This window comes from Rhinoderma darwinii, chromosome 3 (assembly GCF_050947455.1).
Source record: "Rhinoderma darwinii isolate aRhiDar2 chromosome 3, aRhiDar2.hap1, whole genome shotgun sequence".
NCBI classification, from domain to species: domain Eukaryota; kingdom Metazoa; phylum Chordata; class Amphibia; order Anura; family Rhinodermatidae; genus Rhinoderma; species Rhinoderma darwinii.
Window position 1 is genome coordinate 367,957,490 of NC_134689.1, and position 144,179 is coordinate 368,101,668.

The following is a 144,179-nucleotide window of genomic DNA, read 5'->3' on the forward strand; positions in this document are numbered from 1 at the left end:
ACAAATAGTTCAAGAAGCTGCAGCAGGGCCAGGAAACCAAACGAGAAGAATCACAAGCAAGGAGGAACAGGAAAGGCAGGTATAAATAGACAGAGGGCGGGAGCTAGCTCCGTCTGGCCAGGCTGTGATAGGCTCTCCTACTCCTAAGCCTGCCATCCTGAGTGGTGGAAGATGGAGTCAGTCTCACAGACATAGAAGCAGGTGCAGACTAATTACCTATGGGCGTTGACACAGAAGCTGTGCCTGGCAGATCCTTTACAAAATCAGTCAAAGATCTAACTTAGAGATATCGGTAGTCAATACTTGTCCCAAGGGTCCCAAACCACTTTAAATCTGACCAGCATGTTGTCAAGTGAGGCCATCATATGTTCCATAGTGTGAATTTCCCTAATCCTAGTTAGTAAGTCGGTGTTAGAGGGAGGTGTAGTTTGTCTCCATTTCCGAGCAATCAGAGTTTTAGCAGCAGTAAGAAAGTGACGGAAAAGTTGAGCTGAAGGCTTCTCCAATAACCTAGGAGGGACATTCAATAGATAATGAAGAGGGTCTAGAGGAATATCCTGCTGTAACACCGCCACATTCCTAACCTCCAGCCAAAACTGTTGCACCAGGGAGCAGCTCCAAAAGATATGGAACAGGTCTCCCCTCTGATCTCGACATCGCCAACAATCCGACAAAATACCCGGATTGAAGCTATGCAAGAGGGCAGGGGTATGACACCAAAACATAAGGATTTTATATTGATTTTCTTTGAATGCTGTACAAAGGGAAGTTTTAGCTGCTTGTGACCAGATGATCTGCCATAACGAGAAAGGGATGGATTTATCCAACAGGGTTTCCCACTTTGACATATATCTATGCATAGGTGGGGAGGAGTTATCCGGGGATAACAATATTGTGTAAATGGCAGATATAAGCCCTTTAGTATTGGTAGTATGGCGACAAAGTTTTTCAAAGCTTGTAGGTTTAGTGACCCAAGTGGATCCGAAGGTTTGTTGCATGTAATGTCTAATTTGAAGATAGTGGAAAAATGTAGAAGAGGGGATGTTATGATGCTGTTGGAAATATGAAAACGGGTGAAGATCTATGAGGATCAACCATATCGGCCAGGTGGAACACCTCTTCGCCCGTCCACAATCGGACCACTCGGGAAGTAGTACCCCCTGGAATAGTAGGGGAATATAGAACCGAAGTCAAAGGCGGACAATCTGACGCCAAATGAAAGCGTCTTTTGCAAGCTTACCATACTTCTCGCTGAAAGCGCATGGGACCCAGCAGAGACGAAGAAGGCACGGCCAGCGGGTCGCACCATAACAAAGACTTAGGATGAACAGGTGCTATCCAAAATTTCTCTATTTCAGTCCACTTGGTGTATGCCCGAAGGGACACCCAACAGGGAATGCGGTGGAGATGGGACGCCCAGTAATACTTCACAACGTCAGGGTCAGACAACCCCCCCGCAGATCGACTAGACAATAAAACAGATTTCGGGATTCTATGTCTGCCGGAGTGCCATATGAACCAGAGGATGGAAAACTGCAATGCCCTCAACTCCCCCATGGGTACCGCCACTGGTAGGGTCCCAAAGAAATAAAATAGTTTAGGGAGCAGGGTCATTTTGACCGCTGCAATGCGTCCAAAAAAAGGACATGGGGAGAGAACCCCACCTGGCCATAAGTCTACGCAGTTCTACAAAAAGAGGAATGAAATTGGCCTTGTAAACTGAGGCGTAAGAGGGGGTGATTTGGACTCCTAAATAAGTCAGGGAAACCTCTTTCCCAGCCTAACTAAATGGGCTGAACACGCTTAGGATATTGAATGCATGAATATAGGTCTATACGTAATGGGTGAGTTTAATATAATTGTGGGTGGGTAGGTTTACGTAATTATATACATAGTGTGTAAATACAGTTTCTTTATTTAGAGTCCACTTTAATATAGGGTGTATTGTAATTGTTTTATTTGATTATTAGGCTACATTCAGTAGTTTGTTTTTTTTTTAACGCTGTCACACGGCTGTTTTCAGAACAATGTAGACCTATAGGTGAATTTACATGGCCGCTTTTTTTTTAAATGGCTCGTGTATACTGGCCGTCAAAAAATAGGACACTATTTTTGTCCGTTTTCACAGCCCGACGGCGCCCATAGAATCCAAGGATCAGTTTTTAATGGTCGTTTTCCAGGAATCAATCCTTGTAAACAGCAGGTAAAAACTGATCCTGGCCATGGACTCCCTGGACACAGCGCTACTTTGAGCGTTGAGCCCGGGGGAAGCCCTTGGCATTACTGTCCATATATGGACAGTGAAGTCAGGGCTTTCAACAATGGAGTCCCTGGCCAGAGCATCGCAAGATCTCTGGCCTGGGACTCCTGTCTTGGGAAAGCCCGTAAAACAACAGTGGCGTCAAGGGCTCCCTGTAAGATCGGAATCCCCTGCCAGAGCGTCAGCAACACACTGCCTGTGAATTCCGCTCCAGGAGAAGTCCCTAGCGTCACTATCCATATATGGACAGTGACGTCAGGGGTTACTCCTGGAGCGGAATGTCCAGCCAGAACGTTACTAACGCTCTGGCTGGGAATACCCCCTCCTTGAAGATCCCCTAGCATCACTATCCAAATATAGACAGAGACATCAGGGGCTCCGTCTAGGAGCGGAATCCCCAGCCAGAGGGATTCTGATCCTACAAGGACCTATAGTTGCGATATCTATTGCAGTGTATTATGCCTGTCAGTGTAAAACTGACAGGCATCTGTTAGGCCCCCTCCCCTGCACCATGACGTACCATCGACTTGCTATATTGTCAATCGGTGCTCGTTACCATCAAATATCCGCCTTTGTCAAAAGATCATTACTAAAAACCTTCATGAAAGCTCATAGGTCCACCTTTCGTATTATCATGGGCAACATTTGCAGAAAATATAGGATTCTGGGGCAGCAAATAATTTTAATTAGATGACACCACTGAGTAAATGAGAGGGGAAAACGTCTTCCATTTAGCTAGATCTTTATTAGGCTCCATTCATGGGTTCCGTCGGACCTTTATATATACACAATATGGTAAGGTAAACGGAAAGCTATGGTTTCAGCTTGGTTTCCGTTCATGGGTTCCCCTGACGGAAAGGTCCGAAGGAACCCCTGACACAGATGTGAACGTAGCCTTAATCATGGTGATGTAGTTTAGTTTATATATTTCACCATCGCTCCAGGCAAATTGTATGCCCAAATATTTAAAGTTTAATTTAATAATATTTTATCCTAATTTTTCATTCCAACTTGCTTCCAAATTGGGATGCAGCATAAACACGGTTAACTTTATCTTTCCTTGTCATTCAATTTGTCAGTAGAACCTTTATCTAGGTTCTTAAAGGGTAACTAAACTTTTAAAAAACTTTTGACATTTCATAGTGACATGTCAGAAGTTTTGATCGGTGGGGATCCGAGCACTGAGACCCCCACCAATCGCTAAAATAAAGCTGCAGAAGCGCTCGGGTGAGTGCTGTGCCACTTCGTTTCTGTTCAGCTTTCTTCGGAAAGCCCAGCAAGTGGCGTACAGGCTCAATAAAAAAGTCTATGGGTCTGTACACTGCTCACTTGGCTTTCTGAGAAAAGCCGACCAGAAACGATCTAACCTTCAAAACAGCGTTAGCAGTCTCCCCAAAAGAAAAACTTTGAGTTACTTTTTGAGGCCTTCATTAGATTTGTATATTCTTCCCACAATTTCTTTATTACTATTATTTTTTATTTTTTGTATGTATTGTTGTCATTTAAAAATAATAGGAAACTCCATACTGCTCTATGAGAGGAAGATAAATTGTCTTTATTGGTAAATGAAATTGGATCATGATCTGAGATCACTATATAGGAAATTTTACTCAACAAATTCTCTGTAAGAAATATTTCCCGATCGTCCTTGGCAGCACAACATATATGGGTTTTAGTCCCCTAGGTACAATTAACAGAGACAGGTTAATTAGCAATAAGGATTAAGCAACTAAACAATTAATCCGTTAGTGACCGCCAATACACCTTTTCACGGCGGCCACTAATGTGCTTTATTTTGATGAATCAGCCTTTTCACTGCGCTGCATCAGAATAAATAAACAGAGCAAGGAGCCGTGAAATCTCCCTGCTCTCAGCTGCCAGAGGTAGCTCAGGGCTGGGGGCATCCCTGCTCGAACATGTGAGATTGATATAAGTATCGATCTCACCCGTTTAACCCCTCAGATGCGGCGCTCAATAGCGTGCGCCGCATCGGAGTGGTTTTGGAAAGAGGGAGGGAGCTCCCTCTCATCCCACCGACACCCGGCAATAAAATCACTGAGTGTCTGTGTCTCCGATGGCCCCCAGGTCTGCCTGTAGTGAATGCCTGCTAGGTCATGCCGGAGGCATGGCCTAGCAGATGCCTGTCCATTTTAAACGGACAGGCATTAATACACTGCAGTACAAAAGTATTGCAGTGTATTATAAATGGATCGGATGATCGCATATTAAAGTCCCCTAGTGTGACTAGTAAAAAAGTTTTAAAAAAAGTTTAATAAAGTTAATAAAAAAAATGAAAAATCCACTCTTTCCCCTTACAAAACTGCTTTACTATTAAAAAACCAAAATAAATTGAAAAAGTTACGCATATTTGGCGTCCGTAACGACCCCGACTATAATTACATTATTTAACCTGCACGTGAACGCCGTAAAAAATTGGATAAAACTTTGGAAAAATTGCTGTTTTCTATGAATCCTGACTTAAAAAAAATAAATTTGATAAATAGTGATAAAAAAGTCGCATCTACTCCAAAATGGTACCAATAAAAACTACAAGTCATCCAGCAAAAAATAAAGCCCTCACGCAACTGCATCGGCAGAACAATAAAAAAGTTATAGCTCTTCAAATATGGAAACACAAAAACAAATAATTTTGAAAAAAAAAGCGTTTTTACTGTGTAAAAGTAGTAAAACATACAAAATCGATACAAATTATTTTATAGGTATAGTTGCAATCGTAATAACCCGCTGAATAAAGTTATTGTGTTATTTATACCACACGGTAAAGGGCGTAGATTTAAGACGCGAAAAAGTGTGGCGAAATTTCTGTTCTTTTTGTATTCCCCACCAAAAAAAAGTTCAAAGTTAATAAATAAATAATATGTACCTCAAAATGCTACTCTTAAAAAATATAACTTGTCCTGCAAAAAACAAGACCTTATACAGCTATGTCGACGCAAAAATAAAAAAGTTATAGCTCTTGGAATGCGACAATGGAAAACCGTGAAAAAATCCTTGGTCATTAAGGTTTAAAATAGGCTGGTCATTAAGGGGTTAAGGACTTCCCCTATAAGTAAGTACCGGTAACCGGGCCCTAGCGTATTTTTTATTTCTCTCTAGGATCGGAGACGGTTCCCTATCCTACCACTGAGGAAAGGATCATTCCGGGCTGCATACAGCCGCGAAGGTGTTCCAAGATGGGGGGACACCTTCTTGGTACACGGCGAAGGGGCACCTTACCTCATCCAGGTAACGGTAGCAGGGGAGGAGGACCCCCTGTTGGAGCATCCCCCGTTCGTCTAGGTCCGAAGTGGATTGCCGGACTGATCGCCTGCGCTCTCCCGGTACCCAGAAGTGCTGCTCGGTGTTACAGTCGTGGATGGGGGCCGAATGATGTCAGCTTGACCTCGCCCCCTGGATGTGACGCGCGGTCGCAGTGGGCTCATAATGCCGGTGTCTCGTTTGAAAGATTGCGCGCTCTGCCTCTGGCCAGCCCTCTGCTTGCTAAGGTCAGTACGGCTGTTTACATTGATGTGTCTTTATGCTGATAGCTATGCATATTTCCTACCATAAGTTTGTTTCTGTCTCTTCTCTAGATGTCTGCCAGAAGATCAGGTAGGAAAAGGACCCACAAATCCAGGCACAGGCTTTGCAGGGAATGCCTCCAGCCTCTGCCTGATGACACTGTTTCAGATCTAGGTGTATCATACTCCACCCCAGTCGCCTCCCCTCCCAGGGAGAATTCTAGGGGATTTATGCAATGGTTCAAACAACAGTTATCTGTAGTTTTTAAAGATGTCAAATCATCACACCATGCTAAAAGGGCCAGGTGCTCTTCTTCTCCACCTCCTCAATACCAGGAGCATTCCATCTCAGCAGGAGGTTCAGATTCAGAGGTGGTCTCTGACTCCCCAGACTCTGACGACCCTGAGGAATGTTAAATCCTGAGTAAGGATACGCTCCATGATCTCCTCAGGGCGGTGAAGGATACATTGGAGACAGGGAAAGAGGTTGAGCACAAGCCTAAAAAGGACAGATTGTTCTATTTCCCTATTTCTAAGGGGAAAAATTTTCCCAGCCATCCTGTCCTAACGGAATGGATGAAACGGGATTGGGATAAGCCTGAAAAGTCAGAACTGGCCTCTCTGTTCAAGAACCTCTACAGGCTGAATAAATCTGGCTCCCAAGAATGGGAAAATGTACCAAAGGTGGATTTGCCAGTGGTTAAATTGGCAAAGAAAGCCGTTTTTCCATCAGATGAATCAGCCCTGCTGAAAGACCCTATGGACCGCAAAGCAGACTCCCTTCTGAAGAAGGTGTATACCTCAGCAGTGGGCTCGTGCAAAGCCTAAATTGTCTTCAGTACCAGTGGCTAGAGCACTCCGGGTCTGGCTAAGCCACCTATTAAGGGATCTAGAGGATGGAGTCCCAAGGGCAGAAATTCTCCAGTCCCTCCCGGTAATGAAGTCAGCTTCGGAGTTCCTCTGTGACTCCCAGCTGGATAACATCAGATGTGAATTTTGGGCCTTGTCCCTGTCGAATGTGGCCAGGAGGGCTGATTGGCTTAAAATTATGGTCAGGGGATAATCTCTCCAAAAATAATTTTTGTAGCCTCCCCTTTCAGCCAGAATCTCTGTTTGGTCCCCAACTAACGGATATCTTGAATTCCTTGGGGGAAGGCAAAGGGGCCAGGTTTCCCCGAACCTAAAAGGAGGGATACCAGGTGTTACTTTCAGCATTAGAAAAGAAGGTCCCCAAAGTTCAAAAGAAGGTTTCCAGACCGTCAGCGCTCGTTTAAAACGAAGCGGGAAAACCCTTCCTCCTTTCGGAAGAAAAATCCCAATCAAAATCCAAACGATTTATGACGCCAAGCCGATCCTACAAGTAGGAGCAAGGCTTCAGAGATTCTCTCGGTGGTCGGTGACATCATCCGATGAGTGGGTGACGTCAAGAGAGGGTACTCGTTGGAGTTCAAGAAGCTCCCCCCAGACCACTTTGTCCTCAACGGGCATCACAATCCGATAGTCCATCAGTTTCTACAGGTCTTTCTCCAGAAAGCAGACCTGGAAGATGTTCCAGTGTCAGAAAGGGGGCAAGGAGTTTACTCCAGGGTGTTCCCGATGCCCAAATCAGATGTCAGTTGGAGACTGGTTATAGACCTGACCTTCCTCAATCAATATCTGGTGAGGAGAAACGTCAAGATGGAGACTATCCAGTCGGTGATGAACCTTCTTGAGAGGAACGATGTTCTTGCAACGATCGACCTTACGGACGCATACTTGCATGTCCCTATTCTGGCCGCTCACAAGAAGTTCCTTCGACTGGCGGTCAAGACGCAGGGTGGAGTACAGCACTTCTAGTTCACCTGCCTACACTTCGGGATCTCGTCGGCAAACCCTGTGTTCACGAAAATTGTGGTGGTCCTAACTTCAGCTCTGTGGCTGAAGGGGATATGTGTGGTGCCTTACTTGGACGACTGGCTAATAAAGGTGCCATCAAAGTCCCTGCTCCAAGAACATCTCCAAACTACATTGGAATTTCTTCACTTTCACGGGTTCCTGGTGAACTTCAGAAAGTCACAGTTCTCGCCATCACAAAATCTGAAATTCTAAGGGTATGTTCACATGCAGTGGTTTCAGACGTAATTCGGGCCGTTTACGCATTTACGCCTGAAAAAACGGCACCATTACGCCTCCAAACAACTGCCCATTGCTTGCAATGGTATTTACGGTCTTCTGTTCCCACGAGGCTTAATTTTACGCGTCGCTGTCAAAATACAGTGTGTAAAAAGACGCCCGCGAAAAAGAAGTGCAGGACACTTCTTGGGACATTTTTGGAGCAGTTTTTCATGGACTCCATTGAAAAACAGCTCCAATAACGGTCGTAAAATACGCTGCAAAAAACGCGAGTTGTTACAAAGTCGTCTGAAAATCAGGAGCTGTTTTAGCTTGAAAACAGCTCTGTATTTTCAGACGTATATTGCTAAGCATGTGAACATGGTTCATGGTGAATTCCCGGTCGATGACTGTCAAGTTGCCTCCCGAGATAATTATTTAAATGCAGGGTTCAATAAAACACCCTATATGCCATCCGAATATATCGGTTCGAGGAGCTATGAAAGTCCTAGGTCAAATGACCTCATCTATAGATGCCGTCCCCTGGGCCAAAGCCCACATGAGATCATTACAGCTCGACATCCTCAGATCTTGGGACAAAAATTTCAGAAACCTGGATGCTTTCTTCAAAGTCTCCAACTTCACCCTTCAAGACCTCAACTGGTGGTTAATCCCGGACACTCTCCGGTCCGACAAATCCCTTGTTCCCTCACCATATAAAGTCCTCACAACGGATGCCTCCTCCTTGAACTGGCGTGCCCATGTAGATCACCTGTGGGTTCAGAACAAATGAGGTCAGAAGGAAGTGTCACTATCCTCCCACATGAAGGAACTCAGAGCAGTGAGATTGGCGCTAATATCCTTTCAATCTCATTTGAAAAATTCCCAGATCCTGGTCCAGTCGGACAACCTAGCAACTGTTTTCTATATTAACAAGCAAGGAGGAACGAGGAGTGCCTCAATGTCGGCCGAATGCAGATGACTTATGAGTTGGGTAGAACAACACTCGTTAGGAATTTCAGCAGTTCACATCAAGGGCTCCTAGAACCACACAGCAGATTTCCTCAGCCGCAATATCCTCTGTCCGGGGGAGTGGAGTCTCAACCCTCAGGTTTTCAGCAGCTTAGCTGCCACATGGGGAATGCCAGACTTGGATGTGATGGCATCAGAAGAGAACAACAAGGTCCTCAACTTCTGTTTTCTGTACCACACACGCCATGCAGTAGCGTTAGATGGCCTGTCTGTCAGCTGGAGGGAAAAATTATTCTTTATTTTTCCTCCCCTTCCCTTAATACCCAGGGTATTGAGAAAGGTTCGGGACGAAAGAGTGGAAGCCATTGCAATCCTGCCATTTTGGCCCCGCAGGGACTGGTTCTCCCTAGCGTTGTCTCTCTCAAAAGGCAGGTTCCTGGAGCTACCGGTGTCACCGGACCTCCTGTCCTAGAGAGGGGTATATCACCCGAACCCTCGCAGACTACATCTCACGGCCTGGAGACTGACCGGAGAATCTGACAGAAATGGGGTTCTGGTCTGAAGTCATTAATACCTTGCGGTCAGCCAGATGCTGTCAAAGTATATAACAGAGTCTGGACCCTGTTCACCTCCTGGTGCTCTAAGGCTGGATTCACACGAGCATGTTCGGTCTGTAAAGGACAGAACGTATTTCGGCCGCAAGTTCCGGATCGAACGCACTGCAGGGAGCCGGGCTCCTAGCATTAGTTATGTACGATGCTAGGAGTCCCTGCCTCACTGCGGGACAACTGTACCGTACTGTAATCATGTTTTCAGTACGAGACAGTAGTTCCACGGAGAGGCAGGGACTCCTAGCGTCGTTCAAAACTATGATGCTAGGAGCCCGGCTCCCTGCAGCGTGCTCAGTCCGGGACTTGCGGCCGAAATACGTTCCGTCCTTTACGGACCTAACATGCTCGTGTGAAGCCAGCCTAAGAATTCAGCAAACACAGTCTCTCTGAATACTATCTTGCAATTTCTTCAGGAGGGCTTCCACAAAGGGTTAAAGCTAAATACCCTTAAAGTGCAGTTCACGGCAATCAATGCCCAACTGCAAAATCGTTTCTCTAACCAACAGTTGGTTAAGACCTTCTTCAAGGCTTTAAGAAACCTTAGCCCAGTCTCTCAGGTACCCTCTCCTTCCTGGGACATTTCAGTAGTGGTGTCGGCTCTAACAAAGCCGCCGTTTGAACCCATGCAAGAGTCGTCCATCAGATTTCGCTCTTTCAAGGCCGCCTTCCTGGTGGCAATCACGTTGGCCAGGCGCATAATCGAGCTTCAGGCCCTCTCCTTCAAAGAACCCTATTTAAGGGGCCTGGGAGATTGTCTTCTACTTTGTACCATGTCTGGGTTCTTGCCTAAAGTTCCTTCCTTTAGGAATATAAATCAAGAAATATTATTGCCAGTTCTTTTCGCCTCATTCCCAAGGTGAAGATCAGGAAAATTGGCATACACTGGACGTGAGAAGAGCAGTTCTCACCTATATTCAAAGGACAAAGGTTTTTAGGAAAGCAGAAAATCTGTTCCTTCAACATGTGGGTCCTAATAAGGGGCAAAAAGCAAGTAAAGCCACCCTAGCAAGGTGGATTAGGTCAACTATTGAAAAATGCTATCATCTCAGTGACCTTCAATCTCCTCTGCAGATCAGGGCACATTCCACACGCTCTACAGCTACCGCACGGGCAGAAGTCGGGCATATTCCCCTGGATCAAATCTGCAGAGCTGCTACATGGGCATCCACATCAACCTTTGTCAAGTACTACAGGCTCGACTCGCTGGCATCAGAGGCTTCTCTATTTGGCAAAAGAGTGATTGAAACGGCTTCTGCTAACCCGCCCATATGGCTATTGCTTGGCAAGTCCCATATGTATTGTGCTGCCAAGGACGATCAGAAAAACGAAAATTTACTCACTGAAATTTTTATTTTGTGGAGTCCGTAGGCAGCACAAACTTCCCAACTGGCAGAAATTATGGCTATTGCTTCGTAAAAATGCTGGGGCCCGGTTACCGGTACATACTTATAGGGGTAGTCCTTAATTGTTTAATGCTTATTGCTAATTAACCTGTCTCTGTTAATTGTACCTAGGGGACTAAAACCCATATGTGTTTTGCTGCCTACAGACTTCAGGAAATAAAAATTTTGGTGAGTACATTTTCGTTATAATCTATATGTGACATTGTGTTGTGAACTGCAAAAAAAACAAAAAATCCTTTCCCATTGGATTATAAATACTCCATGGATCCAATACTTGGTATTTTGCTATTATCCGTGTTCTGTATATATTTTTTTATCTATGACAGAATTATAATCTCCCGGTAAAATTCTAAGACTAGTTTCCTCACCGGTTACCCATTTTTGATATGTGTTAAAAAAAAGGTTTGGATTAGATGGTGCGTAAACATTCTAAACCATTACAGGTATGTCATTAAGTTCTCTCAATGTCCACATGGTCTTTTATCCAATCCCACCTTGTTATACAGAAACTTGCGCTTAATGGTAATCAGAATTATAAAGGCTAGATTCACACAGTGCAGTCGAATCACTTTTTATTGCTACGTTTGCTGCAATATCATGGAAAAACTCTGTTTTTTCATGATAGCAAAACGGCAGCATTTTGACCACGATGTAAATATACCCTAACACCTCTTACACAGGACCAAGTCCGGGCCGTGAAAAACGGTCTGTGTGTTGGCCAGATTTGTCGGCCCGACCGCGGAACAGGTGAACGGGACTTCTGGCATCACAGTCATTTTATGATGCTAGGAGTTCCTGCCTTCCACGGAACTGTGTAAGCAGGGAGATGTGCCTCTTTCCATGCGCAAATCTGCAGCGTTTCCGTCCTGTGTGCATGGGGCCGTATACTATCAGACCTCAAGGAGTGACGTGGTGACAGATACATGCAATAAATACAGTAGCGGGAGGGACTTCTCAGTAGTGTCGTAGAATATTTATTTTATTGGGAGAGGGGAATAAGCCGCTGAAATCCAACATACCCGATCCCTCTTTCTCCGATATCTGCCGTCAGTGAAGACGACCCCCCCATACATAGAAGAAAGTCGTCCTGCTTTTAATTTGTGTATGGTAAGCTTTAGGGTTCATTCACAAAAACGTGAATCTAGTCTGTGTAATGCTTGTTAAAACAACGGCCGTCACACGGACCCCATTTATTTAAATGGGGCCGTTGTTTTAACGGATCGTGTGAAGAGTCCGTTGAAAAATAGGACATGTCCTATTTTACTGCGTGTCAAGCATCCCTCCATAGACTGTAGTCTGTGGGGGATCCGCGAGGACGCGTCCCGCATGGGTCCACCTCGGACTTGGGAAAACTGCAGTTTTTCACGTCCGAGGTGGACTACGTTCGTTTGAATGTAGCCTTAGTCTTTATATACATAAGTCAGTACCACTAGTTTAACATATTATATTAGTTGGGGCCTTTTACGTTCTCCATCATTGACTGCAGGATGAAACTATTGTAAGGCAAGTAACAGCAGAAGTGTTAGCAGTTCGTGGTTTCTTTTAATCTGTGCCAGATCTATGTAAACATGGAAAAAGCCTCTGTCTGAATCTTGGCCCTACATGGACTTGGAGGCACCATGAGGTCCTCGGATATCTTAAAGTCTATTTATATTATTGCTACAATCTTCACTATGAACAAGCATGGAATCCACAGAGCAACCGAGTCCTTATACAGCAGACGGTCTGTATTGTATTCTATTAACATTGTTTAAAGCGTACTTGTCATGTCCCCAAAAAAGTGAATCTGGCTCCATACCTTTATTGCAGCAGTTTATTTTAATCTTTCTAGATGCCCCCGTTCCCCCGCAATCCTCCTGCATTCCCCCGAAATCAGAATTGTTATACTGCCTGTAGTAGCAATAAATCTGTACTAAAACTTTTTTTTTACATAAGTATAATTATGACGACTATAACATACAGCTGTTCATCCCCTCCGAAGCTACGGTCAATAGGGACCGTAGCACCCAAGTTGTTTGACAGAGACAGGAGGCTCAGGCTTCTTTCAGACTAGCATTTTATACGTTTACCAGTCTTCCGTCAGAGGAAGAAAGAATCGAAAGATTAAATGGAAAGCAACAGTTCCCTTAAAATTACCATTGATTTCAATGGTAATTATTTTGTTTCAGTTGCTTTCCTGTCTCCGTTCGCTACATATTCCTTTTTTTCACGGAAACAAGAGTTCTGCAGACTGCACATTTGCTTCTGTAAAGAAAGACAGACACCTAGCAAACGGAAAGCATCTGAAAGAAAAGAATTACCATTCAAATCAATGGTAATTCTAACGGAACCGTTGCTTTCCATTTAAACTTTCGATCTTCTCTTCCTCTGACGGAAGGTAAGCGTATACTAACGGTAGTGTGAACTTAGCCTCATTCTGTGACTCCACTGTCAAAACCATTGGGTGGCAATGGGTTGCCATATAAGCGGAGAGTTTAACAAAGACCCCAAGCCTGCCATGTACCTATTAGGCACTGCCTTAAAGGCGTTAAGCCACGAAAACATACATCTATTCTGTGGATAAATGTTTTTCGTGGGCCAAAAACAGGTTGCTTGTCAGGATACATTGTTTTTCCACAGGTACATCATAGTGAAAACGGTCGCATTACGTGCCGAAATACGCCTTGAAACCACTAGCCAATGAATTAAAATTGTAAAAACCTGTGGAGTGCACAATGCATAATTTTAAGCCACTGTTTAAAAAAAAAAAAAAAAAAAAGGCAGTCTAAAAAAAACCAAAAAAAAAAAGCAACACCTTGTAAAAAAGTGGTTTTCGAGGCAGATTTTCCATTGACAGACTAAAAACACTTTGAAAATCAGCTCCAAAAACACCTAGATTCAGAGGCTGTTATCTCTTGAAATTAACCTTGTATTTTTCTGCCTCAAACATATGCCGTGTGAACATAGCCTCAGTGACACTCTGACAGGCATAAGACATTATAGTACAGCTAGTGGGAAAGCATACCTCCCAACCAACCAGGATCCAGCGGGACAGTCCCAGACTACAGTTGAATCCAATGGTGGAACAGGAAGAAGTCAGCTCCCTGCCCCACCATTCTCTATATAGCGCCAGTCGTGAGGGTCTTGGAGTGATGCAGTGACGTCATCACGCCTGTTTGCCCAGAACCACACATAGCACAGACCAGAATAGCAGAGATCTCCTCCACTCATCGTGGGAAAGAGGTTAGATGAGTATTTATTTTATTAAATATAAAAAAAACAGGATTATAATTGGGTGTGGGAACAGCTATAGGGGTATTCTGTGTGAAGGCAGAATAGGGGCATTATACTGTGAGGGGAGGCACGATAGGGGCAATATACTGTGAGGGGAGGCATGATGGGGGCATTATAGTGTGTGTGTGTGTGTGTGTGTGTGTGTGGCACAATGGGGGCATTATACTGTATGTGGGAGGCACGATGGGGGCATTATACTGTGAGGGGAGGCACGATGGGGGTATTATAGTGTGTGTGTGTGTGTGTGTGGCACGATGGGGGCCTTATAATGTGTGCGGTAGGCACAATGGGGGCATTATACAGTGTGCGGGAGGCACAATGGGGGCATTATACTGTGTGGGAGGCACGATTGGGACATTATATTGTGTGTGTGTGTGTGTGTCACAATGGGGGCATTATATTGTGTGTGTGAGGCACGATGGGGGCATTATATTGTGTGCGTGTGAGGCACAATGGGGGCATTATATTGTGTGCGTGTGAGGCACAATGGGGGCATTATATTGTGTGTGTGTGTGTGTGTGTGAGGCACAATGGGGGCATTATATTGTGCGTGTGTGAGGCACAATGGGGGCATTATATTGTGTGTGTGTGAGGCACAATGGGGGCATTATAGTGTGTGTGTGTGAGGCACAATGGGGGCATTATAGTGTGTGTGTGTGGCACGATGGGGGCATTATACCGTGTGCGGGAGGCACGATGGGGGCAATATACCGTGTGCGGGAGGCACGATGGGGGCAATATACCGTGTGCGGGAGGCACGATGGGGGCATTATACCGTGTGCGGGAGGCACGATGGGGGCATTATACCGTGTGCGGGAGGCACGATGGGGGCATTATACCGTGTGCGGGAGGCACGATGGGGGCATTATACCGTGTGCGGGAGGCACGATGGGGGCATTATACCGTGTGCGGGAGGCACGATGGGGGCATTATACCGTGTGCGGGAGGCACGATGGGGGCATTATACCGTGTGCGGGAGGCACGATGGGGGCATTATACCGTGTGCGGGAGGCACGATGGGGGCATTATACCGTGTGCGGGAGGCACGATGGGGGCATTATACCGTGTGCGGGAGGCACGATGGGGGCATTATACCGTGTGCGGGAGGCACGATGGGGGCATTATACTATATGTGGGAGGCAGAATGGGAGCATTATACCATGTGGGAGGCATGATGGGAGCATTATACCGTGTGGGAGGCATGATGGGAGCATTATACCGTGTGTGGGAGGCACCAGGGGAGCATTATACTGTGTGGGAGGCACGATGGGGGCATTATACTGTGTAGGAGGCACAGATAAAGAAGCAGCGTAGCATGCTACGCTGTTTCCGTAACTACTATTCAGTTCTATGAGAGTTACAGAAACAGCGTAGCTCAGCGAGTTACGCTGTTTCATAACTCGACCATGTAACCAGAAAATGGCCAGAAGACAGTGGAGCCTGGTAAGATAGATGCGAGTCCCATCTCTATGACCCTCATCTATCTGACATTTATGACATATCCTGTGGATATGTAATAAATGTCCTTGATGGGAAAACCACTATAAATGCAGCGGTCGCTATTGACAGCGGCATTTAACTAGTTAAACGGGCAGGAACAGTGCAATCGCTATTCCTGCCCGTTAGAGCAGCGTGTCAGCTGCTGACACCTGCAGTGTATGGAGTGGGCTCAGCGCGTGAGCCCGCTCCAAACATCATCCCCTCCCCGCTCTATGATGTGCCGGCTTGACTGCTGACTATAAGACTCAGGGACTTTTTAGCAAGATTTATTCTTGCTAAAAACTGCGTCTTATAGTGCGAAAAATACGGTAAGTACTTTGAGGAGGCTAGTGAGGGAGAAAGAAGATAAAATAAGTACGTAAATAAGTAATATAATTGAGTTGTTGAGTCGGGGCAACTAACAGCAGGCACTTTTAAGGGTCGACCGACAAGTGACTTGTTGGAGAGTTGGGTAGCATTAAAAAAAAATAAAAAATAAATCGTAGGAATTAAGGGAGCACTTCAATGTACACCAGTGTGGTACAATAAAAATTTGAAAGAATTGTAGAACTTTTAGGATGTTGGGGGAGGGGGGGGGGTGGATAAAATATGGTATTGTATATATTAAAGGTTTATTCAATAATGGGACACGGATCACTTTTACGGAAATTAAAAACACATTCAATAAGAGAAACTTATCGATAAATTCAAATACAGCACGCAGTGGACTATAAAGAAGAAAAATTTGTTGTACGAAGTCACTGTGGGATTGATAGGCTTATGTATAATAATACTTCAAGCAAAAAGGGTTTTTCGTCACTATATAAAATTTCTGGAAGTATGCTGCCCCCAAGCCAATCAAAATGGGTAGGTCTGATCGATAACGATTGGTGGGTAAATGGTTATAGAAATGTTAAAAATGTGTCGGTGAGCGTAACTTATCAATTCATACAGATCAACATCTTGCATAGACTATTATTCCCCTGCTCTTTTATGCAAATTCGATACGAACAATAGCTCTGTCCTAGATACCAATTCCCAATGGCTGACTTGATCCATGGTTATATGGACAGTTCTGCACATCATATTTTGGGCAAACATCTTTGAGGAAATCGAAAAGTATGTAGGAAGAGATATTCCTAAATCCCCGATTCTAGCAATCCTTAACCCCTTCCCGACATTTGCCGTACATGTACGTCATGGAAAGCATTGACTTCCCGCATCTTGCCGTACATGTACGCCAAATGTTTGGGTGCCATCATCACCGGATCTCAGCTGTATCTTACAGCTGACATCCGGCTGTAACGGCGGGGACCGAAATTAGCTTTGATCCCCGCCATTAACCCCTTAAGTGCAGCGCTCAAACGCGATCGCTGCACTTAAGGTGTTTGCAGCTCATCGGAACCCCAGTAATGAAATTGCCGGGGTTCCGGTGGCTGCAATGGCAACCGGAGGCCTAATACTGGCCTCCCGGTCTGCCTAGCACCGAAGCCGGTCAAGATCCGCCCGGCGGCGGAGCCTGATCGGCTTCCGTAGCTGCCGGCAAGATGGCGCCGGGTCAGGAGCTGATCCGCCGTCATCAGCGGTGGAAGTCAGCTGTACTGTACAGCTGACATCCACCTGTAACGGCAGGAACCGGAGCTAGCTCCGATCCCTGCCATTAACCCCTTCGATGCAGCAATCGAAAGCGATTGCTGCATCGTAGCGGTTACTAGCAGATCGCCAGCCCTGACAGGCAATCAGGACTGGCGACTGCTGTTATGGCAACAGGAGACACAATGGTCTCCTGCTCTGCCATTACGGAAGCCGATTTAGGCCCCGCCGGGAGGCGAAGCCTAATCGGCTTGCTGTCAGTGAATGACTGACAGATCTAATACATTGCACTACATAGGTAGTGCAATGTATTAGAAAAAAAAATATCTGACCGTTGGACCTTCAAGTCCCCTAGTGGGACTTGAGAAAAAGTGTAAAAAAAGTATAAAAAAGTGTAAAAAAAAGTGCAAATAATAAAAGTTTGAAAACAATAAAAGTTTCAAGTAATCAAATAAAACACAATCCCCCTTTTACTCTTATCAAGTCCTTTATTATTGAAAAATAATAATAAACCATATGTATTTGGTATCGGCGCGACCGTAACGACCTGAGGTATCAAAATATTATATTATTTATTGCACGCGGTGAACAGTGTAAAAAAAACGTAAAAAACGTTACAAGAGTTTCTGTTTTTTAGTCACTTTGCCCTACAAATGTTAGAATAAAAAGTGATCAAAAAGTCGCACGTATACAAAAATGGTACCTATAAAAACTATAGCTCGTCCCGCAAAAAACAAGCCCTCATACACCTCCGTCGACAAAAAAATTAAAAAGTTATGGTTCTCACAACTTGGCGACAGAAAAAATACATTCTTTTTACAAAAGTAATTTTATTGTGCAAAAAGTTGTAAAACATAAAAAAGTGCTATAAATTAGGTATCGCCGGAATCGTACTGACCCGCAGAATAAAGTTAACATGTAGTTTATAATGCGTGGTGAACGCTGTATAAAAAAAAAACGAAAAAAGCTGTGCCAGAATTGCGTTTTTTTGTTTACCTGGCATCCCAAAAAATAGGATAAAGGGTGATCAAAAAGTTGCATGTACCCCAAAATAGTACCAATAATAACTACAGCTCGTCCCGCAACAAACCAGCCCTCATACCGCTACGTCTATGAAAAATAAAATTAGTTATGACTCCAATAAGTCAGGAAATAAAAAAATATGCAGTTGTGCCCGAGGGGAACATTTCTTCTGTTTGAAGAGGCGATTTATCAAGGACCTAAAATTAGGGAACCAGGAAAGGGAGGGCCCAAACATATCCGCTGGAAGCGACGGTGCCCGTATTATACCAGGACAACACTTCCCAGCAAAATTCCCCAAACTGCAAAGGCGCGGAGTGTGGATCAAAAGGGGGATAATAAAGGATGCCATATATCAGTGCGACAGTGGCCTGTGCAGAAAGGATTGCTTCACAGCGTAACACACATCTATGGATTATTTTATTGTTTTTTTTTACCCCATTATTATACCACCTGACTATGCCCCTTATATACTCCGCCCGGCTTACATATGCCCTACATTATAAACGGAAACACCAGTAAGACTCCAAACAAAACTACTACCAAGCAAAATCCACGCTCCAAAAGCCAAATGGCATTTCCTCCCATCTGAACCCTACAGCGTGCCCAAACAGCAGTTTCCTTCCACATATATGGCACCGTCATACCCGGGAGAACCCTTTTAGCAATTTTTGGGGTGTGTGTCTCCAGTGGCATAAGCTGGGCACGACATATTTGCCACTGAATGGCATATCTAGGGAAAAATATAAATTTTTAATTTGCACCATCCACAGCGCATTAATTTATGGAAAAGACCTGTGGGGTGAAAATGCTCACTACACCCCTTAATAAATGCCTTGAGGGGTGCAGTTTCCATAATGGGGTCACTTCCCAGGGGTTTATTTTTATTATTTCACATCAGAGCCTCTGCAGTTGTGAACCAATACTTTGTAAATCGCCAAATTAGGCCTCAATTTTACATGGTACGCTTTCACTCCTGAGCCTGGTCGACTGTCCAGGCAAGAGATTAGGGCCACATGTAGGGTGTTTCTAAAACCAGGAAACCCAGCATAATAATTAGAGAGCTGTCTTGTTATGGTGGCACAAGCCGGGCACCACATATTGTCCACATATCTGTGGAAAAAATCCCATTTTCACTCTGCAACATCGAGTTCACACTAATTTCTACAAAACACCTGCAGGGTTAACATGCTCACTACACCCCTAGGTAAATGCATTGAGGGGTGTAGTTTCCAAAATTGGGTCACTTCTGGGGGGTTTCCACTGTTTTGGGCCCACAGGCGCCCAGAAACCAATCCAGCAACATCTGCACTCCAAATGGCGGTCCTTCCCTTCTGAGCCCTGCTGTGTGCCCAAACAGCAGTTTATGACCACATATGGGGTATTGCCGTACTCGGTAGAAATTGCTTTACAAATGTTGGGTTCTTTTTTTTCCTTTATTTGTTGCGAAAATGAAAAAATTTGCACTAAAGCTACGTCTTATTGAAGATAAAGGATTGTTTTTATTTTCACTGCCCAATTCTAATAAATTCTATGAAACATCTGTGGGGTCAAAATGCTCACTACGCCCCTAGATGAATTCCTCAAGAGGTGTAGTTTCCTAAATGGTGTAACTTTTTGGGCGTTTTCATTGTTTTTTCCGCTCAGGGGCTTTGCAAATGTGACATGGCCGCCGCAAACCATTCCTGCTCAATGTGATCTCCAAAAGCCAAATAGCGCTCTTTCCCTTCTAAGCCAAGCCGTGTCTCCAAACAGCCGTTTATTACCAAATGTGGGGCATTGTTTTACTCGGGAGAAATTGCTTTACAAATTTTGTGGTGCTTTTTCTCCTTCAGTCCTTGTGGAAATGAGTAAAAATAAGCTAAACCTACATTTTCTTTGAAAAAATTTAGATTGTCATTTTCAGGGCCTATTTCCAATAATTTATGCAAAAAACCTGTTGGGTCAAAACGCTCACTATACCCCTAGATAATTTCCTCAATGGGTGTAGTTTCCAAAATGGGGTCACTTGTGGAGGGTTTCCACTGTTTTGTCCCCTCAGGGGCTTTGTAAATTTGACATGGCCTCCGCAAACCATTCCTGCTAAACTTGAGCTCCAAAAGCCAAATAGCGCTCTTTCCCTTCTCAGCCCTGCCGTGTGTACAAACATCCGTTTATTACCACATGTGGGGTATTGTTTTACTCGGGAGAAATTGCTTTACAAATTTTACGGTGCTTTTTCTCCTTTAGTCCTTGTGGAAATGAGAAAAAAAATCGCTAAACCTACATTTTCTTTGAAGAAATGTTGATTTTAATTTTCACGGCCTACTTTCAATAATTTCTGTAAAAAACCTGTGCGGTCAAAATGCTCACTGTACCCCTAGATAATTTCCTTGAGGTGTGTAGTTTCCCAGATGGGGTCACTTTTGGGGGATTTTGACTGTTTTGGCACCGCAAGAGCCCTTCAAACCTGACATGGTGCCTAAAATTTATTCTAACAAAAATAAGGCCCCAAAATCCACTAGGTGTTCCTTTGCTTCTGAGGCTGGTGCTTCAGTCCAGTAGCACGCTACGGCCACATGTGGGATATTTCCTAAAACTGCAGAAACTGGGCAACAAATATTGAGTTGCATTTCTCTGGTAAAACATTCTGTGTTATAAAAAAAATTGTACTAAAAATTTATTTCTGCAAAAAAATATGAAATTTGTAAATTTCACCTCTACTTTGCTTTAATTTCTGTGACATGTGTAAAGGGTTAAGACATTTTCTAAATGCTGTTTTGAATACTTTGAGGGGTGAAGTTTTTAAAATGGTGTGACTTTTTGGGGGTTTCTAATATATAAGGCCCTCAAAGCCACTTCACAACTGAACTGGCCCCTGTAAAAATGGCCTTTTGAAATTTTCTTGAAAATGTGAGAAATTGCTGCTAAAGTTCTAAGCCTTGTAACGTCATAGAAAAATAAAAGGATGTTCAAAAAACAATGCCAATCTAAAGTAGACATATGGGGGATGTTAATTAGCAACAATTTTGTGTGGTATAACTGCCTGTCTTACAAGCAGATACATTTAAATTGAGAAAAATGCAAATTTTTGCAATTTTTCACTAAATTTTGGTGTTTTTCACAATTAAATACTGAACATATCGAGCAAATTTTGCCAGTAACTTAAAGTCCAATGTGTCACGAGAAAACAATCGCTTGGATAGGTGAAAGCATTCCGGAGTTATTACCACATAAAGTGACACATGTCAGATTTGAAAAATGAGGCTCGGTCAGGAAGGTCAAAAGTGGCTAAAGAGGGAAGGGGTTAATTGCACAAAAGAGATGGCAGAAGGTAAATATAATAAGGGACAAATAGTTATCACTAGATTACTGCATATGGCCAGGGTACTCATACTCATAGGAAATGGGGCGCTGCCTTACCCCCCCCCCCAGTCGAGGAACCTCACGAAAAACATAAAGTAGTATGAGAAACTTTTAGTAAAACCGGCCATATTGGGAGATGGGAGATTTGGTTTATCGGGTGAAGTGGGCGTTTTTTTTGGGGCTTTTCTTTTTTCCATTGACCATTGTGATTTTGATACGGAGGTGTTGGAGAAAGTCTCTTTAGGGTATGTGCACACACACTAATTACGTCCGTAATTGACGGACGTATTTCGGCCGCAAGTACCGGACCGAACACAGTGCAGGGAGCCGGGCTCCTAGTATCATAGTTATGTACGATGCTAGGAGCCCCTGCCTCTCCGTGGAACTACTGTCCCGTACTGAAAACATGAGTACAGTACGGGACAGTTGTCCTGCAGAGAGGCAGGGACTCCTAGCATCGTACATAACTATGATGCTAGGAGCCCGGCTCCCTGCACTGAGTTCGGTCCTGGACTTGCGGCCGAAATACGTACGTCAATTACGGACGTAATTAGTGTGTGTGCACATACCCTTAGGTTATCAACGGTATAAACAGCTCAGAAGATATATCCCTCCTTCCATAATTGTACAACTTCAAGGTAGGTTAGGGATGATATGATTACATTTTTGTTCCGATATAAAGAATCCCTGAATGAAGAGGTAGTGAGATTTCGATGAGGACTCTATTTTTTCCAATTTACTTATACAGCATCACTCGGAATGGTATATTTATCCAAGATATAGGAGTGGGAGGGGTTCAATGATACCTTTTCAAGAAATGGGTAGATGAGGAGAGGAAAGGAAGGCAGAGGGAAGATGGAGAAAGGGGAAAATAGGTTATTTATTGGGGTTTTTGTGTGGGGATGGGAGGTTATAAGTGATGTATCTATGCAATATCATTAATGATGTGAACTATTTATGTGTTAACTTTAATTTTCCTTTTTGCTTAAATTTATTAAAAAAAATAAAAATAAAAAAAGAGACACCCTTTCAAAACCACAAAGAATAATTTTTTTTCTGTTTCCCAGTACATTATATGGTACTTTTAAAAAAAAAAAAAAAAAAAAAAAAAAAGGCTCATCATACAGCGGTCAACATAATAATACATAAAAACGTTATGGCTTTTGGAGGGCAGGGGAAAAAAAAAATGGCTGCAGCAAAGGTGTTAATGGGACAGTCACTCCAATGCAAGACACTCTTACAGAAGCCCTCTATTAGAGATGTACCAGAGGGGGGACAGAACCTATTTTCAAATACCTCTTTCAGTTGGTTGGGAATTAGAAATTTGCCACGGCCCTGTACGTTAAAATTTCTAGAATTGTATGAATAAATTGACAACTGGGTGTTAAAGATGCTCTGTCATCTCGCGAGATCACGTGTGCTGTCATTCAAAGAAACTTTACCGAAGTGTCGGGAGTGATGAATAGACATCGCGTCCTGGCTGGAGGTGATGTCTATTCACTCCGGTAAAGTGAATACGGGAGTATGTGACTGCTAAAAATGAATGGAGAAGAGTGTATGATGCGGATTGGTCAGCATCATATACTTACAACGCCCAGTTGGTAAAAAAGTAAAAACACGCCCAGTTGTCTATTAAGAAAGTAATTAGCATAAATCTAAAATTGTGCATAACTTGCTCAAAATTTAGTTTTTCAAAATAAAAAAACACGGTTATCTACATTACGGCACGGATCAGATTATGTAGGAGATAGGGCACTTATAATCTGGTGACAGAGCCTCTTTAAAGGGAAGGTGTCACGAAAAAAAATTTTTTATATATAATATTGCTTTTAGTATGTCATTAAAATAAATTTTATTTGTGTTTTTGTGTTGTACTTTTTACTTTCACTTCTCTATGGGGGGCTGCAATTTTTTTTTCATCTCTGTATGTGTCGATTAACGACACATACAGTGATGGAATACGGCACATACATCCCCATAGAGAATGCGAACGGGAGGCGTTCGATATACTATAGCGTACGCCGTCTGTGTGGGAACAGCGCATACGCTGCTCCCACACAGACCAAAAGGAAGATCTTTGGTAGAGCGACATCCGGCGCCATTTTCATGTGGACCGGAAGCCGCGGCCGGACAGTAAGATGACGACTTCCGGTTGCGGCTTCCAGCCATATGTTCAAGGCAGCGCAGATGCAAGGACTAGGAGCGGAGGCGGCAGCAGGAGCAGGTAAGTTATGTTTGTGTATGTTAGTGTTATACTGTCTGATTACCACTGTATCTAATCCTCCTACACTGTGCATTCACTCAGAAAATGGCGGCACACAGTGTAGGAGGTTTGAGTATTCAACCCCCTCCTTTCTCCTGGCACTAGCCAGGAGAAAGGAGGGGGGGGGGAATTGTGTGAGGACACTAGAGCGGGTGTATCTACTCCAAATTTGCGGCATAAAGCAAGGAGGTTGCTTTACCACATTGCCAATGCTGCAATTTTGGGAATTGCTCCCTCTAGTGACCAGCACATGGAAATGTTATAAATTAGAATCTAATTTATAATCTTTCCTGACTTGTGAAAAAATTAAAACAATGTGTAATCATTTATGTACTGTTTAACTGGAAAAAAAAATAAAATTTCTAGCAACACATTCCCTTTAAGGAATGGCACAAGAGGGGGTAATTGAAGAACTTTTCTACCCCAGTGTTCTGGCGCAGGAAAGCTGCAAATAGCTCTGAAGTCACAAAAATTGGGGAATACAAGTATTCACTAAAACGGACATGTCAGGAGAGGTGACAGGTCCTTCTTTAAGAGACCATATTTCCATATTCAACATTAATATTTTTTATTCTGCAAAACCCATAAAACAAGGGGGAAAAAAAAAAAAGGATTGTGAGCCAATTGCTCTAGCGTGCATGGGAATCGTGCCTGTGCATCTACACTTGCCAGAAATGAGATGGTCTCACATGTGCAGTCACCCTCATTTGACATTAATGGGAGCTATGGAACAGGTTACTGTAATTCCTTGTCATCTCAATGGAGAGGGACTACCTTTCCACCTACAACAGTAAACTAGACAACCCTTTGAACCTTGCCATTGATAGAGTCCCGTGGTAGACTCCTACTGATCGCAACTTTAGGTCATGTCCGATTGGCATGGAAGGGTTTGTTTGGAAAATAGAAACCGAATTACAGGTAAGAACTATTTCTAGTTATTCTCCATGACCGCACCACAGGAGGTTTACTCCACGCCCTAATAGGGACAGGAAACAGAGCGGTTACAAGCCCCTCACCATCCTAACTCCATCAGTGTTTTACAAATAACTATAAGCATCGCAAGACACATAAGAACCATAGGGAGGGAAACAAGGGTGTGGTCACAGAGGATTCCTAGGAACCGAATTACCGGTAAGAACTAATTCAATTTTCTCCAGTCATCCTCCATGACAGAACCACAGGAGAATACCAAATGATCACCTTTATGGCGGGACCACTGTTTGAAGTATTTTTCTCCCAAAGGAGAGATCTTTAGTTGAAAATAAATTTCCAAATGGTAGTGTTTGGAAAAAATATGAGGGGTAGACCAGGTTGCTGCTCGATGGTTGCTTTAGCCCTTTCAGCCCAAGTAACAGACTGTGTAGAGTGAGCTTTAAGTTTGCTTGGGAGAAGAGAAACCTTGAATGGTGTATGATTGACATATTGCCTTTTTAATCCAATTAGAAAGAATAATCTGATATTTTCTTTCCCTTATTTGGACCTTGGAATTGAATAAGTAAATTTTGATCTAGTCTCCATTCACTGGATACCTCAATGTATCTTCAAACCGCTCTCCGTACATCCAGGGAATGAAACTCTCAGGTTAGAAGGATGGCAACACAATATCTTGAGACATGTGAAATTCTGAGACTACTTTTGGAAGGAAATTTGGGTCGATATTGAAAATTATTCGATCGTCTTAAATATGGTTCCCTTATCGAGAGAGCTTGAATTTTGCCAACTCTTCTGGCTGATGTAATCGCTATAAGAAAGGCAGTTTTCCATGATAGGTCTCAGATATTTGAATCTATTAATGGTTCAAAAGGTGAACAATATTTAGATCCGATGCAGGAAGCAAATTTGAGACTTTGGTGAAAGCCGCATTTATACAGCGTTTAATCCATCTATGATTTGCCAAATTTAAAAAAACTGCTCAAAGCAGAAACCTGTACTTTTAATTTGCTAGGGTCTTAGTCCTTTATCGAGGCCAGTCTGTAAAAAAAACCAAAATCTTCTTTATATTAGGATGGGACGGGTCAGGTGGACTTTCATCACAAGAAGAAAGAATTTTATACACATACACGATTTGTTACTTTTTTTCCTACTAGATGGGAGTGTCTGAATAACTGAGTCGGACATGCCTCTAGATTTTGGATGGAATTCTCAGAAGCCATGCAGAAAGGCAAAACTTGAGGGTCCAGATGAAAAACAGGCCCCTGATGTAGAAGGTCCATCGAATGGGGTAAAATGATGGTGTCTTCCAGCTTTAGGTTGTTTAGGAAAGCAAACCAGCTTCTTTTGGGTCAAAAGTGAGCCACCAAGATTAAATCTATTTTTTTCTCTCCACATCTTTTGTAGGACCCTGGGTAGTAGGGAAAAGGGAGGAAGCTAGTGCGTCCACCACTGAGGCATCTTTTGGGTTTAGAGTTAAAAATAAAAAAAAAAAGACTGTTTTCTTTGGGACGCAAAGAGATTTGTTTGAGAACAATCCCATTTCTGTGTAGTTCATTCAGTTGGATCCAGATTGTTCCTGCTTAGAAAAATCGGTCTGTATATTGCATAAGTCCTTGAGATGAACGGCTGTCAGTGATAGTAGGTGTGATTCTGCCAAAAACAATATTTTTGCTGATAAAGCTTGAAGACTTTGAGGTCTTGTGCCCCCTAGGTGACGTAAATGAGCTACACTATTCATGCTGTCTGAATAGACTCGAACGTGAGACTCCGCAGTTAAGACGACTTGATTGCGGTTCGGGAAACCCTGAATGCATCAACTCCCGGAAGTTGGAGGAACGGTGAGACACTGTCGCGTCCCAAATACCTTGGAACGTTTGCTGTAGTACCAGCACTCCCCAGCTCCTTTTGCTGGCGTCGGCGGTCACTGAGATTACTGGAAATTGATACCATAAAAGCCCTTTTTTCAGATTTTTTGGAATTATCCACCATAGGAGAGAAGACATCACATAACTGGAAAGTGGAATCTTCTTTTCCAGAGATAGAGGATTCTTGTCCCAGCTGGACAGTATTAAGCATTCAAGAGGTCTGGTATGAGCTTGACACCATGCCACTGACTGAATACACGCGGTGATGGATCCTAGTACTGACATGGTATTTCTCAATGAGACTCTTAGTTTCCGGAAGGAAGCGATCTTCTGGATAAGTTGAAGTCTCTTGTCCTGGAGGTAAAAAAAAAATATGTTTGTTTGTTTTTGGGCATTTAGTAGAACGCCTAAAAATACCTTTTTTGTCTCCATAGCTGAAAATCAGATTTATTTTTTTTGGAGTTTATGATCCATCCTAAATTTTGAAGAACCTGGCAGGTATTTTTTTTATGTGAATCTGCAAGAGGGGTGATGCATGAGCCACAATGAGAAATTTTCTAAATAAAGGAACAATATTTATTTCTTCTTTCCTTAAATAAGCCACTATCTCCACCATTAACTTTGTGAAGAACCTTGGGGCAGAAGAAATCCCCAACGGAAGGGAGGAAAACTGGAAGTGATGTACCTTTCGATTCTGAATGATGGCAGATCTTAGACATTTTTGATATCCGGGGTGAATGGGTATGTGGTAATAGGCATCCTTGTCAGGGGTTCAGACCGCACTAGGCAGTAGTGGGTGCACGAGTAGGGCCCCAATTCTTTTTCTACACGTAATAGGCATCCTTACGGTCGATCCTGGCCATCATGTGATTTTCCCCAATCAGTGAGATTGTTGATTTTATTGATTCCATCTTAAAGAAATTTGTATCCTACCATCGTTAACGATTTTAGATTTCTTATTGCCCTGGTAATAGGCGAGAATAATGGCCTAAACCTTCCACTTCCTGAGGAACTGGTAAAATGTCTTGCATCCGAAAGAGTTTCAGGATTCCGTTTTGCAGTTCCTTTTGAAGAAAATGGGTTTGTAAATTTGTATTGACAAATTTCCCTGAGGGAAATTAAGAAAATTCAAATTTTGCATCCTTTTTGAACTGTATTTAAGATCCAGGTGTTTGTGGAAATATTTTTCCATTTCTTGTAAAATTTTGAGATTCTTCCACCCACTTTGATGTCACGGTTTATCTGAATTTAGTATTAAGGAAAATATTTCTTCCCTTGCCACCTTTTGGGTAACTCCATCTCCCTGACTTTCTTTTGGAAGGCCGAAAGGAACATTTCTCTTTTGGCTGCTTAGGTTCAGATAAAGCTTTTTTTTTTTTTTTTTTTTTTTTTATTGTCGGAGACCTTGTCAAGGATCTTATCCAGTGAGGGTCCAAACACATTCTACCTTGAACAAGATAGCACAGTTTCGATTTGGAAACTGCATCCCCCAACCACAACTTGAGCCATAAGGCTCGTCCAGCAATGTTTGAGAGGACAGCAGTTCTTGCTGCGACTTTTACAGACTCAGCTGAGGCATCAGCTAAGAACCCTGTAGCTTGTTGTAGTAAAAGGAAAGGATGCCAGGATTTCATCTCTAGGGGTACCCTCCATCAAGTAGGCTTCCAGCTGATCTAGCCAACAAAACATGGAAGGGGGTACACAGGTATAAAAACTAAATGTAGCTTCTAAGGGCTGAAAATGTTTCCCAAGTCTTTAATAGACTCTCCGCTTTCCGATCCATAGGATCTTTGAGCTGAGAGGAGTCTTCGAACGGAAGGGTCGTTCTCTTAGCCAATTTGGCTACCTGTATATAAATTTTTGGAATTCTTCCCAGATTTTTATTTGTTCGTCAGCCCCAGGAATTTCTCTGAATTTTCCCACTCCTGCTTGATTAATTTTTTAATACTTTCATGAGTGGGAAAAACACATTTCTTCCTATTAGCTGATCCTGAGAAAATGTCATCATGAACTGTTCTTTTTTTTCTTTAATCGCCATAGTGCTTCTTACGGCCTGAAGTAAATTATCCATATATTCTGATGAAAAAATAATATTTTCTGTCTTCATCATCCTCTACCATGATAGATTAATCCCCTTCCTCCATATCTTCAGGAATAGAGAACTAACAGCTTTTAGAGTCAGAATCTGAATCATGTGGGATTAGCTTTCTTTTTTTCTTCCCCACCGTGGTATAAACGGCAGGCATGTTTGATTGTGAGAAAGCCGCTAGAGACGACCGTATCTCTACTCACATAAGTTTGTTTTTTTATCTCATTCATTGAAGAGGGTTGTTCCATAGACACGGAAGAGGCCCTGTGACTATGGCTGTAGAGCTCATGGAAGACCGGAGCCGAAGGTTCTTTGGAACCATTCAGCTTAACCTCCAAAGAGTCGCAGGAGAACAGGCAAACCAAAGCAGCAGCGGAGGAGGGATACCTATCGACCTCCCCTGCCTGGTAAGTGAACCAGAAATTTTTTAAAAAGTACTAGACTGTTTCCAGAGCACCTCTGTGGCATGCCCCATAGGGACAGGAAAAACACCTATTGAGTTAGGATGGGGATGGGCTTTTAACCTCTGTTTCCTGTCCCTATTAGGTCATAGAGGATTACTGGAAAAGACCCCATTAATAATATATACAAGCTATATACCCATATTTACACACAACCACATGACACAGTCGTTTCAATATATAGAGATATATATTTTTTTTTTATTTATGCAAAACGCACATTTTTCCAGCACGTAGCACAAACCCTAGATATTTAAATAGAAACCCAACATTTAACCACACTCACCAGCATGATATATCCCTGGCCTGCTTGCCTGTGTCTGGAGTTCTTACTTTTGGCTTTGCAATGAATATGTACTTCAGTCACTGAGGAGCAAGGTTAATGACATCATGTAAAACCGGTGGTCCCTTTTTGCTTAGTCGCCGCACCTCACTCCTACTCCTTCATGGCTTATTAAAAGACAAAATTTGCAGTTTTTTTTTCTTCTTTTTTTAAATCCAGAAACAAAAGTCCAGAAATAAACTAAAACAATAAATAAAACATAAGTATGGCTGATCGGCGTTGATCGCTGCAGCATTGTAAATGGTCTATGAAAATCACTGACAATTTGCCTGCGGTGCTCTCATGCCCTACGCACATTTAGGGGGGGGCAGCCATTTTATCAGCTACATCAATTCACATGAAAATCCATTCCTTCAAAAGCAAAGAAGCCAGATACATCACAGAGACCTAAAGTCGCTCGAACATTAACCAAAGAATTCATTGGATACATCGTGCCTCATATATCTCAATGATGTCACTATCTCCAAGAGACTGCCCCCCACTGTGCAGGCAACAGGTGAACCTAAGAAGTTTATGTACATGCTGCATCCTTCCCGCAGTCATGTGATATCACACAAAACATATATATAAATATATATTTATATACTGTACACAGATACCCGCTCTGCTGCAGAACGAATAACGCAGGTGCTGCAAGGCTACAGGCCCTAGTTTATTGCATGTACAGTGGGTGGCGCTGCCCAGGCTATTGAAGCTTTAATATTGGAAATGACATACAACGACAAGGACACATTACTACAGGGGTAATTTTCCTGTATAATAATATAGATATATGTAGCAAAGTTACCTCAGACTATGGCTGAGATTGTAGGAAATATAATGAAGCGTGGCACCAGGATCTTAGTGTCCATTATAACCAAACCCCCCACCCACCCACCCACCCACCCACCCACCCACCACCCCCCACCAAAGGAATGAGTTATGACTAATGGACCAGCAATATTATACATGTATACACACACACAATGTATGTAAATTTTACATTACAAAAAGAGGAAAAAAAAATATATATATATATATATATATAGTGTGTAGACGCATACACACAACTGCGTTGTGCTCTTAGCTTCTGCCTCCCACGGACTGGGGTCTCATAATAAAATAAGCTACCAGCCTTGTAACCAACTCTTGCTTTACTTTTCAGACTGGTGCGTTGTGGCAAATTAAAAGGAGGGAAAAAAAAAAAAGGGCATATACACAAGTCAGCAGACAAGGCCGACTTATATGTGGCCTCTTTGCCTGGTAGCGGAGGTATTAACAAGAGGAACATTGCTGGTTTCTTTGAAATGGATATCTGCAGATATGATTTAACATAGTCAACAATTTCTATTCACAAAGTAAATTCTAATCCGCAGAGAATCTCTAAAGCTTCTGAAGCAGCGCTGCAGGTTTACAATAGTGCCATGATCTGAAGAGTCTGTATTCATCTGGGGAGGTGAATTGTCCATATTCAGATCAAGACTTGTGCTCAGCACTACTCCCATCATCCAATATGTTGTTGTTAAAACTTGGGCACAAAGAAAAAAAAAAAAAAAGTTTAAAAAATTAAAATCTTGAATCAGTTGTTCTCGAACAAGGAAAGAAGGTCATCATTGCCGCTGCTTGGAAGGTCTGGGGGGCCAAGATAGGAGAGCAGCTCGTCCGGATTTGTCAGTTCAGGGAGAAGCTGGAAAGTAGAGACGATGGGGATGTTAGAAGATGTAATCGGAACAAATAAAGCAATGTCAGATTGAAAATAACGAAAAATCTATAAAAATGCAATTCAGGTGAAAGATCTTACATCAAGAGAGGGTTCCGTCACATCGCCAGCAGCTGGGATCCCCACTGAAGGGTTAAATGCCAGATCACTCCCTGGCTGAGCCAATGTTTGCCGCGACTGATTCCGATGGTGAAGCTGCTGCTGTTGTGGTGACTGGTTGTTAAGATTGGAGGTATGAAGAGACTGGGAGGGATTGTGTGATGCTTCTATCCGCCCTGGAGGAGGAACCTATAAAATGTCCAAAGTACAAAATTAATTCGTACTCAAAGACCTACACACTGCACAGAACAGTAATACAGACATATCGGGATTTCAGGTAAGAATTCACATGGAGGGTCCCCCATTATTATGAAAAAGGTTGAGACATCCCCTTTTTATATGCCATACTAAAAGAGAACCTTTCACCTGCCCATACATGTGCAAGCCGAGTGCAACATGCAATAGGCCGGGCTTCACAAACACGGTCTCACTTTACATATCGGTGCCGTTATATTTATGTAAATAAGCCCTAAACTGTCAATGGGGCGTTTCTATCTAAATGCCAAATCCCTTCGCTCTGACACTGTCCAATCAGCTGCGGACAGTATCAGGGCGGCTTGCGCTATGTTCCCTTCCGTGAAAACACACAGAGCGCTCTCTGCAGAACCACCAGTCTGTGTGTGTTCTCGTGGGAGGGAACACAGCGCAAGCCGCCCTGACACTGTCCGTAGCTGATTGGACAGTATCAGAGCGAAGAGATCACGCTCCCTTACTATTTAGATAGAAACGCCCCATTGACAGTTCAGGGGCTTATTTACATATCGGGCGCCAAATATAACGGCACCGATATGTATGGGCAGGTGAAAGGTTCTCATTAAGGTATTTAGATGTCAGAGGAGCGTTCCCTGCTTGGGACCCCCCTCTATGAGCCAGACAGAGCAAATATGTAAGGCTCAGTTCACATACTGTTTTTGAACTACAGTCGATGTATGCATCAGTAAGGCTCCCAACGAATACGCAAATGTATCCATAAGGCACCATTCACTTGGTGCTTGCCCAAAGGGTGTACTTTCGGCATATGCCGGGTTAAGGGTCCGCATATTTTTATTTTTTCTGCTCTATAGAATAGTGCAGTAGACCACTTTATTCCATACAGAGGGAAAAACAAAAAAGTAAATAAATGCATACCATGCAGTATATGTATGTTTACTATAGTATTCTATGGGAATAAGTTGCACCCTTCTGTCGGAGGCATATAAAATCGGGAAATTCTCCCAACGGACACCTCTGACAGAAGGCTCAAACAATATGGGAACAGAGCCCAAGAACCAGAATCAACTTCCCCATCAATAACAGATGACCACTGCGGGTTAGAGAAGCCAGACCCACAACAAACAGCGGTTTGCTGGGCCTGCTTCCATTTAAAAAAGGGGATGTTTTCATTAGACAGTCCACTTAAAAGTGGTTGGACCAGAATCGACAACCACCTATCCACAGGATAGACTATAATTGACCGATCGCTGGGCCCCCCACTGATCGAGAGAACAGAGGTCCCGCACTCCCCGTTCCGCAGTGAGGAGGAGCCTGAATGAAGTGGCAGTCGAGCACACTCCCACCGCATTTTAACATTATGGGACTATGGAAACAGCCAAGTACTCATTCCATCTTCCGCCATAGAGTTTCAATGGAGAACCAGGGCACGTGCTGGACCGCCGTTCCACTCAATGTCCTCCTCACTGCCTGTGAGGAGGAACAGGGAGTTCTAAGACCCCCATTCTCAGATTGGTGGGGAACCAGTAGTGGGGGCCCCCCCAGCGATCAGACAATTCGCACGTATTTTGTGGATAGGTGATTGTCGAATCTGAGAACACATTGAACTATGAGAAATGCATTGCTAGGGCTACACACTGACTTTGGACATGGGCAAGTCATGCTGTTGCGATATGACAATCACCTATTCACAGAATATAAGTTAATGTGGCCACATTGCGACCCATAAGTCGCTTCGACTTAATTCACAAGCAATCCCAAAAGTTTGGATTACTTGCAACACTCGCAGGAACTCGCGGCCACATTTACTTACATTACTATGATGTACGCAGCACGACCTTTCCGTGGCCAAAGTCACCGTGCAGCCCTAGCCTTATCTCTGGTGTGTATTTGTAACCTTTCTATAGCAGAGACTTCCTCTACTTGCAAAGATATCCAGTGTTAGGACATCAGTACAGGAGAGAACAGAGGTTTTTGTCAGGCCATGGCACCCATGAGGTCTGTAACTGGCAGTATATGATGCAGCATTTCAGTGCCAATCTTGCCAGCTGCACTTTATTCTTTGCATGTACAGATTTGTATAGGACACAGCAACTTTTTCCTATGCACCCGCTTTTCTAAAATGTTATGCCCACAGCATCATAAAGAAAAAATTAAATTTCCACACCGTTTTCCTCACCTGCCCAGGTAAGGGTGGACCTCCGCTCTTTTCCTGGTTCATCATGGAGTTTGGAATGTCAGACTGATAGGAGATGGGTGGTGGACCATTGGGAGTGAAGTCATTCATCGTAGGTGTGCTGGGGTTGGAGGATGGGAAACCACCTTCAGGAAATCCTCCTTGATTCTGGAAAGCTGGGCCTAGAAGAAATAGATGACATAAGAATGGGGTCTCTTCATGGATCATTTGCAGCAGTACAACAAATAAAGTATGATTTTTAATGTCAGCCAACAAAAATATCAATGGGGTTTTCCAGTTTCATGTAAATAAGGTTTGAAGGGCTTGTCCGCTTTAGACACTTCCTATTTGTAAGAAAGATCCTTCGACAAACTGATTGCCATGTGTCCCCATTTGCGCCAATTTTAGATTTTAACCAATTGAAAATAAAGCATAACAGATCCCACTGGCATTAGTTTGATTTGTCAAGTCACAGACTGGTATTCCGGCCTCCAAAAACCTAATAGAACAAAGGATACCTGATGCCCGCAGTGGTCATCAGAAAACAAAATCTAATTTAAAATCAACGGGGGATGTTAACTAAAAAGGTAGCAGCAAACATGAATGTGAACAGAGCCTAATAATTATAAAAAAAGCACCATCCAGCCCCCCCTTCCAGGCCCACCATAAAATGATTAAAAAAAAGAAAAAATAAAAAAATTGTATTTAAAAAAATTTAATGTAAAGAATTGTTTTATTACTAAGGTTGCACAGATTATTGGTATGAACACCTACGTCCACCCTTTTTTCTTTTATATATCTTGTGTGTAACACTAGGCCGTGCTTAGTCTCTCTGCGTTATCCCATAATACGGGCCAGCAGAGTATTACCTCTAATACACATGAACAGCAACAATGAATTTCAGTAAAGAGCAACAAGTGGTTGACTACACTTTCTAAACAGTAAAAAAAGAAAATAAAAAGGAAGAGGGTTTTGTCATAAGAACACTGTCCATTATAGGTCATGGATACATTTGGCCCATATTTCCCTCGTCAAAGCAGCAGTTTGGATGCCAGAGCTGCTTTTCCCATCTACCAAAGAAAAAAAAGAAAACGGCTCTACCAATATCAGCCATTTAGGCTATTGGGGCGGTCTTTAAATACGCATATAAAACGGTGCATGGCTCCTCCTTCCCCAACCCCGCGCTTCCTGGCTAGTGAATCTTGTGCACACTACACTTGGTCATGTCCTTTAACAAAAAAGTAATCTGTCCCACACGTGTCCAGGATGTGACGAATACAAACTCATGCACACGACTGTTCGGTCTGATATTTCCCGGACCGAGCACCATTCAGGGAGCCGGGCTCCCGGCATCATAGTTATGTATAGATAGATAAAACTTTATTTATCCCCAAGGGGTCGTCACAACTCCCCCATTTACAATACATGAAATAATGCAAACATTTTATACACCTATACAAATCTAAATAAAATATATACAGTATATTCATACTAATTCTTAATCACAGACATATTATAAAGTGAAATTGCACTAGTAATAAAAGATCGTCTGAATCTTTTACTACAACGTAAGGCTAGCAGTCTTTAGCTAAAACAACCGCTCTGTCCAACAAAAATTGTGTAATGGATGCGACTCGTCATTCATAAATCTTCACTAACGTTCTTTAAAATCTCCTCAAACATCGGTACTCCAACCCCCAAGACAGATCTTCCTTTTTTTAATGACCTTATTTAACTTCTTCATAGAACATTATCAAGAGTTTGTTACACATTAAAGGAGCGCAGATTCCTTAAAGGAACAGTGTCATCACAAATAATTTTTTTATATGTTAAAGATGTTAGTGCCTTAATATAAACGTTTATTTTCATTTGTGTGTTTGTGTTTTACTGTTTCTTATTTTTACACTTTTTCTTCCCTATGGGGGCTGCCATTTTTTGTTCCATTTCTGTGTGTGTCGATTAACGACACACACAGACATGGAATACGGCAGCCACAGTCCCATAGGGACTGCGAACGGCTCCCGTCCCATTGACTGCCGTGTACGGCGTCTGTGTGGGAACTGCGCATGCGCCGCTCCCACACAGTCCTATTCGAAATTGGCGCCGTCCGGCGCCATTTTCCTGTGGACCGGAAGTCGCGGCCGGACAGTAATATTACTACTTCCGGTCGCGGCTTCCGGACTTGTGCACATGGAACAGCGGCAGCAAAGGGAGCGGACGGGCCGGAGGGAGCCGCGGCGGCAGGAGCAGGTAAGAGATTTCAATGTATGTTAGTGTTTGTGTGTGTTTACTACTGTATGTAAACCTACTACACTGTGGGTTACCTCAAAAAATGGCGACAGACAGTGTAGGAGGTTAAACCTTTCAAACCCCTCGTTTATCCCGGCACTAGCCAGGATAAAGGAGGGGGGGATGCTGAGAGCTCACTAGAGCGAGGGCTTTTAACCCAATGTTGCAATGCTGCAATTTTGGGAACTAGCTCCATCTAGTGACCAATAATGGGTAGTATTATAAATTAGAAAAAATTTATAATATTACCTGGACTCGTGCAAAAAAATAAAAAAAATTTGAACAGTGTTTAATCACCCACACACTAAATGTTTAATTTTTTAAAAAAAAAACATGTTTTTCTGGCAACACATTCCCTTTAAGAAATACAACAGATTCCTTAAGAAATACAACAGACTCATTGCCTTCCTATACACTTTCCCTGTATTCTCTATCCAATTAAACTTGTCATCCATGTATATTCTCAAATACGTATAAGATGTCACCCGTTTCACTTCCCGATCACAACTAGACCACCGTTTCAGTTTTTCTACTTCGGTCAATCATCATTTCTTTGGTTTTGCTCATTTTCAATTCCAAACCGTTTCTACCACTCCAACCATCAGATCCCAATATTCTTTTTCTGAGCCTTCCGTTACTGCCCCCATAATTTGTGTCATCACTGAATTTCTGCAGATGGCAATTTTCAGAATACGTAAAATCTGCAGTATATAACGTAAATAAAAAGGGTGATCGTACAGTCCCGAGGCATCCCCATAACACTTTCAATCCGTGACCTACATAAGCCACTGCGTACATACTGTGGCCACGCACTCAAATAAATCACATATCCAATTTGAAATTCCCCTGTTTCTACGCATACATTCCATTTTGGTTTTCATCAGGTCCGGTCTTAAATTAAATGCACTCGAAAAATCAAAAACCATTAAATCGGATTATTACCCCATTCATTTTTAAGAAAGAAAACGCCCTGTGTAAGAGACCTAAAACTACATTCTCAACGCCAACGTTTGGTTTATACGCAAACTGCAGAGGGTCATTGTATTGCAATACAACTGATTTAAAAGGCTGACGTTAGGGTACCTTAAAGGTCTTCATAAAGTGTGAGGTTAAAGCCACTGGCCAATTTCTCGGACCGAACACAGTTCAGGGAGCCAGGCTCCTAGCATCATAGTGATGTATGTCGCTAGGTGTCCCTGCCTCCCAGATTGGAAGAATGTCCCCTACTGACACAGGTTTTCAGTATGGGACAGTAGTCCTCACAGCGTCATACATAACTGCAATGCCAAGAGCCCAGCTCCCTGAACTGCGTTCAGTCTGGGACACGCGGTCCACAGATCACAGACCAAACAGTCGTGTAAATAAGGCCTTAGGGTTTCCATTCAGTTCAGTGGAAGGTGAAGCTGGCGGCTTTCTCAAAAATAAAAATGGAGGAAAATCAATTTAAAGGGAACCCGTCACCAGCATTTCACCTATTGAGCTTTACTTATCCCCCACTGGCCGCTGCTATAAAAAGTTCATTGCCGTTATCCCCGCTCCTAAACTCATCCTCTGACTGTAAATAACGGTCTGCAAACATTTTACGCCTTTTATCGTAATAATACGGTGTCCATTTCTGCGCACACACCAGAAGAGGACATCAATGCACAAGCGCTGGATTTTGTGTGCTGGGGGAAGGCGAGGAGCCGTCAATCAAAAGTAAGGAGGTGCGAAAACTGGGAAAGACTTGAGGAACGAAGATTTGACTCTATTCAAACGAAGATTTGACTCTTATGCTTATTAGCATACGGTGTGGGAACACTAAAAAGCTGAATACTAAAGCTACAGAGCCGACTAAGAAGATAATTATAGGTTATATAGAAATGATTTTTCACCCACTACCACCTGGTATTGCTGGTTTAATATGTGAAATGCTGGTGACAGGTTCCCTTTAAAGGTAAAAGGACAAAAACCCATTACATGTTCCCAATACTGCATGGAGACATCTCATTACCCACCCTGTTGTCCTCCGTAGTCGGCTCGCACGCCGCCACTTGACTGCATACTACTGAAGGGAGAAGAATTTGGTCCCAGCGCAGCGATCATTTCCATAACATTTGGCATAACCATGTGTGCTGGGCTCAGACTTCGACAGCGCTTGAGTACGGGTCCATCGGACTCTTCCTTCACATGGGTGTCTGGCTTCACAGGGACCGGCTTCCAGCAACAGGAAGGATCGATGGTAATCTCTTCATAGTCAGAACTAGGGCACAGAACATTTTATAAACAATTAGTCTTAAATTCAATTAATTTTAATACAGAAACGTAACTAATTCTGGACATGAATAAATACACGTATTACACCCTAGCAGTACTCACTTCTGAATATACAGCAAGGTTCCCAGCATGTACTGGTCAACTTCTAACCCCTCTAGCAGGGCGGTTTTACTGCAAAACAAAGATAAAAGTAACATCATTCACAAGGATTTATCAGTTATATAAGTAATGGTACAGGGGGATAACAACAATGACTTGTAACCAATGACAAACCGCGCCAGCGTTCACAGCCTGAAAAATGTGTTATTGTCTAGTGCCATCTACTGTGGGTCAGTAGGTACTGCAACTAAGAAATACATATGCCCTTCTACTTTAGCAAAAGTATTTTAGCTGGAATTGACAAGAAGATAGACATGGCTGCAACTCCTTTTGCCACACACACGCCCGCGATTGTAACAAAACTTGTCAAGTGTGCACGCAGTAAGCGATCAGTGATAAAACGATCAGTCAAACAATCTTGTTTGCTTACAAATAAAATCGTTCTTGGTGGCTCAATCTGTAAATGCCTTTAGTAGCAACATTTTTAATAGAGCATTAATGCCAAACTATGTTTGTCGGTGGTTTGTAAAGTTGTAGCGCCTTTAGAGAGAAGTTACACAGAATAGAGGGTGGTTTTCTGAGGGATAAAAGGACACCTACTTGCACACAGGACATCTCCAGGTCCCACGTTCACAGTTCAGCTGCAGGTACGATTCCAGATCAAAACACTGCGGAGGGAAAAAGGAAAGCATGAGGAGGCCGGCCGAACACAGACTACAAGCAATTCCACAAAAAAAGTCCTGACATGAACACAAAGTGACTGACAGAGAAAGCCCAGCAATATAAAAAATGGAAAGAGGGAGGGGGTGGGGGATAAAAAAATAAAAATAAAAGAGCTCAGCTGGTCACCCGCCTTATTACCTGGATGTGCCGACAATCATGGCCCCTGGCAGGTAGCTGAATTCTTCGGAAGGTGATTGGACATTTTAGGGACACCTTAATAGCCGTCTGCTCCACACCATCCTCACCATTGGGCCCAGGAGTCCCAGGGATGCTGCCATTGCTGAAATTTCTTTTAACTGTGAAAGAATGAATTAGAATGTCAGCAAATGTGCGATTATACAGGAAAGGATAGAGAGAGTGGGACAGAGGAATGAAGAGTCCCATATACGGAGCTAGGAGATTACTTTTTGTGATGCAGTGTTCTGCAGGGAGCAGCCTCTTCTTTATCAGACCCTGGAGGACAGATCTTACAGATGGTCGGTGAACCAGTTGTAGCACAAACAGATGAGACTGAAAGGAAAAACAGGCGATATTAACATCTAGAAAACATGCGTAAAGTATCTATAAATCGCCGCACTTTCATCTGGTCAAATTCACACATCCGGGAATGGGAGACGAGGTGTTTGCAGGCTCCTTCACCGTGTTCCCTCCAGAAAAGGTTCTCACCAGTGATTTTTTTTAATTTTTTTATTCCAGACCAACAGTGAACACATCATCCCTTGACCCAGCAAAACTGCCATCTTGTTCAGAGAAAGAAAATGTGTGGCGAAAACAAATCTAGTAGACATCGCAGCCCCCAGAGGGTATCACTCAACTTCCCAAGACTCCGCAATCTGCCTAGTAATACACCAATATAACCCGGCTATTACAGATCTGCAGAATAAGGCAGACTTGCTGTTCAGCATCTGAATGACGACCCCTATGGGAGCTGTAATGGCAGCCATACTAATTCTCACCCAATTATACAAAGTCCAAAAGCGGGTCTACACAGGCATTTCTGCCCATAACTTATATCGGCCCTACTTTAAAGGCGCTTTTACCCCGGGCAGATGCAAACTGTATGGGGACGGACGTTAATACGATTGTTCGGTCCCATAGAGTTTGCATATTGTTGACAGCACAACCTGTTTACATGGGTAGATGTGCTGCCGACAACCATGATTTTATATTCTGAATAAAAGATGCGATCAGCCGATAAACGAGCGTTTGCTAGTTTGTCAGCTGCATTGATCGGGTACGAGCGTTCGTACAAGCGCTTGTTCGCCCAAACATCAGCCCATGTAAATGGGCCTTAAGAAAGGACTTGACAAATGAGAACAAGTTTCTGAAATTGGGATGGGCAAAGGCAATGTTGAAACCGGTCTGAAACAGGCACATAGCATGGATGTAATCACGAATAGAACTGAGAACTTCATGACACCAGGCAAGTCACAAGGAACAGCAGACTCAGCAGGAGAACAGCATTACGGTATTGTAAAAACTCTTGAACTCTTCCTAATTTTCACTTCACAGTATAATCCTTTAATTATGGGAGTGGGCAGGTGACATCACCATGAAAGCGCCTCCAGTTTCTAGGAATGGTTTTGAGGGTTTTTATCCAATATAACTACCATGTGTCCAGCCAAATAGCTAATTCACTTTTAGGACTCCCAACTACAAAAAAAAATAAAAATAAAAAAAAAGGCGCACATGCCCCAGAAGACCATTCTATGTCTGCATATAACTGGTGTGTCAACATGACTAAACCATGATCAAATCTGAATGTATAGGGGCACCTTACTATCGACTTCCTGGATCCAGGTATTTAACCATAGCTCCTGAATGGAGAAATCTTACGTATTACACCATATGGATTTACAAGTGCAGCTAGGGATCTAATGCCCCAACCTGGGCCGCACGGTCCATGGGGCGAGAGGAGCTTCTCGCCTCAGGCGGAGGCACCACTAAAACCAGCCGCCGCCACCCCCTCCTGCACTATAATTGTACTTGCGTGTATAGGACGCAGATACAATTACATGCATAAGCGCCGAATGGCCGGGCACATTCCGTGTCTGGCCATTCAATGACACAAGCGGCGCGATTAGGTCATTGCGCCGCTTGCATCTTTCAGCCCCAGCAGACCTACTCAGAAGAAAGCAAGCCCGCATTGCCACAGGACGGTGCGGGAACGGAATCAGGAGAGTAGGTAAATGTTGTTTTTTTTCCCTCTTAACAGCGTGAGTGGCATTATCTACAGAGGCCACTATATGTGTGACAGTGCATGGTGCGATTATAATTAGAGGTGCAGTGTATGGCGCGATTATATATAGGGGCGTAATATGTGGCAACATGAAAATTTTATCTTCGTTTATAGGTGCAGAAATGTTTGAAAAGTGAGAAGCTGAAGACATCTCAGCAACAAACTGCAGAAATGGGCTGTGGCCGGGAGAAGTCATCATAGAGGACTGGACCAGTTGGTGAAAAGAACAAGAATCTGAGAAGTTACCTGTGAGTCACTTAATATAAATGTTTATTCTGCGTCTAATAAGTACTGTAGTCATTGTATGATCTGCAGCGAGATAATAGTTGGTGTGATTTTTTTTTTGTGAAACGGCAGCTCTCAGCATATCCTTACTATTGTTTGGGCCAATGCTGGGAGCTGTAGTTTTACGTTGTACAAACCTATACGGCAGGGGTTGCACTAAATTGAGGTGTATTTGTGCTGGTGTTGAATTTATGTACGGAGCTTTGTGCTGGTGCTGTATTTATCGAACCATTCAGCAAGGTGTACTCTGCCCGGCTTCATAGCACGCCAGGGGAGTACAAGGAAATTTTGCATCCACAAGAGTTGGAGGAGGCTGCTAGTGATGTAGAACAGCCAGGGGTAGGTCAAGATCTAGGGGGCACCATTTCAATTTTCGCCTCAGGCAGCAGGAAAAAAAAGCTAGACTCGGCCCTGGCCACAATGTACACGTATTAAAATGATCTCTGGGACAATGCATGTGGCGTGGTGTATTATTTGTCCACATAGGCTTATCCATGCAGGATGTATGGGTGCTGGTAAAATAAATCCTTACGAAAAGATGTTCAGGTTCTCAGCAGTCTGAACAACAGCAGCTGCATCCATCTGGTATAATCCCCCACCAAAAAAAATAAAATAGATGTACACAATTTTTCTAGAACACGGATTAATAAAAGCAGACCATCCCACTGCTTTTATGGAACCACCATATTTCACAGAGCCGTACGTGGATTCTAATCACTCGTTTCCAATCACACATACACAAACTAGACCAATTTTATAAGAAGCCAATTAACCTATCCCCCCGAAGATATTTAATGGGGCTCCGCATTTACGCAGAATAAGGTCTCTTTTGTCCAATTCATCACACTGTTCCCTCCCCCCACCAAGCTTTCAAGAGGTATACTAAAACTTACACAGCAGCAGGCACTAACTGTGATCTGGATACTGTTCCGGCCAGGCTGACACACTTGCTTCAGGTAGAGGGGTTTATGGGAGGTTTTGTTGTCCCCGCGCTCAATACTCAGTGGTGTGGAGTTCACGCTGACTTGTACAGAACAAGGCCAGTTTGTGTTCATCTGTCGATCCTCATGGTGGTAACATTTAAACTGCAGCTCAAGATCAGGCCTAGAAGCAAGAGAACAATGCAACACTGAAATATAGAGTGTGAATAGCACAAGTAATGTATTTGTTCACTAACAGTCCCACCATACTGCATACTAATACCCTTGGTGTGAGCATACCTCATCATAAGCGTCTTATACACAGACTCCCGGAGGTGATATACGTGGTTACTGACCGCCAGGTTGTGCTGCAATCTGAACGGCTCAAGAACAATCCCATCCCGTACCGGGAATGTAAGTCGCAGCTCATCATTGGAGGCACCTAAGAGACCAGATTCATAGTAATTTTATCTCCATCTTAGATGTCCATAATAACAGCAATACGTCAGAGAGTGCTTAAGCCTTACCGGTGGGTGACTGGTGCAAAGAGTTGTGTGAAGGTTTGACATCAGGCAGAAAAGGGGACTTGACATCTTGATTTGGTGACATATAGGGTGGAGCACTGCTTCCAGGAGTCATAGGTGGTGTTGGATTTCCCGGTAAGGGTGAGCTGGGATATCCAGGCATGGGACGCCCCGGCTGTAAGACAAAGCGATTGCTTAGTATTAACACGGCTTTCAAATGGGTCCTCTGGGAAAATATAAACATAGCTAAAACGTCCAAGCATTAGACACGCTTCCGAGTTCCTAACAATGTCGGATGCAACGATCACAGGCATTCTGGCTGTGGGAGCAATATCTGCGTATGTACATCTTAGGCTAGGGCTCCAGTGACATGGGGTTACCCACAAGTCACGCATTAACGCCACTCATGCACAACTTTAAATGTTCTTTAGGAGAAAGCTTGTGATCATTGCAATTCACACACGACAAAGAAACATTCAGGTTACTTGTTAGATCCAGACGAAGGCATTAGCGCCGAAACGCGCATTGGGGTGGAGCTCAGTTGTGGTTACTCCGTCTCTTGATTATGGGTATGTTAAACTCATACTATATCCTAATTCTCTGTGTAATATACTCCTCTATCCCTGGTTTTTTCGCATGCACAGTATATGTATGGCACACAGGCTTTCATGTCATAACACTAGCCACTACTTGAAATGGCTCTCAGATGCTTATTTATGTGTTCATGACATCTATTTTTTGCCTCTGTGCATGTGTATATACCTGACTTATGTAATTAGGTTGACTACTTTAGAATATCATTGTACACATATCCTATACCATTTCAATTGAGAGATTCACACATGTTTCATGCACTATTCGTGCATATTTAGACTAATCCCCAGCTGAGTATCCATGTTTTTACTGTTGGTCTATGGATTCTTTTATTATTGTATAAATTAATTATGTGAATAAATTTTTGTATTTCCAATACTTCTTTGTTTCCCAGCATTCATTTTTTTCTTCTTTGGTTCTATATATTCAGTATTGATGCTGTTTAGGCTTTACACCCTTGAATCAACCCATTGAAGTTCAGACATATCCTATTTTTGTATTTCTTCCATTGGGATATATTGATTTATGTTGCTATTTCGGTTTTGTTATAACTTTACTGCGACTCGTAGTGGACCCTTATGGAGTCCTAGCCTTAAAATGGGATGCATCCATAGAGAGATACTTAGGTCTCATATATATATATATATATATATATATATATATATACACACACACTCTATCCCTCCCCCTGCAGACATTTCCGTTATATTTATGCTTACCCCGCTCATAGTCTGACTATACGCAAAGTTACCACCACTGAAGTTATTGCTCTGTCCATTGTATTGATCTGTAAGCTGGAAGAGAGAAGGGAAAAAGTCAAAATTTTTAATAGCAAACAGGTTTCCACCCGAAGAAAGGAAAAAAAAAAAAAAAAAAGAAACAACCTCTTTACATTTTATTTTAAGTAACACTTTGGGAGGGGATTCAGGCACGTCTATGTATCTCGCCAACTAAAGGAGTCGGAGTACAGGCAGCTTTATGTAGCGCTACTTATCCATTTGCCGACACCCGTTTAGATATCAGTAGTGAATATACGAAAGATCGGCTTCGGTGACAAACTACATATAAAAACCTTCCACCGTAGGAAGCAAAAGTCTAATAATAATTTATTACTGTGTTACAAGGGTCATATTCTTTTTTCATTAACCAACTCCGATCCATATAATATACACCTATGTATATGATGCCCTATGAAACTCCGATGTCCTTGAAGGAATGGATAAGGGAAAAAGTATACACACATTAATGTTACATAACTCTATCCAGCAGATTACAAAATCCCACCCCCTGGGCTAGAACTAGAAATGTACTGAATGATGGTACGTTAACCTACTAAAAAGGTAAATCTCCATATTATTAACATCCATACAGAAGGGCCAATTCTTATGTTAAACACTACACAGAGAGTGAAGGGTCGCCACAGTCTTATGAACATCTTTCAGCTTGGAAATCTCTGAATTTCTTAAGACCGCCAAATTAATGTTGACAGGGCGCCCATCGACTTTAAATCGAACGGACTGGCACATGTGCAACACAGTCCTATTATACTCAGTGGACATCCCATCGCATGTGCAGCTCAGAGGTCTTCGGAAATCGAGATTTCCAATATAAAAGCTGAAGGGGGTCTGGTGTTTGTAATCGTACAGTGACCAGCAATAAGGTGGGGGAAACTAAACAATTCCTATATGCTGATATCGGAGAAGCCGATCATATATCTTCTCTTGTTATCCCATCTAATACAATATAATGGTTTACAAATGTGTTGCTCTAATCTATTACACACTCATCCTCTTCTGCCATACAACCACCCCCATTAAACGCACATGGATTTAGAGATATTTAGCAGAATGGTCTATGCAATTGTAGATAGAACATTGAAGACGGAAAAAGAAACGGAACAATGAAGCAGAATAAAGAGCGTGGTGTTACGAGGGAATCCTTTAAAAATATAATAAATCACTTACCTTATAAAAATGGCCGCCAGGACCTGCCTGGGGCATGTACTGAGACATATTCTGCTGTACACGGTGTCCAGGATAGGAAGGCGATGGCGCAGATTGTTGAGGTGCAGATGGTGCATACTGTGCCCCGTGGGGAGGGTACTGACCGCTTTGGATGTATTGTTGAGGTGCGTAGCCCTACAGAGAAAAAGCGGATTATTACTTCAGATGGTACAAAAGTAGGTTCTTACTGTAGAACAATAGTAACTAAATACTTTAAATTTATTACAATGACAGGAAGTAATTACCGATCAGCTGCTGTGATTTAGTGATGTTTTGCACTAAATGTCAGTAAAAAAAAAAAAAAAAAAAGAAGGCCTTGTGTGGTTAAAGTGACCCTATTAAGACATGTTCATTTCACAGAGGGAGAACCCTTTATTGAAACCCTCTTATTAGCGGAAGCAGTGTCCATCCTCATTCATTGCAGCTCTCAGCTCTGAAGGTCAACAACAGTCCATTTGAAATAATGGCCACCTATAGATTTCATTGCGGTTCCCTACTGATATCAGCTGAACGTAGGGGCTTCCAGCTGAGAGTCAAAACTGAAGATCTACAAATCAGTGAACACTTTAAATAGTCCCTACTTAATACTTTCATATTATTTCATGTGACTCCTTATAAGATTAAAATATGTAATGTATCAAGACACAAAGGACACGAGTTATAAAAGTTCTGAAAGGGACATGGTGTGCATTACAACTTACAGTTTGGGACAGAATAAAGCCAGACCCACCTCATTGGAGTATGTCCTTTTTACTCCTTGACGTGGCATTTGCTGGCCTTGGAGCTGCCCAGGATAGCCATGGGGTGGTATCCTTTGTCCAGCATACACTTGGTTCATGCCTGGCGCTCTTGCAGAAGTCATTCCCATTTGAGCCATTCCTCCAGGTCCCATGACTGATCCCATACCGCCAGATGTCATTCCACCCTGGATGGAGGGTCCTCGGGGACCAGAGTGAGGCAAGTACTGGCCACCAAAATTATGAGTAGGCCCCACCTGTAGAAGAAGTATCAGATTAGGTCATGAAAACAATGTGAACATAAATGCCAGTAGTTCTAGTTAGAAATATTGTAGGATACATTTAAGCGATCTTCTAAAATGTCAGATACATGTGAAAAGATCACATTGGGTGAAAACTAGGATCTCAGAACTCACCGCTTTCCAGAATGAATAGGCTCTATATATAGAGAATTTAAACCACTTTGGCAATGCTCAGATATTTTTGTTACTGGAAATCTGACACTATATGCTAAGAGAGGGGTCAATGATTTGAACAGGGCAAAGATTTTCAGTAATAGAAATCCATGAGTAGTGGCAAAGAGGTTTGACCTCTCTATAGTGTCCTTTCATTCTGGAAATGGATGTGTAATAGATATCTGTGAGTAGAGGACATTGGTGAAGTCTGATCGCGGACCGAGAATCATGTGGACTGGACTTCCCCTTTAAGTATCACTGGGTCAAATCAAGTGTCATGCAATACAAGTTACATTTCAGTCTCCCAACTCACCCCGCCATATTGATTCATTTCCTGGGTCTGCTTCTCCTGCAGCGCGGCCACTGTTGCTGTCGCAGTGGCTGTGGCCGTAGCAGCAGCCACTGCTGCTGCAGCTGCCGCCTGTGTGAAGTCTGTGGGACCGCGTCCTGTATGCTGAGCCATGCCCATTCCACCACCAGAGGTGGGCCCGCCAGGGTAACTGCAAGTTAAAAATAAAAATTATGAAAAAAACACGACACTTTTTAGCAGTTTTAATTAAATAAGTGTGTTATTGACTGGTGAACGTGACACGATGTCGGCATTCATTTTTTAACTTAAAGATTCGGAGTATCCTGAACAATGTAAAGACGTAATGTTACCACAAACCACCGTAGCCATGAATAAACCCATCATACAGATTGCACGTGAAATACATTTAGAACGGTCACATCCACTTTGACTATCCTTTCAGGGCACACAAACACACAACCGCAACCTGTTAATCTGCAGCTGCCAATAAAAACTACAAACCCCAGAATGTACAGCCGTCTGTGAATGCTGAGAGTTGTAGTTTTGCAAAAGCTGGGAAACACACACACACACACCACTTAGGCCCCATGCACACAACCGTAAAACCGCGGACCGTACCACGGTTTTACAAACCCATTCGATTCTATTGGCCACGGACACCTTTCCGTAGCGCTACGGATGGGTGTCCGTGCCAAAGAACAGTGCCGGGAATTATGGAGCATGTCCTATTTCTCATGCCCCTATACTTTGTATGGAAGCACTGCCCGAAAATGCGGGCGGCCGTCCGTGCCCGCAATCGTGGGCTTTGATTACGGGCACAACCGTGTGCATGGGGCCTTAGAAAGAATATCTACATTCTTGACCGCTTCCATGGTTGCTCTTACTCATTAATGCATAATTCCATATGTAGCTATAGCGATATCTATACTGGATATTTACAATAAATATAAAACATTGATTACTTCTGTTTCAAAGGGAAAAAAAAAACAAAAACGTATCACCCCTGTAATTGCAATTTTTGTAACTACGTTACCTGTTTGTATAGGCAGAGCCTCCTGGATATCCCCCACGTCCATACATGTTTTGTGGCAGATAACCCTTCCCGGCTCCACTTTCTTGAAATCCTTGCTGGCCAATGAATTGAGGGCTTCCCATTCCCCCACCGTTGCCAGCCAGACCTGGCATGACTCCGCCTCCTGTGGGGCCACCGCTGGGCACCATGGGATTCCCAAGACCCTCCTAAGTAAAGGGCACAAGCAATATTTCAAATATTACTCCCAGTAACAACAATACTTCGTGATAATTTGAATTTCATAGACAAAGGCCAAAATGGAGAGAAGAAATAAAAGGAGTGGATGCAGAAAGGGTTAACTGAAGCAATGCTGGCCCGATCTATAAACAGGGGAGTGACAGACGACGTCATGTGTTACCTGGCTCTGCGACGTGTTGCTCAAACCCCAGACGGTGGTTACTACGGAGAGCGATCCTGCAGGCTGATTGGTGTTTTGTTGCCAGGGAACAGAGTCGTATGCAAATGAACCATCACTGTTTAGGAGCAGAGGCAGGAGTTAGCGGTGTGTGAACAACCAACCATAGGAGAAGGTTTAGATACATCGGATACAGGAGGCACAGAAACAAGAGATCATGCAGATATCATTTACACCTACAAATGCGGGGAAATACTCTGGGAATACTCAGCCAACCGCACTACTGACTCCCTCGCAACAGAATAATAAAAAAATGATCGAATTACACAAAGATCCCAGATCGATTACATGTGGAGGGTTACAGGACTAAGGTTCCGCTCATGAAGCAGGACAGTGATTGGTTTTAAGGAGATATGTGTATATATATATATATATATACACACATACATATATATATATATATATATATATATATATATATATACACACACACACACACACACACACACACATACTATAAAAAAAAAAAAAAGTATCATTGTACATTAAAGCGTAACAGATTAAAATAAATGAATACATTTTTACAGGTACATTTAAAACGGTGCAAACACAACCATCTAAGGTCGGTAACGGATAACACACGGATGTACAATTCACTGGCATATTCTGCCATTACCTGTGTCCTGTGCCTGGATGAGATGGTTTCATGGGGTTCATTGAATTCATTTGCAAGCGACTGTTTTCTCAGTGGCTGAAGAGAGAAGAAAGAAGACCTCAGCCATCAATTACGTCTATTTCCCCCCGAGGATGGTCACCGAGCACCTTTAAATTGCCCTGCAAGACTCTCGGCTTCTCCTTTCGGAGATCTCGATGCAGCGTGTATTAGAGACGTTGCATTGCTAAGCATTTTACTACAGCAAGGGTTAAACGTTCTGCTCATCTGCCCTCAGCCTTCCCTCTGGTCACATGATCATGCATTCTGTACGCAGGACGTGGAAGCTGGCGCGATGCCTGCACTTGGCACTCGTTCTATAGACAACCCTTGATTAACACTGGAGCTGCCATAAGCAACCGATGCATCGACCATCGGCACAGAATCCACAGGACTTCACCAGATGGACACCCATCTACAATGGGGTCTCCATCTTGGTATGACAGATGTAGAAGCCACGAAAATTACGTATTAGCTACTAGATTCCTGTCCGTAGCCAAAATAAATAAAATGACTTTTAACCGTCATGGTGCAGGTGTTACAAGAAGAAGAAGAAGAAGACAACCACAAAAGGAAATTCCGAGTGATGGAGGTGGGTGAACACAGCTATAATAATAAATGTGGGGTACCTCCAGCCCCTTAGAATAGCGGAGGGTGTACTCAGGAAGAAGGGGGGGGCAGGGAGCGTACACAGGGGGACAGGAAGGAAGCAAGCAGAGGAGGGAACGGAAAACCACGCATAGCGGGTGGGAGTAAGCAGAGTGCAGAACTGGAAGTTGAGGCTAAATCATGCATGGAGGGCAAGTTGGTCTGAGGTGTCAGCTGTCGCAATCCTGGTCTTGAAAGACACGGCAAGTGACCACAAATAAGGGGACTTCCTAATGCTCCGTTCACCTCGCCCTTACGTTCAGCACACACGCCAAGCAAGTCTACCGGCGTATACCGTGTACGTGAAAAGAACACTCTTGCCATCTGTCAAGTCTATGGGGCTCTATGCATACGCTGAACGTGGTGTGAACAGAACCGAAGGAAGAATATATTGGACACTGCAGAAGTAGCATTAGGGCATGTTCAAACGGCGCTCAAAAACAGGACGTGTAAAAACCATGTCAAATACGCTATTGTTTGACGCTTTTCAGTGTTTTTTCATGCTGTGTGTGATTTTTGTTTTGTTTTTTTTTTTTTTTTTTAAAGAGTAATTAGAGCTCCCATGGACTATGGGAACATTTGACAAGTTTTGAAACGCCAAAAAGTTGACCTAATTATTTAGTTATTTTTTTGACGCGATGCGGTTTAAAAATACGCTAGTTCAAAAGAAAAAGCGGATGTACTCACTGGGCACTTTCCCATTGAATGGAAAGCTTAAGCAAGCTTTTTTTGACGCGTATTTTGGCACGTAAAACGCGCTAAATACATGTCGTATGAAAAGGGCCTAAAGCTAGAAAAGCAGACAGACATTCACTGATAAATTGACAAAATGTTAGAAGAGAAGGACACGATAACAGTTTGTGGTTAGTGTACTCATTGCAGCCATTTTGTAGGCAGTACATTCTTGGAAATATTCATTCACCAGACGTCGGTGTCATCCATGACTCATGAGGTACATCCTGCCTCAAGACTCTGAAGGAACAGAAATCCAGTACCACTACCAATGTGCAAGCCAAACACAAGAAGTCTTTAACCCATAAACCCCTATTCATACATGGTGGCAATGAACGAAGCATCTGGAGGCCAATTTGTGGCTTTTTAACATGAAACCATTTATCCCAGTCAAAGCCTGCTGGTTAAAAACAAAGACCACAATGAAACACGTGGTACCGGGACAGTGATCGTGATGTAATCCACCATACGAACATTAACCCTCCGAGTGCATACGGACAACACGCTGTATCCGGCAGACCCCACACGCATGACTACTTGAAGGCACAAGAAATTCACCAATCCAGTATTCACTGCCATAGTGAATCGTGTCAGACAGTGATAAGATATGGCTCCCCTGGACTCCAAAAACGTCATTTGTGCTGCCAAAAAGGAGCTTCATATATAAAAACTAGTGCAAAAATAATAAATGGCTGCTCATAACCAAATCAGATCATTTTTATAATTTCCCCAAAGGAAGTCTGAAAGTGGAAAGGAGTAAGTGGATTGGTTATTGCTCCCTGTTTTTGACGTTACTAGTTTTATATGAGGGGTCCACCAGGTCTCCTTCTTTAGGTGACAGGGAATCCACCTTTATGTATATAAAATATTCTCAGGGCTCTGACGTTTATTTTATCGTTGGCTACAATAGCGATAAGTCCTGGAACATTTCCCTGCCTCACAACTTTGTCACTTTCTCTTGTATGATCAGTCACGGCCCGATATACCGTAGTTCTCTATTGCTGTGGTAGTTTCGGCCAGTGAACTGAGCAAGAGATATCAGTAATCAGCTGCTGTGCAAGGCACAAGGGGTATGAACACATTTATCTGCCCTCCATGCCCCTTTACCACAGATGAATTAGAATGGAAGGTAAAGCCCGTAATAACGAAGTTCTGGCTACGCTTAAGTCGAATGCAAACAGAGTGAAAACCTCAAAACAGGCAAGGGGTTTCCAGCCAGTAAAAACGTATGGCCTATCCACAGGATAGGCTATGAATAGCCGATCAGCTGTCTTGAAGGGGCCGCAGCGCTCGTACAAGCGACGCTTCCCCTTTATTTCTACCGATTTATTTCTAGCGATTCACTGGTATTGCAGCCTTTTCTCCCATTCAGCCTTCGACCCATCAGCTATTGATGGCCTATCCTGAGGATAGGCCATTAATTTTTATTGGCTGGAAAACCCCTTTAAAAAGGGGCTGGGGTATATAAATAGGAGTCACCAGCCCCTTCTGCTCGATCATCGGTAACACTACTGAATTTTTCCCAAGCCTGGCGATCAAATATGGTCACCTTCTAGTGGTGGAACTTGTAGATAAGAAGCTGCCTAAGCTTAAATATGAACTGCACTTGGAATAAGCAAATTTAAGAAAGTTTGTTCTATTGATTCATGCAAACTAATATTTCTTATGCGAGAAAAATGCCTCTCTGTCTCGAACCTAAGGCCCTGTTCACACAGAGTTTTTTGACGAGTTTTTTGACGTGGAAACCGCACCAAAAAACTCCTCAAAAACCGCCCGAAAATGCCTCCCATTGATTTCAATGGGAGTTGGACGAGTTTTTTTACCACGAGTAAAAAAAACTCCTCGTGGTAAAAAGAAGCAACATGACCCATCTTGAGGCGGTTTCTGCCTCAAACACCATTTCAATCAGTCAGAAAGAGGAAAAAAAAACCTTGACGAGTGTTTTGACGAGTTTTTGTCAAACCACTGTGCAAAAACCTACTGGAGCAGTTTTTGCAGGAGGAATTTTCCTCCTGCAAAAAACTCTGTGTGAACACAGCCTAAGGCTATGTTCACACGGAGTATTTTGGGGGAGGAATATCTGCCTCAAAGCTCCAAACGGAATTTTGAGGCAGATATTCCTCCCCCAAAATACTCCGTGTGAATAGCAATTATCGCGCCGTTTTTCGCCCGCGGCCATTGAGCGCCGCGGGCAGAAAACACGCTTTCTCCTGCCTCCCATTGAAGTCAATGGGAGGTCGGAGGCGGAAGCGCCCGAAGATAGGGCATGTCGCTTCTTTTTCCCGCGAGGCAGTTTTACTGCTCGCGGGAAAAAGACGCCGACGCCTCCCATTGAAATCAATGGGAGGCGTTCTCGGGCCGTTTCTGCCGAGTTTTGCGACGCGGTTTCCGCGTCAAAAAACTCGGCAAAAGACCCCGTGTGAACATAGCCTTAACTGTTCACTCTCTGGTTTACGGAAAAAGCAGCAGAGTGGCACCCGATAGTTTTCACTGACCAATTGACTTCAGCGGGTGAATCTGGTCCGTGACAATGGACCAAACTCTCTGATTAGCGGAAAGATAGAACATGTCCTATCTTTCCACGGATCACGGATGGGACTCCGGCGGCACATACGGTTGTGTGCAAGAGCCCTAAGAGTTCTCACCCCAGTGCTGGAGTCACAGCTACACTCTTCATTACTGCTGCGTAATCTCCTCCATGCTGCCGTGTATATATATATATATATATATATATATATATATATATATATATATATATATATATATATATATATATATATATACATACATACATACACACACACAGGATTCTCCTCTCTTCTGTGTGCAGTGTATAGAAGACATGAGAGCAGTTTGAGCTAGTGGGTGGGAGCCAGAGACAACTGGAAACTCGAGACCGCAGTTTCCCCCTCTGTAGGCGAACAAAAAAAAAGGAATACCATTCATAATGGACAGAAATCGTAAATAGTATTATTCCTCATGTACACACATGACAGCTTATTCGGAAACGTCACATGAAAGTTAAGAAATGCTTTAAGAAAGGAAAAATGAAAAAAAAAAAAAATAATTGTACTTTTTTTTAAATTAAAAGTGGAATCTAGTCAAAATCATCACCGGATATCTCAGACATATGCGATGGCCCATTTACACGGGCGGAGATTTGTATTCGCAATTGCCAACATGATCACTGTAAGCGACCTAAAGTGATTATAAACATTAATTACCCAAAAAAAAAAAAAAAGTTGATCAGCTAAATTGTTCTATATTCGTTTGATCGCTTAATTGGACGTTCACTGAATTCACACCCGTAGTCTATTAGAAGACAATTGGCAGAATATGAATAATTTCACGATGCCCATCGATAAACAATTAATCTTCACATACCCCAATGTCAGAACGACCAACAATTATATTTATGTTCGCAGAAACGATTATTTAGATGACCAACGAGAGTAATAATCGCTCGGCGTTCAGCCGCTTCATCTATTTACATTAAGTGAATACCGAGCACGCTCACTGTGAAGTATTCAGTAATATCACTTATGTGAGCAGACAATGTCAGATTTGAAGTGTGGGACTGTGGGCAGACAATTAGTTCCAGAGTAAAGGGGCTCTATAGAGTGGCCAAACCCTTTGGCAGTGTAGCCAGAATCCGTTTTGGGTGGATTCAGAGTCATTAGAAATGTAACGACTCAGACTTCAAAATAAAGACATCAAATATAGATTATTAATATGGTGTTCATTTATTAAATGCATAACTTATTGCATATTTAATTTGAATTTAGGAAAGTTTTGACATTTTAAACAAATATATGTGATTTACTATTAATCTAAGGCCCCAATTTATCAATAAACAGTAAAATTTCTATCACCTCTAGAACATCTTCGTTATCAGCTCTCCGACCAGAGGAGGATCACCACTACTGGGCGCAGGGCGGTTTTAACAGTTTTTTGGGCCCAGCGCAATTTTTTTTTATTATTATTGAGTGGGCCCCTCCCCTTTTGAACAGATTGGACAGCTGAGGGGGGATTATGGTCTTTGTTCCCAGTGATCGAGCTTCACCGAGGGCACGGCTGTAGTGTCCTATGCTTATGCAGTTTCCCGCTCTGCCACGCAACCCTCCTTGTTGCTCACATCTCCTTCACGCTCCCTCCTCAGCGCCCAGCCAACTCGCTCAGCTGGCAAGGCGCCGGTACACAGAGTCAGCGATTGGCTCCAAACAGGATAACGCCACGCCCCTCCTCCCTCTTAGCCTGGCAAACAGTCACCATGACAACCACGACTTGAGGGAGAATTGCCAGTTCGATACAAAAGTGGAGAAGGAAGATAGTCCTTGCATCCCCTTCCTTCATTTGTTGTCTGACAGGGGAACACGCACAACAATGCCGCTCTGTCTCTGGGTGTCCACCCCCAAAAGCCCCTTACAAGACTTCAACGGTGTCAAGAGAATGCAAGCATTTAAAGGGAACCTGTCACCAGCATTTTAGCTATAAAGCCAGCAATACCTGGTGAAAGTCGGTGAAAAATCATTGTCATCTAAGCTATAAATATGTTCTAAGTAAGCTCTGCAGCTTTAGTATTCCGTTTTTCAGTGGTCCCACGCCGTATGCAAATGAGCAGAAAAGAGTCAAATCTTCATCTGAAAAGAGTCAGATTTTCATTCCTCCAGCATCTCAGAGTGGACTCCACCTCCTTTTTGATTGACAGCTCCTTAGCCAGTCAGGGCCAGACAGGTGGTGGCAGTGGGCGTGGTTAAGAAGCTGCATCCCAGAGGGAAAAATAATTACCATAAAAGGCGGGAAGAGTTTAAACGACGATATTTACAGACAGAGGAGGACTTCAGGAAAGAAGAGAACAGGAACGCACTCTGGACAGCTGCGGCCATTGAGGGGTCAGGCGAGTTTAACAGGTAAGATGTTGATGACAGGATCCCTTTAAAAATGGCGCCGCCATCATGGGGCCAGGTGAAGGAGGAACAAATTGCCATATGGTTAAATGGCCCTGACTGCGGGTACCTGCAGTCATCTCAGTACTGCCAGAGAGAACAGGAAGACAGGGAGAGTAATTTAAAATGTGTATCCACTATATATTTTCTGATTTCCATTCAGACTTGCATCGGTTTTCCAGGACAAATACAGCCGCATAACGGGCTTATTATACGGGAGCCATTTATGAAGGTGTCGGAGCTGGAGTCGGACAGTGGAAAAAATAGTCAACTCAGTCGGAAGTTCGGCGTTAAGATTCCACAGCCCTGGCACGGTAAGGGTTTGTTCGCACGATGTGTTTTCAGACGTAATTCGGGCCGCCTACGCCTCGAATTACGCCTGAAAAAAAAAAAAAAAAAAAGCCACCATTACTCCTCCAAACATCTGCCCACTGCTTGCAATGGGATTTACGGTGTTCCGTTCCCACAAGGCGTAATATTACGCATCGTTTTCAAAATACGGCACGTAAAAAGTGTATGTCAAGTGCAGGACCTTTTTGGAGCAGTTTTTCATTGACTATTGAAAAACAGCTCCAAAAACGGCCGTAAAATACGCAGCGAAAAACGCGAGTTGCTACAAAAACGTCTGAAAACCAAGAGCGGTTTAAGCTTGAAAACAGCTCCGTATTTTCAGACGTATTTTGCTAAGCCGTGTGAACATACCCTTACTGGAAATCTAACAACATTCGAAGTAAAGAACCATGGATCAGAACGGCCCTTTGCTTAGAATTTTAGATTAAGAATTCTACGAGTAAGGGCTTATTCAGACGAACGTATAATACGTTCGTGCAACGTACGTGATTTTCACGCGCCTTGCACGGACCTGTGTTAGTCAATGGGGCCGTTCAGACTGTCCGTGATATTCACGCAGCGTATGTCCGCTGCGTGAAACTCACGACCGGTCCTATATTTGCCCGTTTTTTGCAGCGCATCACGCACCCATTGAAGTCAATGGGTGCGTGAAAACCGCGCACGGCCGCACTTCCGTCTGCCGCGCGCTACAGTAGGCAAAACTATGAATGAAAACAGAAAAGCACCACGTGCTTTGTTTACAAACATAAAAACAGAGCGTCATAATGATGGAGCAGCCACGCATCATAGGTTGATGACACACAGAGCGGTTATGGACCTTTTGCACGCACACGCTCGGGTGAATCCGGCCTAAGGTCTATAACGGAAACCAGAATGGCAAAGTTCCTCCCCAGTCAAGAATGGCGGTAAACAGAAGGTGGACCCGTTTTCTATTTAGTTTCAGGAGCTTGCACAAAGTCTTTCCAGACACGGAAATTGTGGCCACGTAAGGCTCTGTTCACATCAGTGTCGAGGCTTTCCGTTGCTCTGCTCGGTTATAGGAGCAAAAGAACGAAGAACTGGAAGTAGCCAGGTCACACGACCCAAACCGATCTCACCTGACAGAACCCATTGACTTATAAGGCTCAGGTCGGGTTTCCATCACGACGTCTAATTGTATTCAGCAAAAACAACGGAACTTGCAATGCAGATGTAAACAGAGCCTACAACACGTGCAGACCCACATCACTGCGGTAGAGGTACATTTTTATTCCATACCAACCACGGCTATATAAAAATCACATAAGAACGGCAGCAGCAATATTGGCAGTGTCAGCAGGCTACAAATGCCCTTCTACCCAGTAATTAAGGAATCCCCATTCTGAATAATAACTTTGGCCTTGAAAGCAGCGCTAAAGAGCTGCTTATATTCATATGTACGCAAGTGGTTCTAAAAAGTACTCAACTCAAAACGTGTGAGAAAGTAGGGGATTATGGGGCAGATACTTTCCTGGAATTCCAGTCATCCCATTTTAGAACACTACTGTACACCTCTTCCTAGCCAGAAATGGCTGATAAATGGGAATAGTCTATTAAACTGCACAATAGAGAGGAGATAAACATGCTCTTTTGGGTCTTGTGCATACATGTACTCCTCCTCACCCTTCCTCCATTGTATTGTTTGATAGGGGGGATGGATAGATCACTAATCACTATCAGGACAAGAGCATTAATGAAGATGGACCTTCATTGAGAACGGTTTGAAAGCCAGACATGCTTTAGCTGTCCTCCATCTTCCCTGGAGATCCATCTTCCTTAGTGTTTTACACAAGCGCTCGGCTACTTCGAGATCAATCACCTTTATGGATTATCCTTTCCTGGTGCTCCCTTTCTTTAATGTGTGCTGGGTATCAATGTAGGCGCAGACCAAACACTTCCCACCAGATGAATATTCCTTACTGGATGTTCGTCTGCAAGGATAGTTTCAGAAATTTAGTCAGATCAGCAGATTTTCTTCAGGTTCTAGGACAACTTTACCATTATTAACATCATAAGACTGAGCCCTATTCAGTCGGAAAATACAAGTCTGTTTATTCTAGAGAACATCTAAGGGATACATCCTAGAAAACCGCTTGTTTAAAGATCCGCCATGGTCAATATTGACAGGTGTGTGCGCTAAACATATCAAGGGTAAAGCCACGAGGTGACATGTATGAAGAACATGGCGCTGATGTGGGTCAACCGTCCTGACTTGCCACGAAAAATGGCTGAGCTTCCGCCCTACACTTCCTATTAGGATTGTATATATGGTGTTTGCACAGATTTTTCGATACGATCTTAACGATCCCATAACCTGAATGACAACGTGAGGCCAATTATTCCTATGCAGTTGACAGGTCCTGCCAGACAACAGAAGAGACAGTGTCCATCGTCAGTAGAGGTCATTTACATGCAGCGATTAGAACTAGATGTGATGCCAATTTGTAGCCTGTAGATACAACCTAAGGCCACTTTCACACAACAGTATTTAGGGTCTGTTCACTTCTGCGTTGGAGTCTCCATTAGGGTCCTCAGTCACAAATCCGGACGAGAATATCAAACAATATATTGTTTCCAGTAAAACCACGAACACCATGATGAAAACCCGACGGAACCCATTAAAGTCAATATGTTCCATCGGCGCCAATGGGGTTTGTCGTACTACAGAACTGGCACTTCTAGTATATTCATTGCTTGGCTCCTCGGTCGAAGGAGAACGGAAACAGACGCAGGGGTGAATAGGCCCTTAGATCAGTATACGGGGGCCAAAACTCGTGGTTTTGGCCCCCATAAATTGAGGCAAACTACGCTGCGTGACAGAGACCTTAGTCAGAGTATGGACGGCAAATCATCAGCGCATGCTTCTACTATTATAAATGTAGCCTACGAAGTCTCTTCAGCATCAGGGGGAAGGCGTTACATTTTAATGCACACCCAATATTTTTTTTGTTCAGTGATAGGGAATTACTGTCCACAACTGATCCGATTGTGAATTTATGATTCACAGTTGAAATGTTAACATTTCCCAGTAAATTTCCTGAAAAACTGCAGCATATACATACCCTAAAAATTCTACTTAACCAAATAAAAATAAAAAGATTATTATAATAATAAAGTATGGTTGACCTAGCATTTATCACAAAGTTTTCTCAGATTCCTGAACATACCTGTATTTTTATGTAGGGGGGGGGGGGGGAACAGGATCACTGCAGAACTATTCAGTTTTGCCCTTAGGGTGCTATGAAGAGTGGGTGACGACCCCTTTGAGAGCGGTTATGGTGACCATATTGGTGGTCATCTAGATTTTCTAGAACCCTGCATATTTTATTGCTTTCGGATTTCTTTTACCCTCGGCCAATCTTGTCTCACCTATACATAAGCCCCTGTAACCACACTGGTATAACCAATACTTAGCGACCGTACTGGTGTTCGTTGGGTCTATCATAACAAATCTATTCTAGGAGACGGATCACATCAGATCTGGGCAGGTCTGCTTTTTTCCGAATAAATAAGTATTCAAATGATAAATATCGGATCGCTTGTCTGATTGGTTGTAAACCTTTGTGTCTATATCCAGCAAATAACCAGTCTGATGAGTGAATTAGGAACAGTCTTGCAGTTCGGTCCAAAGAACGGTCAGACCAGTCGTGATGATGTATATAAACAAACAGGACAGGGTTAAAAAAAACAAACACTATTGCAGTATGTACGGCTGCCATCTCTACACAAATCCTCATGATGCCCCCCCCCTCCTCCTCCTCCCGTCATGTCCCTGGAACATCGGGTTCTGTCTTGTTCTCTCTCACCAGGATCTCTCTGTCCAACCCAAACACAAAAATGTATGAGTCCCCCTCCTTTAAAAGCACAGTGCCCCTTCATCCCTCCCAACCCCTCCCAGCACTTCACGCACAACAAACCAAATGCTTCCTAAAGAGAATGCCGGAATCCACATTGGATTCTCACTCGTGCCGCAGCATCTCCGCATCATACCCCACACCATCCAAAGCGGCATCCATACAACTTCTTCACTCATCGCCTCCTCAAATCCAAATCGCAACATTTTAATGAACCGATATCTAAACCGCAAAGCCCTTACGTAAAGACAACCCAACTGCCAATAGGACATCACGATAAACACAACAATAATTACAACCCTCTCCCGTTTCAATCGTAGCACGTTAATACCATGGATGTGGATGAAATACAATTATCTGCCGCTGCATAGGTCAGAGTGGATTGAGGAGCCTAGGTGTGAATGCTACCTATGCATGCATATTTCGCGTATCCCATAGATATAATTTATCTGCAGACAGACCATCTAATATGTATAGGAGCTTTCCAACTGTATTCCGAAGGCAGATGTCAGGAGAAATATAGATCGGCCATGTTGGATTTAAAAACGTGCATTACTTTCTTGTGCTTAGAGATAAGCTGCTGCCAGAATCTTTTGAAAGTCACTTGTCCCCCTTTCCCGATTGAAATAGACATCCACGCTAGGATGACAGCTATCTTACGTGTATGGCAGACTTCATTTTTTTAAGAAAACAGTGATGACAGTCTGGCCGCAATATTGATCGGTTATGGTATGAGAATTAGAACAGGCTTCCATTCTGAACTAGGAGAGCTTGAGGACAACTCTTTTGGGTAGTTTAATGGCAGCTATATTGAATATCACTCAGCTTTCCCCAAAACAGACATAAAACTTCTGTTCAGACGTATCTTTGTTAACAACGTGACAATTTTGATTCCCTGATCTTCTGTATTGTGACTGCAGTCGGCATAGTGTGACAACCTGGATTGCGCACTGTCACAGCCGCAAGCTCCAAAGTTCATATGACTCATGGACATATGACCAGGTTGTGATGTCATGACTCGCTCTAGTGTGGGTGTCCGGCTAGATCGCAGTGCCTCTTGTAGGTATGTATGTATGTATGCATGCAAGGAAGAGTTTTTTTGCGTTCTAAGACACACATATACATAGAAGATTGTAGATAGATACAAGCACCTCTGTAGCAAAGTGAAGTTTGACATTTGATGGGCTTAAGGGGGGGGGGGGGGGGTCATGATGCGGTTTTACAAAAAACTGCAAATGAACAAACTGCGTCATAAAAAAGAGGGTAGTCCGAAATAAAGTTCTAGAAAACATTGGCAAAGGCGTAAAGTAGTCCTCTAAAAAAAACAAAAAACAGAAACACGACAAACCATGAAATATGCCAAATGCCTGTAAATATAGTAAGTACATAAAACACAGTGATTTATTTCTGCAGTCAACACGTTAGGGCTATAAGGCCGGGTTTCCACGTAGGGTAAACGCTGCCGAATTTCCGTAAGGGAATTCTGTGCGGAAATTCCACAGCATTTATAGTAGCAGCAAATTGGATGAGATTTGGAAAACCTCATGCCCACGCTGTGGGAAAAAAGGGGTTGTCCAGTACTGGACAGCTGATGACCTAGGATAGGTAATCAGTACATGATCTGTGGGGGTCCGACACCCAGACACCGCACCGTTAAGCCGCTTGGGCTGCCTCAGAGCACCTGATGTACACGCCGGAAGCAGTTGGCTCCGGCCACTGAATATCGGCGAGCTGCCATACTGCAGCTCTGCTCCTATTCAAGTAACTAGGAGCAGAGCTGAAGTTCTGCAGCACGGCCGCTATACTATGTACGGAGCCAACTGCTTCCGGCTCGGGGTCCGGCTGTCGGACCAGCACCAATGACCTATCCAGTCCATTTTTTGTGGCTCAGTCTCGGCCGTTCTATTATTTGGTCCGTTAAAACTACAGGCCGCACACGGAAGCCATCCGCGTTTTGGGGATTCCGTGATATGCGGCCATATAAAGGGCAACAGATGTGTGCTTGAGGCCTAATAAATTGACCTGCGGTGCGTTGTTTAATTCCGCAGCATGTCAATTTATGCTGCGTTTTCGTTGATTTTCTGTTGTGGGTTTTCCCCCATTGAATTCAACGGGTATGCAAAACCCGCAACAGAAAGCCAAGTGGTGTGACTTTTGCGGGAGTGTCACACCGTTGCATCCCATGTGACCACTGCAGCTTTAAATGCCCTGCAACTTCGTCCCAGGAAGCCAGACTGCGCACAAAGAAGAGGAAGGAAGTATGGACCTTTTTTTTTCCCCCAGCGCTGCATACTGCAGCGGAAATTCTGGCCGAAAAACCACACCAAAATATGGTGCGGTTTTTCGGACGGAATATACTGCGGGGGCTTCCAGGTTGGATACGCTGCATGATTTTTACGCAGCGCAGCCACCGTGGGAAGCCGATCTAAGGTTGTGTTTACAGGTTGTGAAAGGGCGTTGGCCGACTTGCGTAATATCGGCATCGGATTTGGCTACAAATCTCACCCTTTCAATAGCAATGGGTTAAATCAGGTGAAAATCCCTGACAGAATTGACATTTTCAAATTCACAGCATGCCATTAACTCTGCGTTGATTTTTTTTCCACTACATGTTTTGAAAACCCCATCCACGTGCCTTGTACTGTAATTATTGCAGATGATCAGTGGAGAAATCCACCCGAAAATCTGCAACATGCAAATTCACCCAAAATATTCTTATTTTTGTTCTTCACAACATCCTGCAAGAATTTTTTTTTAGTACACCACGTACTCCCATGGCGTTGGTCTATATCCGCAGTAATTATTAGAATAGTTCATTGGGGTTACCGTATTGACTGACACGTAGATTAAATTCACTTCCAACAAATAAGTTCTTCTAGGACAAAATGTAAATATGCCGCATCTTTACTTCAATGTGAAGAGAACATTTGAAGGCCAACGTCGTCTGATTGGAACATAAAACGTGTAAAAAAATTAAATAAAAAATTGCATTTGTCACTTTTGGGACAAATTGTTAAGTGGGGTTTAACTAGGCAACCTCTTTAGAAAGCCCATTTTTAATTATCCTATGTGTAATGCGTCATTTCCCCTGTGGTGGTGCTGCAGGGAAAAAGAAACACTTTGCCAAGATCCCTACAGATTGCAGCGGATCACTCGGGTTTCCCTCAGCAGCACAGGCTAACACCAGCTTATTGTCGGGGGACTCGAACAAAAAGGGATTGCCCAAAGCAGACCACCCCTTTAAGTATACTCCATATTATTACAGGCAAGATCAACCTGACCAATGTGGTCTACCCCACGTGTATTCAGTGGTTTCCATAACGGTAGATAAGCGTGTCTAGTACGGCATGCGCTACACTAAATATACTATGTAGTGTGTCAAATTTAACATCTTATGACAAAGGGGGTTTACCACTATTAATGTTTTATCAGAGCTCCCTTCTCGAATGAGATACGTACCTGTGTCATTTGGACGATAAGAACAAGTAATTATCCTTCCGGATGTAAACAAAAAAAGCCTCTATTCAATGATTGCTAGCAGAGATCTTAAAATTGGTGAGCAATTAATTAGAAAGTTAGAGCTTCATTATACAATGGACACGCTTCATTTACACAAGACTGGACAACTCCTTTAAGCCTGGGGCTACACAGATTTACAAAAACTATGGCAAAAGAACTGATGAGAACAAATCACTCCACTTTTCCTACCACAGTGGAGTGGGCATGGAGCACAAACACGTGCTCACGTATACAAACTACTCAAAAACACTACAGACAATTTAGCCAGAAGCCAATAAAATCTACCAGTCTATGTGGGCGGAAAATAAATCCTATGTAGATACTATCCGAACCGTATAAGGGGCAGTAATCAACCAAAAAGACTACTGGCAGGACTCGTAGGAGAACTGGGAATGTTAATACAATATACAGCTGGGGGTAGAAGTAAATAATATGTTGGCATTAAAGTAAATATGATGCGTCAACACCCTGAAGCCAAACTGGCATAGTGTATATCAAAACTTGAGTAGATCTCCGGTACACCAACACACACTCCAGTCTAATTCAGACCATATGTTGGAGACCAGGGGTGTCTGGAGGTTGGTTTCCACAAGCCTATAGGTCCACTTTGGACCCCTGGATGCATAGACCGCTATTTAAAAACACACACCGCTATACAACTCTGGTCTTGAAAACTTGGCTGTGGTATCGAAATGAACAGGAAATTGTTTGAGTTAGCAATTCCCCGATATAACCAATTTTAATTAAATTGATCACTTTTTCTGTGCAAACTTTGTTTTAAACAGAATTTACAACTTTTCAGCACGGCTATACTGACCTACCAGCAGAAAAGCGGCTGTTTTAGGACATCCTGTGTGCCTTGGACTATAAACAGCAGCCAGTAGTTTGCTGACAGATACACAGGGTAATCGTGGGTTAATTTGGGTAATTGTGGGTTGATTTAAAATTCCCTGTAATTTAAGTAATTTCCTAATACACGAACTTGGAAAAAAAATGTTCATGTCCCATAATCCTCCTCTGCTATCCAAGCCCAAATCTTCTCTCCCCTCTACTAGTGAACGTCCCACTCCGGACTATAAACTTGTCTTATCTCAGTCCAGTTTCTCCTCTTTGTCCCCCTATCTATCCCTCCTTGAACAATTCTTTTGCTCATCACACAAGATACTTGGAATTCTCCCAATTATTTAAATCCACAAGACTTCTGCCAATTCTCTCCCTGCCCAACCTGCTGTGCGAAGCCTGAGGATGCATGACTGTCACACCTCCCCCACCTCAGCCCTATCTGTGTCACACAGGCAGGCACTACAGGAGCAGGATGACAAGCTATCTAGCCAGTCAGTGCCACAGGGCAAACATGTAATATCACGTGGAGGTAGTCCATCATAGCACGGTGACATGGGCACAGGAGGACGCCATAGCTCGTGGCTCAGAGCGGCGGACAGTCCGCTGTGGCAGAACAATTTGTATGAAATGCGGAGTACATCAATACCCTGAGTGCACGATGTAGTGTGGGGGCGGCCATTTGCCTTCGAGTACTCGCGGCAGAAGGGAATGAAAATTATGGACTTCGACTTTATTGGTACCAAAGATTTTGAGTCCAGGAAAATAGGAGCCTGAACTGCCACTCAGAACAAAATACATGAGTCAATCACAATCGAGATCCAACCATCTTTGGCACTAAAAAAATTAAGACGACGTGTCCCATTCCATGAAGAGTTACTTATCTTTAGCGTAGCACATTGACTAGATAACATCTTACAAGCGAACACATAGGGTGGTGCCCATGAGTTTGTCTACTGAAACTAGGAACAGCAGAAAATTTTGGGGGAATGAAGTTTCCCACCCCTGAAGCAGCAGAAAGGAGACAATCTGATAAAAGGAATCTCTACCTTTTAATATCCAGTTTCTGTAGGTATAACATTCTGTAACAATTTATTTCTTAATATATCAGGGGGGGGGGGGGGAGCTCCAAATCGTCTGCAGAGACAGATTTCAAAAGAGAACATGATGGCTACCTGCAGCCGCCACTAGAGGGAGCTTCAGAGCTTACAGAATACTGTACTGCTTATAAATTGACCTCCATAGTAAACGCCTAACCTCCTTCTAGTGGTGAATGAATGCGGCCTGAATTTTATTATTCAAGGGGGTCATCTCATAAAAATAAGCCCTTCTCTAAAGAAAACCATTCTGGTGATCTAAATGTGTAAAAGAGGCAACCCATCTCCATTGCCAGAAAATGTACCTGATAAAAGAACAGTTATCACCATGTGACACCTTTTAACGAATAGGAGGGTGAGGGTTTGAATTTGGTGGTAAAAGATGGGTATTTTGACAATTTTTTTTACCCATGTGTTTAAACGCTTGGCTCCAAGCAACCATCCAGATACTGGCCTGACTGGGAGGCCAAAGCCTGAGCGTTCAATCCCAGCTACGCATGACAATATGACTTCTCAGGGATGCCAATAGAAACTAATGAGGACCTTTCATTTGATTTAGAGACAACAAAATCTCCTCTAGTTTCTTCACAGTCCAGGCCAACAGGAAACCACTACCATCACAGATGGTACCCCCCCCCCCCCCCCCTTGCCTGAAAATGTGGTTTCCTGTTCCTTTAGTAACCCCCATAAAGTGCTCTGCAGGCAGCATGCACTCTCTCCATGGTCAGGCCTAATACACTGCAAAAGTCCCCAGTATAATGTATAACAAGTCCAAATTATTAGGTGCGCTGTCCCCGACATTGAGCTGTACTAGACTCCTGAATGGCAAATCCCACCTTATGCAGCCCTTACAGAACACTTTAGTCAAATTTATTGTTCAGAACCCAGTTGGGTGACGACTCCTGAGGCAGAAGAGGATTCAAGGAATTAGATTTACTGGCGAATCTTTTTTTCCCTTAACAATAGGGAAATTCTTTTAAAGCTCAGATCCTAATTTTTAGACTAAAAAGAAAAAAAAAAAGGGAATTCCGAACAAAGGACCACCCACACGCTGCCTCCTTTTCACTGAAAGCAGGGGAACAGGAACTACTCTTTAAAATCTATGGGGGAGGGGGTCTCTGCAGCTGATCTGGTTTTTAGAATAGGTCATAAAAGTGCTATCAACAAGCTGGGCACTTGTGGTCATGAGGCAAAGAAGGCCCCTTTTACACGGGCCAATGATTGGGAAAAACGAGCAGCCGTGTGTATAAACCGGGCAACAATCAGCCGATGAACGAGCAAACACTCGTTCATGGGCTGATCGTATAGTTTATGCAGCAATAAATATCAGGGAGATGCGCTGCTGACAACCATAAGTAAACGGAGATGTACTGCCGACATGATGAAAGAGTATAGGGACGAACGATCGTACTAACGATCGCTTGTTCCCATCCATAACCAAGTTTTGCTGCTTGTCAAAGGGGCAAACAAGCGCCGATCATGAGCGGCCTTGTTGATCGTCGCTCGTTTCACAAGGAACTAGTATGGGGACGAGTGCCTGTTACTCGGATCGCCCGTCCCCATACATTTGTATCGTGTTGGCAGCATGAGATGTGCTGCCAACAATAATATTTTACACAAACCGATACGATCAGCAGATGAACGAGCGTTTGCCCGATAATTGGCCAGCGTAGAAGAGTCTTAAGGCCTCATGCACATGACCGTAATAGTTTTTACTGTCCGCAAGTATGGATCAGACTGCTATGGACACACATCCGTAGCCGCCCGTAATTGCGGAAGCACCAATAGACTTCTATGGGCGAGTCAGTGCCACAATTTCGGACAAGAATAGGACATGTTCTATATTTTGCGAATTATTTCTACAGCCCGGACACAACCGTAATTATATAAGGAAAGGTGTCAGTGGCCAATAGAAATGGGTCCGCAATTTCATCCGTAATTACGGTCGTGTGCATGGGGCCTAACCAATCTATCCTACCGCCACACCAAACATTAGCCATTGGGTGAGAGCCTTGTACCACCATAAACAGGGAATCACACTGATCAATATCTATAGCCAACTTAAAAAGGGGTTGTCCAGTTCAGGAAACCCATTTCCATATACCCGAATAGGGAACTCCCCAGTTCAGGTTATTCATCTCTTGGCCAGAGTGGAGAGCGGTTCTCTCTGTGGAGGACCGGTTCAGTATTACACAGGCAACCTTTTGATTTGAATGAGCACTATAATTCTTAAATTTCTCCTGTGGTGGCGCTGCAGGGATATTGAACACTTATTGCCATTTTTCTACAGCAGATCGCTGGGGGTTCTAGCAGGAGGGATCCTTCTAACAAGTAGGAATCCTCCAAAGTGGAGGACCCCTTTAAGAAATTACACTGGTGACTTTGGTAAAGAAGCTAGTGATACATCTGGAAATCCCTATTATTTTGAAATGAGATCACAGGATTTTCTGGTTACAAAATGTGGAAGTTCACCCTTGTGACACGTCACCATCATTACGTTAACTCCATGTGTACTGCTCAGTTCTAAAAACCAATTGAAATGCATAATGATGGAGAAACAGAGACCTCCAAGCCCTTCCCAGAGAAATTAGGAATGCCATGGCAGCTGCACAGCATCATGGTCTCGTTTTCAGGGAACGTAAAAAAATTCTTCGAGAGGATTTATGTAAGAAAATAAATAAAAAATAAATCGCTGCAAATACTATATTTAAAATATATATTGATTGTATGTATGTATGTATGTATGTATGTATGTATGTATGTGCGTGCATTACATGAGTGGAAATGCGGTATAAATAAAGTTTCCCAAGAGAAGAAAAAAAAAAAATAAATAAAAAAAAAAAAGGCAAAAATATTTCATGTTTAACCCTTTCGTACAATTTGTATCTTTAATATTTTCAGATGGGCAACACTTAGGCCGGATTCACACGAGCGTGTGCTTTTTTGAGCGCATAAAAAATGCTGCGTTTTGCGCGCGCAAAAGGTATTTAACAGCTCCGTGTGTAAGGCCCGTATGATGCGCGGCTGCGTGATTTTCGCGCAGCCGCCATCATTATGACACTCCGTTTGGATGTTTGTAAACAGAAAAGCACGTGGTGCTTTTCGGTTTACATTCATAGTTTTACTGCTGTTGCGCGAATCACGCGCGTCCCACGGATGTGCTTCCGTGAGGTGCGCGTGATTTTCACGCACCCATTGACTTCAATGGGTGCGTGATGCGCGAAATACGCACAAAGATAGGACATGTCGTGAGCTTTACGCAGCGGACTCACCCTGCGTAAAAATCACGGAACTGTCTGCACAGCCCCATAGACTAATATAGGTCCGTGCGACGCGCGTGACAATCACGCACGTTGCACGGACGTATTTAACGTTTGTCTGAATAAGCCCTTAGAGTAAGGTTGTAAAGCAATGACTATTGCAAATATCCTCATTCTACAAATACGGAAATAGAACATAGACACACTAGAGTACCCCTTGGTTTATATCAGGAACAGTAAGGCAAACTCTGGGAAAATTCTCCTGTATAGCAATACAAAGTCAGCCCATATAGGGAGCAAAAATAAAAATACAGCTATAGGACGTTTCCAGCCACATGAAAACATCACTTCTATCTATCTGATACTCTATAGCTAATCGGGAGCACGATGACCGCCCACATTATGCCCCTGAAGACAACAGAAATCCACTGCTATTTGTGATGGAGGGGACTCGGAGCGCAGGTTATTTTCGTTCCTAGCAGCAGTGTTTCCCTTTTAAGGCCTGAAGTATTTGTCTTTTATGTGTGCTTTATAAAGCTGTGTGGTAATACTATGAAACCACAAATATAACACGCCTGCTCACCTAAAGCCAGTAATAGACATTTAGGCAATAGCCAAAAATAAAATAAAATAGAAGATCATATCAGCCCTTCAACCCTATTGCACAGGCCAGGCCATGGTTAGGCCAGGAGCAACAATTATTAATTATTACACCCTTTATGGCCACATGATTTGGGAGGTAAAAGGGATGTTTTACCCGCAATAACGCGCAGCCATTAACCGGGTATTTGACAGCCACGCCGAACATGGTGCCGGCGCGGTTGTTGGCCGCGTCGTGACCGTGTCAGGGCTGCTCCGTGTGGCCTTACCCTTACAGTAGCAGCAAAGCGGATGAGATTTCAACAAATCTCATCCATACACAGTGGGGAAAAAAAGAATAAAAATATCAGCTGATAAAGCTTTCATAAATAGTCCTGCAGTGAATTATTATTTTTTTAAATCCACAGCATGTCAATATATGCTGCAGAATCGTTGCACTTCAAATACTGTTTTTTCCCCCCATTGAACGTTGCTATTTTGGCGGCGAAAACGCTGCTATTCTGCCACAAAAAAAACAAACATTGCAAATCTAAAAAAAGATTTAAAAAAAAAGCCTGTTTGAATTAGGGCTTGTTCACATCACCGTTCGCTTTCCGTTCCAGGGTTCCGTCGGGTGAAACCCGCAACGGAAAGTGAAACCACAGCTTCCGTTTCAGTTACCATTGATATCAATGGTGACGGAAACATCGCTAATGGTGACGGAATGGTGACGAACAGAAACCATTAGCGAGGTTTCCGTCACCATTGATATCAATGGTGACTGAAACGGAAGCTGTGGTTTCACTTTCACTTTCCATTGCGGGGTTCACCCGACGGAAACCTAAGACAGAACCCCGGAACAGAAAGTGAACGGTGATGTGAACAGGCCCTTAAATAAAAACGTCTCTACTTTATACCCCCCCCCCCCAGTGTTCATCACAGAGCCAATCACAGGCTGCAGCATCATCACAGGAGGCCGGGCTGCACAGAGAACAGAGGGACACTATAGTAACACCGGTGAGGTAAGGATTTGCTTCTTTTTTTTGCCTAAATTTCCACTTCGGTTGAAAGTCTGAACCACAATTTTTTGAGGTCTTCCAGGCAAAATGCCCTGCAGGGTTTAGGCCGTTTACGCGTTGTACTTCGATGTAGTGTATTTGACCCGTGAAAACATTCCCGAAATAACAAATCTGCAAGTTTTGCAGTATCATGGGAACAGGGGGGGGCGGGAGGGATAGTCCAAGAAGCACGTTCCCTAAAAATGAAGGCTGGATCAAGATAAAACCCTGCCACTTCAGTGGTATTCGTTGAAGAGTACAGACATTACATAGCGCTTGTGAAGTGTTAACCTGCCTGGTAATCATTTATAAAACTTCAGGGAGTCTTGGAAGAGGTATTAGGCACACATTTCCCCTTACCACCAGGTAAGAAGTGTACCTGCATAGATGCCAGTGGTTCCCGATAACTATTTGAAGGGGCAAAATCGGCATCTGCTACAGATATACTACATTAAACAAGTACTTAATCCATGCCACCGCCACCACCACCACCGGTATTTTCCTGGACTTATGGAATTTGTCAGAAAGAACAAATTAGCCATCTTTAATATAAGATGCTAATAAAGTCATCTACTAGGCAACAAGTAAGCAGGAGTAATTACCATTACTATAGACCAAAAAAAAATGTACATTTTTTTTTACCTAAAGCTCCTTCATGTACAAATAGTCAAAAGGCAACGTAGACCAGGTGTTTTGTGGCCAATGCTACATATTCCCATCATTACGCTGTTCCGTAACAGACTTATGATACAAAAGGTACAGGCAATGCTCAGTCTCCCACCCCCACAAGAACTTACTAGCTTGGGATTTACTGCAGAGTTCTTCAGGCAACTGGGACCCGAGTTTCCCTCCTAGTCATGAAAACCTAAGAAGGTACATGGATCGGTCTCAATGCCTATTCAATCTTCTGAAGAGATTCCTTCCACTATAGATCAAAGGATCCAGTAGAAGGTGGATTATGACAACTCCAGGCAGGCTTCTTAAAAAAAAAAAAAAAAAGCGGTAAATTGGAAACCTAGGGATCTCAACATGATCGGTTAGGATGGCCTTATACGCTTCGATAATGCAACCATTTTTGACTCATTTCAACAGTTGATAATTATTATCTCAATGTGTAAAGACTAGAAAATAACTTCTTTAGATAATTAAAATTGACTTCTCCACGACCGTCTACCACCACAAAGATTTCAACTTCGCTGCAATATCAAAAGATCACCACATAAGGACGGGCCATATACTTCCTTCACAGTCAGGAATAAGTGTCAAACTAGCAGTCCATACGCTAAATCATACGCATTATCGAAGCGGGTAGATCCGAATAAATATACTACTATAATCTCGTCTATGGCCACCTAAAGTAGCGGTCCTAAAAAGAACTATTGGAATACCAAGATTCCAGTAAGCAAGATAAATAAATGTAATAATTCAATACTACTTTTTGGAAATGTGTTTTTAATAAATCAATGTAATAAATATCAGAGGCCATCAAACAAGAATTCCTAGCACCAAACAATATCACGTAGACTTATTAGTAGCCGCCATTTAGCTGGACTGGCATTACTCAATCCTTCACCAAAGAGGAGCAATTTGTGACCTCTACGTGTAAACCACAGAGCTTTTCCTGCAATAATACCTGTAATTTACCTAACAAGTAGTTATCACTTCTCCAAAGATCTACTAGAAGATTTCAGGTATCTTCCTTCAAGAGGTACCCAAAAAAAAAAAAAAAGGGGTTGGTGATGAAGACATGGGTAATAAAATCTAGAGAACTCTCCTCCAAATCCTACAGTTATGGTTAAATCATAGCCTAGCCAGTCTCAATCATGGAGACCTAATAAAATCGCCAGTAAAGAGGGTCCATCTTCAGGCAATGACACGTTAAACCACCAACACACGATCAGGAGTTTAACAACGGATTCAAAAAAGGATCTGATGGTCATTGCCATCAGCTTGAGGGACGGCTCATCTAACATATGACCAACCAAACCAGAGTCCTCCAAGGCAAAAATGGACAAAAGACCAGTTTTTAGGAGCCACATGCAGCCCACCCAAGAGCCAATATAAAAAGTAAGGCCCTAAAAGCGGTTGTCCGGTTTCACTACTCACAGTTTAAAGGGAAGGTGTCACGAAAATTTTTATATGTTATTGCTTTTAGTAGGTCATTAAAATTTTATTTATGTGTTTTTGTGTTGTACTTTTTTACTTCTCTATGGGGGCTGCCATTTCTTTTTTCATCTCTGTATGTCGATTAACGACACATACAGAGATGGAATACAGCACATACATCCCGATAGTGAATGCGCCGCTCCCACACAGCCCAAAAGGAAGGTCTACGGCAGAGCGACATCCGGCGCCATTTTCATGTGGACCGGAAGCCGCGGCCAGACTGTAAGATGACTACTTCCGTCCATATGTTCAGAAGCAAGGACTAGGAGCAGAGGGAGCGGCAGGAGCAGGTAAGTGTGTATGTTCGTGTTATACTGTGTGATTACCACTGTATCTAATCCTCCTACACTGTGCATTCGCTCAAAAAATGGCGGCACACAGTGTAGGAGGTTTGAACATTCAACCCCCTCCTTTCTCCTGGCACTAGCCAGGATAAAGGAGGGGGGGGGGATTGTTTGAGGACACTAGAGCGAGTGCTTTATGCTGCAAAATTGGAGAAGACACAATGAGGTTGCTTTACCACATGCCAATGCTGCAATTTTGGGAATTGCTCCCTCTAGTGACCAGCACATGGAAATGTTAAAAATGTGAATCTAATTTATAATATTTCCTGACTTGTGAAAAAAATTAGAACAGTGTATTACATTTATATACTAACAGTTTAACTAAAAAAAAAATATATATATATTTTTCTAGCGACACATTTCCTTTAAGATCTTTTCCTTATGGCTGTTCGGTAGAAACATTCACGGTTCACTTCCAGCGGATACAATTCTGTCTTTATGTGACTGACACAGGTGAACGACTCGTTACACTATGTGTATCAGAGCTGGGTCTCCTAACGATCCCAGCAGCTGTGTGTCCATCACATGACCATGGACAGAATTGTATCCACTGGAAGTAAACAATGAAAGTTCCTACTGAACAACAAGCAGAGATCTTGAAAACCGTTTGGGATTAACACAGAAAGTATATTGGAAAAATTCTATAACTTTTGTTTATACAAAAAACAATATTCAAATTTGATGAACTGGACAATTCCTTTGAAGGATATTCATAGTACAGGGCCTATTTTGAGACCAACAGGAGGTTCGCCATGCAAATGTTTTTTTGATAAGAGTGGGAAAGGGTAAACCATATTCAATATTTACCAAGGTCATATCAAGAGATTAGTCTAATGGGCCATGGCAGTACAGAGAGTTCTTACATAGGACACGAGTATATACAATTGGGACATGTCCTCTCTAATAATCTTAAAATTGAAGGCTTTTCAAGAAATACAGATGGCGACCAATACCCAAACCAGTCAAACTACAAACACTATGTAATGTATGGCACATCCCACGGAAAGTCAGCACTTCGAACATTTTATCCACTGTCAGACGAATTGCAAACTGTATTTGTCATTACCTGCAAATGAATCACACAAAATAAGTGTCAAGCTTAGGGCCTGTTCACATCAGCGTTGGCTTTCGGTTCCGGGGTTCCCGTCGGATGAACCCCGCAACGGAAAGTAAAATTGAAACCACAGCTTCCGTCACCATTGATATCAATGGTGACGGAAACATTGCTAATGGTTTCCGTTCGTCACCATTCGGGCAGGTTTCCGGTTTAACGACGGAATCAATAGCGGAGTCGACTGCGCTATTGATTCAGTCGGAAAAACGGAAACCTGCCAGAATGGTGACGAACGGAAACAATTAGCAATGTTTCTGTCACCATTGATATCAATGGTGACGGAAACGGAAGCGGTGGTTTCAGTTTCACTTTCCGTTGCAGGGTTCACCCGACGGAAACCTCAGACGGAACCCCGAAACGGAAAGCCAACGCTGATGTGAACAGGCCCTTACACGTACATGTCAAACGTATTTGAAAGAATATTGTCTAAGGACAGGATATCCTATAGCGAATGGTCACCAAACGATGGTCACTGCAGAACAGAGTATTTGGGCATCCACAGTTGGCGTATTGCGCACACAAACACTTGGAAACCCTCCTTGGGGGTCTATGGTGACCAGATTGCCTTCCAGGAGTACCAAACATAGTTTGGGTGTTGCAGGCGCAATACAGACCCCCAAACACACAGCCGTATTAAGGGTGTCTAAGTGGCTTTTCAGGAACCAAAACGGCAATATTTCGAGAAGAAATATTCTGCAGATAGGGTAAATCCACACGTAGCGTAAATACTACAGATTTTCTGGAACGGATTCCATTGCGGAAAACCCGCAGTATTACAGTAGGAGCAAAGTTCTGCAGTGGTGCGGTTTTTCAGCCGGAATTACCTGCAGGGACCAGGGAAGCTACACTGTGTACTTTTAAGCAGTGTATTCGCCCTGTGTGAACATACCCTAATCCACAAATTACCAAGATGATAAAACAGATTTCTATCAGTCAAAACCAATAGGTTCATCACCATAGATTAACAAAATACTACAGACCAACAGCCATGTGTATAATGAAATCTAGAGAACCTGCCTCCAGATTCAACCAATATGGTGAACGCAGAACCACAAAAACCTCTGTATGTTATATAATTTGTGGACACATTAGCTATCTGGCTCCTAAACCTTGTTCAGCCTGGCGGTAGGCAAACCAATTCCTTCTCACCATCCGTCAGATCGGCTGGGAGAACTCTTCTACACTGGATAGCTTTCATAGCATCAAGTGGATTCCTTTATTTATGAACGTTTGTAGTCCTCCAGCGACGGAAGCCGGTCTAGTTAAAAGGAATACCTCCTAATCAGTGGACCCCTCCTTTATTTACTTTACATTCCTTTAAGGCCAAGCTACAAGACGATCGTTGAAGCAGCAAATACCTTTAATGGGGTTGCCCAACTACTGACAACCTATCCACCATCGGTGCGGGTCCGACACCCGGACACCGCACCAATAAGGCGCTCCGGATGTTGTGGCACATAATGCCATGTACAGAGCCCGGAAGCAGTTGGCTCCGTACATAGCATAGCGGCCGTGCTGCAGAACTGCATGTCCGCTCCTATTCACTTGAATAGTAGCAGAGCTGCAGTACTGCAGCTCGGCCGCTATTCCGTGGCCGGAGCTCACTGCTTCCGGCTTGTACGTCTGGGGCACCGAGGCACCGGACCAGCTGATCTGTGCGGGGCCCAAAGTGTCGGACCCCCGCAGATCATGTACCGATGACCTATCCGGTGGATAGGTCACCAGTTGTCAGAAGCTGGAAAACCCCTTATGGGGAAACGCCATAAAAATGGACTTTACCATTGTAATTATCCATCAGTGAGGCCTTCAGACTCCCTAATGAATAAGTTCTGCAAACCATGTCCGGGTGCCAAAGGCAACAGGCACTGCCACTAGCTGGTGACAACACTAGATTCCCATGTAAAGATCTGGAGGTGGCAGTCAGTACATATACAGATGTATAGATTCTGTACATTGATCAGCATATTGATAGTTTTTGTGATGTACTTGGGGGGCGCAGCAGGAGGGGCATTGTGCATCATTTATAAAAACTAACAAGAAAGGGTCTATGTTGCCCACTGCAAGCACATTATTTTTTTATGCTATCGTGCCCCTGCTTCATATTTCCTTTAAAATAAAAATAGCAAGGACCTTATATTACAAATTACAGAATAGGAAAATGCTAAATCATGACGACAAGTCTGGAGTGAGTCTCAGTTTTATGCTACAGACAGACAGACAGACAGAAACCCCCCCAAAAAAACGGGTGTCTCAGACTCAGATTTCCAAATGCAAAACCGCAGAGGACATGTTCTCTGCCACACTTGTATCATATATTACAAGGGATTACATGTGCAGGGCAATTTAAGAGGACCGATAAGGCCGAGTTCATATCTGCGTTGGTATTCCAGTTCTTCTGTTCAGTCATAGGAACAGAAAAAATAAATAAAAAAATAGCAGTACCGGATCCCGTCACATGACTGACACCAAAGACGCCTGACATACACAATTGTTTTGGGGCTAATGACCTTAGCGTCTTCAGGGGTTTTGGTCATTAGCCTGAAAACACCTGACGCTACGTTCGTAGCGAAACAGGTCAGGGGGGGGGGGGGCTGCATTAATTGATTATTTTAGCTCAATGCTACTCTAGCTGGCAATCATAATGGATCACTTCCTAGTTTAGTCGCCGACACCTAGCGGAAACCACTTGATTTGGGTTTTATCTAATCCGAGGTATATATAGGAGTGCCAGTGCATATATCTTACTTGCCAGCACGCATTGTAGTTTTAAATTATGTTGCATGTCCCTTTTAGTACGAAATAAAGTTGATATATAAAAACTAGTTTAATTAGTCAATAAGTAGTTGGGGGAAAAAACAAAAACAGGCTTCTATTACCTTTGGCAATCTCTCTGCACAATATGGCTTAGGGCTCATACAGATGAGCGTGAATCTCGTGCGTGTACTGCGCATTGAAACGTCGCACAGCACACGGACCCATTGATTTCAATGCGGGCTATTCACGCATGTCCTAGATCGGTGTGTTTTCACACACCTGATCGCCTATTGAAGTCAATGGGTGCGTGAAAACCACGGATAGAACACGAACGCACATCTGTGTGCTGTCCATGTTTCACGCATCAATTACATTGGGAAAAAAAAAAAAAGTGTTTTTCACACACTTGCAAGCACATGTCACACACAAAGCACACGAATGCAAAAAACGCAACGCACACGGATAGATTTACACACGTAAATCTGTCACACTCGTAGCCTAAAGTGTCTCAAGACAATCAGTAGATTGTAGCATGCTGGATTAATGTAAGCATTAGAGCATAGTTAGCTCCGATAGCACGCTAGCCATACACACTGGTACAGGACCCCAACCAACGCCCTATTTCTCAGCTTCCTGGAAGCCCATCTGTCACGGAGGAAGTGGGACATTGGAGTTATTTGTGTCCAAAACTGACTTTTTAGCTTTTAAAAGAAGAATTAGGTCTTAATTTAGGATTCTATTTAAACCCTTTTTAACAGGTTCCCGACCGCTGGCCGTAAATATACGGCCAGCGGCCAGGGTCTCTAAAGTCCGGCGTATAGTATATATACGGCCGCACTTCAGAGACTGTGCACGCGCGATCGCGTGCACACAGCTCTATGCCCTGGCTGTTGCTAACAGCCATGGGCACTGGGTAGAATGTCAGGGTTCAATCTTTTGGCCCCTGAACATGTGATCGCTGTGACAACCAATCACAGCGATCACATGCATTTCTGCATAGAAAACAGTGTGCACGCGATCGCGTGCACACAGCCCTGTGCCCTCGCTGTTACCAACAGCTCTGGGCACTGGGCAGAGTATCAGGGACCAATCTGATGGTCCCTGAACATGTGGTCGCTGTGACAACCAATCACAGCGATCACATGCATTCCTGCTTATAAAACAGTGTGCACGCGATCGCGTGCACACAGCCCTGTGCCCACGCTGTTACCAACAGCTCTGGGCACTGGGCAGAGTATCAGGGACCAATCTGATGGTCCCTGATCATGTGGTCGCTGTGAAAACCTATCACAGCGACCACATTTGTTTTATTTTGACTTTTCTGGCAGTAAATCTCCTGCCTCTTTTCTTCTCCTCAAACATTGTTTCAGTTTGAGGAGAAGAAGAGACTCGGGAGAATTGCTGCCAGAAGAATACAGTGAAAAAAAATACAGTTACACTAAAACATTCTCTGTATAGATAGATTTCTATCTATCTATACAATCTATCTATCCATCTATCTTTTTTTCTATCTATCTACCTTTCTTTCTTTTATTCTATTAGAATAGGCAGGTAGGGAGTATATAATTATATATATATCCACATATATATAATATATATAGCAGTAGCGGTTTATTTTTTTGTTAGCGGTAGTGTAGATATATATAGCAGTTAGTTTGTGTGTTTTATAAAAAAAAAAAAAAAAAAAAAAAAAATTGGTTTAGTTAGTGTTAGTGTTAGTTACGTTATGGCGAGGAAGTTGTTTAGCGCCGAGGAGGCATACGCCATGCTGTGGTCTGAGTCGGAGACCGCATCAGAGATGGCGTCCGAGATGGAACCTGTTTTAGGTAGTGACGATGACAGCGTCACTTCAGGTTCATCTTCAGGGGACGTTGTCCCTGATGCAGTCGAAACTGCAGAACATGAAAGTGCAGGGCCAAGTAGCGCTGTAGCACGGGACAGCCTGGTCCCTCCAGTCCAGGCTCTTGTATGGGCACCTGCCCCATCTTTTGGGCCTAGAATCCACGGATTTACGGCCACTCCTGGCATAACCGTGGACAATACAAATTTTGTCCAAATGGATTACTTCCATTTATTTATAACGGACGACATCCTAAATCAGATTGTCCACGAAACAAATTTATATGCCACGCAATATATAAGGCAGAAACCTTCATCCACCCATGCCAGAGATTGGACGCCCACCAATTTGCAGGAATTAAAAAATTTTTTGGGGCTCACCCTAAATATGGGTATTGTCAAAAAGCCCTCCATTAGGTCTTACTGGTCAACAAGACCCGCCCAAGCCACCCCAGTATATTCTGCAGTAATGCCCAGGTCTCGTTATGAGACAATAATGAGGTTCCTCCACTTCAATGACAACGCACAGGCCCCCCCAAGTACCGATGCAAACCGGGATCGGTTGTTCAAAATAAGACCGCTAATAAATTCCCTGAATAATTTATTTCTGCAACTCTACACCCCTGAGCAGAATGTAAGTGTGGACGAATCCCTCCTCAACTTCCATGGCAGACTTAGCTTTCGCCAATATCTACCTTCAAAAAGGGCAAGATATGGCGTTAAGCTCTACAAATTGTGTGAAAGCGGGTCAGGATATACCACCGCCTTCAGGATTTATGAAGGGCGGGACCGCACAATAAATGTTCCTGGATGCCCCCCTGATCTTTCCACCAGCAGTAAGATCGTGTGGGAGATAATGCAGCCTCTGCTTCACAAGGGGTACCACCTGTACTGTGATAATTTTTATTCCAGTGTGCCCCTGTTTAGGCATTTGCATGCTGCAAGGACTGGGGCATGTGGTACCATGCGCAAAAACAGAATTGGTTTTCCACAGCAATTAGTGGGGAAGCGCATGGTAAAGGGGGACTCCTGTGCTTATGCATCTGAGGAATTGCTGGCGGTCAAGTTCAGGGATCGCAAAGATGTGTATGTGCTAAGCACGATTCATACCGCAGGAACAGTGGCAGTGAGGGAAAGAGGGGCAACATCGGACAAGCACAAACCAGTGAGCGTGTCCGAATATAACAAGTACATGGGGGGGGGGTGGATTTAAGCGACCAGGTTTTACAGCCCTATTTAGTAAAACGCAAAACTAAAACCTGGTACAAAAAGGTGGCCATTTATTTGTTACAGGTGGCCATCCACAACTCATTTGTGCTCTATAAAAAAAACAGAGGCAGAGACACATACCTGGATTTCCAGGAGAAAATTATTGAAGGCCTCATTTTTGATGTTCAGGACACCCGAGAATGCCCCCAGTCTGAGGATGTCACGCGACTGACTGAAAGACACTTCGTCAGTCGGATTCCCCCAACAGCAACCAGAAGCAACCCCCAGAAAAAGTGCCGCGTCTGCAGAAAAGACGGGCACCGCAAAGATTCCCGATATTTCTGTCCCTCATGTCCCTCGCAACCAGGCCTGTGCATTGAGCCATGTTTTAAAAAATACCACACTGTTCTGAATTATTAGATTTTAGTTAATTTGTTGAAAATATATTTGCCCTACATTACATTTTTATTTTTCCCCTGATTTTACTCCAAGGGTGAGGGAGGGAATGGGTGGGGGGTGGATGTCATGTTTGATGTTTTCTAAAGTTCATCTGCTGGAGAGCTCCATTTGCATTAACCTGAAATTTCTTATTTTAGAAAACCCCAAAAAATAAATTCCCATTATACCGCTAGATGAATATTTTGGGATTTCTGCTTCAAGAGCAGATATTTTGGAAGTGTTATAGAAACTCTGTTGAGTTTTGTAAAACCAGCTTTGAAAAAAAGCGATTTGTGAAATAATCTTCTATCGTCCGCCCTCCTACATCTCTATGTGATAAATAAGGCCACATATTTGGTATCCCCATGCACGGGAGAAGTGGCAGAATGTGAACGGAGATTAATTTTGACCGTGGTCTATGCCGTGTGTGAAAAATGCTGGTATAAACTGACGCATTTGCTAAAAAATTGCTAATTTTATTTTGATCCATCTTATTCAAGAAACTTTCAGAAGAAAACGGGACTGTCTAAAAATATGATAAACCCCTTGAAGGAAACCTTGTGGGGTCTACTTGTGTGAATGAAGTCATTTATGGGGTGTTTCTAATGTTTCAGCAGCATTAGGCCCCCCAGAAAACAGTATGCTGCTATAAAATCAAGTGCAGAATTCCTGGACCGAAAAGGCCAAAAAGCCTCCTTTTATGCCAAGCCCTGGCACATGCCCGTGAATAAAGCACACATATTTGGTATCCCCATGCACGGGAGAAGTGGAAGAATGTGAAATGCGATGAATTTTGTCCGTGAAAAAGCTAGCATAAACTGGCGCAATTGTTAAAAAAAAAAGGTAATTTTATTTTGTTCCATCTTATTCAAGAAACTTTCAGAAGAAAACTGGACTGTCTAAAAATATGATAAACCCCTTGAAGGAAACCTTGTGGGGTCTACTTGTGTGAATGAAGTCATTTATGGGGTGATTCTAATGTTTCAGCAGCATTACACCCCCCAGAAAACAGTATGCTGCTATAAAATCAAATGCAAAATTCCTGGACCAAAAAGCCTCCTTTTATGCCAAGCCCTGGCACATGCCCGCACAGCGAATAAGGCACACATATTTGGTATCCCCATGCACGGGAGAAGTGGAAGAACGTGAAAGGAGATGAATTTTGGCCGTGGTCTATACCGTGTGTGAAAAATACTAGCCTAAACTGACGCATTTGCTAAAAAAGTGCTGATTTTATTTTGTTCCATCTTATTCAAGAAACTTTCAGAAGAAAACTGGACTTGCTAAAAATATGATAAACCCCTTGAAGGAAACCTTGTGGGGTCTACTTGTGCGAATGAAGTCATTTATGGGGTGATTCTAATGTTTCAGCAGCAATAGGCCCCCCAGAAAACAGTATGCGGCTCTAAAATCAAATGCAAAATTCCTGGACCGAAAATGCCAAAAAGCCTCCTTTTATGCCAAGCCCTGGCACATGCCCGCACAGTGAAGAAGGCACACATATTTGGTATCCCCATGCACGGGAGAAGTGGAAGAACGTGAAAGGAGATGAATTTTGGCCGTGGTCTATACCGTGTGTGAAAAATACTAGCCTAAACTGACGCATTTGCTAAAAAAGTGCTGATTTTATTTTGTTCCATCTTATTCAAGAAACTTTCAGAAGATAACTGGACTTGCTAAAAATATGATAAACCCCTTGAAGGAAACCTTGTGGGGTCTACTTGTGTGAATGAAGTCATTTATGGGGTGTTTCTAATGTTTCAGCAGCATTAGGCCCCCCAGAAAACAGTATGCGGCTATAAAATCAAATGCAAAATTCCTGGACCGAAAAGGCCAAAAAGCCTCCTTTTATGCCAAGCCCTGGCACATGCCCGCACAGTGAATAAGGCTCACATATTTGGTATCCCCATGCACGGGAGAAGTGGAAGAACGTGAAAGGAGATGAATTTTGGCCGTGGTCTATACCGTGTGTGAAAAATGCTAGCATAAACCGACGCAATTGTTAAATTCTTGCATTTTTTTCCAATTTTGCCCACTTTAGTGAAAAAAAAAAAAATGATATATACTGACAAATGCCACTAAAACAAAGCCCTATCTGTCCTTTAAAAAGAGTGTAAAATTCAAAGATGAACTTTATTCACCTGCTGAGTTATAGTCATGTAAAGAAGCGCATAGCAAAATTGTGAAATTTGCTCTGGTCATTTAGCTGTAAAACAGCCTAGTCCTTAACCGGTTAACTTTCTAATCACGGAGACCCCCTTGGATCGTGAAAACGGAGATCTCAATCCCCCCGTTCCACCTCACTGCACCCCTTGCAGTGAAGAGGAGCTGAAATGGTGCGGCGGTCGAGCACGCGCCTGCCGCTCCATTCACTGTCTAAGAGCGCTTGGCTGTTTCCATCGTTCTCAATTTGTTTTACCGTCCTCCTCAGTGTGGTCGAGCAGTGAGGAGAAACGGGGGCTTCGGGACCACCGTTCTCATAAATCGGTGGGTCCCAGCAGTGGGGCCCACGCCAAACAGAAAACGATCACCTTTTCTGTGGTCAGTGTTAATTTATGATTCTGGGAAAACCTCTTTAAGCTGGCAGCCAGGCTCGGATCTCCTGAATGTATCTGAGGTAGAACAGGAAATAAGCAAGAGAAAATAGTGAGCATGGGGGCAGGGATTTTCTGGACTTAAAACCAGTAATTTATTAAACAATACCGTTTGCAATCTATTGCTCTCTGTTATCACCGATTTCTTTCAACTGCAAACCAAAGAGACGGTTTGGTTTAGTGTTCCAACTAGTAAGACGTGATACAAAATAACTGGCAATATAAATATTCGAACTAAAGTAAAATAACCGGCGTGCCCCCTGATATATACTAGAATACAGATTTATTGTGGTATTACAGACCTTCGGTTCTGTAGATACACGGCGGCAGACGGTCATAAATGTCCTCATGTGGCCCAGGCAGCGAGTTTGGCAAACAGACGGATTGGATTGTGTAAATTTATGAGGTAAGAGTGAACGGAGGAAGGTTCATTATTCAGAGCAGAAGGGCGCTCTACCATCTAGAATGAAGGTAAGGAATGTTCCACCTAAAGATCTATCTCAAATTAATGTAAGGGCTCATTCAGAAGAGCATATATGTAGTCTGTGTGGCGACCAATAAAAACGGCCGTCACACGGACTCATGCAGGTCAATGGGGTCGTTCACACGACCGTTGTTTCAACGGAGTGTGTGAAGAGTCCGTGAGAAGATAGGACATTTTTTTGCGCTTCACGCATTTCACCATAGACTAGTCTATGGGGGATGCGTGATAACGTGTCCCACACGGGTGCACCTCGGACGTAAAAAAACAGCAGCTTTTCGCGTCCGAGGTTGGCTACATTCGTCGGAATGTAGCCTAAAAGGTCAGTGCAATCCATTTTTTTTGCGGTTATCGGCCATTTCAAGAAGGGGCGAGGCTTCCTATAGTGTTCGTCAGTCAAATCACTGACAAGTCCAGAAAAACGTATGCCCCATGTTTATATATCTCCAATTCTGAAAAACGCAAAGAAACATATCTATATATCTAGAATATACATTACGGTTTCAGACATTAGGATTGAACAAGCCCTTAGAAGACTCCTTACGGATGGGTTACAGAGGCATTGCATGAAGGTCTTACCTGTATATTTGTATGGGAAAGATAGGATGATTTTTTTTATTTATTTTTTTAGGTAAAAAGTAAAAACAGAAAAAAATAAGGAACAGTTATATATTTGAGATGTGAATACCCCTTTATGGCAGACAGCCATGCACAAGCGTAACCACCTCTCAATTCAGTCTGCAACCTCACCTGGCAGAACAGGGATTTGGGGTCCCAGAGGTAGGACCTCCACCTACCAGACACTTACTTCATATCCTGTGGATATTCCATAAAAGTCTGAGCAGGAAAAACCTCTTTTCTGCAGTTTACTAATTTACCATGTAGAGATGTAGTTACAATTATTTGCTTAAAGGGGCTTTCATGTTAGAAGAAATTGAAGGCCTATCCTCAGGAAAGGCCATCAATATATTAAAAAAAAACACGGTGGGTGTCCGACTCCCGGCACATCAGCTGTTTTGAAGGGACCGCGGCGTTCATGCGAGCACTGCTTCCCCTTCATCTGTGTCACTGCGAATCGCTGACACACTTGTAGCGGCGGTTCACAGTATTACGGTCTTCTCCCATTCCATTGAATTGGAGAAGGCTGTAATACTGTGAACCGCCGCTACAAATGTGTTGGGGATTCACAATACGATACTGCTAAGGAATGAAGTGGAAACCGTGCTCGCATGAGCACCACAGCCCCTTCAAAACAGCTGTTAGGTGAGGGTGCCGGGAGACTGATCGCCACCGATCAGATATTGAGGGCCTATCCTGAGGATAGGCCATCAATTTCTTATGACTGAGCAACCCCTTTAAAGCATCGCTTCAATTCCAATCTCTTGCCCGATCTTAAAATCGGGTGGGGAGAGATGCGAGTGCACGCAGGACGGTACAGTTACTGAGGAAACCATACGACATCCGGAAAGTATGGTAGAAGGGTCAATTTATAGGATCCATGCACGATACTCTCCACCATCATATAATTTCCTTGGCAACTGTACTTCCCAGCGTGCGCTAGCGTTTCTTCACGCTTGATGTCAGATTAGGCGGGAGATTGGAGTCGGAGGGACGCTTTAATTTGCAGACAGTCATTATATAACAATTCATTGGTGTATCACATTTAATGTAAATCACTGGGGGATATTTATTAAAACTAGTGCAAAGGAAAACTGGAGCAGTTGCCGGTAGCAACTAATCAGGTTGCGGTTTTCATGGGGCCACTGAAAAATGAAAGCTGGAATTTGATTGGTTGTGATGGCCACCGCAGAAAGCTGATCTGCCAGACTCTAGGAGAGTGAAACCTTCGTCTTATAGTTGTCATGACCTGCCTCTTAGCTACCGAAAAAGAAAAACGTAACAAGGAAATGGAAGAATCACAAAGGTCACTGACGTACAAGTGCAGCAGCTCTATTTACTAGTAACATAGGGAAGTATTATATCCCTTATAGATACAGGCTTAGTCTAGCACTGCACAACATAGGGGGATGAAGTCAGGAAAACCAGTGATGTAACCTACAGCAACAAAGTCCATGTTTTTCAGTTGCAAATGTCACAGAAGAAAAAAATAAATAAATATGTGACCCATTTAAAGAGGCTCTGTCACCAGATTTTGCAACCCCTATCTGCTATTGCAGGAGATAGGCGCTGCAATGTAGATTACAGTAACGTTTTTATTTTTAAAAAACGAGCATTTTTGGCCAAGTTATGACCATTTTTGTAGTTATGCAAATGAGGCTTGCAAAAGTCCAAGTGGGTGTGTTTAAAAGTAAAAGTCCAAGTGGGCGTGTATTATGTGCGTACATCGGGGCGTTTTTAATACTTTTACTAGCTGGGCGCTCTGACAAGAAGTATCATCCACTTCTCTTCACAACGCCCAGCTTCTGGCAGTGCAGATCTGTGACGTCACTCACAGGTCCTGCATCGTGTCAGACGAGCGAGGACACCGGCACCAGAGGCTACAGTTGATTCTGCAGCAGCATCGGCGTTAGCAGGTAAGTAGCTACATCGATTTACCTGCAAACGCTGATGCTGCTGCAGAATCAACTGTAGCCTCTGGTGCCGGTGTCCTCGCTCGTCTGACACGATGCAGGACCTGTGAGTGACGACACAGCGTGATCTCTCGAGAACACGCTGTGTCTGCACTGCCAGAAGCTGGGCGTTCTGAAGACAAGTGGATGATACTTCTCATCAGAACGTCCAGCTAGTAAAAGTATTAAACACGCCCCGATGTACGCACATAATACACGCCCACTTGGACTTTTACTTTTAAACACACCCACTTGGACTTTTGCAAGCCTCATTTGCATAACTACAAAAATGGTCATAACTTGGCCAAAAATGCTCGTTTTTTTAAAAATAAAAACGTTACTGTAATCTACATTGCAGCGCCTATCTCCTGCAATAGCAGATAGGGGTTGCAAAATCTGGTGACAGAGCCTCTTTAAAGGACTGTGTCTTGTAAGCCGATCACATAGACCGTTCTGATGGTGGTAGAGACTCAGACAATACATGTACAGCACAATCCAAGCATACTTTGCCACATAATAATTTTGGGTCGACATAAAAAGTTCACCCAAAAAAAAATAAAAAATTGGTGCTCAATACGTATCATAGTTAGGAATATGGGGAACATGCGACATATTATATGAATTGTGTACCTTGAAAAACACGATCATTTGTCAAGAATATGGATTACAGACCAAAAGTATAACATTTATTAACAATATTCCTGGGTGTAAGGCCAAATGCACACGACGGGTGGTATGAGCGGATTTGCCGCACATATTTTCCTGTGGCAAATCTGCAGCGTAATACAGTACCAGCAAACGAAATGAGATTTCAAGTATTCCCATCTACACGTTGCAGAATTTTTCCGCACATAAAATTGACCTGAGGTGCGTATTTTACGCAATGTGGACATGTGACCTGAAAGTGATGTAAGACACGACCCTACAGTTTCCACAATCATTACATGAAAGTAATATCGCTCCATACAAGTTTTGTACAGTCGGAATATATAGCAGTGTATGGCGCCATACTGTATCTCTGCACCCCTCCGAATGCATATTTTGTATAAATCCTACAGAATGAAAACGCCAACAGAATAAAAATTGTGACATTTATAGGATCCCGTATTACAAACATATTCTCTGCTAGAATCTTTGCTTCCAGGGAAGAACATCTCCGTGATAGGGGGCCGCACGAGGCACCATACAGCAATACCCGGAATGCCTACCTCAGCCAGGGGCATGAGACCCAAGTGCAGGGTCAAGAGACATGTAACCAAACCAGACGTTGTATTAATTGATTCACCGAAATGAAAAGTCTAAGGCCTTGTTCACACAATGCAGTTTTGACATGCATTTTTAAGCCAAAACCAGAATTGGATCCAGGAGAGGTGACAATTTAAATGGATACCAGGTTTTCAACTAAGTTTGCATAAATCAATAGTACAAGCAAAGAAGTGTTGTAATATATATTGTTAGAGGAAAATGCCTTCTCCACTTATTAGGCTCCGCCCCGCGCTCCTTACTGTTCATCCACGCTGAACTTGCTGGATTTTCCATCTCCTCAAGACAAGATGGATTCTCAGCTCACAGAGGGATCAGGTTACAGCTGCCCATAAAGAAAAAAAAAAGAAGTCTATGGAGAGGGAGCAGAGTAAGGCCCCATGCACATGACAGTATTTTGATCTATCCCGAAATACTGTCCGTAAATACGGTCCGTATTGCATCCGTAAAAAAAGGGGGAAGATGCAAATGACGTCATCAGCATGTTGCATAGCAACGCTTCAATAAATACAGACGGAATACGGATGCACATCTGTAGCCGTCCGTATTTACAGAAGCTCCCATAGAATTCTATGGGAGAGTCCTTGCTGTAATTATGGACAAGAATAGGACAGGTTCTATAATTTTTTCAGCACGGACACCCATCAGTAAAAATACTGAAAGGCGTCCTTGGCCAATAGAAATTACGGTCAGTAATTACTGATGAAAAATACGGTCGTGTGCATGGGGGCTAAGAGGCAGAGAGACACACAGATACCGCAGCAGCTTCCTGGTGAGTGCTACGGTCTCCCCCACTGCAGCTTCAATATATGCGATGGAGACAGGGAAGCAAAATTTATTTTGTTTAGGTTCTGTTCCTGTTTTTGGCCAAAAATGCATGCAAATCTGCACTGTGTGAACAAGGCCTAAAAGTGTCCATATACTTTAAACATTTGTTGGCAGAACCCAATGATTTTGAAAGGATCCACCGATAATCCAAAGAGGTCCATACACATTAGACTAAAAATCACCCTAAGGGTATGTTCACACTACAGCGTCCGTAACGGCCGAAATTACGGGGCGGTTTTCAGGAGAAAACATCCCCGTAATTTCAGCCGTAACGGCATGTGCAGGTGCTTGAACGCCGCGTCCATTACGGACGTAATTGGCGCTGCTTTTCATTGGAGTCAATGAATAACGGCTCCAATTACGCCCCAAGAAGTGACAGGTCACTTCTTTGACGCGGGCATCTATTTACACGCCGTCTTTTGACAGCGGCGCGTAAATATACGCCTCGTGTGAATAGACAAACGTCAGCCCATTGCTTTCAATGGGCAGATGTTTGTCAACGCATTCAAGCTGTAATTTCGGACGTAATTCGGGGGTTAATACGCCCGATTTACGTCCGTAATTAGTGTGTGTGAACATACCCTAAGGGTCAGTTCACATGTTACATAAATACTGCGGATTTTCTGCAACGGAATTCGTTGCGTAAAAACCACGGCATAATACAATAGCAGCAGAGTGGACGAGATAGAACAAATCGAAAAACCGGTCAGAAATTGACATGCGGTGCAGAGTTTTATTCCGCAGCATGTCAATTGTATTTGTGTAAACGCGGCTTATTTGTTGCAGGTTTTCTCCATTAAATTCAATGGGAAGGTAAAGCCTGAAACAAATCAGTTGTTGCGTTTTTTTTGCGGCGGTTTCGCAGCGATTCCACCACAAAAACGCAACTCTAACAAAAAAATCTTGTACTTACCCAGAAGTCTGTTTCTTCCTCCAGGCCGGCCTCCTGGGACCCTCCCATGTGACCACTGCAGCCAATCACAGGCTGTAGTCGAGGTCACATGGGATGAAGATTCATCCCAGGCGGCCAGCCTGAATGATGTCAGAAGGCCGACCTCCTGGGACGAGGTGTCATCCCACGTGACCATGAAACGTCATCCCAGGAGGCCGTCTAAGTGCTGCCGTTTTCCGCACCGGACATTCCGGGTGAAAAACTGCACCACAGTTTGGTGATGTCTTTCTCCCAGAATTCCCTTCGGCACACAGGGCGGATACACTTTTACGCAGCGTATCCGCCCCATGTGAACTCAGCCTAAAAATTACATGTAGATGAGCCTGTCCACCAACATCTGTTGCATTTCAACATGCCCAATCCTTTCTTCCCCAGGAGATAAGCCACTGCCTGAGGAGTCGGGAGACAGTGTGGTCGGCTTAATGTGCATTCCGTTGAGGGGTTCCGTCTGAAGTTTCCCTCAGGTTAACCCCTCAACGGAAGAGCAAAACGGAAACCTAAGGTTCCGTTTCCCTCACCACTGATATCAATGGTGACAGAAAACTTGCTAAAGGCTTCCGTTTTTCACAGTTGTGACAGGGTTCCGTCGTTTTTGACAGAATCAATAGCGCAGTCGACGTCGCTATTGATTCCGTCAAAACAACGGAACCCTGTCTGAACTGTGACAAACGGAAGCCTTTAGCAAGTTTTCGGTCACCATTGATCTCAATGGTGAAGTAAACGGAAGCTTAGGTTTCCGTTTGCCTTTCCGTTGAGGGGTTAACCTGACGGAAACTACAGACGGAACCCCTCAACGGAAGGGCAACGGTGATGTGAACAGGCCCTAAGCCAGTTCTCGACCGGTGCAGTCAGACCCCCACCGATCAGATATTTATCATCTATCCGGTGAATGCATGATAAATAAATATGGTAAAACCACTTTAATGAGTTAAACATTGCAACTCCTTAAAGGGGTTCTCCAAGTCCATCCATTTGCCCTATGAGGCCAATTCGACACCCCCTTCTACTAGCCAGAGCCACTGGAAATAGCAACTTCCACTCTGGAGGACTCGGAGTGACTGTGATTTACATCAAACACCAACAATGAGTTGCATCTGCATCAACCAGTACCTTGAAAAAAAAATAAAAATAAATAGATCTTACATTTGATATTGACCATGGAAACATATCCTTTAAGACCACGTCAGTCAACCTCAATAACCATAAAACGCACCGAAGATAGCAATCTAGAGAATTTAGCGGCCGTAGAGCGCTACAGACTACGTTGGCACCATATACATAACCAACTACCAAGACTAGTTTCCAAATAAATCAATGACATATCAAGCACAATAAACAATCGTTCGCCTTTCCAAGGGTTGATATTTCACTTGTTCAACCCACGTGAACTAATAACCAGTCCTTAAAATTGGCCCATTCACCGAACGCATTTCAAGACCCAACTATACGACATAAGAAACAAAAATATATATAACGGTAACCACAAGGTAACACACGCAATAAATACACTGTAACCAGGACCTCAAGAAACCCAACCAATCCCCTTGACGTCAATTGACCGAACCATGTCCTTCTGCTGACCATACTCCATAGCCAAGTCACCTCACATGATCCTTCAGCTCACCATAGACTGTGGCAGCCAAGTCCTTCAGCGGATCATAGCTCTTATCTAACTGACCCAAACTGTAAAGCCAGGTGCCCCAGCTGCTCATCATCCCTTATGGAGCATGCCCGGTCGTTACCAACCGTACGCGTCAGCCGACCATGCACCATAGCTACTAAACACCAGATACCCATCGACCGTCTACGTATCGCAGCCAAATTGGGTATCTTCAGCTAACCACGTCCTGTAGTAGACATGAGACCCAAGCATATCCTTGCTACATACTGTATCCTACAACTGATCATATACCACTGGCATTAGCCTCAGTCATACCCGTAACCAAATGCCCTGACCATACAAGTGACCCAACCATACCCTTCAGTTGGAGTAGGGACACAGCCATATCCCTAGGGTGTCCATACGCAGTCCCAGATACCACCTGAACACTCACAGGTAAGATCCGCCATGCCAAGGAACAATCAAACGGATGGCATGGTCATACACATTCTTCATTGCACCATACACCGTCTTCTCAAGATCTCACATTGGATTATACGTTTCTCATAGACTTCACTTGTCGAGCGGCGCACGGTTCATACCCACCACACATCTAGCACCTGCCCATGAAGGTGACAAGTCCATACAATCTAGACCACCATCAATGTATCAACTAGGAGCATGCCCACCACAATATGACCACTGGACTGTCACCACATACACAATGTCTGCACTTACCTTGCCCAAGAAGCTGTATCAGGCTGGAATACAATCTCACCTCCCCATACTACTCAATGTTCTGAGCTGGGGGGGTTCTGCCCCCAAAAAAACACAAGTAGGAGGCAAGGGGGTAAATCCGGGCACAAAGGAGGAGGAACAGGGAAGGTGAGAAGGTGTAGAGCGTGCAGCGCAGTGGGAAGTGAGGAAGATGCAGTGAGAGGGTGCAGTGCAGGGAGGAGTGGGGGAGGGGCAGAGGGGACGTGCCAGCCAGATATATAGAAAGACAGACAGAGCAATCAAGTGACAAAAAGGAGATGAAACCGCGATCCTTTCGAAGGCAGCTCAGATCATATACCCCATAGTGCAGTGTGATCACCCACCTCCTCTCTCTCCTCTCCGTCTCTTCACCAGCCTCACCGTCTCATCTCCAATTGCACAATGCTGCTCATTAATATTCACAAGCTTCCTTCTTCTCCTACAGTTCCAGGCCACGCCCCCTCCACGGTAGCGCCGCCCTCTCTCGCAGCCACGGACCTCGCCAGGAAAAAGCAGAAAAGCGCCGATATCATCGCGCTGGTAACGTGCGTGAGGGGGGGATGGGTGCTACATTGTATCACTCGACAGACGTGTTAACCCGTCCGCGCCCAGAAAGCATTGTGAGTTTGCAATCCTCGCGCCCAGAGAGGAATCCATCATAAAATGGTATAGTTATAGGTTTATTATGCGATGGGGAGTAAGTTTGCTGGATAATTTTGGCGCCAACCAAACTTTTGTATCACTATATAGCACACACACTTGGGAGTTCAAGGTTTTCTGGGAAACCAATAAATTGAAATATTTATCCGAGGAAACCAATGGTAATATAATATGAATGCAATGTCCTGTAACTTGTGGCTGTCCAGTTGGGCATGCTGGGAGTTGTAGTTTTATGAAAGCTGGGGAGCCACAGGTTGGAGAGCACTGCCATAGACCGTATACGGAAATCTGCCATCTCCTGTATGACCACAAGAGGCGACACCCAGTGACAAAATCCCCCCCATAAACTTATCAACGTTGGACGATTCCTTTTTGCTAGGGGTGCCGGTAACAAGCCGGTCACAGGGCGTCCACTGCTCGGACCACCATCGATCAGCCGTGATCTATGGGGGAAGCCGGTAGTAAGTGTTCAATATCTCTGCAGTGCCACCACAGGTGAAATGAAGCATTACACAATTCCCATTGAATTAAAGCGGATCTGTCACCTCAATATGTTGTCCAAGGTAAGGACATCATATTACAAGCACGTCCGTCCTCTTATTCGCTAAAACGGGATAGGGATAAAAAGTGTTGTTCTGTTTGGCAAAGGGGTTGTCCAGGATTAGAAAAAAAACATGGCTACACTTGCCCATGGGTTGTCTCTGGTACTGCATCTGATTTTCTTTTAAATTAATGGGGCTCAACTGCAATACCAAACACAACCTATGGACAGGTGTGGTGCTGTGTTTGGAAGAAAGCAGCAATGTTTTTCTAATCGTGGACAACCCCTTTAAAGTAGACTCCTAGGTATGTGTCCGGTGTATTCCTAAGGGCACACTCTTATGGGGCATCTATGGCTGAGAGACCTAAAGGGCTTGTCTCATGACCACAACCCCTGTCCATATGACCTATCATGGCATATGGGCATCATAGAATCGGGTGACCTACTCGTGACAGCCTTCTATGAGCCACAATAGAGAGTTGCTCTGTTTGTGTGGCTCCCACTCTGGTTGACCGGACATATTATACATTACATGGCACATTTGCATTGGCCACTTCATGTAAAATGTCGGTCCAGATGCGATAACAGATGATCGACATAGGTTAGCTAAGCTGGACCTGCAGTGATCAACTGATCACCAGGACGACTTTTAGTTAAAGGGTAACCAAACTTTGAAAAATCTTCTGGCATGTCATAGGTACGTGTCAGAGGTTTTGATCGGTGGGGGTTTGAGCACTGAGACCCCCATCGATAAAACGAAGCGGCAGAAGTGCCAATTTGAGCACTGAGCCGCTTGCTTTCTTATAGTCTTTTCTCGGAAATCTGAGCAATTAGTGTACGGGGTAAATGGAAAGTCTATGAGCTCGTGCACCCACTGCTCGGCTTTCCAAGAAAAGACGATCGGACACAAAGCGGTTCAGCGCTTCTGCCACTTCATTTAGCGACTAGTGAGGGTTTCGGTGCTCAAACCCCCACCGAACAAAATTTCTGACATGTCACTATGACATGTCAGAAGTTTTTCGAAAGTTTAGTTACCCTTTAAAACGGGGTCGTCTTCATGAGCTAACCCCCTTCCAGAATGCCACTGTGGCATCGATCAGCTGATTACCATGGGTCTGGCTCCTGACACCCCTGGTATACAGTTAGTTTTGCCAGGGTAAAGTCTTGTCTGGCATAACAACCACCAAAGCAATATATACTGTAAATTTGCACCCTGATCGGTATGGGGAATCATTAATAAAAAAAAAAAATTGCTAATTACAAGAAAAAGTTCTGAAATACTGCAAGTCTTTTATCTAAAAATAAATGGTGCAAAATGCAGATTCCTATAACATTGTCTGTAAACAATGTGAGGTATTTTTTCTGAATATGTGAGTACTTTGAAACCATTACTATGGTTATTTGTGTACTTTGGATCATAATAATTTGTATCTCTTTTTGTTGTAAGCGTCGTCCGGCCAGACATTTCCCCGGCAGCGGCCGATGCAGGAGAAATGTTGTATTACAAGGCGAACATTCAGATGAATCTATTACATGTGTGGTCCAATCCACCAGAGTGTGAGCTGCTCTTAGAGGGCGTCTCTGTATTCTGGCTCCTCTGACAGCCATATGCCCAGACCGGACATATGGACAGGGGTCGTCTGTTTGGACACATCAGCAGGCACACCTTTAGTAGGGCATCTGTGGCTTGCACTTCTGAAATTTGACTCCTTTCGTAAAACATATTGGATACTCCAATCATCCCTGCTGTTGGGCTTAAAGAGTCTCTGTCACCACATTATAAGTGCTCTATCTTGTACATGATGTGATCGGTGTTGTAATGTAGATTACAGCAGTTTTTTAATTAGAAAAACGATCATTTTTGACGGAGTTATGACCTATTTTAGCTTTATGCTAATGAGTTTCTCAATGGACAACTGGACGTGTTTTATTTTTTGGCCAAGTGGGCGTTGTACAGAGGAGTGTATGACGCTGACCAATTAGTGACCAATCAGCGTCATACACTTCTCTCCATTCATTTATTCTGCAAATAGCGATATAGCTATATCGCTATGTGCGGTCACATAAACACACTATAACATTACTGCAGTGTCCTGACAATGAATATACATTACCGCCAGCCAGGACGGGATGTGTATTTAGAATCCTGACACTTCTGTAGCATCTGTGTGAGATTTAAAGCAAGGCAAGCGTAATCTCGTTTTAAAGGACAGGTTACATCGTAATCTCGCGAGATTACGCTTGCCTTGCTGTAAATCTCACTGTAACGCCACAGAAGTGTCAGGATTCTGAATAGACATCACGTCCTGGCTGGAGGTAATGTATATTCACTGTCCGGACCCTGCAGTAACGTTACTGTGTGTTTATGTGGCTCCACATAGTGATGCAATAAGAACGCTATCTGCTTTGTAAATGAATGGAGAGAAGTGTATGACGCTGATTGGTCACTGATTGGTTAGCGTCATACACTTCTCTCAATAACGCCCACTTGGTCAAAAAGTAAAACACGCCCAGTTGTCCATTGAGAAACTCATTAGCATAAAGTTAATATAGGTCATAACTCCGTCAAAAATGATAGTTTTTCTAAATAAAAAACTGCTGTAATCTACATTACAGCGCCGATCACATCATGTACAAGATAGGCCACTTATAATGTGGTGACAGAGCCTCTTTAATACTCTTTATGCCGTAGTGGAACCCGTGTATTTTTGTAGCCCCCAAAAGTCTACCTGTGACTTTTTATGACAACAAAGCAAGTGTTCATCTTAGCTCAAGTGTTCATGGGCAAGGCACTGACTGCAGATATTTGCCTTTAGCATCTGTTAACAAGATGATAGGGAGGGCATATGAAATGAGACATCGACCACCAGGGGGGTGTACACTAGCCAAAGTCTAGGGCTTCCGATTCGGTTTTTAAACCTTGTTGGCTGCAAGCAAATTTTAGCTGGTGGCTTACCTCTTTTCCAAATAGGCCGACACAATGCGATGATGTTCGCTGGATACTGACCTGGATACGGTCAGATAAGTATAGTAATGACTAAGAGATTTCAGTGAAGTCCACTTGGAGGCCACAAAGATGGGGTCCGGGTACCAGGTGGGAAATTTTTTGCCCACAAGCTTCCACCAACCTTATTGCAGCCCTATCCGTTAATTATGTCATGTCGATGGAGTACACCAAACTGGTTTGTTCTCAGGGTCAACACAAATCGAGCGGATTGGATTTTATGGCCTCCCTGCCAAGGTGTTACAGATAGCAATATGGTGTCCGTAGAGACTCTGTGGGCCCTTGTATAGGGTGTGTACATTAGCTCTAAAGGCCCTTTTACACGGGCCAATGAGTGTTCATATGAATGTTTGTTCCCGACCATTGCCCTTTGTAAACAGGGTAACGATCAGCCAGTAATCGTGCAAAAGCTCGTTCATCGACTGATCGTATAGTTTATGCAGCGTGAAATATTATCGTTGTCAGCAGCGCATCTCCCTGTATAAACAATATAGATGGAAGGATCTGCAGCACTCAGAGTTTCCAAACGATAGTGGTTTTTATTCACCAAGCATAAGAGCTTGCAACGTTTCAACCCATATTGGCTTCTTATCAAGTGTATACAGGGAGATGCGCTGCTGACATGATGAAAATGTATGGGAACGAGCGATTGTAGTAACTATCGCTCGTCCCCATGTGTTGCTCCATGTGAAAGGAGCAGTCGTCACCAGTCAACAAATTTTCTCGTTGATCGGCGCTCGTTTACGCGGCCAACTTTTACCCCCCCAGATAAGCATCATCTTCTTTCCACTACTCCATAAACTTAACATGTGCTTCCCGCAGAGTCATTGGATATGTTAATCGGAGAATCGGGCACTTTAATTGTCTACTGAGAAATCTTTCAGGAGCAATCTATGGTCAGCTTCAGTTTAGGAACCAATATCCACAATCCCTAAATAATTTTGTACTTGACATTTTCTGCAGGTGTCGCTGTTCCTATAACTCTCACTAGCACTTAGTGAGAGATTACGTTTTTCATTGGCAACAATATCAATATTTATATCAGTAATTCATATATTGTGCCAGGAACCATATAACGTCATGTGGGTTATGGTAATGTGCACACATCCATTTGATATATGAGCGGGAATATGCATTATTTCTTTGTGAACAGTACAGTGTGCTGATCTGCAATGAAGCTGGCGGTGATGGACTGGCATCCGATGGGCACACGCTGCTGAGATACCGGACTCCTTTGTCTTCTGCAACTATCTAGCTGCTATTCCCATATATTATATTCTGTGATTTGTGCTGCTGTCTTGCAGCACTAGGAAGTTAATTTACACTGGTCACCATCTAAATATAGTTGGTGTATTTTCACTATATATGGCTTCCTGTAGATCAGGGGTGGGGAACCTTTTTTCTGCCAAAGGACATTTGGATATTTATAACATCATTCGCGCGGGCCATACAAAATTATGAAGTTACAAATGAGCCTGCTATATATGGTCAAACATTTAGTTAACTCGCCCCTAATGTGATGGCTGGACCTGCTTCTCTTTGGTGAGGCGCGTGATGTTAGCCGGTATTGATGATGTCACTACTGCGTCGCTCAGTCTGGAGCGCCGTCCAGTCTTTGCAATGGTAAGTTTTGAAAAGAACTGCTCGCAGCACTAAGTTGTTCCGACTTACTTAAAGAGGCTCTGTCACCAGATTATAAGTGGCCTATCTCCTACATAATCTGATCGGCGCTGGAATGTAGAGAACAACAGTGTTTTTTTATTTTGAAAAACGATAATTTTTGTTATTCAGCTGTACGATGTGTTACTGTTGTTAAATGAATATGATCCGACTTGACATTTATATGTGATGATAAAGCCTCTCTGAATGTCTTTATTTTGTACTGTTTGTATATTTGTACGTGTTTTGTACAACAAAATTTTGAAAATAAAGCCTTTTAAAAAAAGAAAAACGATCATTTTTGAGCAAGTTATGAGCAATTTTAGATTTATTCTAATTAGGCCTCATCCACACGACAGGGTCCGAGTGTCGGCCGGGAAAATCGATTTTCCCGGCCGGTTTGCATTTGTTTTGCATCCGTTCCGGGCCGAGTTAACGTTTTTACCGGCCGATTTGGACGCGATTTGAATCCGTTTTTTTTCCCTGTCCGTTTTAAAATCGGATGAATTTCATTTAAAATTTGTTGCCACACACAGCCCTTTGTAGATAATGCCACAGCCCCCCTGGTAGGTGATGCCACCCAGCCCCCTGTAGGTGATGCCACCCAGCCCCCTGTAGGTGATGCCACACAGCCCCCTGTAGGTGATGCCACACAGCCCCCTGTAGGCGATGCCACACAGCCCCCTGCAGGCGATGCCACACAGCCCCCTGCAGGCGATGCCACACAGCCCCCTGCAGGCGATGCCACCAAGCCCCCTGTAGGTAATGCCACCAAGCCCCCTGTAGGTAATGCCACCAAGCCCCCTGTAGGTGATGCAACCAAGCCCCCTGTAGGTGATGCCACACAGCCACCTGTAGGTGATGCCACACAGCCACCTGTAGGCGATGCCACACAGCCACCTGTAGGCGATGCCACCCTGCCCCCTGTAGGTGATGCCACCCACCCTGCCCCCTGTAGGTGATGCCACACAGTCCCCTGTAGGTTGCACCCATCCCCCCCCCCCTTTCCAGGAGAAGTCACTGACTTCAATGTCCATATATGGACAGTGTAGTCACTGACTTCTCCTGAAGAGGAATTCCCTGCCACAGGTCGGGAATTCTGCTTCAGAAGTGAGTGACGTCACTGTGTCCATATATGGACAGTGTAGTCACTCACTTCTCCTGTAGCGGCATCCCCGGCCATAGAGTCGGGGATTCCGCTGCAGAAGTGCGTGACTTCGCTGTGTCCATATATGGACAGTGTAGTCACTCACTTCTCCTGTAGCGGCATCCCCGGCCATAGAGTCGGGGATTCCGCTGCATTAGTGCGTGACTTCGCTGTGTCCGTATATGGACAGTGTAGTCACTCACTTCTCCTGTAGCGGCATCCCCGGCCATAGAGTCGGGGATTCCGCTGCAGAAGTGCGTGACTTCGCTGTGTCCATATATGGACAGTGTAGTCACGCACTTCTCCTGTAGCGGCATCCCCGGCCATAGAGTCGGGGATTCCGCTGCATTAGTGCGTGACTTCGCTGTGTCCATATATGGACAGTGTAGTCACGCACTTCTCCTGTAGCGGAATCCCCAGCCGGGGATTGGGGATTCCGACTCCTACAGCGAGCAATAAAAGATCCTCCTCCTCACATGCACTCTGCACTGTGAGGAGGAGGAGGAGAGAGAGTGCGCGAGCGACGGTAGACCCGGCCATCACTCGGGACACATTCCGGTGATGGCCGTGTATTACCCGGCCCCATAGACTTCTATGGGAGCCGGGCGGCCGGGCACCCGGCTGAAAATAGAGCATGTCCTATTTTTTGACGGGCGGTTTTCCCGGCCGTCAAAAAATCGGTCGTGTGAATAGCCCCATTAGGGGTCTATTATTCCTAATGCAGCCGGGTGCCGGCCGATTTATGAACGGCCGGCACCCGGCCGGGAATCCCTGTCGTGTGAATCCCGCCTTAGTTTCTTAATAGACAACTGGGCGTTTTTTACCTTTTGACCAACTGAGCACTGTACAGAGGAGTGTATGACGCTGACCAATCAGTAACGAATATTCAGTTCTATGGGACTTACGGAAATTAATGGTCGGAAATCACACGAGTCAGCCACAACACAAAAGAGTTAGAACGGTGTTTAGGGGCTCCGTTCTAGAGATAGATCTGGGACCCGCATCTATCTGACATTTTCCGCCACCATACTTGGCTCAGACCACCGCCCCTCTCCTGCTCCTAAGTGTGAGTGAGTAGGGCGGATGGAGCCAAGGAGGGAATGATACGGCAGCAGCAGAAGTTCAGAGTGAGGTTGGGGTGTGCTGTGATGGGAGTGGACCAGTCCGGTCACCTGACCCCACATCACTGACTCAGGTCAGGTGACCAGACTGGTCCACTCTTGGGCTGGCACGCACCGACCTCACTCAGACCGCCGCTATACTTGGCTCCGTCTGCCCTTCTCCTGCTCCTAAACGTGAATGAGTACGGAGGATGGAACAAAGTAGTGAATGACGTGGTGGGAGCGTGGTCTGAGTGAGTTCGTGCAGGACCAAATGATCTCACGGGACGGACGTTCCCCACCCCTGCTGTAGATTATATTAAGCATTACACCGTGCCCATTTAAATCAATGGGTAGGTAGTGTGTGTAATGCAGGAGAGGAGAGGTCCTCCGGAGCAAGAGACTCTCTTTGCAACCGCTCTCCACTTTGGCCAAGAAATGAGGATCCTGAAGAGAGGACCCCCATCTGTTAACTCAGAATTCCCTAATAGGGGATATGATACAGTTGTTTTTTTTATACCAAACAACCCCATTAAAGGAGTTTTCTATTATAGGCCCTAACCCCTCTTTGTATGTATTATTAAGTCATGTTGAGCTACTAATACGGGGTCACAGCTGCGGAACTATACTTTCAGTATGTCATGGGGCAATGGAGGAATGCATGGTGCCCGTGTAGAGTAGAGGGAGCAATGGGCACCATTGATTTCAATGCCTGCCATGCTCTGTTACCTCTACTGCAGGGAAAACGGGTATAAACATTGTGTATCCCCCAATAAGAACCGCTCTTTGTAGTGGTTCCCAGCAGTGTATAGGAATGCGAAAATGAGTTTTCTAAACTAGACAATTCCTTTAACAACTTGTAATGAATTTAAGACTCAGTCCAAGCTCCTGGACCCCACTGATGATATTTTCTGTGTCTAATATTCGCGTTACATTCTGGACAGCCGTGACTTCCCTCTAAATATACCCATTCAGTTCCGCTAAATGCACACGTTATTCCAATAGGGGATAAATAAAGACATCGCTGGGAAAAGCAATGGCATCAGAAAACTTGAATTTTGAACTGGGGGATCCTTGTCCCTCCCCACGTCTTCAGATGACCATTGGACAATCTCTAAACATTAGATTGTATTTACAGGGTGCAGTCATATGCGGTTGGTTTTGGTATGGAAATTGTAACGTCCATGGCCGCGGGCCATTGGGTTTACTCACCTGCCGACACCCGCAGCCATGGATCAGGGAGCGCTGGTCCCCATCTCCTTCCTAGGAGACGCCAGCACTCACTTCCGCTCCGGTCCGCTGTGTCCCGTAGCGCGCGCACGCTCGTGCCCGGTCTTAAAGGGCCAGCGACCGCATATGAAAACCATCATCATCAACTCACATGATTTCCTGGACTATAAGAAGGTCCCTGCCCTTCTGATCCTTGCCTAAGCGTTGTTAGTGTTTCCCAAGTCTGTCTTGCAAATGGTCCCTTAGTGTTTTCCCGTTCCAGTTGTTACCCGTGCCCTGTTACCTGTTCCTGTATCCCGTGCTGTGTTCGTGTTCCTGTGCCTACTAGTGTTGGAGTCGGGTCTACTGCACCTGCTGTCATCTGCCACGTCCAGTGTGATCCGCCACGTCTGGCGCAACCTGCGGCACCCGCTGCCATCCGCCACGTCTGGCGTAACCTGCTGCACCCACCTCCATCCGTGCCAGAGCTGTAGCCACAGTCTGGACTATCCAGGTACCCTAGTGCGGGACTTTGTATTACTGGGGTACTCTGTTGTATGGCCAGCTGCCTCCCCACTACGGCGGTGCGGCCTATTATGTCCACATACCCACAAACCGTGACAGAAATGTTCTGCAATTGAACATCAGTTTTCAGTAACTTGCAGAAATCCAGGCACCTGCTGTGTAAACAACCACATTGAGATGAACAGAACTGCTTTTCATTAGCAGAAATTCCTACAACAAAATCTGCCGTGTGTGACTGCACCCTGAGACTGGGTTGTAGCGTAAACCCCGCGGAATTTCCACAACAGAATTATGTGTGTAAATTCCACAGCATTTACAGTAGCAGCAAAGTGGATTCGATTTAGTAAACCTCATTCCCACGCTGTGGGGAAAAACGCAGTGTAAACGTTAAGAAATTGACCTGCACTGTGGAATTTAATTCCGCAGCATGTCAATTTATGCGGCATTTTTGTTCATTTTCTGTTGCAGTTTTTCCCCATTGAATTCAATGGGGATGCAAAACCCGCAACAGAAAGCCAAGTGTTGCGACTTTTGCGGTGTATTCGCAGCAATTACGTCACAAAAATCACAAGTCCGGATAAAAAAAACCCACATACTTACACAGAATGCCCTCCTCTTCCTGCTGTCCGGCTACTGGGATGACGTTTCATCCCATGTGACCGCTTCAGCCAATCACATGCTGCAGCGTCACATGTCCTGCAACGTCATCGTAGGAGGCCGGAGCGAATGTCAAAGGAGGGGGGGTAAGTATGATTTTTTTTTTAATTCCGTCTAAAAAAAATGCAACACAATGTGGTGCGGTTTTTTGGAAGGAAGGTGCTGCGGGTTCCAGGTCGGATACGCTGACTGATTGTTATGCAGCGTATCCGACCCGTGGGAACCCTAAGGCCTTTCTTCACACAAGGCAGATTTGCTAAAGATTTTGCACACGTTTTTTTAAGCAAAATCCGCATCTGTTCTGTCCCGGGTGAATCCTGCCTTAGGCCCCCTGCACACGCCGCAGATTTTGTTGCAGAAATCTCTGCCTCTGAAAATCTGTTTCATTAATTGAATGAGGTTGTTTCAGCAACAAGTACAAAAATCTGCAGCGTGTGCAAGGGGCCTTAAATTGCTCCTTATATACTACTTCAAATAGGAATTCTTAAGGGATTCTTAATAGGATCCATTTTGTACCGCACAGAGCAAGTGCACATTATGAAATGGTGAAGCACACAGTGTCACGAGTGTCATGTAACAATAATCCTGATCGTAGGTGTGTTTCATTATGATGTGCGACCAGGAAATGAGCTGCCTCTGCTCAGGCACGGCTTATTTTGGGCTATGTCAGGGTGTTCCTGGGCACACCCCACGTTCATGTCTGTGGTCCTGATAACCCCTTAATCCTATGAATGATCTAAGGCTAAGTTTACGCGTCTTGATTCTCCCTAAATTAGTTAAAGATCTAGATAGTAATTGACCCATATGTGCGTCTTCAGTCTATAGGGATATCTTTAGTATGGAGTCACAAATTGTTCTCCTCCTGGTAAAATAATTTGATTACCCCATCATGTGTAAAGCAATGGTCTTTAGTCAGTAGTGTTCAGGCTGCAGGATAGTAAAGCAGGTTACAGCCGTACAATAACATCATATAGTATATGTGATTCCTTCCCAAGATAAAGAACAAATTACATTGTACAATTATGTAAGGCTTTTTACCGCCACCTGGTGGCTACCAGTGGTGCAGTAGTGTAGTCTAATTTTTTTTGTCAAATCTTACATAAGCCTTACAATACTGAATCACTACGTAGTATCTTATATACTTTCTTTCAATTTCTCACAATTTTCAAGATGTTGCTGTCTGTGAATGTAAATATTCATGGTTTACATTAGAGGCTAAAAAAAAGTCTAGGAAAGGAAAAGTATTTGTTCTGCTGTGTTTAGCTCTCAGGAGTTTCCTTAGACTGGATGCTTTGTAACAAACCACTTGGTCTGTGAGCAGGACTAGCAAGGAAAGTGTTTTCCATAAAGGGTATGTTCACACGGCCTATTTACGGACGTAAATCGGGCGTTTTTGCCCCGAATTACGCCCGAAAATAGCGCCTCAATAGCGCCTCAATAGCGCTGACAAACATCTGCCCATTGAAAGCAATGGGCAGACGTTTGTCTGTTCACACGAGGCGTATATTTACGCGCCGCTGTCAAATGACGGCGCGTACATAGACGCCCGCGTAGAAGAAGTGACCTGTCACTTCTTTGGCCGTAATTGGAGCCGCTATTCATTGACTCCAATGAATAGCAGCGCTAATTACGGCCGTAATTGACGCGGCGTTCAAGCGCCTGCACATGCCGGTACGGCTGAAATTACGGGGATGTTTTCAGGCTGAAACATCCCCGTAATTTCAGCCGTTACGGACACCTGCCGTGTGAACATACCCTAAACACAGAAGGTTGCAAGCGTATTCTTTATACAGGGGGTTTTACACAGGGCGATTATCGGGCTCGTTGCCGATAATTGCCCAGTGTAAACAGGGGAACGATCAGCAGATGAACGAGCAAATGCTCATCTGCTGGTCGTATCGTTTAAAAAAAGTAAAAGATTATCGTTGTCGGCAGCACATCTCCCTGTGTAAACAGGGAGACGCGCTGCCGACATGATGATAATGGATGGGGATGAGCGATCGGAGTAACGACCCCTTGTCCCCATCCATAGCTCCGTGTGACAGGAGCAAGCACGCGCCGATCAACAATGTCTCATTGATCGGCGCTCGCTGAACCGGCCGAGTGTCGGCCGGTGTAAAAGGGCCTTAAGGCATTAACACACACATGTGACTTGGTCAGGCATGTCGATTATTTTAAGTGTGTGGAGAAGATAATGGGCTGCCATACACAGACACCTCTAGTGCTGGAACAAGTGGTAAAGATGCAATCCAGCGCTGGTAACCTCTAGTGCTGCGTATCTCTGGGCTGGGTCTACCTTGACCTACAGATATTTGATTGTAGGCAAATCCTTCCAAAACCTGTGAGATCTGCAGGAAGTCTTTGCGCCCTTCATGTAACTTCAGTCCCAAGCCCATATATATGTATTGTTACAAAAACGTAAAAGCTGGTCATCGATTTACACGGAAATTTTTTGGAGTGTATCTAAATTTTAATTAAATTAATATAGTATTTGGCCATTAGCATGTTCGTCAAATATACATAAGTATCAAGAGTGACATCTGCAGGTTATAAGGATGCGGTGCAGTGTATTAAAGGGTAACTAAACTTTTTTTAAAAAAATTGCCATGTCATAGTGACATGTCAGAAGTTTTGATCGGGTGGGGATCTAAGCACTGAGATCCCCACTGATCGCTAAAACAAAGCAGCAGAAGCGCTCGGGTTAGCGCTGTGCCGCATCGTTTCTGATCGGCTTTTCTCGGATTGGTGTATGGGCTCAGGGCCGGCCTTAGGATAGATGGCGCCCATGTGAAATGATCTTTCGGCGCCCCACCCCATCATAAAAAAAATGCCCCATAAAAAAAGTATAATGCCCTATATAGTGCCCCCACACAGTATAATGCCACTTTAGTGCCCCCCATGCAGTATAATAATATTTAATAATATAACCCCTTCAAGGACACTTTAAGGTATTTTGTCCTCTAATTGTGCCCACACAGTATTATGCCCCCTAAGTGCCCTACACAGTATATTGCCCCCTGTAGTACCCCTACACAATATAATGTCCGCTTAGTGGCCTCCACACAGTATAATGCCCCCCTCCCCTGGCTGCTACACACAGCCCCCCCTTGTAGATAGTGCCCCCTGTATATTGTGCGATACAGCCTCCCTGTAGACCGTGCGATAATACCCCACCTCCCCCTTGTAGACGTGTCATACAGCCCCCCACCTCCCCCTTGTAGACAGTGCCCCCAAACAAAAAAAATTAATCACCTAGGCTCCGTTCCCACGACGAACTGAGCTGTTCCACGACAGGATCCTTGCGTAGGCCGGCGTGATCCTGTAGCCTAGTACAGAGTTTCCTAACCTTTTCAGACTCGAGGCACCACTGGAAAAATAAAATGACTCAGGGCACCCTTACCAAAAATTGTTTTGAGAAAAGACAGAAAACGGCTGAAAACAAGCCCTTCACTCGTAGGGTATGTTCATGCAGCGTTTTTTGTAAGGCAAAAAAAATCTGCCTCAAAATTCCTTCAGGAATTTTGAAGCCGATTTTGAATTGACAGCGTTGCTTGACCTTTTTTTTTTTTTTTTAAAGCCGTTGAAGCTATTGCAAAAGACACAGGCAAAAGGGTGCCTCCTATTAATTTCAATTGGAGCTCAGAGATGGAAACCACTTGAAGACTATCAGCCCTCACTCACAGTAAAATGACCATCAGCCCAGCACTCACAGTAAAATGACCATCAGCCCCCCACTCACAGATTCCCCCTTGTAGGTAGCGCCACACAGCCATCTTGTAGGTAGCGCCACACAGCACACAGTTCCCTTGTAGATAGCACCACCCCCTTCCTGTAGCGCCACTGTAGATCCCTGAAGGAGCGGAATCCCCCTGTAGCCGAGGATTCCGTTCCTGGAGCGCTTTGCTTGATGTCTCTGTCCATATATGGACAGTGACATCAGGGGCAACTCCTGAAGCGGAATCCCCGTCCACAGCGTTGCTGACACTGTGAACGGGGATTCCACTCCAGGAGAAGCCCCTGTCGTCTGTGTCCATTTATGGACAGTGACGTCAAGGCCTGCTCCTGGTTTGAAATCCACGGTCACAGAGTCGGCAACGCGGTGGACAGGGATTCTTCTTCAGGAGTTGCCCCTGATTTCACTGTCCATATATGGACACAGACATCAAGCGCTCCGTCCAGGAGCGGAATCCCTGGCCACGCGAGGATTCTGCTCCTTCAGGGTGCTACATTGACGCTAGTAGATACCAGAGCAGGGAGCTACCTCCCTGCTCTGCTTTAGTGGCGTCGCTACCGCTGTAGCAGCCACAGCGGGCGCCCTCATGCCCGGTGTCGCCGCTAGCAAACGCTATGACTGCTACAGCGGTAGCGACGGCACTGAGTGAAGAAGCGCCCAGGCGGAAAGGTGGCTGCTGAGTCGCCGGGCCCTGGTGTTTCTGAAACAAGCGGGGGAAGGGAGCCAGCGCACACCCCTAAGGCCGGCCCTGTATGTGCTCAATAGAAAGTCTATCTTGTACAGTTGACGCCTCTCCCAGTACGATGTACCTTACCATACTTTTAATTTCCACTCCATTAGACTTGCCATAATAGTGTGCTTAGTGTGGGTCTGACCATTGGCACCTCTACTCAGGGCCAGCCTTAGGGGTGTGCGACCTGTGCGTTTACACATTGTTGACACATTGCTTGCCCCTGCTGAAGGAGGCAGCACCAATGGCCTGACAACTGATGCTTGTGACCACCACAAATATTAATGGTTTAGAACTTCTATTAGATTATTTATTTATAGAGGTTTTATTTGAGTATCATTATTAAAATGTATTTAAGATATGTGGCACTGTACAGTATATCATTTTTGTGTGTCTGGTGGTGACAGCACTGAACAGCATTGTGATTAAGGCAACTGTATGCAAGTATTATTTGACCAAAGTATGGTACTGTTATTTGGCACCATACAGTTTGGCGCTTATATTTAGGCATTATATGGTGTGTATATTGATTATATGGTGTGTCTGTTTGTACACCATATGGGGGCTGCCAACATAAGGTACCACACAGGGCATCATCCAACATAAGGCTGGCCCGGCCCCTACTGATCCAGAGGGGCTCAAAGGTCCAACCCTTGTAGGGAGGTTGCCACGTAGGCTTGAAATGAATGGAAATACTGAAATATCAGAGAACCATCTTCTCAATTGTCTTCTATTTCTTTACTATGGAGCTTTGATATTTTGTTCCATGCATTTGAGCAGGACGATACCAATGTTGATGGGTGTGTACTACCCAAATCAAGAGGTACTACTTTTATATCTATCTTCAATCCAGTCAGTCATAGAGTACCTGAATTATAGACATCCCCCTGAACACGAGGAACAAAAAGTTTCAGCCAATCATAGAAGAGGTTTTATTATAATTGTCTTAGAGCGTGCAATAGTCCCTGAGCTTCAGACGTCAAGGCAGAGCAATGTTGGAGCAAGGAAGGGGTAAAAAAAATACTGTGCTGGTTCTATAATGGGGTTTGTTGTATCTTACACTGCTTTCATTGCCTTTTCCACCACTTTTGTCGGATAGTATAGAGCACGATTCCACACTATTCTTGCTGTGAAAACGACGAAACCTTGATGAAACCCAGACGGACCACATTATGTCAGTGGTCTGGAAGGTGTCGTTCGGATCCATCAAGCTGTGGATCTGGCACAGTTATGGCTTCTGCTATGAACAGAAGTCACAAGCGTAGAAGTGGACAGGGCCTAATGGACCAGTGTGGCTGACACTGTTTGGGCTTATGCCCACAGCCATATTACAGGTCTGTGTTGCATAGTTCCGTAATGCAGCGCCAATAACCTTTCATACTATACCTGTATGATTTTATACAGGATTAAAGAAGTTTTGTGGCATATGGCATGACGTATTATGGAGGTATTTCTTCCATCGGAGAATCTGGTACCCCACAGAAGCTTCATATGGTGGCATTCTGAATGCCTACAGTTCTGTTATATGGACCAGTAGGGATCAGTGTTTTGCCTCTGTGCATGCTGCTTTATCATTATCTCTTATAGCAATACTCCCGCTGTTACTGTTTTGGGGCACTGTTGGCACTTATGGGGTTACTGTGGCTGGCACATTTGAGGACATTGCAGCAGGCACTTCTGGATGAACTGTGACTTGATAGAGCATTCTGCTTGTCATTGTTTTGAAGCTCTCATTTTCATGTCCCCCTGGGCGGGGTGGGGGGTAAATGTACCTTTTTACTCCTGCATATCGTAGCATTACCCCAGAATACAGTATATATTTTTAAAGATTAACTCCGGATATGATAAAAGGCTGCATGCTGAGCATGACTTCAGAAAGATCAGCCCCGTTGACTTTGCTTTCGATCAGTCGAAGAATTTCCAGCATAAAAATCAAATCTTTAAGTGAGCTGTAAGAAAGTGCAAAGAATGTTCCTCTCTGTGCGACGAAAGGGCAAATCCTGCTAAACTGGGATTGGCTGGAGTTGACACGAGTTCATGAGATCAAGTGTATGATCCCTTCTCTGCTGTGTCCCGGACATATAACCTCTCAGAAAATATGCTACTCATGCTTAGTCCATCATCCCCTATATACTCATTGTGAGACTATGGTGTCTCTATAGCTTTCATTCAGGGAGCCAGACATGCAATAAATATATTGACTTCTCCAGCCCATGTGAGCTCCGACCTTCTGTGACCTTTATTCTATTCCTGCTAGAACAGGAAAGATCCTGCTTTGTCCTGACTGTGACGAGCCCCATGTCACCATGCTGACCCTAAACTCTGTGTGTGTGGAAGATAGATAGATAGATAGATAGATATGACATAGATAGATATGACATAGATATGACAAATATGAGATAGATATGAGATAGACAGATAGATAGATATTAGATAGATAGATATTAGATAGATAGATATGAGAGATAGATAGATAGATAGATAGATATGAGATAGATAGATATCACTACACCACACTTTTTTTTGTTTTGCATCCTCCGTGACTCACCAGCTCCACATCAAGCATGTACGGAAGATGTCATTTCTGGAAACCACAACAGAGACGTCTCAGTTCAGTGATAAATTACGGCAATGTGACGCATTGGACTTGTTGAAGAGGATCAGCCTTGCCTTCAGATCAGGAAGAAAGCAGCTGTGGATGGAAATTCCACCAGCTTACATTCCATAGATAAAAGCTCCACAGGGAAAGGAACTGACACAATCCTGCACCGCCACTTAGTATACAATATAGAAAAAAGCAATTTATTCTACTCTCTGACCACAACTACGAGTCTGACCATATGTTTCGCCCCAGAAGAAGTTGTTAAGGGGCCACGATATATCATAGAGATGGCTCCAGTGTAGTTTTCTGAAGTTATATCTATTTTTAAAAGGGTTGCATGAGATGAGAAAAAAAAACATGGCTGCTTTCTTTCAGAAACTGCGCCACTCTTGTCCATGAGTTGTGTCTGGTATTGCAGCTCAGTCGCAATTATTTAAATGGTGCGAAACTGCAATACAAGAATGTTTACGGGCACTGATATACAAGGTATTTATTTTTTTCTTTGCTTTTTTTTTTTCTGTTGATGTAGCTGTATGAGGGCTTGTTTTTTGTGGGACAAGTTGTATTTTCAAATGGTACCATCCTAAGTTTACATATATGTTAGCCTTTAACTTTTATACATTTTTCTTTTGGAGGTTCAAAAAAAATAAATTAAAAAAAGGCAATTCTGCGGTACACACTGACTGTTGCAAGTAATGTATCAAGAAGTGGCTATTCAATAGAAATAATTGCATAATAAATACTCGTGCTTGCATTATAACTGTGTTAGAGTGCCGTTCATCCTCTTTTGAAAGTACATTATATGGACAAAAGTATTGGGACACACCTATTAATCATTGAATTCAGGTGTTTCATTCAGTCCCATTGCCACATGTGTATAAACTCGAGCACCTCGCCCTGCAGTCACCTTTACAAACATTTGTGAAAGAATAGGTTGTTGTAAAGAGCTCACTGAATTCCAGCGTGGTCCTGTAATAGGATGCCACCGCTGCAACAAGTCAGTTTGGGAAATTTCTTACCTCCTAGATATTCAACGGTGAGCAGTATTATTGCAAAGTGGAAGCGTTTAGGAACCAGAACCGTTCAGCAACTAAATGGCAGACCACGTAAAGTTACAGAGCGGGTCTATGACAAAATATGTAAGGATGCATTCCAAATTGACTCATTTGTTGGTGCTGTATGGGTTCGGGTTTGGGAACCCACACTATAGATATATAGAACAAACCTAAAGCACTCCAGGAACACTTGGAACTAATTTTCAAAAATATTTTATTTTATTCCAAACAGTATTTTTGGACAAGCGATAAATGTTTCAGCCCAACCAAGGCCTTTCTCACAATCGCTGTATGTAGTATTGAAAGCAGAACGGTGTATAGGTGTCTACCAGACGCTCCAAGCAGATCAGTGTAAAAATTACTGTTTGGAATAAAATAAAATATTTTTGAAAATTAGTTCCAAGTGTTCCTGAAGTTACAGAGCGGGGTCGCCGAGTTCTGGGGCGCATAGTGCATAAAAGTCGCCAACGTTCTGCTGACTCAATAACTGCAGAGTGCTTAACCACCTCTGCTTTAACATCAGCCTAAAAACTGTGCCCTGGGAGCTTCATGGCATGGGTTTCCATGGCTGAGCAGCTGCATGCCAACCATACGTTACCAAGCAGAATGCCAAGCGACAGTTGGAGCTGTGTAAAGCCGCCACCACTGAACTCTGGAGCAGTGGAAAAGTGTTCTGTGGAGGGATGAAACACAATTCTCTATCTGGCAGTCTGATGGACGAGTCTTGGTTTGGGTAATGCCTGGAGGACGTTACCTGCCTGACTGCATTGTGCCAACTGTAAAGTTTGGTGAAGAAGAGATAATGCTATGAGGTTGTTTTTCAGGGGTGGCCTAGGCCCCTTAGTTCTAGTGAAGGGAAATCTTACTGCTTCATCATACCAAGACATTTTGGACAATTGTAGCTTCCAACTTTGTGGGAACAGTTTGGGGTTCGGCCCTGTTCTGTTCCAGCATGACTGTGCCCCAGTGCACAAGGCCCATAAAGATATGACTTGACTGGCCCGCACAAAGCCTTGAACTAAACCCTATCAAACATCTATAGGATGAACAAGAACAGAGATTGAGAGCCAGGCCCTCAACTCCAATATCACTGTCTGACCTCACAAATGCTCTTCAGGATGAATGGGCAAAAAGTCCCACAGACACTCCAAAATCTTGTAGAAAGCCTTCCCAGAAGAGTGGAAGCCGTTTTATCTGCAGGAGGAGGGCCAACTTCATAGTAATGCCTATGGATTTAGATCTGTATGTGCAATGTGTGAGTGTCCAATAATGTTGTCCATACAGTGTATAGAAGTTGGGACAGTGACCAAGACCGTTCATGTGGATCATGCACCCTATCTCATTTTAGCTGGCTAAGTGCTTTCCTATAAGTACTGCTTAAAACCTTTCACCTGCCCATACGTGTGCAGCGGAGTGCACCATGTAACAGGCACTGCTGCACAAACCTTGCCTCATTAAAAAAAAAAAATTCTATCCTCCGTTATTTAGATATCGGTGCCGTTATATTTGGCACCCGATATGTAAATAACCCCCTGAACTGTCCATGGGGTGTTTCTTTATTTCGAAATGGCAGAGGGTGTGATACTTAGGGTATGTGCACACGATGAGAGGCTTTTACGGCTGAAATGACAGACTGTTTTCAGGAGAAAACAGCTGCCTCGTTTCAGACGTAATTCCTCCTCCTCGCATTTTGCGAGGCTTCTCTGACAGCCGTAAATTTTAAGCTGTGCTTCATTGAGTTCAATGAAGTACGGCTCAAATTACGTCTGAAAGAAGTGTCCTGCACTTCTTTTGACGAGGCTGTATTTTTACACGTCGTCGTTTGACAGCTGTCAAACGACGACGCGTAAATGACAGGTCGTCTGCACAGTACGTCGGCAAACCCATTCAAATGAATGGGCAGATGTTTGCCGACGTATTGTAGCCCTATTTTCAGACATAAAACGAGGCATAATATGCCTCGTTTACGTCTGAAAATAGGTCGTGTGAACCCAGCCTTAGCGCTCTGACACTGTCCAATCAGCTATGGACAGTGTGAGAGCGGCTTGTACTGTGTGATCTCTCTCGCAAGATCAGTTGTTCAGCAGATACCATTCGTGCTCTTGACGATACTCCCGCTGCCACAGAACAGAAGACTAGGAGAGATCTAGTCATGTGCCTGGATGTGCGTGCATGCGTGAGGGCGCGTGCACAAATGTTCTCTGCAGAACGACAAGACTGTGATCTCGTGAGAGAGATCACACAGCACAAGCCACTCACACAGGGGTCCATAGCTGATTAGTTTTATCCCCCCATTCCTTTTAGAAATAAGAAAAACGCCCCATTGACAGTTCAGGGGGTTATTTACATATAAGGTGCCAAATATAGCGGCACCGATATTTAAGTAATGGAGGATAGAATATTTTTTTAAAGTGGGACAAGGTTTGTGCAGGTTTGTGCAGCACTGCCTATTACATGGTGCACTCAGCTGCACATGTATGGGCAGGTGAAAGGTTCTCTTTAAAGAAAAGCAATTCTACTTGTGTTAGTTTTTATGTGTAGTCGATATTTCGATAACGTTTTATAGAATTCAGAACAGACAGAAAATTAAAAAGCTTCAACCACTAAAACAACAAGGAAGACACTTCAATATTGATACAATAGCTGGAGAAGCCACCAGAACACAACTGAAAAAAATGAGCTCCCCCATATACATGTTGAATCCTGTCTCACAATGTCCTATATTGTTTTATAAGGTAGACTCTTGTCAGTGGTTGATCATCATTAGGGCAGTTTGGGCGGCCGCCCGGGGCCCAAGGCTCCCAGGGGGCCGATTGCTGCCTGAACCGCACATGACCGCATGGGGCCGCTCATGCCCGGTGGCGTCACTAGCACTGGAGGAGACTCCGGTGCTATCGGCAGCCACATTCATTTGTATCGGAGTCCTCATGACTTCGATACAAATGAATATTATAGGCTGCAGGCCACATTAGGCCTGCAGCCTATAAGACGCTGGGAAGACTCCCTGCGCAGGCCAGCATGATGAGATACTGCATCACGCCGGTCTGAGCATGCGTCTAGTCCGCAGGATTCACATGTGTCCAGCTGGAGCGGCCACCACGGGGCAAGGTAAGTAAAATATATATATACTTTTTTAGGTGGGGTAGCGCTGTGAATATATTCAAGGAGGGGGGGGGAGTGCTCAGTGACACTATATACAAGGGGGGGGAGTTCTCCCTTAAACTATATACAAGGGGGGAGTGCTGGGTGGCCCTATATACAAGAGGGAGGGTAGCGCTGTGTGGGCCTATATACAAGGGGGAGGGGAGCACTGTGTGACACTATATACAAAGGGTGGAGTGCTCTGTGACACTATATACAAGGTGGGGGGAGTTCTCCGTTACACTATATACAAGGGGGGGGAGTGCTGTGTGACCCTATATACAAGGGGGGAGGGGAACGCTGTGTGGCACTATATACAAAGGGGGAGCGCTGTGTGCACTATATACAAGGGGGGAGCGCTCTGTGGCCCTATATGCAAGGGCGGGAGCGTTGTGTGGCCCTATATACAAAGGGGGAGCGCTGTGTCACATTATATAAAAGGGGGGAGCACTGTGTGACACTATGTACAAAGGGGGAGGGCTGAGTAGCACTATATACAAGGGGGGCTGTGTAGCGCTATCCACAGCGGTATGTGTGCGGCGCTCTTTACAGGGGGGCTCTGTGGCGCTATTTACAAGAGGGGGAGGGTTGTGTGGCGCTTTCTACAGGGGGGCTGTATGGCGCTATCTATAGGGGGCTGTGTAATGCTCTCTACGGGGGGCTGTATGTGGCGCTATCTATGGGGGGGTGTAATATCTACAGGGGCTGTGTGTGGCACTATGTACAGGGGGCTGTGTGTATGTGGTGTTTTACAGTGTATGGTATTATTATATTCAGGGGCGTAGTGTTTGGTGCTATTATATTTAGGGGCACAGTATGTGGCACCATGATAAAAAAAAATTAGTTTATAGGTATGGAAATGTTGGAAAAGTGAGGAGCCGAAGACATCTGAGTGGCAAATTCTGCAGAAATGTGTCATGGCCGGGAGAAGTCGTCATGAGCTCTGGACCGGATGGAGAAGAAAAGAGGAAAAAAAACTACTATAATCTGAGACGTCGTCACCTGTGAGTCGCTAGATTTATAGAGAATCTGTCACCTCTCCTGACATGTTTATTATAGGAAATCCTTGTATTTCACGAAAAGTCTTTCTGCAGTCCAGGACTGATAGACCATTCCCCTTGTCAGGAGGATGTGTCCCAGCACAGTGTGATCCTGTCAGTATGTAGGGACACAGCCCTGTGACTAGGGGAATCGTAACACCCATTTGTTAATGCTTGCCCAAAAAGGTAGTGTTAAAAATAGTTACGGCGCGGCGGTGCAGGTGGGGGGCCCAAGTTTGGCTAACAGCCCAGGGCCCATGGTCTACTTAATCCATCACTGACTCTTGTGCATATGCATTGGGTGGCCCAGTGGTCAGCACTGTTACCTTGTAGTACTGGGGTCCTAGGTTAGGACATCTGCATGGAGTTTGTATGTTCTCACTTTGTTTGCCTAGTGGTCCTCTGGTTTCTTCCCACATGCCAAAAACATACTGATTTTGATACTGTCGTTGGCCCTCGTGTGTGAGTTTGGGAATTTAGAGCTGCATTGAAGACAAGGATTGACGTGCATGGTGACAGTATCTGTAAAGCGATGCAGATTTATTAGTGCTATAATAGGAACGGAAATAGATATGTTTGGTAGTTCACTTGCATATAACTGTTTTGTAAACACCCCTTTGAGTGAAGATGTTCGTGTAAAGCTCAAAAAGGAAAAAGAACGGTGCCAAAACAACCTACAACCCGACACCAATAGTTGAAACCACCTATAGTTTGATATACGTGGCGCAATATGTTTACATGTAAATTACACATATCGGCTAAACATGTTTCCTCTGTTTGTTCTAAAACTACGCTGCATATTGCCGAAGGATTGTGGAAGATTTTGCTCAGACGTCTCAGTGCCAGGCTGATGAAGTTTATTTTAAGGACCAATTTGTCCTGCTGTGTAAGTGTTATTCTGCTGTCTTACTTGGTTCGCCTTTTTTTTGCTTTCTTTGGTTCCATTAAAAAGACTTGCAGAGCATTAAGACTGGGTTTATTTCACTATAAACTGAGAGTTTAAGTACTATAGTCAAGATATAAAATATGATGTTTAGTTCAGTCTGGGTCACACACAGGGCAAAACCCACCGCAAGCAAAATAATTAGAAAAATATTAACATAATCATCTCTGAGTCATGTACCATTAGTATAACATCCAACTCCACCAGAAGGATAAGCTAGCCAATATACATCAATGTCTTCATGGAACAAAAGTGGTTTCCTCAGGTAGAAGGTTATGTAATGTAAAACGTATAATTATTCCTTGTAAATAAGAATTGTTTGGACCTTGGTCTGTGACAAAAAAAACAATAACGTATTTGAACCTCTTCACAGGCATCGTTCTCACATAAGACTATGTTCACACTGCTGACATTTGCCATCGCCATCAGATGAGTCGGGACACTCCCATGCACATTAGATGGTCGGCCGGTCCAGCTGTAATTGGTGGGTTCGGACAATTTTCATCTAATGTGTATGGGCACCTTTTAGGGCATGTTCATACATGGCAGACTTGCAGTAAATTTGCAGGGCATATTAAGCGGCGCAAATGTGCAGCACTTTATGGTACAATACAAATGGATGTGGTTTTCAAAACCCCATCCACATGTAGCGGAAAAAATCCATAGTGAAAGCAGAGCATACTGCAGATTTTCAATTCCGCAGCATGCTTGGTCTGTTGCGGAAAATCAACGGATTTTTACCACAGATTTCAACCTTTGCAATGCAGAGGCTGAAACCTGTGTCAAATCCGTTGCTAAATACGCAACAAAATCTGCATGTTTCAAGTCCACAGTGGAGATTGTCTGCCACGTCTGAACATGCCCATAGACTTCAAAAGGGAGAGCCACAGGGATGTCTTCTTCTCAGCTGGATAGGATTGCTGATCAGCCATGAGGGGATCCAAGTTTTTCTGATAAGTAGAAGTCCCAGAGGTGAACAGTGTATACACTACCCATATAAATACTGACTGCCATGGGCATAGCTTGAAAATACTGAGCCCACAGTTTTAAAGCCCCATCCCCTGTTTATATTTTGGTGGCCGTTAAAATTTTGCCACATGCCTTCCCTTGTTAGTGTAGGTCCATATTTCATAAATACCTACTTAAAGGGTCATTGAATTTAATATAGAAAAATATTAAAGAGATTGAACTGGCATGAGCAGGGATGGTAGCTGGTTGAGGGCACATGCCCCTTGTGTACTCCCTATAATCCGGCCCTGGTTGAGTTTAAATCGTGTATTATACATCACTTATGCCAAAGTTACCCAACAAGGGTTCGCTGGCACTATAGGGTCAGAATACCGCATGAGCTTTGACAGTAGGGATCAATTACACAGTAGGGATGGTAAACTGATATCATCCTACTTTAAGATGCTTAAAATGGGCTTCGGCAAAGTCGGCAACAAATCTCAGCCAGAATATGGTTCATAGAATGCTTCACCCTCCCCGCACCAAACTTCTTTAAAGTAGGAATGGGAGCATTTTTAGGGTTTGCCCCATAGTAATACGGTAGGAAATCACAAAATTATGCCAAGCACAGCATTCAATTATGCAAGACTAGAGAAAAGTTATTGAACTCATCCAAATACTTCTCAGTACTGGTGGGTGCAGAATAGCTGATCTTAGGGCATGGTGGGCAGGTAGTCGCATGGTTGCCTTGCACTAGGTTCTTGTATTTTAATCCATCCATCTCAACATCATCATGAGGTTGTGTGCTTTTGACTATCCCTTTAGACGATAAGATGATCAGGGGTTGTTAACCCCAGCAATCAGCTCTAATCTTTACGGGAACACGGCAACAAATGTATATTTCCCCTGCAGTGACACCACAGGGGAAATGAGGCATTACAAGGTGTGAATTTAAATTAATGGGCTGTCCGCAACATATATATCCTAAATTTCCTTTGTCGGACAAGGAGCAACATTGTTGCCTAGTGCCGTCTCTTGACAGTTTCATTGGATAGGAGGCATCTTCTATTGTATATGAAATTGTCGGCAATAACAATTATTTTTATGGCAGCAAAATCAATTACAGTCCATGATAAACTATGGGATTATTGTTGATATTTTCCTGCATTCGCATTGGAAAATTATTGTTAGGATTGCTTGTAAACATGCAAATCATCATAAATGGCCAGGGTAAATGGGCCTCAACATTCAAAAATCAGAATATTTTTGTGCGTGCCATAAACCCGAAACCACCACACGATAACAAAAAAACGACCTGTTCTTGGATGGCAACACCCCTTGTAGACCTCCTGACGGCAAATATCAGATTGATGTAATGAAGGCTTATTATTTTTCTTCCACTGACCCTTAATTCTTTAATTCCTTTTTGGATCGTGGTAATTCCAGACCATGTAGTGTTTCTGGGACTCGAATACTCAACATTTTGGGCATTCTAGACTAATGTATGCCAGACTAAAGGAATTTTACTGCAATCGATTTTGAGACTATCCTCTTCTTGTTGTAAGAAATATAAATATATCAGCAAAAATTTGTAGACTACATATACAGATTAGTCCTGTGTAATACCCTGTAGTCAGGAAGTGCCTGCATGAGATGCTTGTTTTGCAGGGGGCCCTGTGTATTTAGAAGCAGTGTGTGTGTGAGTATAGGGGGGCTGTGTCAATGTAGGCTAGTAAGAGCTCAGAACACTGTGTTCTCGTACTTCTTTCTGGCACAAACTTCATATTAATAGGAGGAGGCAAAGATTAACTCCTTCGTTGATCTATGGAGAAAAGCAGCGTGGACGCACAAGGCAGGAGCTACAAAATGAAAATGACAACAAAACCGCTCTATTTTCCATTAAAGGAAGGCAAAGTTTATATTAAGAGTTTTCCCATGAGAAAAATCTAAGCGAGTTGCAATGAAAAATATTATTAGCAAAAGTCTAGGAGTCCAGCGGAACGCTGAATTAGCAGTTTATCCAGAGTATTGGATGCTTTTAATATCGAGTCAACAGTCTGGAGAATATAATTGTGACTCGGAAGTCTCAGAAGTACAGATACCTAGTAATATTATATATTTCATGAAAGGCGTCCAGACAAGCATACAAGTAAACGATCACAATTGACTAAGGCTTTCTCAACCGTTGTCCACCAGATGTGGTAATGGGGCAGCTGAATGTCTTTTGCCGTCAGTAAGAGTGCAAGAAATTGAGCCGAATTTCTTGATATAGATCTGAATAAAGAAATGGCAGAAGGGACTGTTCATAGACCAGGAGTATGTGTACAGGGTTCTCAGCCATGGAAAAATGACATCATAAAACCGATCCGACACACCCATCATGATCCCATAACATCAGAGTGAACAGAACCTATGAAGCAAAAGCCTATTGGGGACAAAGTTACTAATTTAGGATTTTTTCATATTGCTATATCTTGAAGCGCTCGGGCCCTATTACCTATCCACCAGTGATTTCACAAAGACCTATATGATGTCATCATGCTGTATATGAGTGATCTACCTTTATATGAAGAGTTCACTACATCGCTGTGCAGAATATTCTATAATACCTCCACAGTAGCTATTTATGCCTAGTTAACATCACATTTTTTTCCCCTTCCGTTGGAGGTATACGTCAGGGGACTACCAACATATTGCTCCGACAGAAGGCTGCAACATATCCTACTTATAGGCATACAGTGGGATACATCACCCAAACTCTTTGGGCAGAACGTTACCTAGCTAAACAGAGGGCAAAATGCAATGTAAGCTAGGGCTTATAGTGCTGTATCAGAGGAGCCACTGGGCATACTAGGCTTAAGATACCACTGGCCATACACTAGAGATTTTGGATGGCCGAAAATACTAATTTTCTGCTGACTTTTTCAGCAACTTTTCGTGACCCAAACGAGCATGACCGATGCCGACCAAAAACAGACATATGTGGAAAAGATGATATGCTGTGTAGGATTTTTTGGTTTGTTGGGTGCAGTGCTTGTTCAAGCCAAGCAACAGATCTGCATCCCATCAATAGAAGCACAGACCGGACTACAGATCAAGGCGGAGATCAATCAGCAATTTGTCGTTCAGAAAACGGTTGTCTGAAATCCCTAATGCATGGCCAGCCTAACCTCTGCTGCCGCTATTGCTATAACTATCTCTACATACAAAGTGCTTAGAGAAGCAACACAAGTAAATTTATTCCTATGGCCTGGGGCTAGAACACAGTTACAACACTCCAGCTCTGAATACATAGCAAAAATTGCTGCAACAACTTATATACATTTTTGTGAGTAAAAGCAAATTGCTAAAGCAAAGTGTGCGCACACAGACTCCACCTAAACTAGGAATCAGAAACGACTAAGGTCTGATGCAAATAACAGCACTGTAGCTCCATATAACCTCTGAGTTGTACAGAGCCATAATACATCTCCTATAGAACATACTTGCCAATTTTTGAGAACTGACATCTGGGAGATTCTGAAAAGCATCAGAATCCCTCCCTTATGTCTCGCCTATTTATACAGGACACACCCCAAAACTACGGCACACATAGTTAATTTGGACTAATTTATCACACGCCATAACAAATACAGACCCCCATAAATAAATGCAGGCCCCAGACCAGACCTCCTATAGACCACAGACCCTAACTTAATACAGAGAACAAGCCCCCTAAATAAAGATCGAAGACCCCTTAATACAGCCCCACACATCCTCAATACAGACCCCAGGAACAGATCCCTTAAATTAATACAGACCCCAGACTAGACCCCCCTTAATAGAATACAGACCCCCTAAACTAATACAGACCTCAGACCAGACCCCTGCATTTATTCAGACCCCTAAATTAACCCGACCCCCTGTATTTATTCAGATTCCAGAGCATACCCCTTAAATAATCAGACCCAACCCCTTAAATAAATACAGACCCCCATACTGGACCCAGATGCCTAAATTAATTTATACCCCAGACCAGACCACCTAAATACAGACCCTAGATGAGACCTCCTAAATAAATACAGACCCCAGACCAGACTTCCATAAGTAAATACAGACCCCTAAAGTAATAGACTTGCAGACTTGCAGATACTCACCTTTCCCTGTTCCTGCAGTCCTAACTCCAGGGCGTCGACTGCAGCAAAGCCCGAACATGCAGGACCAGAGAGGTGAGTATTTTGTCAGAAGTTGGGGCACCTGGGAGACTTGCCTGCTCTCTTGAGAGATCTCCCCTTTCTTTGGGAGCCTCTTAAACATTCCAGGAGAAGTGGCAAGTATTCTATAGAAGTCTGTGGGGCCCTATTATACTTGTGCATGCCCCCAATTTCATATGGAGGTTTTATCTGTCGGATACCGTATGAAGTACGGAGAGAAAAAAACGTGATCAAACCCGTTCATGTGGACCCAGGTTTAAATTGTAAAAAATAGGGGAACATGCACATGAGACAGAACATTTCCATATCAAGATGTGATTGTTGCACTTTTATAAGGGTGGATCCAGATTCTATCTGGATGAGAGTGGCAGTCGTGTCCTGCCCTGAACCCATTCACCAGCCAGGAATGTCACATTTTGTGTCTGGTCCTTCGCTGTGGGATAGGAGCGGCCAAAACCTCCCACAGACAAAAAATACTTCCCGACCTAATCAAAGGCGTTTTTTCCCTTGCAAGACTTCTGAATTATCAGTTCAGCTGGGACATTAACTATTACTGACTGCAGTCTATACTCATACTGTACATATACATTCCTCTAGAAAAACGGAGTGACAACCTATAGGGTCACCATTGCAATTCCCACAGGGGATTCACCCAGATTTTTTTAGAATCGTGAAGCTCAAATATGCCTAATTATGCAGTGACCCTGGAGAGTGGGAGAGATCGCTGTGTTGCTAGACGCCTTTGACCTTCAGAAGTCTGGAAAAGCTGTATGACAATCCCTGTGGAATCTGAACTGGTGGCTAAATTAGTTGTCATCCAGCTTTTCCAGAAACCGATATAAATAAGAAATGTCTCAAAAGAATTCTTAGGGTACCCGACAGAAAAGGACATCTTAAAGGATTTTTGAGTTCATGGAAATAAAGCTTAAAGGGTATGTCCACCTTTCTAACCAATTTTTTTTTTTTTTTACTGTCCCAATGCATTTAGAATGAAAAATTAAGCAACATTGAAAACAGTCTTGATTGATATTTTCCTTTTTGTTTTGTGTGTACAACTCCTATGCAGACCTATGTGTTTCCATGGCAACAGACTACAATCAAGCATCTGTCTCCTATTTCTTACTGAGTGTATGTTATTGATACTATGAAATCTTGCATATAGAAGTTTTATGGTTAGCCAATAAAGGTATCATACCTACTATAATTTTGTCTTTTTTGACACAAAAGTATTTAACATTGCATAAAAAATTTATTGAAATATTGAAGCAGATGTCCAGTTTTGAGCTTTAAAATTATTTGTAAGTTAGTACCTATAGATAATGATGAGGTTCTGTTCACATTTGAATTGGGGGCTCTGTCACAAATCCCATTAGATAGGAAGAATAACGCTGCATGCAGAACTATTCCTTCTGTCAAAACGACGGAATCCACGGCGGAACCCATTATAAGTCAGGCATGGGTGGTATCCGTCGCTGTGTTGTTGCTTCAGTTATAATAATAAGAATAATCTTTATATAGCGCCAACATATTACGCAGAACTTTACAATTTAAAGGGAACATGAAAAAGACAATATCAGACATTACATAGTGACAAAGCTAATTTACAATTCAAACAGGAGGAGTGAGGACCCTGCTCGCAAGAGCTTACAATCTATGAGGAAATCTATGAGAGACACAAACTGTAACAGTCTTTGTTCTGTACAATGGTCCGGACAGTTTTTATACACATTGAGTGGTACACATAAAGCTGCATGAGCCGGTCACCCGCCAGTATCCGTGTATGACGGACATGAAGTGAAGGAGTGTGAGGGAATCTTATTCTGATGACTAATGTAAAAGGGGGCCATGGAAAGGAGTCAGATTAGGGAATGTTAAGGCCTGTCTAAAAAGATGTGTTTTCAGGGCACGTTTAAAACTGTGGATATTGGGAATTAATGTGATTGTCTGGGGTAGCGCATTCCAGAGGACTGGTGCAGCACGAGAAATTTAAATCTAAGGTCGTTGGCAGAACGTAGAGCGTGAGTAGGGTGGTAGACAGAGATGAGGGAGGAGATGTAAGGAGGTGCAGCACTGTGGAGCGCTTTGTGGGTAAGCGTAATAAGTTTGAATTTTACTCTGAAGGGGATGGGCAACCAGTGCAGTGACTGGCACAGGGTAGAGGCGTTGGTGTAGCGGTTGGTCAGAAAGATGAGCCTGGCTGCTGCATTGAGGATAGATTGGAGGGGAGAGTTTAGTGAGGGGAAGACCGACTAGTAATGAGTTACAGTAGTCAAGACGAGAGTGAATCAGAGCAACAATGAGAGTTTTGGCTGCTTCCTCAGTAAGAAAAGGGCGGATTCTGGAGATGTTTTTGAGGTGAAAATGACAGGAGAGTGAAAGTGATTGAATGTGAGGAGTAGAGGAAAGATAGGAGTAAAAAATAACCCTGAGCCAGCGAGCGTGCTGCTTAGGAGTTATGATAGTGCCACACATTGAGATGGAGACATCCGGTTTAGGGAGGTTAGTAGATGGTGGGAACACAAGGAGCTCCGTTTTAGAAAGATTTAGTTTCAGATAGAGAGAGGACATGATGTTAGAGACAGCGGAATACATGGTGTTTTGTATTAGACCGGCGGTGATTTCATGGGAAGAGGCATATAATTTGCGGTCATCAGCGTAGAGATGGTACTGGAAGCCAAATCTGCTGATAGTTTGTCCAATAGGGGCTGTGTAGAGAGAAAAGAGCAGAGGACCTAGGACTGTTCCCTGGGGAACCCTGATAGCAAGTGGATAAGGAGAAGTAGAACCAGCAAATGACACACTGAACGAGCGGTCAGTGAGATAGGAAGAAAACCAAGAGAGAGCAGCGTCCTTGAGGCCAATAGAGTGGAGCATGCTAAGTTGGAGTTTGTGGTCTACAGTGTCAAAGGCTGCAGAGAGATCCAGAAGAATCAGGAGAGAGTATTTACCGTCCGATTTAGCTGCCAAGAGATCATTTGAGACTCTATTAAGGGCATTTTCTGTGGAGTGTAGAGTGCGGAAACCAGATTGCAAGGGGTCTAGAATGGCGTTGGCAGAGAGATAGCGAATAAGGCGAGAGTAGACCAAGCGTTCTAGGAGTTTGGAGATGAAGGGCAGATTAGAGACTGGTCGGTAGTTAGCAGCGCTGGATGGGTCAAGAGTTGGTTTTTTCAGTAATGGGTTTATAATGGCATGTTTAAAAGAGGAGGGAAAGACACCAGAGGAAAGAGAGAGGTTAAATATTTTAGTCAGGTGACTAGTGACAGTCGGGGAGAGGGACTGGAGGAGGTGTGAGGGGATAGGGTCACTAGGGCAGGTAGTAGGACAAGAAGAAGAGAGGAGCCTGGAGACTTCTTCTGTTATTGGGTCAAATGCTGAAAGTGAAGAAGAGGGAGTGCGGGAGGGAAGGGGATCGATGTTACTAGGGGACTGGGAGATAATATCATGCAGGATGTTGTCAATTTTAACTTTAAAATAAGTGGCCAGGTCTTCAGCACGGAGATCTGTGATTGGCGTCTGCACTTTAGGACTAAGGATGGAGTGAAAATGATCAAAGAGGCGGTTTGGATTATTAGGTAGTGTGGAGATGAGAGAAGTGAAATAGACTTGTTTTGGGCGGTGAAGGGCAGAGTTGTAAGTTTTGAGCATAAATTTGTAATGGACGAAGTCTGCTGCCAAATGCGATTTTCTCCACAGTCGTTCGGCACATCTCAAGCACCGCTGAAGAAAGTGGGATTGAGGCGTGTGCCAGGGTTGTCGTCGTCTTTGGCGGGTAGTTCGGAATGTAGGGGGGCTGCTTCATCCAATGCATTTTTGAGAGTGTTATTGTAAAGTTTGGCAGCCAGATTGGGACAGGAGAGGGAAGAGATAGGGGACTGTAGACTGTCTATGAGTTTCACAGTGTTAATGGCATGTAGATTTCTGTAAGTCTGACAGGTAGGCATGACCTGAGGAGGCAGAGAATATTTGATAGTAAAGGAGAGAAGATTGTGGTCAGAGAGCGGGAGAGGAGACTTAATAAAGTCAGAAACTGAGCAGAGCCGGAAGAAGACCAGGTCAAGCGAATGGCCGTCTTCATGTGTAGGAGAGTTAGTAAGTTGTGACAGACCTAGGGACGAGGTTAAAGCTAGAAACTGGGAGGCAGATGGGGAGATTGGGTTATCAATGGGGATGTTGAAGTCACCCATGATGAAAGTGGGTGTTTCAGAGGATAGAAATTGTTGAAGCCAGGCAGCAAAATGATCCAGGAATTGGCGGGGTGAGCCCGGGGGGCGGTAGACAATTGCCACTCGGAGGGAAAGAGGGTGAAAGAGTCTCAGGGTGTGGACTTCAAAAGAGGGAAATTTGAGCGAGGGTACCGGGGGAATGACCTGAAAAGTGCAGAGAGCGGAAAGAAGTATACCTACTCCTCCACCCTGCCTGTTCTCAGGTCTGGAGGCATGAGAGAACTAGAGACCACCATAAGATAGAGCAGCAGGGGAAGCAGTGTCAGAGAGGTGTAGCCATGTTTCTGCAAAAGCCAGGAGGTTGAGAGAGTTAGAAAGGAATAAGTCATGAATAAAGGGGAGTTTGTTGCACACGGACCAAGAATTCCAGAGAGCACAGTTAAAAGAGACAGGAGAAGACGTACAAGGAATGGTAAGAAGATTTGCAGGGTTTCTATGTGGGGCAGGTAAGTGGTTGAGCTTGGCAGAAGAAAAGGGAGGACCAGGGTTGGGAGAGATGTCCCCTGCAGCGAGTAGCAGGGGAATGGAGAGAGACAGCAGATGGTTCTGTGATTTGAGAGTGATTTTTATGTTGAGCAGTGGGATGAGATGGGTTAAAGTGACTGAGGAAAGTGAATAGTGCATGGGAGCTGTACATGGGCGAGGCAAGGAGAGAGGGACTTATGTTGATTGATTTTTCCCACGGCCTAAATGGGCTGTAGGATTGCAAACCAAGAGCAGCTCTAAGGATGAGTGCGGTAGTGAACATGTTTGTTTGTAAACAGGTTAAATATTGAATGTAATAATTAGAATGTGTGATGGTTTGTTTGGTTTGGTAATGCAGTTTACCTGTCACTTAGCCTGTCTAACTGCCATGTATAACTGCCAGGACACTTTGGCAATATACAGTGAAGGAAATAAGTATTTGATCCCTTGCTGATTTTGTAAATTTGCCGACTGTCAAAGACATGAACAGTCTAGAATTTTTAGGCTAGGTTAATTTTACCAGTGAGAGATAGATTATATTAAAAAAAAAAAACAGAAAATCACATTTTCAAAATTATATATATTTATTTGCATTGTGCACAGAGAAATAAGTATTTGATCCCTTTGGCAAACAAGACTTAATACTTGGTGGCAAAACCCTTGTCGGCAAGCACAGCAGTCAGACGTTTTTTTGTATTTGATGATGAGGTTAGCACACATGTTAGATGGAATTTTGGCCCACTCCTCTTTGCAGATCATCTGTAAATCATTAAGATTTTGAGGCTGTCGCTTGGCAACTCGGATCTTCAGCTCCCTCCATAAGTTTTCAATGGGACTAAGGTCTGGAGACTGGCTAGGCCACTCCATGACCTTAATGTGCTTCTTTTTGAGCCACTCCTTTGTTGCCTTGGCTGTATGTTTCGGGTCATTATCATGCTGGAAGACGCAGCCACGAGCCATTTTTATTGTCCTGGTGGAGGGAAGGAGGTTGTCACTCAGGATTTGACGGTACATGGCTCCATCCATTCTCCCATTGATGCGGTGAAGTAGTCCTGTGCCCTTAGCAGAGAAACACCCCGAAAACATAATGTTTCCACCTCCATGCTTGACAGTGGGGACGGTATTCTTTGGGTCATAGGCAGCATTTCTCTTCCTCCAAACACGGTGAGTTGAGTTAATGCCAAAGAGCTCAATTTTAGTCTCATCTGACCACAGCACCTTCTCCCAATCACTCTCAGAATCATCCAGATGTTCATTTGCAAACTTCAGACGGGCTTGTACATGTGCCTTCTTGAGCAGGGGGACCTTGCGGGCACTGCAGGATTTTAATCCATTACGGCGTAATGTGTTACCAATGGTTTTCTTGGTGACTGTGGTCCCAGCTGCCTTGAGATCATTAACAAGTTCCCCCGTGTAGTTTTCGGCTGAGCTCTCACCTTCCTCAGGATCAAGGATACCCCACGAGGTGAGATTTTGCATGGAGCCCCAGATCGATGTCGATTGACAGTCATTTTGTATGTCTTCCATTTTCTTACTATTGCATCAACAGTTGTCTCCTTCTCACCCAGCGTCTTACTTATGGTTTTGTAGCCCATTCCAGCCTTGTGCAGGTCTATGATCTTGTCCCTGACATCCTTAGAAAGCTCTTTGGTCTTGCCCATGTTGTAGAGGTTAGAGTCAGACTGATTAATTGAGTCTGTGGACAGGAGTCTTTTATACAGGTGACCATGTAAGACAGCTGTCTTTAATGCAGGCGCCAAGTTGATTTGGAGCGTGTAACTGGTCTGGAGGAGGCTGAACTCTTAATGGTTGGTAGGGGATCAAATACTTATTTCTCTGTGCACAATGCAAATAAATATATATAATTTTGACAATGTGATTTTTTTTTTTTTTTAATATAATCTATCTCTCACTGGTCAAATTAACCTAGCCTAAAAATTCTAGACTGTTCATGTCTTTGACAGTGGGCAAACTTACAAAATCAGCAAGGGATCAAATACTTATTTCCTTCACTGTAACACTTAGACAGAGATGACTTCTGCCGTATGAACGGAAACCATGACCTAGATGTGAACAGAGCCTTACCTGCTATTTATTTTGCTGCATTTTATCAAAGCTCTATCAAGGCAAATATGTGACCTGTGACCACGCCTTAGTTACAGTGCCTGCAGGAAGTATGAGGTAGTCAGAAATCCACCTCCTTCCTCATCATTGGTTCAGGTTGTTGCTCCCTCTCTCTCTATTCAGATTGGCTGCTGTTTATAAACACAAGTCCAGCACAGGCTCACCAGGGTCAGTGCATGGAGAATTGATTTATATTACATATGGACAGTGACTTCAGGAGCTTCCCCAGGGCTGGAGTCCCTGGTCAGAGTGGATGTGCAGGAAGTGGAAGGTCCAGCAACATAATTGTTCATATAGGAAAAATTATGTCTCTGGAGCTTCCCGACATATACGTTTAACACATACCTGTGACAGATACCCAACAGTACCATCCATCACCCATAGGTTTCTTATGTTAATAAAATGTATACTGCACAGTATACGTTTTTTCAGGATCCCTCAGAATGAAATAGCATAAATTATCTGATTCCTGTGATACCATAGTTGCCAACACTTAGTGTTTTTTCTCCAGGGACACTTAGGATGTGGCTTCTTTGTTGGTTCTGTCTTATATGGGTGTGGCTTAGCTGGTGGGAGTTGCTAATCGGGCGTGGCTTTCTTCCCAGAATTTATGCATGCAAATGAAGAAACAAAAATTTCTGTACTAGTTTGGCTGACAACTACTATAGTGACCATTTTCTCCCTGTTTACAGGCAGTTGATGTCTCACTTTATCACTAGGGCTATGTAAGATGTGCTGACCACTACTGGTAGCGTAAAAACCAGCATACACTCACTACACCTAAGTGACACATTGCCCCCTATAGATAGTGCCACATACACACCCATCCCTATTGAAAGTGCCACACACACAGACCCCCTACAGTTGCATCAGGGGCTAATTCTAGGAGTGGAATCGCCGGCCAGAGCACTGGCAACTCTCTGGACGGATCCCGCTACTGGAGGAGTGAATGGCAGAGCAAGGAGCGAATAGCCTGGTAATATGTCCGCATGTCATTGAAATTTATCCCTCCCAAATGTCGTTAATAGACGCAGTAGGAATCAATAGTCTGAAATCTGCAAGAGAAGGGAAAGCCCCATCCAGTAGAATATCGCTAACCACCTTACCCCTCATCGTGGCCTGTAGAGGGAGCCACATCCCAGGTGTCAGATCTCCTAATCACAGCAAGTCTCCAAGTTTCATAATCGGGGAAGGCTAAAGGGGTTAACTTCAGAAATTGCTTTCCAAACGTATAGTGGTGCTCTGGTCAACAAAGTGGCTTTGGGTCTCTCACTCATCTCTCTACTAGAATTGAACAGTGCCTGTGTTAGGGAAAATCCTAGAATTTCTTCTTCCACTTGTAAATACAATTTAGAAATAGAATGATTATGCCAATCTACAATTCTGCCCAGTTGAATAGCCTGGTAATATGTCCGCATGTCATTGAAATTTATCCCTCCCAAATGTCATGGTCTAGTCAAAGTATGTAAAGATGTAAGTATGTAAAGATAGATGATGTTCTTTACCGTTCCATATGTAATTCAGTAACAGACCATGCAATTTGCAGAAAAAACTGTTGTATAGATGTATAGGCATAGTCTGCATTAAGTAAGTTAGTTTAGATATAATAAGCATCTTAAGTAGATTACACCTTCCAATCCATGAAACATAAGGGAGATACCACGACTTCATGGTTGTTGATATCTGATCCAACATGGGAATACAATTGAGTGAAAACCACAAATTCGGGTTAGTAAATGTAACGTCTATGGCCACAGTCTGTCGTTCTAACTTACCCGTCGATGACCGCGGCCATGGACGTCCTGCTGCTGTGCTGCGTCGTCCCCCTGTGAGGCGCCGGCTCTCACTTCCAGGTATCGAGCCTGGCCCTTTAAGAGCGGGCACGAGCGCACGCGCGCACCTGGAAATCATCATCATCAACTCCTGAATTCCTGGACTAGAAGAGGGTCACCGCTCTTCTTATCCTCGCCTGAGCGTTGTTGTTTCCCTTAGTCTGTCTTGCAAATGGTCTCCTAAGTGTCTTCCAGCTTCCCAGTGTTCCCCGTACCTGTATCCTGTTTCCCGTGCTATCCGTACCATCCTGGTCTACTGCCGTGCTGAACTGTTGTCGTGTTTTGCTGCATCTCCACGCCTGTTCTACTGCACCACGCCTGATGTCTACCTGCCACCTGGTCCCAGCCGAGCCTGCCTTGCTACTGCCTACATTGCCTCAGGTAACCTTTTCTGGACTATAGACTCTGTACCATACCTGTTTGGCCAGCTGCCATCCCGCTACGCGGTACGGCCCAGTGGGTCCACTCCCCGCCTCGTGACAGTAAAGATGTGTAGACCTAAATATTTAATAGAGGCCGTAGTCCAAGAAAACGGAGACAATGTTTGAGCTTCTAGTATCACCTGGTGAGGACACGTGATGTTGAGGGCTTTAGATTTGGCTGGGTTAATCCTAAAGTTTAACAGATCATGAAAAAGGTTGAATATTTCTGATAGTATAGGGAAGGATTTATCAGGATTTGAAGTTATTATAAGGAGATCATCTGTAAATACTGCTGCACAATGAGTATGATCTCTTATCTGTATTCCTTGTATGGATGGGTTCTGCCGGATATGTTGAGTTAAGGTTTCGATAGTAAGAACGAACAAGAGGGGGTATAGTGGACATCCCTGTCTGGTCCCATTGGATATGTTGAAATAAGATGATAAAGTCCCATTAACCCGTACTTGTGCTGACGGATATGTATATAAAGCTATGATCTGGGCAATGAGAGAATCTGGGAGTCTAAACTTTGTCAGTTCTAATTTCATAAATAGCCAATCAACCCGATTAAATGCTTTTTCCGCATCAGTAGAGAGGGAGGCCATCGGGACATTCTTTGACCTAGCATATTGTATTAGGTGAAGAATTCTCAAGGTATTATCTTTACCCTCTCTACGGGATACAAAGCCAACTTGCTCTGGATGTACTAAGCCAGGCTTAAGTCTATTAGCTAATAATTTAGCATAAGGCTTAATGTCTATATTTAATAAGGAGATGGGTCTATAATTACCACAATCCATCTCATCCCTACCATCTTTGGGCAGAATAGAGATGTGCGCCTCTAAGGGTTGTTTAGGGAATCCTTCAGAATGTAAAAGGGAATTAAAAGTGTTTAACATTTGAGGTAGAAGTTATCTTTTTAAAAGTTTTATAGTATATAGATGGAAGTCCATCTTGTCCAGGGCTTTTCCCTGTGGGAATGTCTTTCAATGCAAGTTCTAATTCTGTCAAGGTGAATGGGCTAGAGAGGAGGTCTCGTTGGGGATCTGAAAGAGAAGGTAGCTGTAAAGTTCGTAGAAAATTATTAATACGTGTTTCTCTCTCAAGCGTGTCCTCACCAGATTCTTTGCTCCTAATATTATATAGTAATTCATAATATTTCTTAAATTGCTCTGCAATGTCTGCAGTGTCTGAAACCACATCACCCCCGTCTGTACAGATACCCTTAATGTATGTTTGTTCTCTCCTCTTTTTATCCATTGTAGCCATCAGTTTTGAACCCTGGTTTCCATCGATATACATTTTATGCTGGCTGTTAAGATCAGTTTTAGCTGCCTTAAAGGGATCCTGTCATCACCATCTTACCTTTTAAAACGTCCTGACCCTGTAGTGCCCGCTGCTGTCCATAGTGCATTGATGTGTTCTTCTCTCCCTTCCTCTTCTTCTTGCCCGAAATATAGCCATTAAACGTTTTCCCGCCTTTTATGCTAATTCATTTTAGCTTTGTGACTCACGATCTTGACTCCACCCACGTACTCTGCCTGTACAGCCCTAATTGCCGAACTCTCGGTTCACATCTCGCGCATGCGTGCCTCACCACACTTCCCTGCTTCATTCATCCTGAAATATTTAACTGCGCATGCGCCGCGCGGGTACACACCCCCCTCGTCGTATTGTATCCATCATAATAAATGTTTTCCAGCAACGAAAGAGGACGCAGGACGCTGGACATCGTTTCCTTCCTGGACACAACATCAACCACAGTTTTTCAGGTATGTAACTCTAAGTCTTGAAGTTCATTTTTGTTCAAATGTTCATTCATGTTGATTTTCCCTGTGTAAATTCTATAGTATGCTTGCCTAGATGTGTATAGGCCTATATATTATGCATTGCTGGTTATGTAGTGATGTGTTGCATTGCATTGCTGGTTATGTAGTGATGTGTTGCATTGCATTCTTGGTTATGTAGTGATGTGTTGCATTGCATTGCTGGTTATGTAGTGATGTGTTGCATTGCATTGCTGGTTATGTAGTGATGTGTTGCATTGCATTGCTGGTTATGTAGTGATGTGTTGCATTGCATTGCTGGTTATGTAGTGATGTGTTGCATTGCATTCTTGGTTATGTAGTGATGTGTTGCATTGCATTGCTGGTTATGTAGTGATGTGTTGCATTGCATTGCTGGTTATGTAGTGATGTGTTGCATTGCATTCTTGGTTATGTAGTGATGTGTTGCATTGCATTGCTGGTTATGTAGTGATGTGTTGCATTGCATTGCTGGTTATGTAGTGATGTGTTGCATTGCATTCTTGGTTATGTAGTGATGTGTTGCATTGCATTGCTGGTTATGTAGTGATGTGTTGCATTGCATTGCTGGTTATGTAGTGATGTCTTGCATTGCATTGCTGGTTATGTAGTGATGTCTTGCATTGCATTGCTGGTTATGTAGTGATGTATTGCATTGCTGGTTATGTAGTGATGTGTTGCATTGCATTGCTGGTTATGTAGTGATGTGTTGCATTGCATTGCTGGTTATGTAGTGATGTGTTGCATTGCATTGCTGGTTATGTAGTGATGTGTTGCATTGCATTGCTGGTTATGTAGTGATGTGTTGCATTGCATTGCTGGTTATGTAGTGATGTGTTGCATTGCATTGCTGGTTATGTAGTGATGTGTTGCATTGCATTGCTGGTTATGTAGTGATGTGTTGCATTGCATTGCTGGTTATGTAGTGATGTGTTGCATTGCATTGCTGGTTATGTAGTGATGTGTTGCATTGCATTGCTGGTTATGTAGTGATGTGTTGCATTGCATTGCTGGTTATGTAGTGATGTCTTGCATTGCATTCTTGGTTATGTAGTGATGTGTTGCATTGCTGGTTATGTAGTGATGTCTTGCATTGCATTCTTGGTTATGTAGTGATGTGTTGCATTGCATTGCTGGTTATGTAGTGATGTGTTGCATTGCATTGCTGGTTATGTAGTGATGTGTTGCATTGCATTGCTGGTTATGTAGTGATGTGTTGCATTGCATTCTTGGTTATGTAGTGATGTCTTGCATTGCATTCTTGGTTATGTAGTGATGTCTTGCATTGCATTCTTGGTTATGTAGTGATGTCTTGCATTGCATTCTTGGTTATGTAGTTATGTCATGTACTGAAATGTTACATTGTGTCCCTTTTTCCAGCTTGGATTCTGCTTACTTGAAGTACAGCAAATCACATTTTCTATCTTAGTTTGAAACTTACAAAAGATAAAAAATAGGTAAGTACTAGTTTTAAAAAAATTTGAGGCTACATTAAAACGTTGGAAAACGTATCAAACATTTTTTAATTGTTATATTAATTTTGTACACTAGGCAATCAATAAATCTTAGGACGTACATTCGTTCATGTGTTGTGGCCTTGGTAAGTATATTCTAAACAATTTTGAATGCAATACTGAAACAGATAACATCGCACATGTCAACCAATCAACTTACCAAGGTAAAAACGTTAACTTATTTTTCTTAAACGTTGGTAAGTGTCTTTCTTACAACTAACCGTTTGTGGCCTCATGCACACGACCGTGCTGGTAATTACGAATCTTAATTACCAGCACGGGCGGCCACGGGCAGCCGGTCGTTTTTCCGAGCCGTGCTCCCATTATAAAGTATAGCAGCACGGCCCGTAAAATTAAAAAATAGAACATGTTATATTTTTTTAACGGCACGGGCACCTTCCCGTGAGAAAACGGGAAGATACCCGTGACTAACAGAAGTCTATGGGCCCGTTATTGCGGGTCGGAATTACGACCCGCAATAACGGGTGTTTTTACGGTCGTGTGCATGCGGCTTAATTTGATGGTTTTTTTTTCAATAGATTTCAGTCAATTTTCTTTTTTTTGCGATTACAGATAAATACAATGCCTTCATGCGTTATTAGCAATTGCCTGAGTAAGACAGGCAGAAAGGATCAAAGCATAGCTATCCGCTTGCATTCCTTTCCAAAGGATCCACAACGCATACAACAATGGCTAAATCAAACTGGTCAGAATTTTACAGACATCAACAAAATGATACAAACAATAATTGAAGATAAGTTCCAAAAATTCCGCATGTGCTCACTACATTTCAGCCAAGATTGTTATAAGGAAACCAAACATTGCCAAACACTCCGTCAAGATGCACTGCCTACCATTTTCCAACAAATTCCAGAGGGTAAGTGTTACATAGAAGAGACCCTGAAGAAGGACAGAAAGAAGAAAAAAATGAAGAGACCATTTGATCATGCCGTTGCTGGTACCTCGACCAGTGAAGATCTTGCCTTGGACGATTTTTGCAAAGAAAGTCTCTCTGAGTGTCATCCAAAGCAGTGTTCTGTGTCTACTCAAACAGATTACACCCTATTAAATGCGATGATTTTTTACATCTCTGGAACAGATACATCGAGAGAAATTTCAAGTAACAGTGATGTTCTTTCTCTCTCTCCAATAACTTTAAAATCTAACCCAAATTTTCAAAAAACAAGCAGCCCAAAAACGGTAAGTAGCTCTGAATTCTCTTCTCCCCAAAAAAAAAAGGCACTTATACAGATTGAGACAAAAGAGACTTGCGACTTTCAAGAAGACGACATCAACTTTCAAGACATCATACCACTTTCTCCTATTGAAGAAGCTTTTGGGATACTAGAAGAAAGCATTGACACAGAAAGTGATGCTATTCTGGATAAAAATGATGGCTATAAAGATGAAGACTATCTACCCCAAGATACCAGTATGACAGATTCAGATTTATTAGATTCTGCTTCACTAATTTACCCGCACCATCCTCCTTCACCACCTAAAATGACACCTCTAACTCTTAGACAGCAAGTTATTGACAGAAAGCTTCTGGTCTTTGAATCATGTTTAGACAATCTAATCATGAAAGTTAAATGTCAGTATACACCAGAATGTAACTACCTAGTAAAGAGCTTTACCAAAAAATTTGATGCGTCCGCATGTAAAATTTATGGAAAATGTTACCAAGGCCATCAGTTTACAATTTTTGAGTCCCAACCAAAAATCGGAAGAATGTCCTCGGGAAACCTACTACTGTCTGCATCGATTTTGTTTAGTGGGTTGAACTTTCAGAAGGTCAACGAACTATTCAACATACTTGGCATGGTAAGTATTTCAGAAAAGACTTACTACCGTCACCAGAGTAAGTTTCTTTTTCCGTCCATTGACATTGCGTGGCAAGAGGAGAAAAATAAAAACTTTGAGGAATTGAAGACCACTCCACTATGTGTGTCAGGTGATGGCCAATGTGACAGCCCAGGTCACAATGCAAAATACTGTACATATACCATACTGGATAGCTTATCAGACAAGATCCTTGATTTTGAAGTTGTTCAAAAATCACAGTGTACTTCATCCGTCGCAATGGAGAAGTTCGGATTTAAAATTTGTCTTGAAAGAATAATTAACTCCGGTTTAAAAGTTCTAATATTTGCTTCCGATAGACATGTCAGCATAAGAAAAACTATGAGGCTAGACTATCCACATATCCGACATCAGTTCGATGTTTGGCATTATGCCAAGTCCATAAAAAAAAAATTAACCCAAGCTAGCCACCAGAGGTTTTGTAAAGAAATTACTCCCTGGATTGATAAAATCGGCCTTCATTTCTGGTGGTCTATACAAACCTGTGATGATAACGAGGAAAATCTTAAAGAAAGATGGCTGTCTCTGCTTCACCACATTGCAGACGAACACGAATGGGATGGAAAACTTTATACCCAATGTAGCCATGGATCCTTGGATGCTGTAGAACAAGAAGGTAAAGTATTGTGGCTCAATAAGGAGACCGCCCCATATCTCACAATTGAAAAAATTGTAAACAACCCACAACTAATTGCCGAACTGCCACATTTAGTAAACAACTGTCATACAGGAAGTCTTGAGAATTTTCATAGTCTGGTCCTCAAATATAGAACCAAAAGGATACACTTCGGTATTGATGCAATGGAGGCAAGAACTAAATTAGCTGCCCTTACTCATAATAAAAATGTGGGAAGAGAGCAGGCCACCGTGAAAAAACAAAATAAAAACACTGAAGAAAAGGGCACAAAGAGAACCAGATTAATTGTCCCAAAAGGAAAATCTAGATGGATAGTTAAAAATGTATATGAGAAAATAAGCGTTGAATATTTGGAAGACCTGGCCGTTAATGTTCTAAAGATTGCCAATGGAGAAGTAACATCAGCGTGGAGTTCTAGAGCACCAAGCCTACCACCTAATTTAGCGAATTTAGAAAGGCCAAATAAAGAAGAAATAAAACAACAAAAAATAGCACGCTTCCGTACCTCCTGCCAGATAGATGCTCGATAGTTCCTTCAAATGTCAACGACAGCTATTCTACTGACAATCCAACTTTTTTTTAATATCAGTTGCTTTGCGTTTATCTATGTTTGATATGTTTCCTTTGGTTTGACAGATACACTATAGTTATGACATTGCCTCTTAGATTATAGAGTACATTGGCCATTAGTAACCTAGTGACAGATCCTCTTTAATTATCCAAATGAACACAGTTATTGTTCAATTTTTATATTTGAGATAACATTTTTATATTTTGTATTACAGAAGATCTTTTCGGACTATGAAGAGAAAAATGAAAAAGTGAGTAACTTTATTTACTTTGTTCTATCTGTTAGTTTTTTAGTCTTGCTGCCCAGATGCTACTCTCATGTATTTATTAGTTTTTAAAGTATCATATTACGTGATTGCATACGTTTACATGTGTTAATTGTGAGGCAATAAATCTTGTGAAAGAAAAACCTTATTGTTTTGTTGCAGTATTGAGATTGTGATGTTATACTCTTGTTCTACACAACATTATGTATGTAAGGCTCTGTTCACATCTGTGACGTAGGTCCATTACGCATTGTTTACCTGAGACAATAGCAAAGCTATTGTGTCCTGTAAAATAACAGATACAACCACGTAAAGCCGATGAAACACAAAGTCAATGTGTTCCATAGTCAAACCGCGGTGTCCCAAGTTCTATGGAACCCTTGGTTCCATTATTCCCTTGTTATGCTGATTTGATGTAGCAGAACTAAATGGCACAACGCTGATGTGAATAGAGCATAAGTATTGAGAGAACTCAGTATTGAATTTGAATATAGATCAGGGTTATGTTTTTAATATTTGTTGTTTCTTTTTCCTACAGTGTGAACACTACATACAGATGAAAATAATAACCAGACAACATTCCTGATTTTAAAACAAAATTTTTTATTACAACATTGCTTTTAACAATTAGCTTTTATTGCATATAAAATTAAGATTACAGTGGATACAATACGCCAAAAAAATAAGAAAAAACAACTACGAAAACATTAATTAGCCCATGAATTAAATTATTAGGTAAGTTGAACAGTATGCCCATATAAACAGACATGCCAATTTTAGAAGTCCATCACACATGAAGAGATTTTTAAAAAGCAGCAAATGGATGTGGTTGTTTAAATTAATTTTACAAACAAGTTTTGTGCCCCTCCCACCAATTAGCATGTGTATAAATTTTATCCCATTTGTTTTCCATGGTACATTTTACATTGTTTATTGAAAAACAAAATTCACGAAAAAGTAGTATTCAAATACCAAAATTATTTTTTACCAAAAAAATACAAATCTATTGTGCAAAGCTTCTGGTTTATGGCACAGTTATTGATAAATAAGTTTTAAGTTTACAACCCAATAAAAGATAGAGAGTGTTTTGAAACAGTCATAATATGATAGGATGCTTAATAAATTTTTTGGGCAAAAAATATTATCAAAAAACATGGAACAAAGTTTATTCTATAATAAGTTTATTACAAAAGTTGACGTTACAGTGCTATATAAATATATAACAAAATTTTTTATTAAAATAAAAATATTAAAATAACATGAACTGTGTCAAGTCTATTATTACTATTAGGTGTAATGTTTCTTTTCTGAAATTGTGTACGAAAAATACGAGTTTAGTGTTGTACATTTGTTTGTTTTTTTAAAGTCTAATATGGTGTATCAAGATTAAACAAAAGAGTACACGTTACCTTACACTAAGGGCCTGTTCACATCAGTGTTGGCTTTCCGTTGAGGGGTTCCGTCGGAGGTTTCCATCGTGGAACCCCGCAACGGAAAGCCAGTGTGAAACATTATCTTCCGTTTGCATCGCCATTGATATCAATGGTGAAGGAAACATTGATAATGGTTTCCGTCTGTCAACGTTCCGGCAGGTTTCATTTTTTTCTACTGAAGAAATTGCGCAGTCGAGGGGGCTGAGCCGGCGTCATCAGCGGTGGATGTCAGCTGTATGTTAAAGCTGACATCCACCTGTAACGGTGGATCCCTGCCATTAACCCCTGTAGCTCCAATCCCTGCCATGAACACCTTTGATGCAGCGATCGTAATCGATCGCTGCATCTTAGCGTTTGCGTTACAAGCCCTGCCGTGTGTCCTAACACCTGTTTATGATCACACGGGGGGTATTTTTTTGATACTGGGAAAAAATGTCTTTCAGAATTTTGTAATGCTTTTTCTCCTTTAGTCCTTGTGGAAATGAGAAAAAGAACTGCAAATCCGAATTTGTTAACAAAAAAATGTGGAGTTTTATTCTCACGGAATAAAAATGTGAGAAATTGCTGATAAAAGACAATTCAGAACTTGTTGCACTTTCGGTGGTAATATGTCAGATTTTACAAATGAGGCTCCTCAGGAAGGTCAATAGTGGCCAAAGCAGAAGGGGTTAAACGGCAGGAGTGTTGACGGTCGGAACACAAACAAAGTTCAATAGTTGAAATGCTGTTGACATTTTCACTTTTAATAAAGATTTCAAGCTTTTACAAAGGTTTAAAATGATCAATTGCATTAGCCCTAAACAAAAAAATAATAAAAGTGTATAAAGTGCAACATAATGCTTGAAGAACAGAACGAATTGAAAAATGAATTAGATCACTACTCAAAGGCCATGAATTCAGCTGGAGTATCACTACAAGGAAGGAATCCCATGTATTCTCCATCCAAATCGGGAAAAGCAGCGCGGACTTTGCGTACGACGCAGGACGGAATGGGTCGTCTATTTCCTATACCTAAATAGCCGTGAATCCACGCAGTAAAGGATCTATATGCAGTCTTTCTAAGGTGCCTACAGGTAAATGAACACAAGCAGAACGCAGGCATATCATAAAAATATATGCATTCATAATTAAAATTACTTTTTAATACAAGAGCAGCCCTTTTGCCGATTTTCATTTACGTTTTTACCTCCCCACCTTACGAAAGCAATAATGTCTTTATGGTTTACTATGCTCTAGGGGGAAAATGGGAAAAGGGGGTTTTTCTGAACTTTTACTATTCATATGTTTCACACCAAAACAATTGTTTTTGATTTAACTATTTTTTGTTTTTTTTATTAGTCCCCCTAGGGGACTTCAACCAGCGATCGTTAGATCGCTTGCATGACATACTGCAATACTAATGTAGCCCCCCTCTTTGTAACTACTTCAATGCTGCCGTCGCTATTGGCCGCAGCATTTAACGAAGTGACGGCTGTAATAAACAGCTGACACCCGCATCGTATGGAGCGTGTTCACTCCGTGAGCCCGTTACGTACTTCACCTACCCGACTTTGGCGTATGGATACGTTAAATCTTGTGAAGGGGTTATAAATAAAAATTAACTTTTTTAGGCTCTGTCTGCCATAACAACAGGAAATATGGTCATACAGCCCTGGGGTTCTTTAATGGAGCCTGTGCTGTCTGCCCTTCTCTGGTATGTCCCTCGATCACATCCCAAGAATTCCTCCAGGTGTGATCCAAAAGGCATCCCCCTTCTCATTTTCACCTTGAATGCTGAGATTAACTTTTGTTCGCAGCATTCAGAGGAATGGCGTTGTAGATTAGAGGTTAGAGCGGGGCTGTGGTTGTGTAGTACAACCATTGGCCAGCTCCTGACAATAAGTGCGTGTGCGGTCAGCATCAGGTTATGCGGCCGGCGCTGCACTAATGAGCGGCGTCTCCAGCACAGAAGACAGAACATGGCGTTTTGTAGTGCACACACCATGTTCTGTCTTCAGTGCTTGAGCTCATTAGTACAGCACTTCTCAGGAGCAGGGCAAATGCTGTATTAAACAGCCGCACCCACACCCTAACAACATTAATGTATTACTATACTTAGATATGCGTCCGCACAGCTTAGTATAGAAATCCATGAAAGAACGTTATTTAAAATTTGGAGGGTGCGCGTTATGGGAACAGTCTCGATGCATCGTGCGACCATAATACACACAGTATGGCTGTATACTTTAGACTTTCGACTTTGTTCCAACTTACCGATTTATGTCCTTTCTTGGTGGTGGACGCCTTACATCCCCTATAGTTCTTAAAGTAATATTTACGGTGTTCTCACGGGTGCAAAAAAAAGAAAAAAATTCATGCTCAGAGATACACTGTAAGTTACTCATATATTCAACAGCGTTTTCAACTTCTTGACAGCAGATTGATTCAAGGTTGGTTGGCATCATAACACATTGAAGACATTTGCACCAGTCTACTCTTCCAATCCTCCCTTCTAACATTAGATTGTCAAATTCTATAAAATTGGCATTGACATTACGCAGTGGATTATTGGGAAAACATGGTGCGTGTCTTGACTGTCCAGAGTATTTTTTTCGAAGATTTGCAAGTAAAAAACGCATCTATGGATGGAGAATAAAAAATAGAGAGCTGTGGTCAATCTGTGTTATGCACCTATCAAATATACAGTTTGACACAGAAATCAACCTTTATTAATTTTTAACTGCTGACCTCATCATCTGTATTGAATATTTCAGCAGTAACCAATCCAGGCTGAGAACTATAATTTGTGGGATTGGTGTGTCCAATGTGCTCTTCGGAATGTATTTCTTCCAGAGAAAGGGCCGCCTTATAGGATAATAAATAAAAACCAAATGTTTTAGCATAAGATAATTAATACATTTTTGGCCATGATATAAAGATATTTGGAAGTAAACTCACTGCCACATAGTACATTTTTAAGCTGACCCCCTGTATATGATGCCATACAGCTCCCCCCCCCCTGTAGATGATGCCCCCCCCCCTCCTACCGGTAGTAATCTTACGGGACTATATCTGTATGTTCAGATATTCTGGACAGTGCAGAAAAATTCGCTACAGTTGACAACAATGATCCCTGTACTAGTTCTACACTACCCTTGTAGTCAGCACAACAATACCCAACATATAATTCTGCCAGAATGCCCTACACACTCACCGATGCAGCACGGTGTACTTCACGTGTGGCCTCTTGTCTTCACGTGATCTGTGAAGGAGGCACAATGACGTCAAGTAGTCGCCGTCGCAGAACCTGTGAGACTACAGACCACACACGGAGGACGGCGCTGCATCAGTGAGTGTCATTGCGCCGCCCATAGGCAGCAAGGGAACCAATAGTTGTCTTGCCTCTTTAATCCCCATGTCACAGATTCATTTTTAACGGTTGTTATATGTATAGACAGCCTTTAAAAACGAATACATTTTGACTTCTATGGGGGCCGTCTGTCACTGAAAACGGGCAAAAATAGGACATGAACTATTTTTGGACCACCAATTTTCACGGCCCATTTTAAAAAACTGGCAGTGTGAATAAATCATTGTTGTGTAATCGGCCTTTTTTCATTATAACAAACTCAAGAAAGTAGAGACATCTTACCAGTTGATGCTCGTTTTCTGACATTTTATGTAATCAGTTTTGAGGCTAAAAAAAAAAAAAAAGGGAAAAATACATAAACAAGAGCAGTTAATAGAATATTCATTTTTTGTAATCTAAGGATGGGTTCACACAGAGTTTGTTGTAACTGGATTTGCCCTGCTTTTAAGCACGCATCCTAAAATCGCTGCGATAAAAGCTTTCTCAGACTCACATTGATGTCAGTGGGAGGCCAGAGGCGTAAACGACCGAAGATGGGGCAATTCCCTTATTTTTCCCGCCAGCCATTTTACTCACTTGCGGAACAAAAAGGCCTCCGCCTCCCATTGAAATAAATGTGAGGCATTTTCGTCCATTTTTGGTGCGTGTTCCGGGTGCGTTTTCAGCCTCAAAAAACTTAAAAAAAAAAAAAAATTGTCAACTGCCCCGAAGTGAAATTTAGCCTTCAAAATCCATATGAGACAGCATATCTGTAGCACTACGACCCTAAAGCTATGGATAAGATTAGATACAGCGGTTTAGCAGACAGTATCACACATTATAGGATTAGATATAGGGCTCAGCAGACAGTATCACACATGATAGGATTAGATATAGGGCCCAGGTCGCTGACATTGCAGCTCCAGCGCTGGACCCAGGAAAGGTAAGAATAATAATTGTTTTGCTTTTTGACGTGATACTAATTATTTTTGTGTGTTTGTGTTTTGTTACAAGTTCGGTTGTTGTACTACTTCTAATCCGAGGTCTAATTTAATAACTGCTTTTTTTTTAGTCTCAATAAAATGTATAATGAGGGTTGTGTGTAATTTTTATTTCCATAAAATATTTTAGCTATGTCCTTGTATTTGTTTAAACTTTATAACTAATGCTCGAGTAATTTTCGCTGGCTGAATCACAACGATCATTACTAAGTTGGAGAATTAATGTTAGACATGAAGAGGTTAACACTAATCCACATTATTAACCTGCTACCCAGCGCCCCCAGGAAGAGCCGGGTACGATCTAGTACCCAACCATCTGTAGTGACAGAGGGGCACCAGCCGCAGTCTGGTATTAATAGGCTGGGAAAGGGCAAAAACTGTGACCTTCCCACCCTGGTAATGCTAGGCTGCTGTTGCTGTGTTGTATCTGGATGGTTATAAAAATGGGGAAACCCCACATCGTGCTGTGAAATTATTTTTAAAAAAAAATGACGTGGGGTCCCCCCCAATTTTAATAAACAGCCAGATACAACACAGCAACAGCAGGCTAGCATTACAAGGGTGGGAAGGGCCACTGTTTTTGGCCTTTCCCAGCCTAATAATACCAGCCTGCAGTCACCCCCGTGCCCGACCATCACTACAGATGGTCGGGTACTGGATCGTACCCGGCTCTTCCTGGCACCCCTGGTGGCGGTGGGTACCAGGGTAATAATGGGGCTTAGTGTTAGCCTTTTCACCGGCTAACACTAAGCCCCGCCTTAGTAATGGATACTGTCAACCTGTCAGCGGCCATTACTAAGTTGGTAACTATAAAGTTTAAAAAAAAAATGACGTGGGGTCCCCCCCAATTTTAATAAACAGCCAGATACAACACAGCAACAGCAGGCTAGCATTACCAGGGTGGGAAGGGCCACTGTTTTTGGCCTTTCCCAGCCTAATAATACCAGCCTGCAGTCACCCCCGTGCCCGACCATCACTACAGATGGTCGGGTACTGGATCGTACCCGGCTCTTCCTGGCACCCCTGGTGGCGGTGGGTACCAGGGTAATAATGGGGGTTAGTTTTAGCCTTTTCACCGGCTAACACTAAGCCCCGCCTTAGTAATGGATACTGTCAACCTGTCAGCGGCCATTACTAAGTTGGTAACGATAAAGTTTAAAAAAAAAAAAAGACAGAACAAATAGATTTATTGAAATAAAACACCCCCACACAACCCTCATTAACCATTTTATTCACAATAAAGAAGGCGTCATCGAAGTAGTCCTCGAATCCGACGTAGTCCAACGACCCAACCTGCAAAAAAAAACACTAAAAAAAATTCATTAGTAAGAGCCTGTCCACATCACCGCTGCCCTTCCATTGATAGGTTCCGTCGGGTTAACCCCTCAACAGAAAGGCAAACTGAAACCGCCGCTTCAGTTTCCCTCACCATTGATCTCAATGGTGACGGAAACGTTGTGAAAGATTTCTGTTTCTCACCGTTGTGGCAGGATTCCGTTGTTTTGCGTTGTCGACTGCGCTATTGATTCTGCCAAAACAACGGAACCCGTTCACAACGGTGACAAACAGGAACCATTAGCAAAGTTTCCATCACCATTGAGATCAATGGTGATGCAAACGGACTTTACGTTGAGGGGTTAACCAGATGGAACCTCTCAACGGAAGGGCAGCGGTGATGTGAACAGGGCCTTAGATACAGGGCCCATGTGCATGTGTGATACTGTTTGTTGTACCCTGTATCTAAGCCTAAGGTAGGGTTAGATACAGGGTCCAGCAGACAGTATTCTTATGCAGTATAAGCTTGGGGTCTATATCTAAGCCTAACAAACGGTAGGCCTAAAAGGGGGTTGTACAGACACTAAACATTGATGGCCTATCCTCAAGGATAGGCCATCAATAGCTAATGAGTCGAGGTCCCACTAGCGGGACCCCCGCCATCCAGCTGTTTTGAAGGGGTTGCAGCACCTCGTACGAGCACTACTTCCCCTTCATTTCCCGCCCTTGCTCACACTGTGAATCGCTGACACGTCCGTGTCGGCAATTCAGTGTGAGAATGTGACCGGAATGAAGGGGAAGTAGTGCTCGTACGAGCGGCTACTACCCCTTCTAAACAGCTGAATGGGGGGGTTGTCGGACACCAACACATCAGCAAGACACTTACCTCCTCTTCGGCCACTGCTGCAGACACAAAGCGAGGGGAGAAGCAGCTGGAGATGAGAAGTGTGGTGGAGAGCAATAGAGAAAAGCTTACCTCTGCACTGCTGCGTTCACTCAGCTGTCAGGAGACGGGGGCTGGATTAGAACAGGAACCGACGGCCTGTGATGACGTCACACAGAGCGCCGCGCATGCGCAGTCCTATACAGTGAGACCATCTACTTTACAGTCTCAATGCGCAAGCGCGGGATTTCAAGTGCAGTGAAGTGAGAGAAGCTGTCAATCAACAATAAGGGGGCGGAGCCAACTCTGAAACGCCGGAGGAAGAAAAATCTGACTCTTTTCGAGTGAAGATTTGACTCTTTTGTGGTCATTTGCATACGGCGCGGGACCATTGAAAACAGGAATACTGAAGGTACAGAGCCGACATTTAACGTATTTAGAGGTTAGTTAACAATGATTTTTCACCCACTTTCAAATGGTATTGCAGGCTTCATACCGAAAATGCTGGTGACAGGTTCCCTTTAAGGTTCAACAATTGTTTTAATTTTTCTCTCTGAAC

At 43.4% G+C, this 144,179-nt stretch overlaps 2 protein-coding genes across 6 annotated transcripts; one reads left to right on the forward strand and one right to left on the reverse strand.

The window, feature by feature from the left end:
- Positions 1-30,426: 30,426 nt before the first annotated feature.
- ZMIZ2 (zinc finger MIZ-type containing 2) lies at positions 30,427-108,626 on the reverse strand. 5 transcript variants are annotated; one of them, XM_075858651.1, is made up of 19 exons: positions 108,603-108,626; positions 49,244-49,318; positions 48,571-48,685; positions 48,174-48,379; positions 47,144-47,330; positions 46,369-46,632; positions 45,600-45,773; positions 44,355-44,429; positions 43,045-43,216; positions 42,818-42,959; positions 42,491-42,701; positions 39,478-39,583; positions 39,212-39,369; positions 38,951-39,018; positions 38,354-38,422; positions 37,993-38,237; positions 33,698-33,888; positions 31,303-31,509; positions 30,427-31,188 (listed from the first exon to the last, which is right to left on the reverse strand). In XM_075858651.1, the coding sequence occupies exons 2-19, from the start codon at positions 49,291-49,293 to the stop codon at positions 31,081-31,083; spliced, it is 2,748 nt and encodes a 915-aa protein (XP_075714766.1). In that variant the 5' UTR covers positions 49,294-49,318; positions 108,603-108,626; the 3' UTR covers positions 30,427-31,080. The 5 variants fall into 5 exon arrangements, with proteins under 5 accessions (XP_075714766.1, XP_075714764.1, XP_075714767.1 ...); XM_075858649.1 differs by lacking the exon at positions 108,603-108,626 and adding an exon at positions 91,434-91,532; XM_075858652.1 differs by lacking the exon at positions 108,603-108,626 and adding an exon at positions 91,072-91,369 and having other exon boundaries at positions 33,710-33,888.
- A 23,602-nt stretch (positions 108,627-132,228) lies between these two features.
- On the forward strand, positions 132,229-136,893 carry LOC142749981 (uncharacterized). The gene is made up of 4 exons (XM_075858653.1): positions 132,229-132,307; positions 132,402-132,450; positions 132,938-135,685; positions 136,239-136,893. Exon 3 carries the CDS (start codon positions 132,947-132,949, stop codon positions 135,392-135,394), a length of 2,448 nt encoding a protein of 815 aa, XP_075714768.1. The 5' UTR covers positions 132,229-132,307; positions 132,402-132,450; positions 132,938-132,946; the 3' UTR covers positions 135,395-135,685; positions 136,239-136,893.
- The last annotated feature ends 7,286 nt before the right edge of the window (positions 136,894-144,179 follow it).

What these genes read in the sequence shown, in the direction of transcription:
- ZMIZ2 (XM_075858651.1), bottom strand. Translation starts at nt 49,293, where the DNA reads ATGAATTCAATGAACCCCATGAAACCATCTCATCCAGGCACAGGACAC. An exon ending in GCAACACGTCGCAGAGCCAG is followed by an intron (nt 48,380 to 48,570) that starts GTAACACATGAC and finishes CCCTTTACTTAG; the next exon opens with GAGGGTCTTGGGAATCCCAT. An exon ending in CGACTACGGAGGACAACAGG is followed by an intron (nt 33,889 to 37,992) that starts GTGGGTAATGAG and finishes TATTTCTTCTAG; the next exon opens with GCCCAGCTTTCCAGAATCAA.
- LOC142749981 (XM_075858653.1), top strand. Translation starts at nt 132,947, where the DNA reads ATGCCTTCATGCGTTATTAGCAATTGCCTGAGTAAGACAGGCAGAAAG.